The sequence below is a fragment of the Haemaphysalis longicornis genome, unplaced genomic scaffold, assembly GCF_048455015.1.
Source record: "Haemaphysalis longicornis isolate Haplotype H1 unplaced genomic scaffold, Haemaphysalis longicornis Haplotype H1 scaffold_55, whole genome shotgun sequence".
In the NCBI taxonomy this organism is placed as follows: domain Eukaryota; kingdom Metazoa; phylum Arthropoda; class Arachnida; order Ixodida; family Ixodidae; genus Haemaphysalis; species Haemaphysalis longicornis.
In genome coordinates, this window is record NW_027526394.1 from 1306366 (window position 1) to 1450544 (window position 144179).

At 45.5% G+C, this 144179-nt stretch overlaps 2 protein-coding genes across 2 annotated transcripts; both read left to right on the top strand.

Moving 5' to 3' along the window:
- Window positions 1-6009: 6009 nt before the first annotated feature.
- LOC144140903 (uncharacterized) lies at window positions 6010-32337 on the top strand. The gene is made up of 9 exons (XM_077672404.1): window positions 6010-6109; window positions 13687-14022; window positions 19357-19562; window positions 19685-19903; window positions 22633-22776; window positions 25921-26121; window positions 29385-29488; window positions 30321-30414; window positions 32104-32337. The coding sequence occupies exons 1-9, from the start codon at window positions 6010-6012 to the stop codon at window positions 32335-32337; spliced, it is 1638 nt and encodes a 545-aa protein (XP_077528530.1).
- An 8677-nt stretch (window positions 32338-41014) lies between these two features.
- Window positions 41015-65898, top strand: LOC144140905 (glutamate receptor ionotropic, delta-2-like). The gene is made up of 7 exons (XM_077672405.1): window positions 41015-41191; window positions 45517-45640; window positions 48245-48401; window positions 49129-49438; window positions 51399-51584; window positions 63009-63169; window positions 65871-65898. Exons 1-7 carry the CDS (start codon window positions 41015-41017, stop codon window positions 65896-65898), a joined length of 1143 nt encoding a protein of 380 aa, XP_077528531.1.
- The last annotated feature ends 78281 nt before the right edge of the window (window positions 65899-144179 follow it).

The following is a 144179-nucleotide window of genomic DNA, read 5'->3' on the forward strand; positions in this document are numbered from 1 at the left end:
GTTTAGCAGATTCGACGCGTTTATTTAAAGCTAATTCTGTTTACATGCGTTTATTTAAATGCAGCGAGTCACCAGCGGGAAGATCTTGGCCCGCAGGAGACTCTGCAGCACCTGTTAGCGAGTCCCCGCGTTTGTCTTTAGAAAAGCACTAGCGTTCGGCAACAATGCATCACCTAGGCCTTCGGCGGACGTTCTCTGAGGGGAAGATGTTACGTCATTGGCCTTGTCCGTCATCGCCCCGCGAGGCGATAAAGGCGCACCTACGCTACCTATCAACTACCAAATTGTAGAAGAGACTATAGTACAAAAGGCTTCCGCGGGAATTCCTGAACTCGAAAGAGAAATGCCTTAACGTTGGGCGTACCTGTATGGTCTCTGCTCGTTTCAATTTCCTTTTTATTTCCCTTTTATGTTTCCTCGGGGGGTGAAGACGTGGTTCTGCGAAGTACCAGGACGATAAGACCAACGTACCATCACGTTCTGGGCAGCAACGTTTGATAAAAAATAACATTAAAGCCCATTAGGCAATGTGAATGTAGATATAAATGATGAGTAGCACAGCGCCAAATTTTGGGGAAACGTCATTTTTCTACTTGAGGGTCTGCTCACCTTAAACGTCACTTCTAAAAAGTTCTAGACGACATCTCCGTTTAGGTCTTAAGATGTACGGTGCGATTGTGTTACTTCTACCTCGATGAGGGGGTTTGACACGGAGTTGCTGCTTTACAATGAATGCTTTCCAAGCAATGATGATGAATGAAGAGAGCAAGAACAGCGGCAAATGTTTTTATTCAGCGCGACACTTGAAAGGCAAAAGCCATTAGCGCTTGTGTAGCTATACATGCCAGCCTGAAAGGTTGTGGATGTGGGGTGTTGGAGAAGATGAGAGTGCTAGTGTTTCAATGCAGATTTATTCTCTATTGTTGTGGCCAGCTTGAACGTTATTGGTTTGCTTGCTGAGAGCGAAGGAGACAGAGAGGAGATGTTTATTGAGCATACGACATAATATGAGTTCGGGAAAAAGCCGTAAGCCGATAGTAGTGAGTTCAAGGGTGAAACCCGAAGTGCACAGCCCAGATGCAGCGGCTAGCGGCTGTTTTCCTTGCTCCCTCAATAAGCTGATGCTGATACTCTGGTGACAAGCTGGTCAGGTCTGCCTCCAAAATATGTAAATTTTCAATTTTACCAAGGTGGTGGGGCAAAAGTAGGCGACGGCTTTGTTCGCTTGTTCTCTTTGTTCAACTCACACTCCTTATTCCCTACATCTTGCAGCCATCGACCACTATTGCTCACGCGTACCCTGTAACCCAAGTCGCGAGTGTTGCGTGACAGCGTCTGCCTCGATCCTCGGCTTTAAACGCCCTGGGGGAGGGGGGGGGGGCTGACGATATTACCAGCTTACGTGCCTCAGCGTCCGCATAAGTCAACTGGCCCGGCGTCCTTCCTCGGGGTAGCAATTTCTTGAAACGTCGAATGCAACACGTTGGGAGCGGCCAGGTTCGTCTGCTCACGCACGGGAACGTTCGATAATCGAACCAGTGCAGTCACGGGATAAAGGCAGTTCCTGCACCACACCTCTAGACACGCCGAAAAGCCAGGGCGTAAAAGAACCCGCCGCCTCATGGCTGTCCCACATATCCCCTACACACGCACATACGAAACAAAACCGAAAACCTACTCCACAACTTCGGTGCATGTCGGGAGAAACGATTTCTTTGCGCCTGTTTTCAACTATGCCGTACAAGATTCGGTGATGCCGAGATTTTGAGGGCCACGCCTATCAACATTGATGCGCACGACTGGTTGTATTTTCGCGGCCAGCATATCTTCTGCGGACTGCATAACAACCCCCTAGCCGCATCTTGTTATAAAACGACGACAAAAAGAGGAGCAATGGTGGCCTCACAAGGTTTCCTTTTATCAAAAGCAGTCACGCGAAAGTGCGGCAACTGGTAATTTACTGTGACTCGACCAACCTTCCGATTTACAGCAACGCCTACTAAACGAGAAGAAAGCCGCAATAAAGCCCCATCATCGGGAGGCAACTTAGGCGCTGCGAGCTCACGGAGCTGAAAATTTCAGCATGGAAAGGCGGGTTCGCGGAGCGATTCGCAGGTAATAAATTGGCTAAGAGAAGACTGTGAGTGTCAGCTATGTGGCCTTTCTATGCAGTGAAGTCTCTTGTGAGTCTTCACCTCCTCCACGGCTGAAACGGCTCTAGAGGTGCCACGGCCGTCGCACCACGGTTAAAGAAAAGTCGGCCTCTCGAGAAGAATGTGTGTGCGTGCGGTGGGGGGGAGGCGGAGGAGGGTGGCACCAACTATGAGGAGTTTGTGTCCTGGATGGGTTACTTGTGTAGCCACTTAGAAACAGGAAAAATCGGTCTGCGTGCGTGACATGCGGAGGCAAATCGTAAGTTTTGAGATAGAAAGAGCATTGGACGAATGTAGAAATACAATCATGGGGAAAGACGGTATCATTAGGCTATTGTTCTCGTGTTATGGTAATGTGGGTGAAAGTGAAGCTTTATTTTTATTCTTGGATAAAAGAGAGTGTCGGGAAAGGAGAGTTGAAGCTGTTCGCAGTATTCGTCGGCCGGACTTTTCGCCTTTCGGGCAGAACACATACGGGCGCAAACGGAAAGTACTTGCTTTTGCCTTGTCCAGAAGTAAGTTGGTTTTTAAAGTTTTGTTCGCGAAGCAGCAACCCTGAAATCTATTAAGTCTAAACTGTCGGCGTAAAAACATTGTGCTTTCGATAAGGAGACAAATATTCTGTCAAGAACTAGCCGGAGACGTTCCTCGACCGCTGGATGCTTCGATGCGCCTTGTGTGGCTGAAAGAGACCAGAAATTAATGTAATCGAAAGTAACGGCAAAGCAAGAATGTGGTTTTGTGCCGCAAAAGCTATCAACTTGAATGACTGCGTTTTAGAACGCGCGCAAATTTTGCGCTTAAAACTTGAGTGCTGGTGGCGTTCCTCTCGAGCGGATATTTACGCGAGCTGTGATTGCAAGCATGAGAGCATCCAAACGGATGATACTTAATGACTTTGCCATGAATCTAGAATAAAAAATTTCACTGGAGAGCTTAACATCGCAAACTGAGACTTTTAAATTTCATGCCCTGGGCATCTCCCTAATTTTGTTCCTTGTAGTGTGGTTTGACCAAACTGCGGGAAAACAGTGTGATGTTATACCATGTGCTTTAGATAAGGCGAGTTGGCAGAAAGTACACAAATATTTACTTTGCCTTCATATTTCAGGATATACAGCCCCACTCACTCAAAAAGCCGATGGGAACTGACGTCGGTAGTTTGAGGGATCGAAATAGTCCGCTCCCACCTCAAGGCCTTATTAATCAGAAGACATTCTTGTTCATTGCGGCGGTTTGCCTTGCGGTCGTCTCCCCCACCGAGTGTGATGGCACGTACAAAATCGGTAAGTCTTGTCGTTCGATGCCGACATTAAGGCGCAAAAGCGGATGCAGATTCAAAATTTTTTAAACTGATTTTTTAAATGAATGAATACGTGCACGTGACCCTGAGTCAACTTCAATGACTTATCCGCCGTCGTTGGCCAGACCCTGAAACGTTGTCCTGCTAACCCCTATGACACGGGACTGACTCCAGATGCGGTGACCGTTCTTCCCATGGAGGCAAAAAACGAAAATGCCCGTGTTCTGATGTTTTGGTGCAGGTTAAACAGCCCCAGGCGGTCGAAATTAATCCAGAGCCCTCCACTATAGCACGCCTAATGGCCAGGGTGCAACTTCTGGGGGTAGTATTCGCCAAGATTAAAAAGGAATCAGTTTCAATAACGAACGCCAGTCCTTAGATAACAAGATTAGTTTGCCATGCTAGGATAGATTTCGCTTTTCTTCACTTTTGTCTGTTTTGGGCACAAGAGCACGGACCGCAGAAGCCGCTCAGCTAAACCTGCCATGCACACACTACGCGGCATTTCAGCCACGGCGAATTAATCGATTGCAAGGAGCGGACTTGGTGCGTGCTAAAACTGATTAAGTAGCAATTCAGCTGTAAATGTGTCTTTGAATGCGAATAAATGTGAACAAATAGTTGGTTTGGGGGAGACTTTACTGGGACAGAGGGCGACTAGTCGAGTAATAAAAAACGCTTAAGACGTTACCCTACAGGTCCCATCACCGGCATCAAATAAAGTAATCTCTCTTTCTCTCTCTCTCTCAATTTATCTTCCTTCTTATTGTTTATTCGGAGAAAAGATGGTAGAAAAGGTGAGTTCATCCGACTATTGATATCAGCAACAACTACAGCAGCCGCAACAACACCAGCTGCACAGGAGCCAGTACAATGGCCACAAACGCGAGCGCTTCCTTACACCAGCTAGCCTCGAGCTAAGACAGCCAGGATACAGTTCTGAGACGCCTGAACTAGGAGGCTGTGGACACGGCCATGATCTTTCTTTTTGTGAGCTCCCAATTTTAGTGCAGCTCCGCAAGCTGTAACCCGTGTCATGTGGTGTGAACTTGGCTGTCGTCCATACCGTTTTAGCTTTCTTATCTTGCTTCTGTGCCTTGCAATACGATGTTTGCATGAACGGTCGATGTTCTGTCGCGTGACAACCCGAACATCATCTCCCGAAAGAGAAACTCAGAGTGATCAGTGGTCAAACCATTGGAAACTCGGTATGATGGCGCGAGAGGTAAATGCTGTAGAGGTAAACGTTATAATCACTGAAATAATCAGAACCTTATATATGATTTCTATAGCAAGAAAAGCTGTAACAATGTCGCCAAACCGAAACTGATTTGCCACGCCCAATCTTGTTCTTTGCCCCCCAATTTCATGCTTTCATCCATTCATCGAGGTCATTTCTTCTCAAACGTCTAGCTCAATCCTTAAGGAGCCACTCGGTTACCCGGATGGTCTACCAATTGCCACTTCTCCACAGCATATGCCCACTCCAACTCTTCTTGTTTCAACTGACTTCAGCTTGGACATCTACCCGAAAGTGCCCGCAATACAATACGCTCGTCTCCTGTCCCTAAGCGTTACTCGTGTTATTTTTTCCATTACTTGTTGGAAAGCCCTAAAAGGTATAAATAAGCTGTTAAACGAACGCAGTGGGCTTCACTGCGCCTCTAACAGACGCCTACGGAAAACTGCGCATGGGACCGTATGCATGGGGCAGCGCATGATCTGCAGAAATACACCAGCACAGAGCGGGATATTGGCGCAGCGATATCCAGCTGCTACATTTCGCTGTCTTCTCACCCATCACAACAAAAGCGTTGGGAGGCCCTCAGTTTTTCAGGTATTGAATTATGCAGATGTTTATACTACTAGGATATATTTACCTACCTACACGCAGGTAGATCGCGCAGGCAGATTAGTACTGTACTTTATGGCGAAAGCATTACACGTCTGAATGCTCGGTAGACCTAGAACGACTTCGAGCGAAAACTGGCCGTTAATGCCTAACCTGTTGTAAAAAAAACCTTCTGTAGGCATGGGTGACTAAGCAAAAAGTGTACGACGCAGGGATTTCATAAAGGTGTCTAAGCGAAATATTGGGCATCACTAAGATAAAAAGCCAACTACACTGGCGAAAACCGCGGCTTCTTAAGCTAATGAAAGTGCTAAGATTGTGGAATGCTAAAAGTGCACAGTAACAGGAGACAAATGAAAGGAACACAAACAAGTGACTAAACAAACAAAAATGTCTATGACAAAGCAACAAATGTGTGGACGTCAATATAAGTGTAGCCGTAAAATATTCACGCTTGAAAAGGAATAAAAACGTGTTGACGGTGGACATGAACGTCAGAGAAATCAAAGAATGCGTCTGTCTTTATGCACCCACCCTCAGGCTTTTGCCTACAAGCGATCTGGAGGATAACATACAGCACCTCGTGAACTTTTTTTCTTAACATGCACACACAGTAAAACAAATTATCTCCGATGATTACAGGAATAGCTGCGGTGCTCGGCCAGCAGCGCCACACCGGGAGGAGTGATTGGGCGGAGAAGATGGGCTTCTTCGTCAGCTTCCTGCAAGATGCCTACATAAACAAAACCGATGGACCTCTCTTCCTCGTTCACTGGATCAACGGCTCCCTCGACGCCAACAGTAAGACGTTTCGGCGTTTAACAAGAAAGATGCGACCTTGCTGCTTCGTTATATTTACAGTGAACCTGTCTTGCACCAGGTTCCGACCGAAATTCCGTGTGCTAGGACAGTCAAGTTTACAGGCCTGTGTTTTTATCTACTGTTGTGCCATTTGGGACAATCCGAACATTTGCGGCCCTTGTTTTCGGTTTTCTTCTATTTTTGCTCCTCGTGTGAGTGTTTGTGCGTGTTTTCGCTTCCTCTTCCATTTTTTCCCGCATCTATTCCTCTCTCCTTCATCTCTCCTCCCTATCATTCTGCCATCCCCTTTTCCGCACAGCAGCAGGCATTCCGGTGTACACCTTAAAATGTGATAAATTAGGCCTGCTGGTGGACTTTCCTTCCAGGTTTTATTTCAGTCAATTCATTCATCAATCGGAGCATGTCGAGAAAAAATCGCACGCGCAGGCTCTATATTTAGTGCAAAATATTATGTTGCTTTAATTTAATGTAGGTATCTTGAAAAACATACTGAAATTGGCCATTCCCCAACTGCGCCTTCAGGCTGAGTTTTATTTACTTTTCGTAATTAGTTTGCTGGCAGTGAAGTGGCAAACGCTACATAATTGCTGTCTGTTCAATACATGGTCGTCTGCGGAGGATGTACGGTTACCGAAAATGGCGGGAACTCTCGTTTCATAGGCAGTATCCCGAAACACATTATGTCAGAAATAATTGGCTCCAATCCACGCTGACAAGGTGGTTAGAAAGCAAAGCTTTAAACAACACCCACAACAGTTGCGCATGCGACGCCACTTGAATTCACACACGTGGCTCTACAAAGAGTGAAACGAGAGATTCTGCCAGCCGTTACTTGGAATTCGCGGGGACGGTGTCCCGAACGCAGCAGCGGCGGCCACGCCCGGTATAGAGCGACAGACGCAGCTGCTGTAGCTCGGCCGTGAGTCTGCGGAAACAAAAGGGAGAGGAGCGTTTTTCGATTGATGACACAGCGGAACCTAGCCATTCTGATGTGCAAGCTCAAAGCTGCGTCACCGCGCGACAAAAGCGCAAATACCGAAACAATTTATTTTTCTTTATACCGATTTAAACTAGTTAGTTTAGTCAGTTTGCGAATTGCGAGAAAGCTGAGGGAACTATTATAATCGCTATTTATGTGAACCAGTTGTTCTTTTCGCTTTTTGTAATACCTGTTAAGACAAAACCGAATCGGTATTCACCAGTTTAGAAAACGGAGTCGCGTTCCTGGCAAGCAGAGAGCAAAATGTTGTGTTCTCCAGCGGCAAGACGTCTGCATGTGGTCTCTCCATTTTGTTTTTCCCGCCTTGCAAACCAATCGTTAACGCATCTTTGATGTACAACCACTCAATTCCGTCGGGTCTGGGTTACCCAGGAGGTGCTGTCGAACAAGTTAATCAAGCCTTGCGAAGGAAGCGCGCAATGAATCCGAAGCTGCGCCAAAACAGGCCCAAAAGAACCGTCACTAAAGCATACGACCAAGCCGTACCGCCGGCGAGCCCGCATGTGTGAGAAGGCACCTGCGCTCAGGGAATTCGCCATCTACACTGTGCTCCGTGAGAGAAACCCTCCTCGTCTCCCTCCGCCTCCGTCGCGTTGGAAGTTCATCGTCCCGCACACCGCGAAAGCACCGCTGGCTGGTAGAGTAGAAAGCTTTGCTATAAAATGGTTTTAAGTAAATTATGTGCACGAACGTTATGGATCGATACAGTCAGTCACCCTAGATGACTCATTATAGTTATCAAATAGTTTAGCTTCGCTGGTCCTTCATCTTTGTAGTAGCGGGTAGGCTTTAATTTCAACAGCGGAGTTGCTTAGGGTTTCGTACTGTCCGTTCATGATGGTCGTCAAGCCAGGCGGAGGTACCCCGTTGTGCCGACAGATGGCGCCACAGCTTCGACGGCAGTCCCGTGTGCGTCTCGGCGTGTCCGCACATGCCCCTCATCATCATCATCATCATCATCATAATCATCATAATCCTATCTACGCCCACTGCAGGGCAAAGGCCTCTCCCATCAATCTCAAATTACCCCGGTCCTGTGCTAACTGCGACCAATTTATACCTTTTTGATCTCATCTGCCCATCTAACTTTCTGCCGCCCCCTGCAAAGCTTACCTTCTCTAGGGATCCACTCTGTTACCCCTAATGACCAACGGTTATCTTGCCTTCGCATCACATGCCCCACCCACGTCCATTTCTTCTTACTAATATCTACTAATATGTCCTTAACACGCGTTTCTTCCCTGACCCACTCCGCTCTCTTCTTGTCCCTTAATCTTACACCTATCAACTTACGTTCCATTGCTCACTGAGTCGTTCTCAATTTAAGTTGAACCCTCTTAATGAGCGTCCAGGTTTCTGTCCCGTATGTGAGTACCGCTAAGATGCAGCCGTCATACACTTTCTTCTTCAGCGAAAATGGTAGGCTGCTATTCATTATCTTAGAATGTCTGCCATATGCACTCCACCCTATTATTATCCTTCTAATTATCTCTGCCTCATGGTTGGGATCCGGGATCATCCCCTATACATGCACCTATAAATTACCAGACCTCCATGGGTGAGCTTCGAGTACGTAGATACTGCGGCAAGTGGCGTTGTGAGCAAGCCCGCCCCGGCAGAAGGTGGCCGCCAGTGTGCCGAAGTTGGCTCCGCTGTTTCAGTAGAGTTCACAAGAGTGGAACTGGCTTTCCTTTTTTACTTTGCCATCCCTGGATTTGTAATACATCGCCGGAAAGTGGCCACAGCAATCAGTATGAATCAGCCGAAACTGGCATTGTCAGTTTGCATTGTCGGTATCAAGGGGGTCATCCAGGAAAAAAAACACACATCCTTATGAGAAACATTTCGATAAAAGCAGGCATAATTTGTTGGCTATGTACTAGGGTGCGGTCTATAAGAAAACTTCTACTTAATCGAGAATTCCAGTGAAGCTGGTTGGTTATGCGGTGGAGTTACTGTATGTGGTAACTCAGTGTCGAAGGGTTGCGCGCTGCTGTGAACGTTGGCTGGGTGATTGCGGTGGATGTGCACAGAAGAGAGGATATGAGTGGGACGTTTTCAGGACGACGTTTGAGAGATTTTGTAGGAGGTGTTCATGTCTATAGAACAAATTATTTTTTAGAACGTTGTTAATCTCCTGCTGACTAGAATGTCGCAGTTGATCCAGCAAAAATTCATAGTAAAAATCAAAGCCCGAAAGGAAGGACGGTAAAAACGAGAAGCTTTCTCCATGCACCCTGAATCGAAGCTCAAAATATAAAGCTGCTTCAACCATGAAAGAATGGCGCAATCGGATAGACGTCGACTTCATAACGTGGTTGGTCGGTCGGTCGGTCGGTCTGTCATTTTGTGTGTCGTCCTGTCTGCCTGTCATTCGATCTGTCTGTCTGTCTGTCTGTCTGTCTGTCTGTCTGTCTGTCTGTCTGTCTGTCTGTCTGTCTGTCTGTCTGTCTGTCTGTCTGTCTGTCAATCAGTCAACTTTATTGATGTTAGGAAGGAAGGTAAAGGTGGGGCGTGAGGAGCGAGTGGAGCGTTCTTTGCAGGGCCCCCGTTTTAGCTGCAGAGATCTTTTCTCTTTCGATTAACGCCCGCTGAGTATTTAAGGTGGGGATGCCCGGGGATGCCTACTATGTGTCCAGAGCGTTCGGTTTGTGGGTTTCCTCTGGAGGCCATATAAAGGGGAATCCCCAGGATGCGTGGAAATTTGATACCTCTCCGTGTTTTTTGCAGTGTTCGTCTGTGGTGCTCGGGTACATCAAAGCAAGCCCACACTTGTATGAGAGGATGCTAGATACTTACTTAGTGTTCGACTTTTATTGTTATTGAGGTCTTTGAGTGGTGGAGAGGTTTTGTCTGCTGCAACTGAGCCTGGTGAGGTTGCAGGAGGGGAAGGCTGTGTGATTTCTCGGATTCGGCGCGGTGCTTTAGGAAGCTTGCTTCCTCAACAGCCACCTCGCTCCCGTCTAGTCACTCGCGACCTTGGCACCAGATGATGGGGCGTTTGCGCTTCAGAGTTAAAGGAGGGGCTAGAGGAGGTAGCCTTTATTGTGGCAAGAAGACTATGTTAAGTGGGGGAAGTGGGAGTAGAACGTGGGGTGAAGGGAGAATTTTCTGCGTTCCCTTCGGGATTCTGCCTGCCGCTATGTTTAGAGCGGCCCTTTTCGAGTCCGTGATGGTGTTGGAACATTTGTCGTTGTGTTTGCACCACCGAATGGCTGATAGGACGATCTTGTCTCCACTTCGTCCTTGTCCAGGCCTTTGATGGTTATGCAGTCTATTACCTCTCCTAGGTGGTACATCGCTACTACTGTTGAGTTCCAGTTTGCACCTGTGCTTGCAACCGCGTAGACTGTTTTGATCTGGTGTTGGAAGGTTTCCCTTCCCTCTGGCGGCGTCGTCGTCGGCGTTGTCCGCCCCTCCCCCATTCTCCTCGCCGCGCCAACTGCGCTCTCCGCCGCTGTCCGCCGCTCCCCCCCTCTCCTCTCCGATAGCGAACACTCTCTCGCGAGGGGCATTGGATTGGATTCGATTGGATTGGATTGGCTTGGCTTGGCTTGGCTTGGTTTGGCTTGGTTTGGCTTGGCTTGAATTGGATTGGATTTGGATTGGATTGGATTGGATTAAAGTGGATTGTGTTGGATTGTGTTGCGTCATAGCCGCGGCACGTTGCGTCATAGCCGCGGCACGTTGCGTCATAGCCGCGGCAGACGCGCTGGGGCCGGCGCATGTGCAGTACTCTCTCTTCCGCGGTTTCCTCTCCTTCGGGCGCGCTGCGCATATAACCGGTGTGCCGTTCTCCGGCGAAGCAACATCCACGCTTGGCTCAAACACCTAGAGTCCACGCCGCTTTACAAGTACGCCAACGTCGTCATCGACTGGGACCGGCTTACGTAGTCCCCTCAATGTTATGCGCGCTATAAAACGCGGTCCCTTCGCCGCTGCGCCTATGCGTCGCATCTACACAGGGGTTCCCGCGAGGGGAGGTGGGAGTTTTAGATGCACAGCATCTGATTAACTCGCCTTGTCCCTCCGGCGTCGTCGTCGTTGTCGTCGTCGTCGTCGGCGGCGTTGTCCACCCCTCCCCCATTCTCGTCGCCGCGCCAGCTGCGCTCTCCGCCGCTCACCCCCTCTCCTCTCTGATAGCGAACACTCGCGCGAAGGGCATTGGATTGGATTTGATTGGATTGGATTGGCTTGACTTGGCTTGGTTTAACTTGGCCTGGATTGGATTGGATTAAAGTGGATTGTGTCGGATTGTGTTGCGTCATAGCCGCGGCACGTTGCGTCATAGCCGCGGCAGACTCACTGGGGCCGGCGCATGTGCAGTACTCTCTCTTCCGCGGTTTCCTCTCCTCGGGCGCGCTGCGCATATAACCGGTGTGCCGTTCTCCGGCGAAGCAACACCCACGCTTGGCTCAAACACCTAGAGCCCACGCCGCTTTACAAGTACGCCAACGTCGTCATCGACTGGGACCGGCTTACGCAGTCCCCTCAACGTTATGCGCGCTATAAAACGCGGTCCCTTCGCCGCTCCGCCTATGCGTCGCATCTACACAGGGATTCCCGCGAGGGGACGTGGGAGTTTTTTATTTTGGCAACCCTTCGCTCTTTGTGACGGGTAGGATGAATGTTGTTGGGTAGGGGGTGTGGGGTCAGGCTTTTTTCGTTCAGTTAGAGTGATGCTCGTCATCCGGTATGCCTGATTCTTTTTTGCGATTTTTTAATTTTGGGCACGATGGCTTATCCTGTAACACTTTCATTGAGGAGCACTCTCTGGGCTGCTAGTACAGTTTCCCTTAGCTCTTCTCACAACACAGGGGTGACAATTTATCACTCTCAAGCATGAAGCGACAAATTAGCAGCCTTGGTCCACGGGAAGCGTTCGTCTTCCTTCACGTGCTGAATGTGCCTTCGCTTATTATCCTCATCACCGTTTTGTGCAACCTATATTCTCTTAAGTTGGGTCCCCTGAAATGCATTTCCGCCTTTCCACTAAATCAGTGAGGCAGAGGATGCTTCGGTTTAAGTACTTAAGGAACATGGCCAAAAGTAGGGTAAAAGTCACTTATATGTGTCGCTCTAGTAGGAAATAAGTACGAGGAGGCGTTGGTGCAGAGTCAGAGAACGCCATACAAGGTAGCGTGTTGTCGCACGTGTCCATACCTATAAGCCTGAATAACAGCTTAGAAAGATCTTTCCTAAAACACCCCCCTTGCTTCGTTCCGTGGCCCCCGGCCGAAATATAATGCGAATCGAATGTGCAAATAAATCTGAAGGTGACTGTTCATGCAACGCGAATTTCCCTTTTGTTTCGCTACAAAGCCCAGTCAGACTACAAACGCTTCATTAAGTAGCTTGGCACAGGAATGGCTTGATTCCTGAAAACAAGTGGTCTACCCCACAGTGCTTTTCTATGTAAGTCATCATGCATACTTTGTGGTGCTTACTTTTAAAGGAACGTTGTTTCTTAGAGACTCGTGGAATATTTTATTTTAAGGTGAAGTGGCAAGGGAGGGAAGTGCAGAAACTTTGTTGATACCTGCAGACCTCGCACATTACTTACACAGACAGAACACAGACGCAGGATAAATGCTTCAGAAGTCGGTCTCCACAACCACTCACCGATGTGGCTCAGTAAGTAATGTGTTGCACTGATGACCACGTTGATGCTGGTTGAATACGATGAGGGAAGGAACAAAAACGCGCGTATGTCGATATTTGGGCCCATGTTCGAGATCGCGCGGTTGTCAAAATTTATACGTTGTACTTCACTAGAACGCGCCTTATTGTCCATGCGAAGCGTAAACCCGTAACGCCCCAGCCAGCCCCCCACCGCCCACCCCGGTAAAAAAATAAAACAACTATTTTAAACTGATAATAATGTTGACTAATTATCTTAAATATTTTATAAACTTGAATGTAAAGTTGAGTTACCTATGAATGTAAAGTTGCATAATGAGAATAAATATCGTCGGTGGGTGATCTTCCTCCCGTAGTTATATCCAACAGTTAACTTTTCACCAATGCGTTTTGCTTGATAAAGGACAGGTTAATCTCGTGAAATTGTAATTTGTAAGAATTTTGTATGGAAAATAATAGGACGTTTATTGTGCTTCTGACAGATGTTGTTATTAAGTCTAGAGAAAGCAGATACACATTGCAGCAAACCATGCCTTCTGGTTTGTTTACTTATGTTTCGTTCAAGGTCCTGACTGCTGCTGATAATAAAACATGAGTAAACAAGCTGTAACTTTAGGCCGCGGAAGTTTAAAAAACTGCTGGAGTTTCAGTGCCTAAGGCATTCAGGCCAAGGTCATGGGTTGGATTCCCGGCAACCAGAGCCGCTGTTCAGATGGAGCTGAAAAGCAAAAATGTCCGTGTGTCGATATTTCGGTACGCGCTGTATATGCCCAGGTGGTCACATTATTCCGGAGCATTCCACTACGGCACACCTCCTAGTTTCTCAGGTTTCGCTTCGGTATGTAAAACACCAGAATCAGTCAGTCTCCAGACTTCTTTGTTCGTTCCACCTTTCCGTGTTCCGCGTTGCCTGCAGTTTGTGATCTGCGCGCAAGCGGCCTCATCGCCCTCATCACTTCCGGCGGATGCGAGGCGACCGTGGCCCTGGCCAGGGAGGCAAATAGGGCCCACCTGCCCTTCATGGCCGTCCTGAGTGGCGAGTGCAGCCAGCAGTGGATGGTGGAGCAGGCGTACCCCAAGCACAGCCGGCGAGGCAGACCGGGGCTCAGTGTCTACAACCTGGCAGCACAGCAACGACGGCCCGGCGTATTCGTTTTGCCCCACAAGGAAGCCTCGGATGTTCAGGTGGTCTTCACGAAGCTGACGAGTATGAATGTGGACCGGGCACTCGTCCTCTACGACGACGACTTCGGTAGGTTTTTTCTCCAGAAATAGCTTAAACACATGACGCTCAAAAGAGGGTAACGCAGGTTGGAGGATGGTGGGCTATTCTCGACAAATGGGAAATTTGGGAACAAGTATTAGTTGATGTAAGTCTTTTCTGAATGGCTCAGAAGTCCGTCACGTGGTTCCAGCGAACAAAGCTATAGTATTTCCCGGCCGCGGCGGCCGTTTTTCTGATGGAGGCAAAAAGCAAAAACGCCCGTGTGTGCGAAATTTCGGCGCACGTTAAAGATCCCCAGGTGGTCAAAATTAATCCGGAGCCCTCCACTACGGCGCGCCTCATCGCCTGCGTTGCGTCGGCGCGTTAAACCCTACAATTAATCAAATTATAGTATTGAAAGCTCGTGTCGAATGTCAGAGCCAATCAGAAATGACCCCAGGGACGTTATCACCTGTTCCCTAATTTTATGTTTATGCCGCATAGTTCCGTGGAGCTCAGAACAAGTACTCCTGGCGGTCACTGCAAGTTAGCAGTGCTTGGCTGCTCGTGGCAAGAGCGAGAGCAGTCCTAATAAGAGAAACACAGCGGAAACACTGTGGTACTGCATTCTATTTGATTCATTTGCTTCTTTTCTAAACAAAATTTTACTGGTGTTGCTATTTCAAGAACGAGAGGGGGAGAACATGGGCTGTAAAAGAGGGGGGGAGGGGATGGGCAGGGCGTGTTACGTGACACGGGATGCAAAAGGGTATTGCCAGTCGACGACATTTGCAGCGAAGTGAGTAGACACCAGTGCTTTTCTTTTTTTGACGGAAGCATTGTTAAGAAGGCAAATATTCGGCCCTAACATGCGTGTTCCATTGGACGGCCCTCCCTATTGGCTCAATTTCGCTTTAGCTTCGCACATCAGCAGAAGGTCAGGGCAGCAGAGTACAGGGTCAGCCTTAACGGAAGGTCAGCCTAAAAGAATGTCTCGCTGCGGCCATTCAAGCATTTCGTCATAGCGGATGTCACAGAATGGGTGAATAGTAGTAGTGGTAGTAGCAGTAGTAGTAGTAGTAGTAGTAGTAGTCGTAGTAGTAGTAGTAGTAGTAGTAGCAGTAGTAGTAGTTGTAGTAGTCGCAGTAGTAGTAGTAGTAGTAGTAGTAGTAGTAGTAGTAGTAGTATGAGTAGCATTAAAAATGTTTATGTAGCAAAGAAGTGCGAGTAGTCCCTTAGTCCAGTAGCCCAGGTGAATACTTCGCGGTCTCTGTCCTGGAGAACTGTAGCTGCTTGGCTGTTAGACCTGCGCTGGTCTGCTCGTTCACCCACCTCTCAAAGAGCAGAAAAGGGGGGGGGGGGGGGAAAGAGATGGGAGGCCTGGGTTTGGAGCGAACCCAAGGAGTATGTGAGGAAGGATGCCTGGCTGAGAGTGAAATTCGACTTCACGGAGGTATTGGCCTGGATATAGGTGAGGAAAAGCGTCGTGTGGATTCTTCTTGTTTCTCCTTTTTCTTCTTGTTTGAATACTTTGAGATTAGTAACAAATTTGCATGATGTTGCAGAAAAACACCAAGGACGGCGCACACTTTAAACGTTAGCACAACGAAGCGATCAGACGGCGCTTACGGCCGTCAAAATTTGACATGCACAACAGGGGTCTATTCATGCGCTACAAGTACCCCAACGATGAAAATTGACCCGCTTTGTTTCTGAATGACAATATGTTTCGACTTTATGGCATTTGTCAGGCTTTCATCCATACTTTCACCTATTGCCATCGGTGAGTGTTTAAGGGGCAGTGGCTTTACAACAGGCCATACTGCATTACTGCGCAATAGGGCAGACCTCACACGGCGGTCACGTGACAAGACGAGCGAATCGCAAAACTCGAGCACTGCGCTTGCAAAGAATTTCTCCTCCCTAACGAATTAAAAAGTAACCACCGTTCTTTTGTAACTGAGTTGGTAGCGTCATAAGGACGAAGGCGTACGGGAAGCGCCCCCCACCATCCCTCAACGTTTCCAGATACCGTTGTTGGCGATCAGCTGGCAGGGGACTCGCCTTCGTTTGTATGTATGTATGTATGTATGTATGTATGTATGTATGTATGTATGTATGTATGTATGTATGTATGTATGTATGTATGTATGTATGTATGTATGTATGTATGTATGTATGTATGTATGTATGTATGTATGTATGTATGTATGTATGTATGTATGTATGTATGTATGTATGTATGTATGTATGTATGTATGTATGTATGTATGTATGTATGTATGTATGTATGTATGTATGTATGTATGTATGTATGTATGTATGTATGTATGTATGTATGTATGTATGTATGTATGTATGTATGTATGTATGTATGTATGTATGTATGTATGTATGTATGTATGTATGTATGTATGTATGTTTTGTGTTGCTTTGTTTACGTGTCTTCGTTGATATTTGACGGTTGCCGAAGCCCGGTCAAGGTACTATAATGCAGTTTCTTTACAGCCACCATTTTTCCCCATTTTACACCTGGTGTGTTTTTTCGTGAGAAATAAACAGCCTGGATCGGAATCCGTTTCGATATCAAAGGGCCAAGGACAGACGTAGCTAGTGTAATGCATGGGAAGTATAGAAAAGCGCTGTTACAGTCAGCAGCAAACTGGTGGGATTAAAACATGACCACACAAACAGGCAGAGAAGTGTTCTCCTCGGAGGCCCCGGACGCACTCTTTAGGGTCGCGTAGGGCGAGCATCAATACAGAGAACTCCCAATCGCAGACAGGCATTCAACGTGTTGCGCACGGCAAACAAAAATTACAAATACACAAAACCACGGGTCTTGTGGCGGTTTCCCCAAAGGGGAGTACGACAGCCACCGTTTGCCGAGGGCTTGTTCCAACCCGACTTCGCTGGGGTCCGTCAGTTTATCCCGGTTCTCGCGACATCCGCGACCGTGAATCACAAGCCCCGAGTAGCTGCGCCACAGCCAGGCCCTGGCTTGTTTCAGCATGATGCTCCTGATGAGCCGTGATCGCCGCCATACACACACGAAGCTTCTCCTCATTGCACGAACGTTGCCCGTACTATCTCGCGCGCCCTGGGCAACGCCGAAGCGCCTTGTGGTGATTCCTTACAAGAAAACAAAATACAGCTATGGTTCTTCAAAAGATTGCCTTGTCGTAATAACAATAATACCAACTGTGTCGGGAACTTCAAACAAATAATCGAGATAATCAAGAAAAAAGATGAAACAGCGGCGACTCCCCGACCACTTTCCGGCGTTTGCTCTATGACGTCACCGAAACTTGCTTGTCTGATTGGCGGACGCGGTCCGAAGCCACCACTAAGAATCATGACTGGGCGATTGGAGAAGGGTCTCTAGTATTGTTTGGTCACGTCACTTTAATGCCAACGTGTGCAGCTAACTCACCAAAAACTGCGAATATAGCGCTGAGCCATTTTACGTAATTCCTGTGCATACACATCACTGTAGCAGACAATTTTAAAGGCTCCCAGCATGTCTTTTGCTCTCGGGTAAAAAAAAAGTGTTTTGTGGATAAAGTGGCGCAGAGTGATTTACCAAAGACTAGTTTATTTTTATTATTTTTCATTCGATCGCCCTCAGGGCCCGAGGGCCTTGCATAGGGGAGTAGGTACACACATGTAGTACATACAAACAAAAATACAACAGCAAAAGTGCAATCAGGTAACATCGCTTGATACAGGGTTGAACTAATGGCTACGTACATATAAAATTAGTGACAGCAACATTAAATAAAACGGCATCTTCTATACCGACAATGTCATAAGGAAGACGATTCCAACATACAGACGTCTATGGCGCAGATGAGTCCTGAAAACACTTGGTGTGCGCTGATGGAATCCCTACTTTGTTACGATGACCTATGCAAGGGGAAGCGTTTTTCGCTGGGGACACTAATCTATTTATGAGTAACGCGTTGTTATAGTACCTTTTATGAAACTGACGCAGCCGAATAACTTTCCTGCGAAGAGACAGTAGGGGCAAAGATAGTGCTGTTTTCATTGATGTGAGGCTCGAGCTGCGATAGTAATTAGAAAGAATGAAGCGCGCTGTCCGATGTTGCGCTCGTTCTAATTCCAAGATAAATGTTTCAAGGCCAGGTTCCCCAGCAGGGGCTGCATATTCTAGTTTGCTCAGTGCAAATACGTCGTAAAGCAAGAGCTTCAGTGAAACAGGCGCTTAACTAAAATTTCTTCGGAGACATTTTAACATGCTATTAGCTTTAGCTGTACTATAGTTTAATGTCTGTCTTCCAAGTTAATGTAGAGGTTACGTGTATGCACACATACTTATAAAAATTTACCGTTTCGAGGAGAACGTTATTAAGTTGGTATGTGCACACTATAGTTCTTTAATGGCTGACAGGCATGTACTTGCATTCGTTAATTTCTACGTCATAACCCAAATCTGACACCATTCCTGAACCCCATCAATATCAACCTGTAATTCAAATACGTCCTAATGACCATTAAGTGTCCTATAACTTCCACATTCATCTGTAAAAACACTGACCGAAAAAGAAATGTTTAGAGGAAATCATTAATGTAAACCAGAAAAGGTCACAACACGGGCACCTGTGGGACGCAAGAGCGAACCGGGACCCTGGGAGAATATAAGTTGTTGGCTGTTATGAATTGGGAACGGTTACTGAGAAAACCAATCAGCCACGCGAGGACGTTATTGTCTCAATTCTCGTGCCGTGATTTTAAAATGAGTAAATCATGAGTTACCCCGTCGAATGATTTTAAGAAACCTAAACAGGTACATTCAATGTGTTTGCCGTGGTCGCGAGTGGAATGGAAATCATGACTACAACATACTATAGTTGCGTTTCACAGGAAACGTTTTAACGAAACCCATGCTGCGAATCTGTAAAGAAAGACTTGCCCTCTAAACAGTTGATAACCTGCGAGTAAATGACACGTTCCAGTATTTTGCATAGTAACGAAGTCATTGATACCGGTCTGTAAATTTCTGGACAACATTTATCACCGGGCCTAAACAATGGCATAATTCTTCCCACACTCCCATTATTCGGAAGAATATTTTTCTTAGAATCATGGAGCTGTAGATTTCAGTGTTTATTAGGAACTTGGAACTAATGTTGTGGACGCCGGCGGAAGACGAGATTTTAAGGTTTTCTATCAGTGTTGTATGCCTGTTGTGTCGAAACGAATTGCTTCCATTGGGAGGTAATCACTAGCTTGATAAACATCCTTTGTTCCTGTGTTTTTTCAAATAAAACAGGGCCGTATTGCGCCTTCATGGCGTCTTTACGACGCTTACGTGCCTCACTCTGGTCGAAAGATGTAATTCACACTGACTGAGTTTCGCAGCCGAGAATTGCATGAAAATCTTCAAGGACGAGGCGAGGCGCACAAACATGACCATGGGTTTTGTGCCGCTGGAAGGGAACCATCTTGACCCTTCTGTGGCCGTCAACGTTACCCTACAGCGCCTCAAACGACTCAACACTTTCTACACCAACTTCGCAATGGTCATCTTCTCCAATATTTCATTTGCCGAAGGGCTACTTACAAAGGTGAGCAGAGGACGCCAAACCGTACTCTCATATTTGTTATTATGACTAAAAAAAACTGAAGAGTTTCTTTTTGGCTAGTTGGAAATTCTAGAAGATCAATATATCTTTTATGCTTTGTGCAGCTTATCGAAACAGGCATCATCGATCCCAACATGCGGACGTTCATCATTTACACTGGTTTTGACCATAACTTGGACTGCTGGTTCTTCCCGTTCAAGACTCGGTATGCGTATGAGAAGCTCCTCTATGTCATCCCCCGCTCGTACTCTAAGGAGACACTGCTCCTTGTGAGGGCCGCGGGAGCCCACTGGAATAAAGGCTACGAGCAGCCGTGGACAAAGGTAATGCCGAAAACAGAGCGTCGACGGCTTTTTTTTCGCCAGTGCATCCTCCGGAACAATCTAAACAAACTTTACTCGCTCCCTCTCCCCAGCAGCGTTCAGGAAAGGCTAGTCTGGGGACCCTGCGTCAAGTGGCGAAAGTAAGGCGCACGTCGTGGGTGATATCCGAGGCTCCTGATGTGGCTAACTCGTGCCGAATGAATACCCATTTATATCCCCATGAGGTGATCTAGAGTCGCCTCAGCGGAAGAGGCTGTACACAAATGACATGTGTCCGGCACGAACTTCCGTCGTCCAAGGAAGCCTCCTTTCAGCAATTATTATTACTCATGGGCGTTTTTCGTTGCTGATTACATCGAGTGTTCAGTATACGAAACGTTTGGACTTAAGACCACGTAAGCAGTAATGTGATTAGCTCGGCGGAAACTCTGGCTAGGTGTCGGCAGGAGTCGGTTCGATAAGGCTGATAAATTACTGTAACAATCTCAGCCATAAATACAATACAGTGGCGCTCCGGTTATAAGTCCCCGGGTTTTATGACAGACTAGTCGAGTCCCGGTGAAGTCCTCGCAGAAACAATGGAACAGAAACCTTGGTTAAGCGACGTATGTTCATGCCTGACCCGCGTTATCCGACGTCGGACGCGAAGCGCGCGACCGACCTGCCAGCGATATTAAAGGGCCGCGGGCGTGTTCCGCGGACCTTAAGCGCGGGTCTATCAGTTCCCTCGGCATATCTTTCGCTGTCTGATCTCTCAATTCTCTCCCCTCTCACAGCCGCCCGCTCCTCTGCACAATCGCGTTCCAGCCTCTCGAAGTTATATTTTAAGCTCTAGTCTCTTCTCGCTGGAGTTTCTTGTCTTCTTGCGCAGCGGTCACAAGGGCAGTGTGCAGCCGGCATTCATTTCATACGCTCAGCAGTGAATCGCCAACCAGGTTACGATTACAGGATTTAGCTTCCACATGTGTTTTCTCGTGATCGTGTGTGCCATAATTCGCACTGTCTGACGGGAATCGTGGCAGTGGACTGCGGTACACAGCTTGTTTTGTACAGCGTGCCTGACACCAGCCCTCAATTATTCTTTTCGCATTTACTCTTTTTAGTAATTTGGGTTTCCTAGCCCTCTAAAGAATTTGTTTGTTGCTTACATGAAGGTTTCTTGGAAATCCATCGCCCGAAGCTGTATTTGTAGGCGTAATTGTGGTTGTTCGCATTTTGCGACGCCCGCATTTTGCGGCGATTTGGCAAGGTCCCGAGAAAGTCGTGTAATTGGCGTTCGTCTGTCAATCAGTTTCGTTTATATAAGCGTAATTGTGGTTGTTCGGATTTTACGACGTCCGCATTTTCAGGCGCTTTTGCACGGTTCCGGGAAATTCGTATAATCGGCGTTCTCACGGTGTATCAGTGTCGTGCGATAATGTCACCTACCAAATTTATCCTAATTTGTTGCTTACCTCCATATGAGGCAGTTTTGGAGGGTTGACTCTCCACAAGTATGTTCAACATTTTTTTTTATTTTCTGCCTGTGTTTTTGACTCGAAAGATTTTGGCTTCAGCTTTGCGAGTGCCATTGCCGAAGCCTCTCGCGGAAGTTCCAGCGGTACTGACTCAACAAGACAGTGCCATCTGCAAATCCTAAAGATTAGTATATTGCTCACTGATTCGTAGCTAATTACGTTCTTAAATACTGTGTCTGGATAGAGAATGAATAACTGCGGTGAGATTGTGTCTACTTGCCTGACGCCCTTTCGGACAGTGAACGTTCTCGTTTTTTTTTCAGGAAGGAGATTCGTACCCATACATACATCTTATATATCCTTTAATAGGGCTACGTAAACCTCCTCTATGCCACAATCTTAAATTCTTTGTTAAAGATCCCCGGGGGGTCAAAATTAATCCGGAGCCCTCCAGTACGATGCGCCTCATCGCCTGCGTTGCGTGGGCGGGTTAAACCCTACAATCAATCAATCTCTATATTCTTCACACACCGCGATGGTGGCCACTACGTCAAATGCTTTTTTCATAATCTATGAATACCCTGTAGAAGGAATATTATATACCCTAAATTTTTAAATTATCATCTGTTGTTTGCATGTACATGATGCATTGTAGAGAAGCCCTTGCTGACGGTAGCTTGTTAACTCTTTGTTGTTCAATGTTTAGCATGCCCTTACTCGATTATGACTATAAGGTACAAAATTATGATAGCTTAAATGCACGCGTGCATGCCGTAGACGACAAGCAAATATCGGCAATTTATAGGCTGACGGACGCGAAAAGTCATGTCCACAACGGCCAGGGGGATGTAACGTTGTAGCCGGCAGGGTGAAATCGTGCGCTCAACCTCTTAGCGCGTGCGTGGAGGCCTCGGGAGAAGGGCGAACAATGAATCACTACCAAGGGGAATACCATTTCATCGCGTCTAATTGATTTGCGAGGCATTTTACGGGGATGCCAGTGGTATGTACTAGTTTATTCAGTGTTACGTGCTGTACGTTAATAAATTTTGCTATGGTGAAATGTCTACGCGGCTGGCCTTTAAGGGCCTTCTTCGAACAGAACAAGCAATTATATAATAAGAAGTGAATAAACGAAGCTGTTTAGCAGCCAGTAGGGGGCTACTGCTCTGCCAAGCACGTCTGTTGCAATGACTGGATTGCGAGTCGAAGCAATTGCGCACACTTTGTACACAACTGTAAATACTCCTTCACTTCTCGCGGTTCTTCCAGTTCCTCCATCCGGATGTCTTTGCTCTGGAGTTCTTGCGTGCTGTTCTACAGTACACAACTGACAATGCGGACAAAATTCCAGCTGACACTGGTTGCGAAACACGCATGGATGACTTCCTAGAAGAGATGAATAGGAATGTGGAGGTGAGGATTAGGACTCTGACTGGGTACTAGTTCCTTTCGAACGACTCCCAAACAGTGTATGCATGTTGAGGCTGATACGGGGTCACCCTGGAGCAAACGTGCCTACACTTCGCTATAGTACACGGTGAAAATAACACCATTTGCACAGCACCCTTCAAAACTCCGGCGTCTGGGATGAGCATTTTTGTTAACAACATCTACGCGAGCTATGAGAACCACAATCACATTGCTCCAGCCCACTTTTCCAGTATTTTGGTATGCGTCATTTACAACAGTTGATAATGAGCGAGTACGTACGCCGGCATTTCTTAAGCCTGAGACACGATTGCCGTGGATTTTACAACGACGTTTGTAAAGCGTTTTCCTAGGTGTCATCCCCTGCTAAAGGGCCCAATGTTTTGGAATAAAAAACATTGACCCCTAAAACAAGCATAATTACGGGAAAAGCACGCCGTATAAACCCGGCTGTATAACGCAAATACGAACGAACACGGCTAAAGCAATGAAATACACAGATTATATTAGCGTTTTACCTCATTATGGCAAGAACGCCTTATGTACACACACTGTTTAAATGCTGATTATGTTAAATTATGTCTGCATGTACACTTCGACAGACAATTGTATTCGCAGTTCCTGCTCATCCTGATTTCACAAGAAATCAAGTAGCAGGGAAGAACTCCGCATTTGCTGTCCAACATAACTCGGCGTAATCATTGCTTCTTATTTCGACCTGTGGACACGAATGAAAAAATAATATTAAGCACTGGCTGTAAGAATGGGACACACAAGTTGAACAGAAGCTTTGCTCAATAAAACCGAAATTAGGCAGACACACAACGAAAAATAAAGTAGGTTTGCGGAAGTTACACCACGTAGACTGAATAAGACACACATGCGAACCACTAATCCCTCTAAAAGGTCGCACATCAAGCAATCTGCACGAGATGTGGAGAAAAGTTTCCACCCTCCACGTCGTAAGCGAATGTACGGAAGGCGACGCAGACCGACGCAAGCTTTTCCAGGACTTTCATGCCTCAATTACCCTTGCACCCTACACACTTCCTTTTAGACGAACCCATGCTTTTATATCAACGCGTTATCCGACGTTTTACCTCGTATTTTAATTTTACAGACTGTTTTCTGTCACCCATAATTGTTGCGTGGTCTTTTAAAATCTCCATTATAATCTGCCATTACAACCTTCACCTTTTAATTATAAGCCTTGTACACCCACGAAGTCCTTTTGATTGCATCCCATTCCTACTTTCGCTGCCGGAACTTTCCATTAGTTCGATCTACATTAGTTAAACTAGCGCTCTTTGGCCTTTCCTGCCCCTGTACAAAACATGCGCGTACACATACGCAATAGCCATGACTAGACAACACAGTTTTTTTTTAACCCGAGCCTTTAGCGTCTTCCTTTTAATACCGACAGAATGCTGGTTTCCCGCCATCATGGAATGCGACGTGCGACTTTTAAAGACAATTGTCTTTCTTGGGCTACTTAACCAAGAAAATTTGGGCTTTCTGTGTCCGTCTGTCTGTCTGTCCCTTGATACAGCCTGTCGGCCTGAAGTTGACCGAATTTGCCAAAAAAAAAAAAGCTTATATAGGCAGGAGCGGTCGATACTTCTAATGCTGCTGGCACAAGCCATACATGTTCCCACAATTTGGCCTAAGGAAACCCGAGGCACATTTGTGGAAAAATGTTCGTACTTAACCAGCGGTTCCCGCGTTCTTTTAGTGAAGCTTACAGATGAGCCGGTTTTTGCGGTTGAAAGTGAAAAACAACGCATTAAATATTAAAAATGGCACAGAAAGGCCCCATTTCATGCGACATAAAGGCATGCACCAAAAATTAAAGCCAGCTCCACACCTGTTAAATCTTCTGAAACAGCTCCGGTGACTTCCACGCGCTGGAGGCGACATCATGAATATGCGGGGGCCGCTGACAACACTACTCGCCGCGGTATGTACACACTCGAAGCTGACCCATGGAGGTCTGGTAGTTCATCGGTGCATATATGTGGGGGGGTAGTGAGCCGCGTGCCCGGGCGCGTGAGCCAATATCGCGCACCGGACGGCCGTCGCATCGTCCCGGGAGCAGTTCTAAGCTCGCGGTAGAGGTCCTAAGGTGGCGGGCAGGTGTTGGGTGCGTAGGGTGAAGAGTACGGCCTCTCACGACTGTGTGCGGTGACCTTTCGTTTGACTACGGCAGTGATATTTGGTGACTTGGGCGCGCTGGCGGCCCCTTTCCACAGGTAGTGGAGGCCGCTCAAGACGCCATTCGTAGCATTATGTGCCCACTAAATGCTCCCTCGCAGACGTCTGGTAGTTTATCACTGCATACACCGGACGGTAGGAGCACCCGGGAGGTGGATGCAGTAGGTCTGCGCCACGTGCCGATATCTTGAACTGGACAACCATCGAGGGGGTGGCGCCATCTGTTGGCCCATAAGGGTACCTTCGCCTGTCGTGACGGGAATCGCCTTTGCCTGGCGTGAATGATCATCGCCGGGAATCGGGAGCACTTAAGCAGCCCTGTGGTTGTAAGAACAGAGCTTCAACTCGTTCTGTTCCTGGCAGAAGAATAAACAAAACTAAAACAAAAAGTTCGCGCTGCTCCAGCATAAGGCGCAGGAGCAGTGTGAAGGCGGAAAACTTAAATTGCATTTAACAAATATCCGTTAAGTTTATCACATGAGGAGCGAGACCGGAGAGGAAGGGTGTGGGGGTGATAGCGGAGAGCGGAATGCGGGTGATGTGGAAGAGGTGGCCGACGACTGTGTTCTTTCGAGGACATTTGGAGGGAAGGAAGCAGATACGCGGCCAATTCTTTTTCATATCACCCTTCCCGCTTATCACTACCCACGGTCTTGCGACTGACCACGTGTTCGCAAAAGGCAACAGGACTTTTAACGTTTCCAGCTTTGTCCCGCATTTCTCACTGCAGTCGCTAGTGGTTCGCTTCACAATGATTGCGACCAGTGCGCATACAATCGGCTAATTTGTTCATGCTGGGTCAATGTGTTTGCCGTTTGTGTGCCAGGGACAGCCGAGTTTCGACCCACATGGTTAACTAACGCTTTGGAATTCAGAAATTATTGCGCTTTAGATAGTTTTCACTGTGCTTTTACGCAGGCAGAAATCAGGCACAAGCACATGAGCAGCAGCACGGCATCGTACAAGGTTTATTACCTAGCACCCCTCAACACGACTTGGTACCGGCTGATGCACCTGGAGACATGGTACCTGCGAAACGGCAGCTTTGAGCCCACGGTGATGCTGAACGAAGTGGATGCCTACCTCAACAACAAGACGCTCAACATTGTCCTACTGGAGGTGAGCCGCTTATAAAGCTCTTCCTCATTCTGTTGCTGAAGTAAGTAGAGGCCGTCTATCGGTATAGTTATACGACGAGCGTCCAGTTGCAGAGTAAAAGGTCTAGGTGTGACGGGTGCAGTTTCCCTACCGATCGAAATATCATTTACTCGAGAGAAAATAAGATTAGATAACGTTAACTTGCGAATTTTTTATACGACGGGCTAAGGAAAAAGCTGAAGAAAATAGCTTTATGGGCCCCCCAGCCCTTTGGCTACATGGCAGCTGTTGGTAATTAAGATTAAATATGAAGTTGCGGGCAACTAAAATAACCTTGGTACGCACACTGATAAAAAGGTACAGTTTGCACGGATGCAATCAGTTAGAAAACTGTTTGCATGAAAGAATTTTGAACACCCCAGGAAACACGCCGTATTCAGGAGATGCTACTCGATAATCCATCAAACTCAACCTAATAACATGGCGATCGGCAAATCAGCAGAGTAAAATAAACATCTTGAATTAGAATTTATAGCTTATGAAAACGCTGTTAATTAGTAAGTAGAAACCCCTGCAGTGACGGAAGCGATAAAAGAACCGGAAATATAAGAGACGTATACATGGTGCTCCTGGAGGACTTGCACAAGGAATGCAGAACATGATAACACTTCATAAGTATGGTGGTAAGTTCCTGATGACCAGGAGCGTCATGCAAGCTGACACAATCTAACTGAAACTATTTACAGCATGTCTAGAGGGGCTGTTTAGAAACTTGGTTGCGAAACGGCTACCATACAAGGAAATGGCAAACATTTGAACCGCCAAATATTTGTGGGTGACCCCGTCTTCAGTGGCTCTGAAGAAGATCACCAAAAGTATGCGTCAGGCACTGTTCTCGGAAACGTTTGCGTACATGTTTAGTGAAAGGTAAGTAATTAATGTTATGAGGCGGCAGGAGTAATGACAGTAATGACGGTTGTAGGTGAACGGCATGGCTCCAAGATGTCCGCCCCGACAGATGTCCAACCAGGCGACGTGGTACACAGAATTTCGCTTTTAGATGCGACTGCATCTCATTCACTCGCCTTGTCCCTGCATCCGGCGTCGTCGGCGTCCGCCCCTCCCCCATTCTTCTCGCCGCGCCAGCTGCGCTCTCCGCCGCTCACCCCCTCTCCTCTCCGATAGCGAACATCTCGCGAGGGGCATTGGATTGGATTCGATTGGATTGGATTGGATTCGATTGGCTTGGCTTGGCTTGGCTTGGCTTGGCTTGGATTTGAGTGGATTGAATTGGATTAAAGTGGATTGTATCGGATTAAAGTGGATTGTGCTGGAAGGTGTTGCGTCACAGCCGCGGCAGACGCACTGGCGCCGGCGCGTCCCCTCACCGTTATGCGCGCTGTAAAACGCGGTGCCTGCGCCGCTCCGCTCCATCGTTCCAGCGCCGTTCCTCCGCTGTCCAACGCTGCAACGCGAACCCCCTATGCGTCGCATCTACACAGGTGTTCCCGCGAGGGGAGGTGGGAGTTTTTTGTCTGAGGGCACCCGATTACAGTATGAATAAGTGGAGAGTAATGTTCAATGCACGTGCAGAAGCTCCCCTTACGCCTGGCAAATGACATACAATAATAGAAAAAGTGTATGTTATAAATATGTTTACGTTATATACGCTTACACGTGTTGTGTATATGTATACACTATTTTTGTTTCCTTTGACAAAGCGGAGCGATTGCACGGTAATTTTGTTCTAATTTTTTTACGTGTGAAAGCGTGTCTCTTCAGTTATAAAGCTTTGTAGTATGTATTATTTTGTTGTTTGTTATGCTAAATGTGTGTAAGCATTTTTGGAGGCATGCACACTGTAGGCATGTGTTCCCATCGCCTGCGCTATCAGGTGCTGGGTGCCTAGTCAGGCGACTATTACAGTGTCTTTAAAAGCAAAGCTTTGTTACTTTCATCAAGCGATTTCGCCGAGCATACGCAAGGTGACCTATTGACCGAAGAGGTACCCCCCGCGACACACCCCTTGAAGCGCATCGCGTGATTTACCGGGCCCGCGGTTCGCGCTGCTCACAAAGCTCCGTTTTAAGTCGTTCTGCGGTGGCGGCCGCGACGGGAGCGGTCGCTCAGCTGATTGGCAGCCTACCAAACCCGCAGCCTCCCATGCATGTCGTGCTGGGTTGTCTCGGTCAACGTGACTCGTCTCACGGCCGCGAAGAGGAACGGTGCGTTCGCTGTGAATGAACGTCGCGTTCACCTGGCCTCCTTCTGCGAGCGTTGCACGCACCCGAAGGGCTTTGAGACATGGTCGGAAATACAGCTACATTAAAGGTTAACTAAACGAAATCAAGTCTCAAAAAAACTAAGCCAAGCTTCTGCTTTGCATATACAAGATTAGCTGAGATAAACCACAGCCATTTTTTCTCTCAGCACCTTGGCAAATTCTGATAGCCAAAGGTTTACTAACTAACTAACTGACTGACTAACCAACTAACTAACTTGCTAGCTAAATAAAAAAATAATAAATAAATAAATAAATAAATAAATAAATAAATAAATAAATAAATAAATAAATAAAACTTTATTACCATAAGTATGCCGACTCTCGGCCTACGTGGGGCGGGTGGGTGGGGCGGTGTCAATTAGTTCGGGATAACTTTACATTTTCAGATGGACGCCAGTGGCTAGAGGGAAGTTTCACAAGTAGGGCTTTGCTAAATAAATAAATAAATAAATAAATAAATAAATAAATAAATAAATAAATACCCTGTAAAAGGGTCCCTTCCAATGCAAGCCTCCAGAGATAATGGAGGGTTCTAGAGCGTTGGCAAACCTACAACAGTGGCGAACAGTAGGCTACCTCTCGCTTCAAAGTTAATTCGTTAATTAGACCTTTAGGGGTGAAGGTCATTTTACAGTATAAAGTTATCGAAGCTTCTACATTGTACGATTATTTACACCCTTAAGGAGAGTCTTCGGTGTCTATAAATAACGCTCTTGCACTTTAGCGAAAAAGCAGGAAAATACCCCTTAAAGCAACACCCTTAAAATGGTCTTTTGTTGTGTTTTTGCTAGGGTTGACGATTACTTAATTAGGCAATGTCAATGAACAGAAGGCATAGTACAACCAATGCGAAACCTGAGTGGTGACCGTGGTGTTTTTGCCCTCGAGCCCAGTCGCATGGCCCTATCAGTATGTGTAACCACACTCGCCACTAAGCGACGCTGTGGCAACATACTTCTGCCGCGTAATCGCTGTAAACGTTCGGTCCTATATCATGCAGTACCCACCTTACGTCGTTTACGACAAGCATCGGACTGGCCAGCCCACCGTCAATGGCACGTTTCTCGTCTTCATGAACTACCTCCAGGAAATGTACCACTTCAGGTGGGTATGCCCTTTTAGTTATGACGGCGTGATAGTTATGACGACGTGTTTTCCTATAAATGCGGGCGCGGTGACTTAACTTGGCATTGAATAAAAGCGAAAAAAATTAACGAGAGAAGCAGAAAGAACACTTGTGCTTCATGGCGCTACACATTTAGTGTGAAAGAAAGTATGCTCTAAATATTACGTTTTCGCTGTTGAACAAGCTTGCTGTTGAATGCATGATGTGTAATGCAGAGAACTGTAGGCTGTGTTCTTAGCTCTCAATAGCGCCTTCAGGATCGCACCAGATTCCTCAGCCCTAGATTCAGAACTGGCTTTTAACTCACGCCAATTGACACCTAGTGTGGTCACGTAATACCCACGTGCTATACCACGTCCGTTCATCGCAAAACCATGGTAATTACCCTTGGTATTGGCCACCCACGTTTCTTTCCTCTTGACTCTGCTCCTTCAAACGTTTTATTCACTCATTGAGACCTGGTGTTCACTTTATCGCTGAGATCAAATTCATCCTCACCAGAATCCCAGTCTCCCTAGGCAGAGGAGAGAGCATCTGACTATACGCCAGTAAAACTGAAAGTCGGCTTTTAATGCTTTTAATGCATGTACGTTCGTTTGTTCTCCGCAGGAAGTCGTCAAGCTCAGAACAGAAGTGTTTACAACAGTGCTAAACTCGCACTTTTGTTGAGTTCAAGCTGTATGAATATTACGTTGAGCTTTGCTTCGAGCTGGCATTGACAAACCAATAGCATTCGTCTGCCTTATCGGTATAGATCCATGTCCTGAAAGGAAACGTGAAGCATGGTCACGTGACACCCACCCTTTGCAGGGCTTCCTACCAGCTGCTCGAGAATGTCACGAGCGGAGGAATCAGACGCACTGACTACAACTGGAGCGGGGCGCTTGGTATGCTGAACAAAAGGGTGAGTGGACAACGGGTACAACGCGGACCTTTCGTCTAAGGTGAATTCTGTCGGCATTCGTCATCATTCGGTGCGTATGCTGACTCAAAATTCACACAAACGAAGGAGTATAAGGGTGGGCATTTATGGGACATAAGGATGTCGATATGTGGAGGAGGTTCCGTATAGCACACACAAAGTTGAAAGGAGGTAATTTTGTTTTTCAAATATCTACACACCACACTACTCGGCTCATTCATATTTACGACTCGGCGCTTCCCTATAATTTTGCGGACCACGCATTTCGATAGATTTCATTGGTGCTCAGAGTTTCAGCAGGCCAATGTTACTTTTGTTGTTTCGGTTCTATTATTGTACTCCTAAACGTAGCGGACCTGGGGAAACACGTCTTCTCTCATTTTGTCAATCTTCGCCACTCTCCGGCGCGACCGGGATGGCCCCTGGCATGGCCTAAGCGACGTCAGAGAGGCCATGGCTGTCCGATAGGCTGTAACTGGCCAACTGCGCGGCTAATTTCTCCCATTTCCGCTGTCGTCAGCGCTGTGTACGAACCTATTCTATGCCTGAATCTGTAGGCACAGTTTTGCCGTTTCTTTTGTGTTTTGAGTGCACGAGGAGCTTGGGTGATGACCTCAATACTTCCCTTTCAATGGGTCCACTCGACAACAAACGTTTATTGCTTCAAAACTGCCTTACCAGCCCGAGCGCACGCTTGCGAGCAGGCACCCATGCCTGCTTTTTTGTGGCACCAGACCGCGAATAGACCCATCCACATTTCGAAGAAAATGGGAGAACTCCCCGTCCTGTCGAAGGCCGCCGGAGAAGACGCCGCGATCCGCTCCCATCTCCGGGAGAGAGCGCGCAGCTTTCGTCGCGTTGTCCGTGGTCGAGTTGAGAGGGAACAATTATGCACGATTTCTCATTGCGTGCAGTTTTGGTGATAGTGAACAGATTTTCATAATTCTGGGAGGAGGAGATTGCTGGGACAATAGACTTTACCCCAAAATACATTCCTAGTAGTCGATGGTAAGTGTTGCAGGGTTCCTTTAAAGGGAACGTTAGTCTTCCAAGCCATATTTTTCAGGGGCAAAGCCTCTTACGGGTTTGGGCTGTCACCATCTCATGTCGTCGTAGAATCATGTAGTCACGGTACTACAACACCGGGACACTCGTTCTCCAAGGCCTAGCGCTAGAACGCTTCGTGCTTCAAAGACACCGGACTTAAAATAAAGCTGTATACCTCTACCCCCCAAGTGTTTAATCTCCGTGGGCCGAAGCACCAAGGCGCCAAGAATGAACTTATACTCTGCATGCTTCGCCCCTCTCCAGGTTTCACGCTAGTAGAGATGGCCCAAGATTTTTTCCTTTGAAGGGGTTGCTTCCGGTGGATTCAAAATTCTTTTGCTTAGGTGAATGCATAACTGTATGTTGTGGAAAATGAGGAAGTATTCCGTTTCGTGCCTCAGTTTCGAGCCACCAATTCTGAATTAGGCATGAAATGTCTGATGGTGGTGCAGGAGAGAAATCCCAGGAACCTGTAGTACCCCCAAATAGGCCACCATTTTTTTTTATTCTGACAGGAGGTATACGTTAGGTAGGGACAGTAAGTACTTTGGCGTGGAAGTGCTCAATTGTGAAACGATGCTTAAAGCTGACCAACCTCTTCGACTTCTTGGCCACGTCGTGCAGGAAACCGACTGGGTGACGTTCGTGGACATCACGGAGGAGCGCGTGCGTTCGTTCTCACTAACGGAGGAATTCATCAGCCACCCGGTCGCCATCCTTGTGCAGAAGCCCGAGATCCGCTCCCCAAAGATGCTCTTCGCCCAGCCGTTTTCCAAGCAGGTTGTCCCTCATTGGCGACGGTGCCTTCGCTTACAGCAGCTGGCGTGCACGCTGTGTGCTCAAGATAAGCCCAAGTAGTAGAAGTGCAAAGCTATCAATGGAGGGAACACCGACACAGCTTTCTCAGAACTGTCACGAGCATAAAACTGCTCTAAGCTGTAAAATAAGTTCCAACCTGAAGGGCATTTTCACTGTCTGTAAATAACACCCATAAGCCATTGCAAAAACACAGGGAAGTACCCTTTTAAAGGGGGTTATAAACCACAGAACGCCGTTTAAAAGGGGTGTTTTACTTTTGCTACTGTGTAAGAGTGTTACGAACAGTGAAAATTCCCCTTATAGGTGAACATCCTTTTACAGTATGAAGTTATCGGATGTTCAACATTGTACGTTTATTTGCACCCTTGAGGGGAGTTTTAAGTGTGTATAAATAACACTCTTACAATCTACCAAAAACACGAGGAAACACCCTTCAAAGAAACGCCATTTAAGGGGTGTTTTCTTGTGTTTTTAATTGGGTTGATCGTCTTTAGTTATAAACACTGAAAATTGTTTGTGGTGTAGTCAATCCTTTTAAATTGTGCAAAACTTAACTGAATTGCTGCCCCTGGGATGAACGAGTTTCCACCTGCAAGCTGCACTCCCTCCTGCCTTGGTGTATGTTTCTTCTCGAGAGTGAACAGAATTTGCGCTGTGCAAGCAAAATAAATCGAGACAGTGGCAAAACATAAATTGCCACCTGTGGTGAGCCGTTGCACTTACTCTTTGTGGGGGCAACAAGAAAGTAATGCACTTTTTCTTTCCATTCTAGATTTGGTCCTGCCAAAGTGTTTCACCGTAAGACATGCTTCGGGATATAGGAGCTTTGTAAGGTTATCTTTTCAGGAAAAGAATCAGTGCCAGTAGCAGGCGCTAGTTGTATATTTAGGTCTATGTTCGTGTTTGTGGAATGCATTGTTTATGTGTGTGGGGTGCAAGCTGTTTCATTATATTGATCCCAACTCTATTAAGTGAATGAAAAGGCTGAGTTCTTGGAAGCAGCCTAGAAGCAGTCGAACTAAATCGAGCAATCTAGAAAACAAATGCTACCGAAAAGCCAGCAGCGACAATTTCTTGATTTCATACCTCCGAAACCGGATCTCCACAAAATGTTTATGGTTTCTTTAACGATACATTTACTCTCAAAATACATCAAAATAATTGAGTCCGAATATGAGACAAGACTGCAGGGTAGGAGACTGGGGATCCCTGTAGCCTATACAGTGTGATATTTATACATTTATTTGATTTAACTCCCGGCAGGTATTTAAATGAATGAGCAAGCGATAATAATTAAGTGGCATTTTGACAAAAGATAACCTCCACAGCACATTAGAAAGTGTCTCAGTGCAGACGGCCATCGATGATCTATCGATTGTCAGTCAGTCAATGAATCAATTTCATTAAAAACTGCAGTTCATACAGGTGTCGCCTGCGATACCCAGCGTGTCAGCGTGAGAGTGGTCAGCGCCGTCTTACTGCTAACACATTGCTGCGTCATGTAGAGAGATAGGGAGAGAGATAGAAACAAGTCTGACAGGAAAGAGAGATCAAGATAGAGAAAAGAGATAGAAATAACAAAAAAATCAAATCGCAGCAACAACAGCTTAAACATTGTTTTTATACAAATTTTAGAAAAAAAGCGAATGGGGCAAAGCACCACTGGACCATTGATAAGTTTTCGAACATAGTTTGTAGATAGATGAGTTATTTTTTTATCGTTCTACAATACAAAACACAATACGAGATAGGGCGAAAAAAAACAGGTCCTGTGCAGCTGAGTACCCCTTACGCCTTACATAACACATCATAAGTGTTGTATCACGCGGAGATGGACCGGCTACACTAATTCAGCATTTTTAAATAATAGCAATGGTAATAACACTAAAACACGAGCTAGTTGGTGACAATTCATAACTGTAACTTTAGCGCACAAAAATAGAGGACTGAACGAAAGACATGAAGACCTGCGCAGACTAAGAATTGAAATAATATGCATCACTTAACTGCGCTGGTTTTCTGCGCTGATCTTCGTGTCTTTCATTCAGTCCTAGTTTTTGTGCCCTCAATTAGAGTGACGGTAATATCATCACTGTACATTACTATAAAAACAAGCAGTTGTAGAAAAACTGACACTATACAAAGCAAAACTGATAAACCAACAAAGCGGGAACTGAAAGTACATGAAACTCCTCAGTAATAAATAAATCTCATTATAAGGAAGGCTAAAAAATGTACATCAGCTTTGTTCTCATTTTTTTTTAGATTTCCGTTATAGAAACATTGTTTTCTTCCATTGTGTTTAAATTTCGTGCTGAGGTGTACAAAACCGATTGGAAACAATGATTAGTGTGACAGAATAGCAATGACCAGAAGACACTATGGCGTACACAGCAAGACGGTTCATGACAAGCTAGCTGAAACACAGACAAAACGGCCCTGTTATTGGCGCCACAGCATGTTGTAGATCCAAAGTGGTCTGAACGCGTAGAGTGAAGTCACCTTAAGAATATTATTCTGACGAAAGTATTGTTCCGTACAAGTATTCCACTCTACGTTAGCAATAAGCGATATTGCTCGCAGTTGCGCTACAAAACGCTTCAGTTTATTCTGCTTAGTTGTTGTTCCCCAAAGTGTATGGCGGTAGCAAATAACTGGCAGCATAAATGCATTGTAAATAAATAATTAACCCGTCTAGGAAGGGTGTATCGGTGACGACGAATCACGCCATTTATTCTGTTCATTTTGTTATGTAGGCTGTCTATTTGCCTGTCCCAATTTAGTGTTTCTGAGAATATAATACCCAAGCATTTTATACTATGCACGATCTCCATCCTGTCATTACCGAACACGAGTTGAATATTGGCACCCGGAATTTTACTTTTTCGTTCAAAATATTACAGCCTTCGTCTTGTTGTTAATCTTAATGCAGTTTTTATTGCGCCATTGACAAAGATATTGTACAAATTTATTGCCGTATATCGATAATTCAGCCAGTGTAGCTCCTGCTACTGGCATTGCAATGTCATCAGCATAAGCAATAACATGAACTGGAAGAGGGTTATAGAATTTCTCATTTATATATATTAGAAACAACAGAGAACCCAAAATTCTACCTGGTGATTCCCCAGACAAAACTGAATTTGCATTTCATAATGATTCACTGCAGTCTACAACCTGCATTATGTATTTTAAATGAGGCTCAATGAGGGAACAGAAGCTTACTATAATAATTAAAAGCCTAACAAACTTCCGCACACCGCCGCACGCCGCTTTGCAAAGTGACGCAAAATGCAGTGTTTTCGTAAATTACGGAACGCGGCGGAACGAGTTTGCTGCGAGGTGACAAAGGAACAGCCTATAAGTGCCTGCCCCTGCCACAGTGCGGGACATGACAACAGACATGGGGGTCGACGCAGCAAGCTTAGCGCATTTCTTCTTTGCCTTGTGGGTACGTTATGTGCATTTAGTGAGAGTTCCATTTAGTCAGACTTCCTCATCAATATTGAACGCACGCTTGCCGATGTCGCTAATGTCTGCAAGTCGCGGCAATAACGTAGCCATGTCCGCTTTGAAAGGGAAGGCAAACAGAGGTAAGCACAATAATCATCAGCTAGGCTTGGTACACATTCCCCATACTGCTGCGGCAAGTTCAGGGTGCGTTCATTGCGCGGGAAATTAAAAAAATAGAATTGTGCGACAAACTTCAGGGGTGTGATCATTAAGCGAGTACATACGGTATTTATATTGCATGGGTATGGCACCGTCTGACGTATAAACATTAGACACTGGATTGCACGCGCCTGAGCATTGCGTGAAACCGAATGAAGCCACGCGCGCTCGCGAACCATGCGAACGAAACCGAACGGGTTGCCAGCGAATCGCTTGGTAAACTCACTGTCCGCTGAATTGAAAAAGCCTGATTTGCGAGGCCCTCTTGTGGGCGTGCTTGTCGAGCGAAAACATGCTATCGCGTCACTTTCGCAAACATAGAGTTTCATGGTAAGTATACTAGAGAGGAAACTGCACTTGACAAGCCATGTCGTCGTGGGGTGTTATGGGAAGGGCTTGGGCTTGGCATGACAATTGGATTCTTATGCGGTTTTTGGGATTTGCTTCCTTCACTATGCATTAACACATCTACGAGCCGTGTTCGGTGAAACAGCAGGCAGTGCGTGATCGTACCTAACGTTGGTCATGCAAGAGTGAAGGAACGTATGACTGAGCGGGTAATATATTGCCGCGAAACTTGTAGCTGAGGAAAAAAAAAGAAGCAAGACCTACTTCGACGGAGACAAGATATGGCTGATATGGGCGCCTGTATTCGCCACGCCATCTACATTGTGCTTCGTAAGCGAAGCCACCCTCCGCCTCCCCAGGCGCATTGGGAGTTTCTTGTGGCGCATGCCACGAAAGAGCTGCTGGGTGTTCGAGGTAGAAAGCTTCGCTATCAAAAATTACTGCCCTGCCACTCTGTGAACAATGATGAGCTGCGAAGCTGGACGCAGTACACGAAATGCACGAAACAAAACACGTTTGTTTGTAATTTGCGATTGAGCACCGTAGCATATAGCCCGTTAAAACTTTGAAGTACTCGAAATTTATTCTAGTGGAATAACATGCAGCTGTCTGTCTCCCTTCAGCGTCGCAGGCATCTCAGTGTCTGCGTAACACACCAACCCAATCCGTCTGACCACTGAGGACAACGGAAAGGTCGGATTGGGGTGGTGGACGTACAATATTAACCTCACGCCAGCTCAACGGACATGTCGTCAGAGAGGCAATGAAGCCTATATCTGTGCGTGAAGCACCCCTTCCCTCCACTCCCCACTCGTGGCTCATTAACCGGCAACCAGTTATGTGAGCGTGCATAGAAGTGAAAGGCACCGTCGCGCTTCTGTTCCAGCGGACGCTCCTTCAATTGCCGCAATTCTTCTTCTGACTGGACGACACGCGTCTTTAAATAGGGAGTTAATACATGGAAGGACTTAAGCTTTATTCTGGTGGACAAAAATTTGGCTGTCCATTTACGTCCGGTGTCGTAGGCATGTCACGGTCTGTGTGTAACACACAATCCCAAACCCAAACCGCTCTACCATTGAGTACAGCTGACGGGTCGCATTGAGACGCGAGACTTCCACGTTTACATTTCCCGCCAGCAAAATATTGGTAGCGGCATGAAGACTAATTGTTCGTGCACGCCACCTTTCTTTCACACTACCAGTGCACGCATAACTCGGCAACCGGTAATGGGCGCCTGCTTAGGCGTGAAATACACGGGCGAAAATATCACGGGAAAGCCTTTCATGCTGAAAAATTATTTGCTCACGTCGCCATTCATAGCCCGGAAGTTACTCGGCAACGCTTTAGAAGGTAGCTACCGCCGTTGTCAGGCGAGTGCGCAGCTTGTGAAAGAGGCATCGAAACATGCACTGCTATGCAGTAAATGTATAATCGGAAACCGGTAAGTTAACAAGTTGGATTCAAGACTTCCACTATGACCATTTACAATTTGGAATCTATGAACACGTGCCATCATAGAGGAAACCTGTCATGTCTAGGGTCCTTCCAGGGCTTCGTTCTTGGCCTACTTCTTTCCCTTATATTTATTAATGACATAGCGGCACATGTTTTTCAATATCAAACTTTTCGCTGCCGATTGTGTTATCTACCAGTCAACCAATGGTCCTAGAGAGCATCTAGTAGTTACTAATTATTTAAATCAGCTTGCCAACTGGTGCAACAAATGGCAAATGAACATTAATCTGAAGGAAACAGTGTGCATGATAACTATAAAAAAACGATGGACTTCTCTTACAACATCAATGGTGCTCAACTGGTCAAAGTTAATAAACACGTATAATTAGGGGAAATCCTGAAATATGACCTCAAATTGGACTCGCATGTCGGAAACATTAAATCCGTTGACTTGCAATAGTTGTTTTATAGTGGAAGATGTTTGAGGGTTGCACCCAAACCAACTAAACTCCTAGCTTACACCGTCAGTACTAGATTAAACCAACACCCTATGGTTCCCGTATACTGCCGCTAATAAATAAAAACATGAAAATTGTTCAGAGACAAGCCTTTCAGATTTATTTGCAATAGGTATATGCGTACAGACTGACCAACTAATTTGTTTTCTGATTTGCGGGATTTCTACCCTTGAATTTCGAGCCTAACAAGGCGATTGAAGTACCTGTTGGAACTTTTGCACAATCATTATAAGATGGGTGCAAATTAGTACAGCCGTATTTCTGAAACCTGGCAATCAACGCAAAAGCACCCCCGAACTTTAGTCGAAAATTTCTGTCATAACGATGCCTTTGATTATTCACTATTTTTCCGATCGCCAATGTGGAGTAGAACCACTTAACCCTGGCTGTCACTAACATGAATTCATGATCGGAATTTTATCAATAATCGTGAAAATTACCACCTCACCGGAAAAATTCACACAGTAGCAGACTTTTGTTGAAACATGAGTCACACACTTTCACTTTCATTTTACTGTGGGCACTCAACACCTGGCTGTGTAAGCAAAAACTGCATGTTTCATTTTAGGAGTTTAGTAATGTTTATTCACCGGTTTTATGTTACTTAGCGAATCATGTTGACTGTTACTGTCCATGTCTATTCATGAATGCCCACCTGCTCTGGTTTCTAAGTGATTGGCTATCAAAATAAACCAAAATTTTAGGCTGTAGCGGCCTGCTATTTTTAAAGAACGTTCTGTAGGGAGAAACCGATAAGAAGTTGTTCGTGTGATCAGCGCTTCTGGCTCAATGAGCGAGTAAAAAAGGTACTTTTCTGCTCGTGCATGCTACATAGAGCGCTGAGTGCTTGCATATGTGGTCTTATTTTGTAGAGAATTCGCGGATAGTTTTATATAGTGACGACTCGTTCAATTCTCTTCAATCGTGCAGGTTTGGTTGTTCGTGCTCCTGAGTGTGCCAGTGGTGAGCGTGGCTCTGTGGATGATCTACAACCGGTGCCCGAAAGAAACGGCTCGCTCTCGACGAGGCCAGGGTCTATCGCAGTTGCACAACTGCCTGTGGTATACTTACGGCGCGCTCCTGCAGCAAGGGAAGCATCGATATCTGTACCCAATGTTACAAATCATGTTATAGCGACTCACCTCGTGACAATAGTTTGTATCCGAAGGTGCAATTAACACCCGACTGAGCATCTATTTGTTTTTTGGCTCCCACTCGCCAATAAACTGAGTTTTGCAACCGTTTTCTTGTAGAACGTACTACGTCAGGAAAATTTTAAAAATTTCTAGGGAGATTTAACCCTTCTCAGGTGATTTGATGGGGAAAGCTTGGGGTGGTTGTTTGAGGAATACCTTTTATATACAGGTACCACGGTATTTTTCTTATCCTAGTTACTCCAGTTCAATACACCTTCATTTCAACCTAACTCATCTTAATTCCCATTTACTTATTCTAGTTCTTCTAATTCCACCTTATTCCCTCTTAATCCAGCTAATCCCACATTATGAATGGTTACTATCAATCACTAGTCAATCTATAATCTATCCTATATGTAATGTACCTTAATACACCATATTATACCTAAATCCACTTTAGTCATTACTGTTAATCAATATTCAATCATTTATCTTAGTCTATTCTTACCTCTCTTACTGTTCGTATTCACTTTAATGCACCTAATACAGGCTATTATTAACTAATTAGTCAATAATTAACCTTGACAATCATTGATAATCTCCTATACTCGGGTAGCATGCTTTTCATCGCTTTTATCCTTCTTCGAGGTTCTGTAGCCTTCGTTTCGGCGTCGCAGTATTCAAGGTCACCTTAAGGATTTAATACTAATAACATATCCCAAAACGGCCAGTTGGGAAAACAGATACAACGGGGCCTCTATCTATTTTGTGAATATTACATTCACGAAATTGGTTCAGACACTGTCGACAGCGCCCTTTCCAGAGACAGCTTTCATTCAGGCCCCCTCAATTAAGCAAATAACCTCAACCACCTTAGGATGAGATGTCATCCGTAGCTTATATCCTATCGATACACCACTAAACTGTGTTAGCTGTTCAGCTGTGGCCTTTTAGAGTAACGCCACACTCAGCAGATTACCCCCATAAAAGTTCAAATCGCAATAGTTCGGTACCTATGGCGTCGAGTACTGCAGTGGTAGGCTACAATTTTTTGCTGCGTAATTGTATGCTCACTAGTAATGTGCAGAAGGGAGGGCAGGTGGACCATTCCTTTAATGGAACGATTGCCGGGGGACAGTGGAGAAAAAAAGATTAGATTAAGGAATTAACTAAATATTATTCGCGGACAAGAAATTCATTTCAGTGTCACCTAATGATATGAGCGGCACGACAATTTTTGGAGAATATGTGCCCTGTAGCCGATTTGAACAGAATATCGTGATGATCATCGGGATGACAGTGACGATTACAATGATAGTCACGATCGTGGTGGCCTTGGTGGTGATCATCACGGTGGTGGTAGAGGACGTGCACAATATTGCACAAAATTGAAGCTATTTTTCGTCGCAAGGGGCCGTTTGACGCATTAAGACCACTTTGGGCGGACGCACTGGAGCGATTCACAGCTAAGCGTTATGGGCGCCTCATTGGCGAAACACACTGACGACCCGTGCTCACCCAGCCCGATGTTCGAACAATGCAGGTAGCGTGCACCTGCCCAGAGGCACCTCCTCTCGCCTTGTGATGAGCGCCTGGTGGCTGTACGTGGTCATCGTGATGGCGTACTACAGCAGCAACCTCATAGCCTACCTTACGGTACCGCAGCCTCATTGGCTGGTGTATTCCCTCAGGGACGCTCTCCGAAGGGATGACATACACATCTACATACCGTTGGGCACGGGCATCCAGCAGCAGGTTCAGGTGCGTTCCAACAAGCCGACAAAGGAAGAGTCACTCTGGTATATGGATGCTGGCGAGTCTGCCTCTGCAGCATGTTCAAGTATGCGGGTCCGCTGCTAGCGTATGCCTGCCAGCTTGGTGGAGGAAGACGGAATGTTTATCGAAGCAGTCAAGATCAGTTAATTTACCGCCAGGTGGGCAACCACCTAAGTCCTTGGAAGTTTGGGTCTGGGGGAGCAGTTTCATCCGGTCCACGAGATGTTGGTGAGCAGGGTGTAAGCTGGTCATCCACAGCTTCAGCTGTTCAAATCTGGAGATGGGATTCGGGGAAAGTGATGGTGTGTGGCGTTCACTCATAGACCATGTGGTACAGTAGCCATGGCTTTAAGCACAAGTTGCAATTATATGTGCATAAAGTAGGGTGTATGACGTGTAGTATTACACCACGTTGAAATGTGCTTGTCTGGAGGTGTCAGTAGATGACCACGTCTCGGTGAGACATCGTGGGATGTGCAGGGAGAAAGGCGTTTCGTATCATGGGGTATTGGGCCATGCTGTCTGTGTATCATCTGAAGATGATTTCTTTTCTTGGGCTGATGGAAATATTGGGCGCAATTCAAGGGGGCACTACGGGTGTGTGTCAGGTCGGGCTGCGGTATGAGCCATCGGGTTCCCTTCTAGAGATGAATGAACCTTTGCTCATATAATGAAAACACCCGGTCGATGTGATGTGATGAAGATGTGCGCAGCCATTGGTGAAATGCTTTCTTAAAATTTTTTGCCCCTTCCTCATTCTGTGAGCGGCGAAAGAAAGACCACCCCGTTAGGTTGCCGCGGTCGCTGCACACTCTGTCTGCTTAATTAGAGGGACCTGCAATACTTTTTTTCTACTTTTTTGCTAAATCCTAAACGCTTTCGAAACGTACTTAACTACCACATCCAGGAGTTAGATCTGGAGGTTGTAAAGTACCTCGGCCGAAATTTACGACTCTATGCACATGAGAAAACTTTGAAACTTGCTCAAAAGTTATTTTCCGCCTTGGAAAACGTAGACCCTAGGAATTACGTCATCAAAGCGGTGTAGCGGCTATTGGCCAGCTTTTCTTGTATTGCATCACTGAAGGCATTCGATAGCCACTTCAAAATGACAGCCACAAAAGCAAAGCGGAAACGGGAGGCGTATCTGCTACTACGATCATATCACGTTGTGCCACTACAAGCGGACTTTTAATATAGCTTTCGCAGTGCTTCCAAACACGAAGGCGGGAGTGAAAATGTGTGTCGAAAACGTTGCAGAGTCTTTTAAAGGGACAGTGAAGTCAATTTGTCACACTTCGCTTTTTCTTTGCACTGCATATACAGGGTCTAGTAAACAGTTTTCATCGTTAACCCCAGAACGCCCAATGTATCAAAATTGTATCAAACCACTGCCTAATTTATAAAGCATGACAGAAGAACAATACCACGGGACTTTTAGGGCGACCGCCAAGACTACAGCAGATGACGCGTCTTTGTCCTGCGATGTGATTGGAAGATGTCAAAGATTGGAGCTCAAGATAGTTTCTGTTTCAGCGCTACAGGAAAACATGCCTGGTATCCGGCGTCATCATTGGATGGGCATTCTTGATATCTCAGGAATCGACATGCCGCACTTCTGACTTGTTGATAGCTGTAGAATAGGTCAGATATGCCTGTCCGCACCGCCTAGAAACGTAACGTTTTACTAGCCAAGGCGGATCTGGCTGAGCACACTCCGCGTCATCGGAGGCGGTTCTTGCCTTGCTAGTTCCTGCGTCGTCGTAAGAGGTGCGTAAGCACCAGGCCCACAGTCGGCTGATTCGGCACTGTGCTAGCGAATTGTCCACGCTTATCTCAACACCACGTCAGCGACAATTTCTAAAGCGTCAGTGTCCGATTTCACTCTGTCTGCCAACTCTATCATAGAGCAATGAATGGTCCAGCCCGAAATGGTGAATTTAGTATAACAAAAATTACCGAAATAAAAAGAAATAAACTCCACAAAACATGTCCGATCGGGGATTCCAACCTGCTCATTACGATCAACTATCAAGTGCTTCAGACCACTCGGCCATAACGTCATGTATGCTGATTAGGAAGTATGAAGTATGCATCCCGGATGCTGTTTATCTCTGTATTGTTCTGACGATTCTAGCAAATTAGGGGAGTGCTACATGTGTTCGTTCACCCGGCTCAAAAATGCCTCGCGTACCTTGGTTTCACGCTTTTTAATACGCGTTTCGGGTCAATAAAATTTTTATTACCTGTGATAACTTCGCTGATTTCTCTCCCGCCTTTAACTGGCCTTAGAATTTCTACTAGCGCACAAGTCGTACAGACGCATGCAGCTTACAGCAACCGTGAAACTAAGTTAGCGAAGCGTCGCATGTTTGATTGTATGCGGATAATTTGGTATAATCGACTTCACTAAGCTGAATACAGTCTACAAACAAACTAAAGCCACCTTCTTCCAGGCATGATTCTTCTGGTGGATAAGTGTTAACTGAGCAAACAGGCGGCGACGACCCGCCGGCAGACGGCAGACTGACTCGGTCGCATGGTCGGCGAGCCACGCAGTAGGCGCAGTCAAGCCAAGCCTGAGAGAATAATTTACGTCATACGAAGCGTGAAATCAAATCGGCAAGGACGATGTAGAAGGAGGGCAGCACTGTTTAATTGATTTTTGTACTAAACAAAATACGGAAACGCACCCAGAGTGATCTGAATATTTCCAAGGCACTCCACACGTCAATTTGCGCAAGTAAACTCACAATGTTTGCAAACCACTCCAGTGTCCCTTTTAGTGTCCCTTCAGGGCTACGGCACTTTACCTGAATACGTGCAAAGCCGTCTCGTTTTGCCCTCTCGTAAAAATATGCCCTAAATTAGAAGCAAACCGTTGCCCTTGTTCTTACTGCGTCGCTATTTTTAAGCTGATGTCAGCACATCCAGATTGGGTCTTCGCGTAAATATACAAAGTGTTTTTCACACATTACAAATGCATTATATATATATATATATATATATATATATAAATCTAGAGAAAGATAAACTCACAAAGCGCGCAGAAATAGTATAAGTAAAGAGTCGGATACACAGCAAGAACAATAACAAACAATGTTTACTTACGTAGCGGCAACGGGACTTGCCTTCATCAGAGTAAAGTTACAGCAAAATCATGTAACTTTACTCTGATGAAGGCAAGTCCCGTTGCCGCTACGTAAGTACACATTGTTTGTTATTGTTCTTGCTGTGTATCCGACTCTTAACTTATACTATATATATATATATATATATATATATATATATATATATATATATATATACGAGACATTATAAACGAACTGCTCTCGCCCTTACATTGCTGCTACTGACACGCTCAACTATCCTCGTTTTCCGTGTGCGATACTAGAGGATAATAAATTACCCACTGTTTAAGTGTTCTGTTTCTTTGTAGTGTTCTTTCCGTTTATCTCACTGCGCCGGCGTGCTTGGACGTAATAATGGTCTCAGTATTTATAAATAAATAAATAAATAAATAAATAAATAAATAAATAAATAAATAAATAAATAAATAAATAAATAAATAAATAAATAAATAAATAAATAAATAAATAAATAAATAAATAAATAAATAAATAAATAAATAAAGCAATGGTTGCCCGTTCCAATCCTGATAACATTGCTTAGGTAAAAAAAAAATTAGCATATTTGAGGCAAACATACATTAAAGGTGTATTTGATCGCTTTTTGCGAAAACGAATTAGAAACCCCGCATCTTAAATCACCCGTCACAAAGCGATCTGCAAAATATAAAACCACGCGTATTTACCACAACACTGCAGAATTCATCGAAGAGAACAACTTTGACATTTAGAAAATCCCGAGGCTTAGAACAGCGGGGGCTGAAACTTAGAGTGTTACAGTCACAACCTGATACTCTCCTTTCACGCCACGCAGGCCGAACACCGAGGGTGTATTGGCCGTTTATTTTGTGATATTACGTTTCCAGAGCGGATGAGTACATAATGCTATGGGCAAAAGCAGCACAGGCAGTGACGGTCTTATGCATGCTTGGGAAAACATTGTTGAAACACTTGAGAAACCCCTTGTAATTATTCTTTTTGTTCCTGACTGCAGAGGTCTATGAGTTCTTCTTTTGTAGACAAATGAAAGCAACGAATATTACCCACAGTAAATGAACAGCTTACGTCACAGCCTCCACAAGTTTAGTTAACCGGGAACGTGCAAATAAATATGACGGATAAATAGGACTGATAATGACGAGATACGCTGCTTCACTCAGATTCTCCGTATGCCTTTCACAGAAGTCGAAGAACGAAGATTTCATGGAGTTGAAGACACGGATTGAAGAAAACCGCGGTGCCAGTCTGGTTCCAGACGTGAACACAGCCATCGAACCTGTGGCAGCCGGCAAGGCCATACTGCTCGGTAAAGGCGGTAATGCGCGGTCGTGCAGTGAATACACGGTCACTGCAACCCCACTTAAGTTAGTCATATCATTGTCGTGCACTCAGCATTGTTGGTAAGAGGCCCCACAAAAGCTCTAGAAGGTGGTTCAAAGCATCTTCTAGTGCTTTTGTCTGGGGCCCTTAAGCATCATGATCTACCGTGATATCACCTCTGGCTACACTACCTCTTCTCCCAACTCAGCGCCTTCAGATGTTTTTACATTCGCACCATATCTTCCGCATATTCATTACATGCGGCACTGCGGCAAGCATCCCAGGAAGTATGCAAAGTGCTAAAGAGGACGAAATCTATTTAAACATGTTTGTCTTGCTTGGAGTTATTCACAAATGTTTATGGCGCGGGATAGGCCTTTGCGAAGGTATGAGCAGAACACTACAGGCGGAGACCTTAAAAAATTTTCATTCAACCAAAGGGAACACCAAGAAATCAAGGCATTTCGCCAGTGGTGCCATTGCGAGCGTGAGCTCTGCACCAGCTCCTGCTTTTCTAGGCTTTTGGTTTTTTGCGACGCCATGGGCTCGTGCACACCTGGGTTGAACCTACCCCATTCTGTTCGTGCGTTCCTTAGCTCCGTCCACGGAGGGATAAGAAAATCCTGGTAGATGAGCAGACAGCGAGAGTTTTATGGCATTCTTTACGGCCCCTTGGTGAAGGGAACACGCCACTTTGGCTCCCGCATCTTGTGAGGAGCACTGCCAGATTTTGTGCAGGCACTGCTGGATTGTGTTCGGCCTCCTCTAACTTTGCGCTTATTGCCTTCTCTCTATATATATTTCCTGCAATTTCATTTTACGGCGAAGATGCTTCTGACTAGGTTTCCGTGGACGCTTTATGCACGCGAAAAATAATTCCGAGACTCCATATTTGTTTGGAGCGTGAGGCATCACATTGTGTCAGACGTTGGAAAACGAAAGTGCCGGTGTGTGATGTAGGAGTACGCGGTCATCATCAAAAAAACGCACGCCGATAAAATCACAATTAGGACTGTAAGATTATAAGTCTCATCCCTTAGATATACATGTTGAGTAGATGTGTTACTTATAGGGGGATTTTGAAAGATTGCTATACTCTTTGTTAGATAAGAAAGGTTTATTAAAGATTTTATGCTGCGCGACCCGAGTGGCCCTTGCGTACGTTTTCATGCCGTGTGGTAAGCAAACACGGTACGCCTTGTCAGAAGAGACCAGGGGGTGTTATACGCTGCCCACGCACGTCAGGGTGGTATTGAGGAGGGCGTGTGTACTTGTTGGCGTACGTCGAATGCACTCACCGCCTGTAATCGCATTCTGTGTTCGTGCCATGCCCCTCGACTAAGCAGAGCCTGAAATATCTTCACTCTGGTCTTCCGGCTTAAGGGGACTCACGTGATAATGTTCTTATGGGACTTACTAATTTATGATACAAGAGCTTGGAAACCTTTGGGCACTAATGCGGCAAGTTTTACAGATAAAGGGAAATGTTCGAAAGACCGTAGTTTACTTATCGTAGTGATATACAGTCTAGCCTCGTTACGACGAAGTAGTATTCGGACAGCGAGTTGTTCGTTGTAACCAATATTCGTTATAACAGCAGAGGTAAAAATAGGCTATAACCAAGCGACAATCAGGCTCACGCCGAAACACTTGATACAACAATGCATTTTTAAGGCTTCGAACCCACTACAAGCAAGGTAACCCTTACCTTTCTACTTGTTGCGTTTGAAGCTCAATAAAACGGACCATGAGTACGTGAAGTTAGAACAGAACAAAGTTCACGTGATAAAACAGACCTGCGTGCTTATTTATTTGTTGAAAAATGTTATCATAGACTGGTGGCTACTCACAGCCCTGAGCCGGATGAAATTTTTCAGTGTCCACGAACAAAGGGGTCTTTATACTTCTGTAATTGCAGACTACGGGTGGTCTTTTCAAGTAGCTTTTCAGCCTACTGGTCAAATTTTTCTTCGTTATATCCGATATCCTGGGGCTCTAACGGTTTCAATTTCGTTATAAAAGAATGTCACTGAAATAAAGCACGACCAACCAAAGTTTATATTTATTCACTATAACAGATAATTTGATATATCAGTGTTTAACTAGGTTCTACTATTATCAATTTTATATTACAATAAAAAAATTAACAATGAACACAATATTTTTAGCTAGTTTGCTGCTGGAAGGCGATAGGTATCTCAGAGGCCACTGTTTTTTCCTTACCCTGTGCAATTTCGTATGCACAACGGGGATAGACAAGACGATTTACACGTTCCCCCCTCTCTTGCCCCCATTCTTCATGCCTAACTGTACCTTTAGTTACCCCTTCTAAATGAATAATATTAATAATGATAGTTCTTAAATTCAGTACAGAAGAAATATACTTCCAAATTAAAGAATCTGGGCTGTTACGAACGTATTCACGCAGCTGCAAATATTTCGTATTGGTGCACGATGGTTTTTAGCCCCGTGGGTCAGGAATTAGTAAGTCTCAAAAGATGGTCATCAGGCAAGCGTCGCTTAAAGTGAGCGCGGATTGGGTTGCGATGCGCGTGTTGCAGTACGTGTCTGGCTCTCCTTTGTCGCGTAGCGGACGAGGCTTTGCTGCGAGCGCTCATCATGGCCGACTGCAGGCAGCATGGCGGCCGGCGTTGTCGCATGGCCATCCTCACAGAGAACATCTTCCTCGTCCGCGTCGGCATCGCCACACGCAAAGGCAGCCCTTTCGTCGCTTCATTAAACCGCAGGTATTGCGTTGCCTTTCGCTTTCGTCGCCTTCAGTGTGACCTCTCTTGAGCTTTCCGCTTGTTCCTGGCCAATCCCCTGTCAAAACTCGTCAAAAACGGAAAGATATTGCTTTTTTAGTTATCTTAAAGACTCTGAACTACTGATTTCAACTTGATGAAAAGCAAGCGTTTATCCGCCATCTTCCCCTACTTCGACAACAGTTCCTACTATACCATATTAAAAGTATCACTACTGACTGGTCAGGGGCACCAATAAGTCTATTAGGATTGGTTGAATTTGTATCCCACAATGCAAACACTATTATATTGGTGGTGCTTGTGCGCATTTTCTCGTCCGGTAAAATCTTCTGGCAGGTTCTAGAACCACGTGGGCGTCGTTGCTATGTCGTTTTATTTGCAACTCCACGTTCATGGCGTAGTGGGGCAACAAGGTGCAAAACGACCAAATGGCCGGCGTATGTCGGTTCGCTGTAATTGTGCTGCAATAATCGTACACAAGTGGCAAACAAGGAGTAGGTGGAGAGCATAGAAGAGGTGTGTGGAGAGGGAGAGAAGGGAGGGCGTAGTCCACCTCTTTTGGCGACTTTCTTCGGAAGCGTACAAATCCTGCTTGCTGCGTGACCACGAGATGGGCATGGCGGGTGAACAGGAAAGCCGGTATGGGGAGCGGTCCATTGCTATAACCCCAATGACTCCTGTATCAGCCGGACTACGTGATCCCGCCCAGAATGTTCCGGCTTGGTTCGTCGGGCAACCTGAACTACATGCTTAAAGACCACCAGCAGAAGGAGCACCCGTGTATCCGCAACTACGACGCCGAGGTGGGCGGACTGTCCAAGCCCATTGGGCTGGCCGAGATGGAGAGCGCCTTCCTGCTACTGCTGTTCGGCACCGCCCTCTCGATGCTCCTCGTTCCAGTCGAGTTCGCCGCCCACTGGGCGCGCACTCGCCGCCGAGCTCGGATGCTGGCGCTGCCTTCCGCTGGACACGACGACCCGGGCTGGCAGTCGGCGTGGTCGGTGGAGGGTGTCCGCAAGGTATGCTTTAGAGCGCAAGCTCTACTGCGCCATGTCTGGCAAAGTCATTAACCAGTGTGTCGTGTTACTCCCTCTTCCTTTTGTGTTCGTTTTATTCAAGCTGATTCCCACCGAAGATGTACCAACTAGCACAGACCAGAGTCATTAACCAAGTCGCAATAACGTTGAGCCGCCGGAGCGCAACTGGCTGGTGTAAAAGGCGTTGCGGAGTGGCGTCGCAGATGCACTCGCTGGGATCCTCGCCGCCGCGGTATCACGTGACTAGAGGAGGGTCTAACGGCTTCTTCGCCGACACTTGCTCCCTTAGCCTCGCGAAGGGTTGCCCGCCGCCGCCGGAGTGAGGTTTGAACGGTGTGGCCTAACTTACCTAACATTAATAAGCACAAGTTTACGGACGACGGTGTTGCCAAATTGCAGGGGCAAAATTTTCAAACTTTACTGCGCAGAAACTGTTGTGGGCGTGTGAGTGGGGAATAAATTGAAATGTTCTTAGTCTGCAAGGCCGGTCCGCATCCTTTGAAGACTCGTCGTTTTTCAAATCTGAACAGGGCAATCTAAAAAAAAAAAAAAAAAACTCAGGTTATTAGGTAGAGACTAGCCCGAGGGCAGAGTGTTGCCTCTTGGCAATTCTCAGTTATTCTTTGTTTAGCAAGGTTATAGTTATATCCGCCTCTGTAAGTTGTGCGGTCCGTCAGATTCTTCCTCCAAGTTCATTGATCACTTAATCGAATAGTTGTGTTTTATACAAAACAAGTACCAAAAATACCCAACAATTCTTGCTGGCGACTTCAATTATCCAGGGATTGATTCGAGGTCAAGCAGACCACACGGCAGCACAAAAAGGCATGAATGCCAAGGATTTTTTCATGTGTTATCTTCCTTGAGTTTGATTAAAATGGTCAGGTTGCCTACACGTGTCGACACAATTTTAGATCTTGTACTGACCAGAGAGCTAAGCAATATGCTCGTACATGTTTTAGACAGCATCAAAAATCACAACGTAGTACATTACCAGGTAACATAACAAAGCTCCGAAACCCAGATTAAAAATAAAACAATTTTTGATTACAGCCGCGCGCACCCTGACATGATACAAACCGAATTGGTATAATTTTCCTCGCAGTTCTTCACTTCCTTTGGTCTCAGAAATTTAAATGCAAACTGGCAAATTGTTCGCGACAAGCTTCTGGAACTGAAAGAAAAGTACGTTCCAAGAATCAGTATCACGCCATCGACGCAAAACGCGTGGTTTACGACCGGCGTTAAATGCCGCATCACTAAGAAAAAGCGACTTTATTCTATGACCAGACGATCTGGTTCAGTCGGTGACTGGAAGCGGTACAAAGAACAATATAAACTGTGCAAAGCAGAAATTGAGGCAGCCAAGAAAAAAAATTTCCGCAACGATGCAAGAAATCTACTGCAGACCAAAGCGAGAAAATTTTGCAAAGAGATAAATCGAAACTACTCATCACCATCGTCCATAGCATTAGCTAGAAATAGTGCACTCCTTTCCTCATTAGAGGCTGAAGAGGAATTCAATTCTGTTTTTTGTTTTGTGTTTGCGAATGAAAGCCCATTACCAGCCACTCTTAATATACATTCCTTAAATTCAGCAAAGAATGACTTGCTTATCACTCATGAGGGTATTGCTGCAGCCATTGATAAGACCCCCGACCAACTGTGTACCACGCCCCGATGAAATACGCAGCAAACTACTACTAATACGCAGCAGCAAAAACTAGAACCAGGTTATGTACACCATTAACAGAAGGTCAACCGTTATTCTGTTGACAAAACTAAGGAGGACCAATAGGCTTGCTAACAAAATATTCTTCACGAACACAGTTTTCTTTTTTTTCAGGTCTAGGGTATCGGGGCGTCTTTTCTACCTAGGATATTTAGTCGGCCTTTCCTTTGTGTGTTCATTGCGGAATGGGTTTCCTTGTTTCCTAAACAGGGGCGCCCTCTGATCGGCCTCCAGCACGGCTGGCAGCGAGCCGACTGCGTGGTCTGGACCACTGTAGGTCCAGGAGCTCACGTCCTCACCGACTGCTACCCTGCCTTCGGCGAGTTCGGAAGGCGGCCGCTGTTCGTGAAGGAGGCGTCACCTTATTCATTCTACCAGTCCTGCTGGAATTATGCGGTCCCAAGCGCTAGATCGCTTTCGCTGGAAGGAAGAGCACCAGGACAAACAGGCCGCATCGTTATGGTCGGGGAATGGCCGTGATCGATGTTCCGGCTGTTGTCGGAAAATTGATTGTGGTAATGCTTTGCCACTACACAACTGCAAAGCATTATAATTGTGTTGTTTTCGCTGTGTAGTTTTCCTTATTACCTCAACCTATTAATCACGTGTTTCTTGCAATGAGCTCACAGCAATGTGGAGTGCATCGTCATGGTCGGTGGATCAACACGGATCCGGTGAAGGTATTCGGATATTGTGTGCAGTCGTCTTGCTGTTTGTTCCATTAAAGCGTTAATCTCACCACTCACTCCTCTCACGCATGCTGCCTGATAGTGATAGGGATAAGTAACTTATATGACCAATATAAAAACCACCACTTGTGAGCGCTGTTTGAATATTTATTTTTTTCACAGAATCAGACTTGTACACCTCCAAAGACATGACTTATTTAAAACTTCAAACAACCGTGACCCTCACCGATTCCTCCGCCTGAAAGCACTCGTGCGTTATATCTGGTAGGTAGTTTCTCAACGATCGATGGCATCATGTGTATGTTCGTGGGCTTGTGTGTGTGTGCGTAGGCGTGTGCACGTGTGTACGTGGACATGTATGCGTACCTGCGCGCGCGCGCACGCATGGATGCGCATGCGTGCATTGGAAACATTCTCGTCAATATCCTCAAAATAATTTCGCTCTACCGAATAAGAATTCGCCTGCCCTTTACCCTCAATGATAAGTAGATTCTCTGCCGCTGTGTTTTGTCTACATTGTCCTGCGTGTTGGCAGTCTAAAGCGTGTGTCGCCCAGTCATGAATAAACATATGGATAGACCTCGTAAAATCGTGCCATGTTTTATTCAACGTAGGAATCATATAAATTCTGGAGCGACGGAGTTTATAGAAATTTTCCAATGAAAGCTACCCGCTTATAATAAACATGCAGCCATTAAGCGGAGTGCCGCTATTTTTTGTTCATTGTTATTGCAATTTCGCCAGCCTCTAAAGACGACGACACATGGTTAAAACGAGTTCAATGCCCTTTTAAAGCTAAATCGAGTGCGCCAACCGGTAAGACATGGAAACGCTACGAGAGTTTGAGGAATATCGTCAGTATTGATCGATGATTACGTGCTAAGGGGCGAATCACAATATCCAGTATTACGAAGAGGCGGTCTCTTAGCCTTCAACCGAGCGTCCGGGCTAACCCCGGTACTAGCGCCATATTCTTCCCTAGGGAGCCTGGGGAAATACTAGTGCGTTATTGTTCCCATAGCAACGCTGCCCCAATGTTCGCCTTGAAGGCGTTATGATTGTCATGGCAACAATGTGATCGGGCGCAGCTCGCGTGGGGGAGAGGTGTGCTCTCGCCCTCTAATGCCAGTTTGATTCCGCCACCCCCTTCCCACCCCCCGATTCACAGCCAGCGCTGCTACGCTGCCCAGCGTACTCGGTAACGGAGCCAGCTCGAATATCACTTGAACACTATTCGCGTTACGTGGGCAAACGCGGCGTGTGGTGAGAAACACTTATGCGCAATACAACACAGACAAGGTTGCCTGTCATCAAGCGTAGCACACGAAGGAGGTTCTAACATTTCGCTAACAGCACTCAAACATTCTTCTTGTTGCGATTCGTCCTGGTGTTCTCGGCGTCCGTTTCGCAGCACCATCATATGCGAGAGAACACACACAAAAAAATCCCACTACATGACACGCACGTCGACCTCGCCGCCTCGCTGAGTGGCAGCGGCAGCAGCGGTGACCGTTTTCGCGCATGCGCGCCGCCAGTCGCACCGTGAAGAAGTGGAGGACAAAAATGGCTGCGGCTTAGCTCAGCTAACCGTGGATATGCAAAGCAAAGGCTTGGCTTAGTCTGGTGGAGCCTTGGTTTCGTTTTGTTAACCTTTGATTTAGCTGTATTGCCCACCACGTCTCAAAACCGTTGGGTTCCTTCAACGCTCACAGAACGAGGCCGAGCGAACGCACCATTCCTTTACGACGGGTGCGAGACGAGTCACGTAGCCCGAAGCGACCCATCGCCGCATGCATGGGTCGCTAACAGCACTCGCTAACAGCGGTCCGCTGATTCACGCGATGCGCTTCGAGGGGTCTCACCGGGGGGTGTGTCTCCGCTCAACAGGTCACCTTGTGCATCCGCCGCGAATTGGCTGGTCGAAAGTAGTAAAGCTTTGCTTTAAAAAGAGATGAGGAGTATTTCCCCAGGCCCCCTACATCTAGGGCTGCGATAATAAAACCGAAACTAGAAAAAGTAACTGGCATATATGACGGTTGATGCCAGCATACCTGCCTTACTGTCTTACTTAAACACTACATGGCGCCAAATTTCATACTTCACAATGTTTAGTGCAAAATTTAAATTATTTCTGCTATTTTTTAGAAAATCTATGTGGTTACATCATTGTATAAAACGCTGGCTTTCATATCAGCTAGAGGACATGCCCTCTACAAAAATTGGTTGTATGTCCCTTTCTTAAAATCCTTCTGGAAGGAGAGTCCGGTAGCAATGGTCGCAGTCATAGAGTTTCATACTAATATACACTAGAGGGAAATGTGGCGCCACCGTCTAGGGGAGCCGCGCTTCGGTGAGCGTGCCGTCATGTACCGGGCAGGCACGTTCCACTTGTCTTTGGCATGGCTCACGAACAGGCTGAAAAGTTGGCTTTGGCTGCAAAAATGCAACAATATTACTGCAGAAAATTAATCGAATTTGTTCTGTTATTAAAAAATAAAAGCTCCATAAAGATTTATTTGCCAGGGATTATTTAGAAGCTTCATGGAAGATGAACAGAACAACAATGTTACCCCTTTTGGCTTCAAGACGACAAAGAAGCCATGTGGCTAACCAAGCCAAGGAGGCGAGGAACGTCGCTAGCTGCAATGGCGCCGCCCACGGCGGCACGCGAATGCAGCGCCAGATTTCCCTCTAGTATATATTAGTATGAAACTCTATGGTCGCAGTGGTGGCCCGGAAAATTGGCGCATACTCACTTGGAGGGATTCGCCAAGGTTTTTTCTGAATGAAAATGCAGATGCGGCAAAATAGTAGAGTAGCAGAAATGAATTTAGTATGTAGAATCAAAAGAGATGGGAAAAAGGAAAGATAGACGAACGAGAAATGAAAAAATGTCAGCCTGATTGGAAAAGCTTTAGCCCCGCCGTCGAGCCCTCACCGAAATGAATGAATGGATGGCGTGACAAACAGCCCCACGCCAGTGACCAGCCTTCACTCCCCCCAAAACTAAAAGCACTGGTAGAGTAAATTGCAGCTCCAGCAACCTTCTTCGATGATCGAAAATCGGGGACGAAAAAAGAACAAATGTTAATCCGATTCAATTTTTTCGACAAACTGACAAAGGGGAAAATTTGTCAGATATGCCCGATATAGGTATCGATGAAGTGGGGGGATCGCACAGCGAAAAGCGGTCAGCGATACTTCGCGCGATTGAGTTTGGCAGAGAATTCTTTTCCAGCGGAACCTGAGGTGTTCAATTTCAGGACGCGTGTGCAGCCCGTGATCAGACACGTCTTGGGCGAACAGGAATTGGCAATAGCGGGCTAACAACGCGCAAGCGAATGGTGGAAGCACGTCTATAACCGGAAACGGCAATGCCATCTTCGCTAACATATCAGCCGCTTCATTGAGGGCTGATCCACCGTGGCCAGGCAGCCAATCAAGCCTAATTGCCCGCACATGAATGGAAACGCTGGAATAAAAACTTTAAGCATTGGACGTACACTTTCCGAGGAAAGACCCATGCACACGGGAAGGAAATCAGTGAGTAACATATTTGAAGATTGCGCCGAATCAAGTTGCGGGAAGGCAAGAAGAATAGCCGAAAATTGTGCACAAAAGATAGGAATATAATCTGTTAAACTGAATGAACAGAAAACAATTCCATGCCGGAGGAAAGATACCCGCCGCAAATTTCTCATTTTTCCGCGAGGCGTCGGTTCGCATACCCACGTGCGATGGGTGCTCAGACTGGTGAATCAGGAGAATGCTTTAATTTATGTTAGCTAAAAGAATCTTGGCATTATTAGGGAAAAGGTTATAGAACGAAATCTCCACTAGTGTGTATTGAAACTGTAAGACATGAACTGCAAGGAGCGTGGAGTTTATCGGATTTAGTTAGGAATTGTCAAAAATGACTTGTGGGCGCGAGAAACGAGACCAATAAGAACCGAAAAATGACATGGCGTGTTGGATAACTTCTAGTCTGGCCAGCGCGGTCACAAGAGACTTGGCAAATGCTTTGATTGTTAGGTATTTGAAACTGGAATTAAGCGTTTGGACTGCAGCTTCTAAGTACAATACTTGAATCAGGACGAAACTGGGCAGGCCTAAGCAGCAACGAAAATGTTCCAGCTTTACCAAATGCAGGAGATTATAGGTAGCAGAGCCAGAGAATAAAATACCCAAATTCTAAGATTGGTCTAAAATATATGCTGTAAATCATCAAGAGCATATCTGTCCCCAGACCTGTTCGCTTATGGCGAAGAACCCTTAGTAGAGCTACGGCATGGGACTCTTTCGTAGCTATATATTCGATGTGGAGGTCGCAATTCCATTTAATATTATATATGACTCCAGGGTATTATCGCGAATCAACCTGACAAATGGATTGTTCATGATGGGGTAATGAAATCGATATTGGGTCTTCAAGAGGAAACACGACAAAGGCGCACTTAGTAATTTAAAAAGAACTTTCAAAGCATACAGCCGTGCTTCCAGGTCTTTCAAGTATGACTGAAAAGAGTGAAACAAAAAATGGATGTCTTGCGACGAAGAGAAAAAGGCATGCCATCTGCATGAACATATGTATGCACATCTGGGTGAATAGGTATGGAGCTCAGAAGCACAATAAATAATACGGGGACATAACAGACCCCTGGGGGACTCGACACGTCTGCTTATACCGAGAGGAGGCGTAATCATGCTGATAAAAGGAAAATTCTGTGTTTTCCAGAAAAGCCGCTACCCACGCAGTGATGTACCCCGGGAACAATAGCCAGCTAATAGAGCTAGGAGGATGCCCCATTGTGCACTGTCGTAAGCTTTCGAGATGTCAAGACGACTAAAGCCGCAATCTGCTTATTCCGTCAAGCCCAGTGGATGCCTCTTTCCAAGTCTATATGCACCCACCAGATAGAGCATCCTTCTCTAAAACCGATTTGTCGGCAGTTTAGTAGGTTATTGGCACCCAAACACTTGCCTATAGGGAGAAGCAAAACGCGCTAAACTGCTTCAACAGGAGTGGATGTTGTACTATTGGCCGACTAGTATCAATTGTATATCCAAGCTCCGGTTTCTTAACAAAAGGCAAATTTTGGCGAAACGCAATTCCAGAAGTATCCACGCGTTTTTAAGAGAAATATTATCTACATTTACCCGATTGCAGAGGCTTCATTGTACAATTTAATGATCGTTGTAATATCGTGTGGTAATACCGCCTGGACCAGGCGTAGATGCCGGAAGACCAGAAATAACTGTATCTAGTTCGCCTATAGCGACCTCTTGAAGATCAGCCGGGCCTACATTTCGATCGCTTGACGGCGAAATCCTCGCCACAAATCGCTGCTGTAGGTCACCAGCAATACTCTACAAGAAGTCCATGGTTTCTTCTGGCGTACAAACTAGGGAGGGTGTGTTCATAGAGAGAGAAACATGATTTCCTAGTCATGAGAAACTTGAATAATGCTTGTACGCGATTTGACTGGGATAGGGGGGAAAATCGGACAACATTGAATTTTTCCTTCACACTTGATACTGTTCGCCTAAAATTTACGTTGTAAATTTTAAAATTAACCATGCTAGCTGGACTCTCATTGTGGAGAAGCTGCTGCCAAGCGGAGTTTCGACGGCGGAAGCCTCTAGTACACTCCTCATTCCACCAGCGGCTACAGGAGTTGCTATATACTCATAAGACCGTAAATTTGGTCAAAGTACAGAATACTCGTGACAACACTTCATGGCTTGTAGTTCTGGTCCATAGGTGGAAGAGCTGAGATTGTATAGCACACCTCCGAGGATAACTTAGTACGTGGCGTGGTATTTTCGCTGTGCAAATTAGAGGGATATGGCCACTGTTGGCCGCGCAATCAACTGTTCACCAAGAGGATACCAGCCCTGAGGTCCCAAAAGTAACGTCTAGGACAGACCGAGACTGAACGTTTATAAAAGCAGCATTGCCCACATTTAGACAGTGTAAGTCATTATCTCCAGCCCATTCCCACAGACGATTCCCCTTGGTGTCTGTCCTAAATTCACAAGACACATTAAGCGAGCTGGAGTCTCCCGCCACAACCACACCTTTCTGGCTAACCGATGGACCTCATCTAAAGATCTCACTTCGGAAATTCCGTTGAGAAAATACGCAATTATCAACGAGAAATAGTGACATCCTGGCCGAAGCGTATCGATACCAAGAATCGCCTATTCTGAGGACATGGGCTAGATAGTGCTAAACGCATCACAACAGTTGTAATGGATGCCAATATCACTAACCCGCCACCACGGCATTGATGGTCCCGTCTAAACGTGCAGTAGATAAGAAATATAAAAACTGTGCGGCAGGGGAACCGGGGAGAGACTCGATGCGCTGTAAACCGGTCCGGCGCGCCGCTAGTTCGGCAGTACCCCGAGAGATGGCACCGCCGCTCCGCGCGCTGGCACCGCGAACGTGTGCGCGCGGGAGCGCGAGAGTCAAATCGGAGAGCCGGATTGGTGAGATTCGCCATTGAAGGCGGCCGCGGCGGACCATTTATCTCACCTGGGGACTGTTTGTGTCCCCGCCGTGACTGCCGCCCGCTCAAAATCGCGACCGGATGGCGTGACTCGTGATCGCCGTCGAGCTTCGTGCTGGCATGCTTCGAGAGACACCAAATAAGTGGCTGCGCTGCGGCACTAATAATTCTACTGGATTCTCATATCGGCGAACCTCGCGGGCCTTCTGCCGATGCGGAGCCCACGTGGTTGACGAGTGGGGAGGTAGCGTTCTGGGCTACGCCGGAGAGCCGGCTGCGTCATCCCCAAGAACCTACCCACTCGGCTTTATCTATTCCAGCGCACGCCAGACGCCCCTGTCCCACTCTGCGCCCACTTCCTTATTCCCCCTACCCAATACGACATTCTGTAGGAGTGCCCCTACAACCCTACCCTACCGCACAGTTATACCGGAGTCTAATTTCAGTCGGAGTAGTCTAACCGGAGCCTGGCTGTTGCGGCGAGTCTCCAAGACCAACGGGAACTGGCGGCCCACATCACCAGGGCCGTCAACGGCTGCCTGGTCCGAGACGGCTGATTCGCCCCACCATCCCATTAACAATACTACATATTCCACATGGCGCCCGAACATGGGTCTCGTCTTCCGATCAATTCCGGGTTGCGTGGTGCGGATGGTGTCCGCGGACAATTACCGCGAGGACAGGGGATCCCGATCTTCAGTGCGTCTGCTACATCGACCGCAGACGTGGTTCAGGCTACCTCATTTAGCAGTGTGTGCATTCGGTCGCGATCGACCGCTCATGATCACGACCGAATGGCGTGATTCGTGAACACCGTCGAGCTTCGTGCTCGCGTTGTTTGGGAGATCCAGATAAATTGCTGTGCTTCAGCACTACTGTCTACTGTGTTCTCGTGTTGGTGAACCTCACTGGGATGCGGTGGAGGCGGGGCCCACGTGGTTGACCCACCAGTAGCTAGCGTGGTGGCTTACGCCGGAAAACCAGCTAGGTCCCTCCAAGACCCCCACGTAGTCCACAAGTAGAAAATGGTTTTGCAAGTTGGCACAGGCAGGAAACTTAAAGAGTTTGGTAATGTTTACAATTGCAAAATTTCAGACTCTGGCTAATATAAAGCGGTGAGGCCCTGGCGCCACACTTTCTGACATGCCCCCTCACAATCGTCGAGTGTAAATCCCTACTGCTCGATGGAATTAAAGAAGCGGATAAGAAGATTCACTTCTCGTTACAATGCGTTTTGGAATATCGGAGTAATCGCCAATACGTCTTACAGATGCCCATGAGTTGGCTGTTTTAAGAATCAAGCAAAATCCGCATATTCTTTATTACTGAGGAATGCTTTCTACATTTACACGTGTTTGTATTCTGTAGAAACTATCTTATGCGGCAGAGAAGAAGAAATTCGAAACATTTTATGTTGGAGAATGATTGAGGAAATAGGGCAATTCACCTACGGACATCATCATCATCTCGTCGCCATTCATTCAGCTCATCCTCACAATCCCCTTCAAGTGCCGAATGGGGAACACCTCAAGTGTCACGGCAGAGAACAGTGTCCAGTCTGCCACACAGCAGCTGGTTGCCACCGCCGAAACGCAATACTCGGACGACGGGGACGTCGATAGCGAAGGTGGCAACGACAGTTGCAAAGAGCATTCTCACCACCACGGCCACCGTCACCCTTGCAGAAGCAGCCCACCGCTGCATGACGTAATCAGCGAGGTGAGTGTAGCACCCTTGTGCTCTGCCTACCCATGTGCACCACTGCCCACTGCCTCCTACCGACTTACCTTAGGCTTGGCGCACTGCTACAGAGTTTCACTACATTGTGTACATCTTTTTCAGGTAGTTTGCTAGGCTGGTTATGAATTGGGCTATGTTTATGAACCGCTTACACATTGCCACTTTAGTCTGGCTACGCTGTTCTCATCGTGGTGGGGTGACCATTATTTAAACAAATAATTTTGGGCGAGTGACTACGCCCTTACAGAGAACACTGAAAGAAAACTTAAGTCTGCCTAGGGAGCCATTTGGAAGAAGAATGACAGAAGTAAAATTTCGAGACAGGAAACGTGGGCTTTTGATTATGAAGCAAAACTCAGATTGACGATGTGCTTTGTCAAATCAAGGTAAGTGTAGAAGTGATTACATGTAATACGGAGAACAGACAACCAATGGACCACCAGGCTACCTTAGCAGCTACGGAGAGGGGGTAACTGAAACAGTAGGTGACGATAACTGAATAGAGAGACAGAATAAGGGCATTCGGAGGCAAAGAATAGATACGGACGGCGCACGATACACGGAGTTGGTAGACAGTGAGACATGTCTTCATCCTGCTGTGGACAGAAAACCGGATGATGAGATGGTGATGATGTAATTAGGATATTCTGGGCTTCTTTTTAACGATGAGTCATGACGAGATACCTGCAGCTTTTCAGTGTCAGTACGGCGTAGCGCTCAGACGAAGCAATAAAGATCCTTACAGTATCTGCGCTGGAAGCCGGATGACGTGATTTTTGTTGTTTTCTTAGGAAAGCCTCAATCACGGTATCAGAAATATTTTATGGAACCCGTTCGGCAGGGCACCACCAGCAATGCGTCTCCATCTTCAGCCAGACATGTCGTCGGTCATGTGTGGCATCCCAGCCACCACCAGTCATTGGCTAACTGTACATCGGCCGCCTGCCATGAGCCACTGGAGATTCCCTCCGCCTCTCATGGCTTGGACGAGTGTCCCATCCTGGCTTCAAGCGGTGCCTTTAGCGCATGGCAACAGCCATGGAACCAACATGTAAGCGTGCCGCTTGACTTTTCATTCATTGCAAACCACGAGCGCAACTCTTCTTACAGTTCCTTATAACAGCAGGGCCACACTCATAACTTGGCTCCTCGGGTAAGAGGATGAGGTCGTCCCTGGTCAGTTAACAGTAAGTGGGGATGATATTGAATATGTGTCGTAATGAGTATCGATCACTCATGAGAAAAATTTACGGACAATCAGGGTGTAATTCTAGGTAAGTTATTGCCCACATGACAGGCTAGCAGCTAGTCAGGGCGATATTTTTTTAGGGGTTAAATAATCGCTCAGGCAACAAAACATTGCTGCGCTAAACGGGTCCAGATGAATGTCGCTAAATGAGCATTCTTTTGGTCCGACACTTTTTTGCCTGACTGCATACAACGTGGTGATGAACACAAATACTGAGAGAAGGTACGCACACATGCACGTACTAAATGAGCATTCTTTTGGTCCGACACTTTTTTGCCTGACTGCATACAACGTGGTGATGAACACAAATACTGAGAGAAGGTACGCACACATGCACGCACACACTTCTTTTGTTGATGATGTTGTAGATGGTGGCGTATACAGTGTGCAGGGATGGAGCAGGGTGCATGGGTTATTGAGCAGACCTGGGAGCAGGGAACATTGCTTTTTGTAGCAGGGTTGGAGCAGCCAGCACTACCTTTTGGAGAAAGTTTGGAGCAGCCAGAAAATTGTCAGTGGGCTTGCACAGGCTGCTGTGAGGCCCCTGTCAATTAAGCTTAATTTTTTATCAGCTATAGTAGGCTTTCTACAGAGCACTAGAACCCACTCCGAACCAGGAACGCCGTTCATCTAGTATATCTAGAATTTTGCAATATGGGGAGTTATAAGACCCAGCGAGTGGGCTGCGTTATCACCACTCAAAGGGGAAGCCTCACCCACAGATTCAAAGGGGATCAGATTAGAGGTCTCGCTTCGTGTCCGGTATACGGTAGGGTTTAGCGAAACCGCAGCGGCATTCCGTAAAACGAGGCGTTTGCTTGCATTTTTTCTATCGAGCAGTGGTTTCAGTGCGTGCGCAGCCAAACATAGATTTGTCCTCTCCCGTCGCGTAATTTGGAAAGTCGACGAGCGTACGCCGTAGACTATGAAACGAGAACGTGTTAGAAGGCATAATTAGTGCTGGAGCATCCTCCACATAAGCAAAGTTAAACCCGAAGACCCCAGGCGAAAAGGACCAAGTAACTCACAACAAAGGCGAACCGAATTAGCAAGCAGCGGAAAAGCGTCCAAGACCCTGTTTGTTCAATACAGGCCGATACTCCCGCCACGCGTTTATATTGATGTTAACCTTCAATAATCTACATTTTTCATGCGAATATTATTCTGTTTTCTATATGTCTGCGATTTGACGCAAAAGGACTTTACTCACTTTTAGTCAGTTTCTATTAATTGTGACAAGCCGGCTGGCACCGGTTAAAAAAACCGCGAACTGCCTGCGGCCTAACAGCTAAGCAAATGCCAACATCCACAGCCGCCCATAACCTTGATAAAACCGAAACCATAACCGCATTAAAACCGAAAACAGATCGTTTTAGCCACGTTTTCGGGCAGGGGGCATGATGGTGGTCATATTCCGAGGCTCACTTCTGGATATGCGGCGCAGGGCACCGCTGATAAACCAGTTTGGCGCAACAGGCACGGTTCGGCACTGGATGTCGCAGGTAAACAAGGCTGGCGCTCAATGGCGCAAATGGCGCCGCTGTTCCACCTCTGAGTGTGTCTGTAGTAGGTTCTTTAGTTTGAAGTGCTTAGCCAAGAGGTAACTCTCTTCTCTGCCGTCTGATCACAGGTCCCTGGCGGCGGCGGTGGGATCGTAGTTCACGACGGCACCGTTCGCTCGCTCCATCTCCCGCTGTTCGCGTGCACCCTGGTCTCCGCTGGCGCCATCCTGGCTTTGGCTTCAGGCGTGCTGGCCCTGGCAGCATGGCACCTCTACCGGGAGCCGCTCGGGTTTGAGCTTGCGCGCAACGCGTCCGCCTTGATGCGCGCTGCCCAAGCAGCCCAAGCCGCCCACGCCGCTTCTGAAGCCAACGCGTCTTCCGTCCCCGATACAGCGCATGGCAGCTCTTCCCATCTGACACCGTGTGCCACCCCGAATAATGAAGACCTTGAAGCGCTCTCACTTTAAATAATTATGGTTCTTTTATAACCACTACTCGGAATCACACCGTGCATTTGCATCAAGTGGCGATGAAACGCTAAAGGATTGCTTTCAGTAATAAAACATGAAAATGAACAGTAGGTGTTGTACCCCAGCAACCAAGCTACATATTAAGCAAGCTTTAAATGAAGTTGGCATTGACTGAGAGGCGCGCTCAGCCTTCATTGCGTCTTGACCAATCCCGAACGCTGGTTAGATACACCTCTTCATGCAGGTGTTTGGTTTTTCTGACCAGACAACTCCCTGAATTCAAGCTAAAAGTTACTGTGATGTGTATCTGATACCAGCGGTGGAGCAATCTATTGGCATTGGTAATTTTTTTTGCGTACCTACCGCATGCGTTGGGCAAGGTGGGTATGTGCTTGAGACAGTTTTTTGCACACGATGAACCTCCAGTTTAACAGTGCAGGCGCCAGTATTGTGGCAACTTCAAGTAATAGTAAAGGGCAGTATACCGACCCAACCTGAATTATTGTTTTGCGCCTGTATTGTGGCAACTTCAAGTAATAATAAAGGGCAGTATACCAACCCACCCTGAATTATTGTTTTGCCTGCTGGACTAGATTGGCATGAGCCTCGTGCATGAAAATTAGCAGTGGCTTAGCTCGGCTATGCCAGGATATACCTAGCGTGAGCTAAGGATCTTAGGTTTCCTGGCTGTCAAGGATTAGCTTATTATCATGCTTACTGCTCCTAAAACGATTTACAATCCAATACAATCCGATACAATCAAATCCAATTCGATGCAATCCAATCGCGGCAGCGGCGTCGGCGGCTCCGACGCGCCATCTGTGCGCCGTGAGACGTCACTGCTTCTCGCGCATGCGCAGCGCGGCTGTCCAGGAGCTACGCGAAACTGCTCAACGTCGGCCAGTGAGCTCAGGCCAGAAGATCCTGAAATTTTGTTATCAATTAAGGACTTGGGGCCGGGTCTGAGCGATTCTCTCTTCTAAAATTATGGTACTTTTGTTTTGCCATGAGCACTTATGAGTCTGCTGAAACTCTATTTAATCTGCGCCAAGGTTCGGCTGGGCAAGGCCGTGTCGGTCAGGGGGGGCCGAGGAGACGGTTTTTTTTTTAAAAACGTTTATGCTAGGCATCAATATACGAATTTTAGGCTTGTGTTACAATCTGAAAAATGGGAAACTGGGCCCAAGGTGAGCATAGAGGCAGAAAAGACGATTTCGTATGGTTTATGTTCCGCTATTACTTGAGCATTAATGATAGAGGCTTGCAAAGTAGGAACTTAAGGTGACACAATGCGCAATCAAGAAATAAATATGGGGCCAAACAGCTGTGACGGAAAATTAACTTCATTCCCCACAATCTTACAGCAAATATCGATGACGCCTGGTACCAAATGAATGCATGGAGCTCAATTGTTATATTGATGGGGTCGCAGTTGGCTTGTCGACCGAACAAGCAGTGGGCGCAGTCCTTAACACTTGTGGAAAAATTACCTAAGTAACAAGTGCTGACGCCCCATTTCCTGTTGAGTCTATGAGGCCGTGTTTCTTTTGACGCTATTTAGCCTGATTCTGTCTGGATATATTGACATATTTAAAAATACGCTGCGGTAGTTGGGCAAACTACACGATTTCACCGATGCCCTGAAGAAACGGCGAAATTACACCCCACACAAAACATTCGTGTATACCACGTTGTCATACTTTACCCAAACACAGCCTAGCCAGCTCCACACCGTCACACATGACCACGTTGCAAGTGGAAGGAAGGAAGGGACACACTCCCGGCCATATGCACACAGACGCCACTACCATCGACAACTAAAGGGGAATGTAGGTCTCTCTTCCACGGCAGACTGCTCACTACCGCATTGAAACTCATCTGGCAATGGCCGCTGAAACGAATGATCACCGTCGTTTGGACACGTGCTAAACTCTGCTCTCTTACATACCAGGATATCAACCAACACTGCAGACACTTCTACAAGGTGTACCGTAAGGCGCTCTCACCAAACAGGATAGATAGAAAATTTATCGGACGCGGCATGGCGGGGATGCATCAGCCGCCTCGACCCAGAAAGCCGATGAGGGATCCGATGTGTGCAGCCAGCTCCAGGATGTTAAAGAGCTTCCCACCGACAATGTCCCATAATACCCCCCCCCTCCCCCGAGCCTGGTTCCCAATTTCGCTTTAGTTTTCACTTCTACGTGGCCGCACTGTTGACAACCCGACACTATTTGGCACATGTTGCGGGCACCCGCAGTGGGTCAAACAGCTGAACAGCTCTCGCCTTGAAGTCAACCTATAAGAGGCCTACGCTCCACCCCTGTTATACCACGGAAATTATTCCAGCAATGAGCCAATAAAATATTTTTTCACAACAATGAAAAGAAAGAAATCCGTGTTTTTTAACTGAACCACGCATTCCAATAGCCCTACAGACCTTGCGCTCGACAATCGGTCCCCTAGGCGTGCTGTTTCTGCTGCCTCGATGATATCTCTGCATGGCCTTTTTATTTTCAGGTCGAGCAAGGCCTCCACAGCACTTTGAAACCCTATATAAATTTTACTCATGCTCATGTATAGTAGTTAATTGAAGCGACGACTCCTTTGCTCGTGCTGTCTATTCACACGCCAGAGGAATAGTTTTCACGGCCTTCTCAACACATCCCCCAATGCGGTCCTGTGCTCCTTGTGTTTACAAGTAAGCGGAACGAAGGTGATTGACTATGGCTTTCAGTTATGGCGAGGGTCATGAGAGGACACGTTATTTCAGGGTCGCTAGCATAGCATCTCCGTAATAATAGCAGAGGAGGTTTCCAAGAGAGGAGGATTGGAAGTGTGCTTTCCTGCAGCTTGGTTTTCGACCCACGGGGAAAAGCGCAGGAGGCACAACCTACCTACTTTAGGTGTCCTTGGTTTCTTTTGAAGTTGTGTCGCGATGATTATGGCAACACGTCTGATCTTAGCACGCGCCGTGCCGACCTTCGCACTCCTGCTGGTGCATCAACGGCGGAGGCGTCCCAGAGAACCAGAACAACCAATATGCTGGCGCCCACAACATCGGCATATCTGCTCGGACAATTATTGAACCTATGCTGTCACAATCACTGCAGTACAAGGAGTGCTTAGGGGTCCTAAAATTGTTGTATCCTGTTCGCATTGCAGATGTTCCAATCTGGAACACTTCTCCCGGCACGCAGACAATGACAGTTCTGAAGAAAGTGACCTGCGCCAGTCAAATTATTAGTTTTGTGAATCGATCAATCCATAAAAGATAATAGTACATGAGGAGAAGAAAAATAAGAAAAGGTGCGCGCTTTAAGCTTCAGTTTCTTGGTGGTTCTTTGCTGGCAACAGTTACGTTGGCAGCGCCTTGGGTGAGGATTCCGCTGTGCAACACGTCCAGCAAAGTCGCATCCGAGCTGTTTCCAGCATACGAGTCGTTTCTCGCTCGTCTCAACCGGACGAGCGTCCAGTTGAAGAAGTCGTCGATGACGCGACGCTGGTGGCCCACGCTTTTGACGGTGCCGTACACAAGGATAGCCACCACCCCCACCACGCAGCCTAGGATGAACCCCGTGCATGCCACGGCCCAAGTGCGAGAGCCACCCACCACCACCAAGTGCCGTGGAGCCGCACCGGGACTCTGCGTCATAGAGCGTGAAAAAAAGGGTGACGTCAGCAACAAAAGCGTCCCTTTGCAAACGGTTCGAGGAAGGTATTCGAATTTTGCGAGTTTAACGTGCCGAAGCTATGATGCTCTCTGTAGTGGAGCGCTCTAGCTTAATTTCGACCACCTTAACGCGTTCCAAAATCGCGACACGCGGGCATTTTCGCTTTTTGTTTCCATCTGAAACGCAGGCACCGCGGACGGGATTGACGGAGCGTCCCTGGACCCAGCAGCAAAACGCTGAAGACACTGAGCCACCGCGGTGAGTCCAGGAAGTATTTTACGTATGTTTCGCCCGCAATGGGTAATCGGTAACGTTACTTCGGAGGATCAGATTCAGATGTGAACGAGTTTCGTTAACGTCATTGCCCAGGTACGCTATGAATAAGTAAAAATGAAATAAGTTACTTAAGGCAGCCGGGGCCTCATCGAAGATTTTAAATCTGTCGTAATCCATGTACTTGAATTTTCCTAATCTCAATAACAACTCGCACTTTGAAACAGTCACGTTTGAAGTTTGGGCAGAAACATTAGGAGCCTACCCCAAATCTTCGTGGCCACTATTCTCTTGATTTCTACATTAGATATTTTCTTTGAAACGAATAAGTTAGTTTGCAAACAGGTTTCCCTAGCGTCTCCGTGTAAGGGCCTAACTCGCGAAATAATGCAATGCCATCGCTTAAGTGGCATCTTAAGTGGGTCTAACAACCTTTCGTAGACAGTGAGGGCTATTTTAAATAAAAAAATGCCAAAATCTTAATCCAAGTGCGAATTGCGTATCATCTGGAAGCAGATGCAAGATAAAGAAATGAATGCCAACTGGCCTTTCCGGGTACAGTGGACGGAGGTAGGTGGGAGATAGGGACAAGGGGAGCGGGACGTATTGACTGCCTCAGTACGACATGTGCAGCAGAGGGAGTGGCGTTTATCACATGAACAGTTCGACTTGAACAGCTCGGAATTTCAAAAATTTCTCGCCAGACTCGCATTCGCAACTGGAATTCTGTGAAAGAGTTAGTATGAGTGCTAGGTGATCAGGTTCAGTAATTATTGCTAAAAAGAAAACTATTTGCGCCATAGAGTCGCACAACTAATGCCATGCGAGATATTTTGAGTCGCAAGCGCTAAATGGACTATTCATCAATAAAGCCGGCGTTTCGAGTTCGTCACAGAAATGGCTGTTTAGGAAGAGTTCGCTACCGCGAGGCGTTCCATAGGCGCTCAATAGATTGTCGTTCTCGCCAGCACATAGCAAATTGAGACAGGAGAAAAATGCACCTAACTAAGCAAATAGACAACCCGATTAATCAGCCATCATCATCTACTGTACGTTCCATGGCGGCAGGAGCTATATGGGGCGCATGGCGTGCGAAACAAATCGAAGCCATTCGAAAGCGTTGTGTCTCAAAGCAAAGCTTTTCAAGCGGCAAGATTTTACATGGCCCTTCGACAGCGTGAGGCAGGATCTAGGCGTCTCTGTCACCCAACCGGTCACTCATGATTCACAAGTTAGTAAAAGTGCTTAGGTGTCCTGCGATTTTTCGTTACTACAATTCCACGGGAACGTTAAATGCCGTAACCACACCTGATGTTCAGAAGGCCAGCCTCCCAGGCTGGCAGGGAGATCAGTTGGTCCTGGCTGAGGGTTCCCTACTGGTGGCAGTCGTATGGGCGTTGATGCCCTGGCTGTACGCGCAGCCGGACTCGGCGGCCTGCTCCCTACCGTCCCTGCTTGATCCCAAGGCTGCCTTCGGCGCTCCGCCCCGGAGCTTCCGATTCGCTCTTGGCCTGCTTGGCGGATGGCAGGAGCTGTGGGCGTCAATTGCGCTTCGGGCTTCCTGGACTGCTGTGCGCAGCGAGAACAAATGAGAAAGGTTGCTAGGAACATAAGTGTACATAAAGGGCGCTAAAACTCAAGAAGGGAGCGACAAAAAAGGCACAGGCCCACTTTTACCAAGGTTTCACACAGTGCGTAGCCAAGCTCCAGCAAAGAATACCGTATTTCCACAATTCTATCCTGCACCTTTCTTTGCTAAATGTAGCCTTACAATTTACTTGCGTGTTAAAGAGGGGTTCCAAACTAAAGTCAGTTTTTAATTGTACCGGCTTTAGTTTTAATGCCACCAGGAGTTCGATAAGGTAGTTTATGGAACACAGGGAATTTTTCCGCTAACAGTTGCGTGCGTCAAATAAGATGTCTTGTGCCAGGTACATGGTGTCGTATCTTTTTACGTCTGCGTGGCAGAACAGCCGTCAAAAAACTTGTACGAATCTTTATGAGCAAACGTTTTTTTGCGCGTTAAATTGGAGGCGCGTTAGAATCGTGAAATGCGGTTGTTGTCAACATGAACGAGTCGTCGTCTTCTACGTGGGCCGAATAAGTAAGACGGAAACGAAAAAAAAAAAAACCCGTAAGTACGAGATTTCCGCTCATGTTAAAGATCCCCAGGCGGTCAAAATTAACCCGGAGACCTCCACTACAGCGTGCCTCATCGCCTGCGTTGTGTCGGCGCGTTAAGCCCTACACTGAATCAATAAGGCGGTTCATCCAAGTGGCGTATGCAACTCAGTACAACTCAAAGCAGCCACCTTCACCTTTGCAGAATGTACCTAACAATGAATCGTAGTCGACCATTTATGTCGGAAGCATTTGGTTAGACGGGATATCCAAAATTAGTTCGCTAAGGGAACCCAGACAATAAACCAGGAAAAAGGGATAATGGTCTTTGATAGTACCGGTGAGGCTAGGCGGGCAAAGGCGCCTAGCTTGCTGCACTAGATGAATGGGATAATGATGACCATGATGACGATGATGAGCCTGCTTGCGGAACCTTGTTGAGAGACTCTGACCAAATGAACAAGGGGTGGGCGTCGCCGGTATTTGAGAATAAACAGGTGTGAATTTGAATGAATGTGCCGAGCATGTTGGTAGCCGGTCATCTGAATCAGTTTCAGCCGTATAATACGGAACCAAATCGTGTTTCTCTTAATGTGTGTTCATTTTAAAGATATTGAAGAAACCAGAAAACAGTACCAGTCTGACAATCACAAAAGCGATTTCATACGAACATGAGGTGCCTGCTGGCGTGTTCTTCACAAGCAGGCATCATCTTCCAGAGAGTACACTCCCTTGAGATAACCGGACTATGAACCATTGGCTCTTAAGACAAAGTTGCTCGAGGCCGCTTTGAGATGGAAGCGAGCCCTCCACTCGAGGGACTTTTGCTGCTGGAAAACGACGCACAGAGGAGCGAAATCGCTAATTCATCTCTAGACAACCCCAAATGCTATGCAGTCCACATTTTGTCCACAGCACATTCGGTTGTGTTGCAATGTTGAGGAAAGGTACCATGGTCTCCTAGTGACGTTTACGAACTCTTCTTTATAATATTTCGCCGTTATACATCTAAACAGTACACAATGAATCATACCCGTCACGATGGCGCAATGGATAAGGCGTCGTGCTCTTGAGCAAAAGGACGCGGGCCCGATCCCAGACCCCGTGTCTGCTTTTTGGGTGGAGGCGAAGTGAGAACGCCCGCAAAACATTCCACTACGCGGTTTCCCAATGCCCATGTGTAAGTACGGAGCATTAAGCACCCGAAAGCAGACATATTGCCGGCAGCAGGAATTTTCGCTGATAGGGATATTTTCTGGCACTATCTTGTTATTGGTTGTTCAGGATTGCTTTTGTTGTGACTGGTGTGGCTGCCACTGCAAGTAGTGCAGTCAACCGTGGTTAGCGTTGCACAGGGGTCGCGCTGCCACGATCTGATCGCTGCTTCAATTCCACATTCTCCAGTTTTCCTTTTATTTATTTTAACGTTTTTTTCTGAATTTTTTTGTCTTCATCGTAGCGTTATTTTATTCATAAAGTACGTAATAGGTAATATACATGCGCTCGGTTCTGTTGCAGTATTCCGTCTTTATGATTTATTCGTGTCCTGGCGTTTTGGTTTATATTGTATAGGGTTAGGTTAGGTTAGGTTTGGACCTGCCTTTGTGGGATAGCTTATAGATTAAGATAGGTTAGGTTAGATGTTGTCTTAAAGTAAATACGAATAAAGCATCACAGGAACAATTCAGCTGGGCGAGAGATATCAAATTGCATACATCCGGCAAGAAACGCCGGCAGGATAAGCTCACAGTCGCGACCAGCCAGTGGTGGTCGCTACATTTTGCGCAGCCTACTGTGCCTGCTGCCGGCACAATAAACAGTTCATAAACACCCAACGTCTCCCAACATGAACTCCAATACCTAAGAGGTATCCGAGGTGCACGCTGCTTTCAGCAGCAGGGGAAGCGGCAACTTCAAAGGAAACCGCCTGTTTCCTTTTGACGGAAGCAGTCGTGCATTGAATTTGGTAGTAGAAGGCGGGCCTATCTTACGACGTCCTGACGACTCGACGTGTGTCTTGCGCGATATTAAAGAGCCCACCAATGGAAACATTGCTCCCACATTACCCGCCCTGTTGTTATGTGTGCCCTATCCAAGCCAAGCTTCCACACGGGAGAAGGCTTCCTTTTAATGATTACCGCAGCTAACTGATTCGCCCTCGACACTTTCAAAAGGCAAAATCGCACAACCTGGGCTGCAGAAAATATCACGCGCTCAATTGCACCCACCCGGTTGGAGCGGCGCTCCTTGACCGCGATGTCTCCCAGCTCGACGGACGGGGGAATGGCGTCCTTCAGAGGAGACTCCTCCGGTGGGGAATGGCTATCTTGATGGCCGATGATTACTTCGGGTGGTGTGGCGTCCGTCGCTTCCCTTGCCGCGCCCGCTTCGGCAGGCGCTTCTACAGCACTCGCTGTGCGGGTTCCTCCGTCCCGGCCATCGACGCCAGTATCCTGGTCTTCCTGAGAGGTCTGTACCTGGCCCATGGCGTCCGCTTGCGTTTGGCTGAGCTATGTGAAGGCAGTACTGCACGCCGCCGACCGTGCCGAACTATCGCGAGCAGAACGTGTGACGCGGAGGTGATTTAATGAGGAAGAAGAAGAACAAGAAGAAGAAGAGGACGCCGACAATGACGATGGGGATGATGAAGATAATGCTTTCAATTAGAATGAAGCGTGTGCGCGCCGAGAATTTTCGGCCGATCACTGCCGCTTTCAGGCAGGTTCCTCGCTTTTCATCGACTACAATAAAGGTTATTTTCACTCACTCACTCATGCTCACTCACTCACTCACTCCAAAGCCACAGGGCGCCCTCGCTTATTTAGAATTACTCTCTCACCGCCGGGGAGGTTTATTTGACGAGGAGAGGTGGTGAACAGGATTACCGAGAATTGATGACAATTTCATGACTGCTATATGGCTCTTCGCAAAAATAAAGTAGGCTGGAGTTTACTTCGTCACGTCCCTTCCCCTAAATGGTCTTAGAGACATCGCATGGATTCTCAGAAATCTTTAAGGCTTTGGAAGCTCCTACTTCTCTCTTCCTGCATTTTCTGATTCTCGGCACGTACGCTTTCTTTTCTAATAATAGGAAATAACAACAACCACGACAATTACGCAGTTGTTTCAATGGTCTCTATTTAGGGGTTGAGCACTGCCCGAGAGCCAACGACTGCTGCCATAGGGTATGAAACTCTCTGGCTGTTTCCTCGCTGGCGGCTGAACGACCCCCCTCTCGCGTTCCAAAAAAATAGAGGAGACATGGCAAAACAAAACATGGCAATAGAGTGCAGGAGCAAGAAGAAGATACGAAACCGCGCCCTATACCGTACGGTCAGACTCTTTCGCACAATGTCGTTGACAATGATATTTCGTCAAACGTAAGGGAATCAATGTCGGTGACAATGATATTTAAGTACTTCACGTTTTGCTTTTGTATTTTTGTTTTTCTGTTTGTGTGCTGTGTTTCCAGCCAATGCTGGTATTGTAGTCCCTTGAAATACGTGCAGCTCGACGGGTTCCGGAGAAGACCAAAGCCGCAACTCAGTGACGTTGTCAGTTGTCAAGTCATAGCAAACGTGGGCGAGGTCGTCCACCGAGACGTAATCGTCGGCCGCCACAACCGATGCTGCGCCGCAACACGCACTATATGAATTCATTGATTCCTGCAGTTCCGTGGCTGAACTGAATGACCGACGATCCTCGGCACTGATATCAGCTGCGCGTTGTAACCAAGTGTGCACCTAGACGTATTCGTATTCGTATACGTATTCAGCGACTGGGAACTCACAAATTTCTTGATTTGTGATTTATTACTTGGGTCACTGTCGGTTGAGTTCGACGTTATGCTTTTCTCAGAAACATGGTTTGGCACTGACAGCGATGTGTGCTCCTTCGATAACTATGTTTACAATGGTTTATCCAGGCCCCATGGAAGAGGGGGTGGGCTTGCTGTATATGTTAAAAAATGTCACTCACATTCTGTGATTGGCGATGTTACAATCACAAATTCCAATGTTGAATGTTTAGCTATATCTCTCAAGAATATAATCGTTGTTGCTATGTACAGACCCCCTCAGGGTAACAAATCACAATTCTTCGATTTTTTGGAAAGCCTCTTCCTTTTCCTCGACTCCACTAAGCTACCCTTCATTTTAATGGGTGACCTAAACATTGACCTATTATCGGACGCCGCTCATGCAAGGGAATTGCAGAGTCTCCTTTCCTCCTATGCATGTATTAATTATATCAGTTTACCGACTAGAATAACTTGCAACACGGCCACATTATTAGACGTTGAATCTCCAATGTACAGCTTCCGCACACTGAGTCTGGCGTAATATCTTCCGATATTAGTGACCATTTGCCGATATTTTGCTTCATACCCCTCAAAATAAATGCCATAACAAACACTGTTACCCACATGATCAGAGATTTCAATGATCTTGCGCTCAACGACTTTCACAAACGAATAGAAGATACTAATTGGGAGCCCGTATACAAGATCACGGAAGTCAATGCAGCATATTCTGCTTTCATAGATATGTTCATAACCCAATATAACCCCGCCTTCCCACAAATAGAAAGAAAATTATTCCTAAGAAGTCTAAGAAGCCTTGGATGAACCAATCACTTTACTCAAGGATCAGGAAGAAAAATAGCATGCATCACGATTTTCTCAGCAGCAGAAATCTCACTCTACTTGCTGAGTATAAAAAATATCGAAATAAACTCAACAAAGATCTAAAAAACGCGAAGTCGGACTACTATGTAAGAAATTTCTCCCGCATTCAAAATGATAGTCGTAAAGTTTGGCGAGAGGTCAACAACTTGACCAATAAAACCAAATCTATGCAACTTGATGAAATTATCACAGAAAATGGTAAATTAACTGGTCACGAGCTATCGAATGCCCTGAATGACTACTTTATTAATGTCGCTTCTCCAAATTCTGTCACGCAAACTCCTGTAAATAGCTCACTGAGCCTCACCACTCCCTTACTCAATTCTATAGTACTCGCGCCCACAACTCCTCAAGAAGTAGCTACATTGATCCTTTCTTTAAAAAATGACTTATCTGCAGGGTACGATGATATAAAGGTGATCCCGTTAAAGCACGTTTGCGCCGTTATATGCGATGTCTTGTCACACATTGCAAATCTAATGCTGTCAACTGGTGTTTTTCCTGAAGATCTCAAATTGGCCCGAGTCGTTCCAGTACATAAAGGAGGCAATATAAATGAACTGTCGAATTACCGACCAATTTCTGTTCTGCCTGTGTTGTCAAAAATTTTTGAAGGTATTATCTATTCTAGGATAGCCGATTTTCTGCACAAATATAATGTGATTGTTGATTCACAATATGGGTTCACGAAAAATAAGACCACAGAGCAAGCACTGTTAGTTGTTAAAGACAAAATAATAGATAATATTGAAAACAAGAAATGTACCCTTGGCCTATTTTTAGATTTTCGCAAGGCATTTGATTGCGTACACCATGAGACCCTTCTTAAGAAACTTTGTAACTATGGGGTTAGAGGTATTGCGTCGAACCTATGGCGGAGTTATCTGAGCAATAGACCCCAATATGTTCGAACAAATAATATATCCTCTGATATACAGGTGGTTAAGCATGGTGTCCCACAGGGATCAGTACTAGGGCCGTTATTATTTATTACATATATCAATGACCTAGCCGGCATACATAACTCTCCCGATCTGGTGATGTACGCTGATGACACTAATCTTTTCTTCTCTTCCTGTTTATTACCGGCGCTTCAAAATATGGTCAATGCTTAATTAATCAACCTTCGTGATTGGTTACAGAGGAATAAGCTTAGTTTAAATATAAGCAAAACGAAATATATTATTTTCAAGCCCATGAACACCGTGAAAACTAATTGTATACATATTCATGACAGTATAACAATCAATCAGGTTTCTTCCCAAAAATTTCTTGGTGTGTGGTTTAATGAAAATCGTTCGTGGTCTGTTCATATTTCCAAACTTACTTCTGAACTAAGTAAAATTGTTGGCCTATTTTATAGGATTTCTAATCTACCGCCTGTTTGGTTAAAAATGTCTATGTATAATGCCCTGTTTTTTTCAAGACTTTCTTATTGTAATCTTGTTTGGGGTACGACCACGTCTTCCAATTACCAAAAATTACTTGTCCTGCAAAAAAGAGCCTTGCGGGCTATTGAGGGATATTATGGTGCACCACGAAACTTACGCACGCAACCATTGTTTGTTAAACACTCCATATTAAAAGCCGACCAAGTGTATTATCTGCGGCTTTTTCAATACATTCACCAGAATCGCTTGTACTCTGTTCCTGATAGCAACAGAGGTTACAATCTTCGCGTAGTAAAACTAAGGGTTCCGCGAACGCGAGCAAATTACGATGAACAAAAACTGAGTTGTCAGGTACCCAATGCGCTAAACAAATTCCCCTTTCCTGATGAGTTTTTTCTATCTGGAAACATGTTAAAAAAAAGACCAAACAGCATCTGATTGAAGGTGAAATTCTAATGTAAAAATGCAGCTTGCCGTCTTTGATATATATGCGTATGTGTATGTATGTGTGTACATGGATGTAAGTGTCTATATCTATTCTTCTATCTTTTTCACACATGTACTTAAGTCGAATGATTTACTTCATTTCATCCGTATGTACAAAATTGAACCCGTACAAGTATCAATTTGTATTTGCCCATGATTGTGCACATGTTTTGTATTCTAGTAAGTGTTACTGCTTATATATTACTTTTGTATTTTGATTGCTGCCCATTCTATGTATTAAGTGTTTTTGCGTTTGCATCTGTACTACTTACAGGCTTAGGGTACCGAGGCCTCGTCAGGCTTAACCGCCTTTTGCCTCGGTCCCCTCTTTTCTATGAAATGGAAATTAAACTTAACTTCACTTCACTAAACTTCTTCGCTAAACAGGCAAGTTCGCTGTAGTGGTCTTCATTGTAGTGGCGTCGTCCACAGTACATAAAAAACATGGGAATGTCGCCAGGCCATAAGGCATGCTTTGTTGTACAGGCTGTTTTGTGCTAAAAGCGTTCGTTCTCGCAGTTTTGACTCAATGTTTCTAATCTTCGAGATGCGAAAAGTGCCAGAGTAGGCATGCCGAATATAACGGTAGCTGTGATTCCAAGAGTAAAGATGGGTGTGGTTCGTTTCCCCGAAGTCCGGTGTCGATCAGGAACCCAATCGCCCGGGCTCCGGTTGATTTGGCAGGAGGGTGGCAGGGTGATGGTGTGGAAGTTCTTGGAGACGGCGGTCAAACTGACGAACTCGAGGCGTTGAGGTTGATTAAGTGAAATGAAAGTTTATATACAGCTATTTATTTACAGTAGGATAACTGGGTACATGAGTAGTAAAAGGAAAAACTTCGAAATTCAACTAGACGCTAGCTCCGAGTGCGCACAAACCACTCGAGCTCCCCAACTTCGTCTAACTCTCCTATTCTCGGAGCGTACACAAACCGCTCGAGAAACGACGGCCGACACCCTGTCTCGCCGCAGGATCCGTCTAGTTGCCCGGTACGGCGCTGCACCCTGAACTTCCGACGCGATCCTAACCTTTATCCTAGGGGGCTCAGACAAGAACGATCTCCAACGGCCAAGTTCGGCCTTATAAAACCTCGAGATAACCCTCTCTCGGGAACGCCCCTGTAGCGTTCGTACACGTGTAAGGGAGTGCCCACATTCACGTAGACAGCTGTCACTCAGCACGCCACGGAATATTCAATGAGGCGCCGCCATCTTTGGGTCAACGGCACGCTCGCAGACGAGCAGGTGTGTGCGACCCCGTGGAGCGAGAGCGAAAGGCGGCGACAGTGCACCGTGCCAGCCAGCGCGTTAACAATGGTGTCTTGCGCGGCGCGCGCTTCGACGCCGGTAATCCCACCACCTCCGCGCGTCACGCAGACGGTTCCCTGAATCCGGCGGTGCCGTCTGCTTTCTCAATGGGGGATTATCCCTGTGGTATGCGGTGGGCCAGACAATCCGTCTCCCGCGCGCGCCGTGACGGATTGGCGACGGCTGCAGCGTAGAGTCTAGAGTGCTGGGCCACCAGACAGAGTGGCGGGTTCTCACGCGCAGCCCGGGCGCCTGGCCGTTAATCTCATAAGTGGACCTTACACCAAGATTACATAAACTGTCGGCCAACGCGTTTCCGTTATTGTCCGTATGGTCAGAGACCCATGCCAAACATACAGTCGTGAGCAAAAGTTTACGGACCACGAAAATGGCAATTTCGGTTTTTTTTTCTTTCTGGTATCAGCGCACAAACTTTTATATGCGTGTGAGACGTCGTATATTTACTGTATTGTAAAAAAATATCGCACATATTTCCCGGGATGTCGCGCGGCAGAGCAATAACCAGAAATTGCTGCTTTCGTGGTAGGAAAAGGTTTACTGTTGGGGGTACCTCCCTTACGCGCCTTGTAGCGAAAGAAAGTAGTGTTCTGTACAACATAGAGTCGGAAGAGAAAGGTAACGCTGAGGTAATTGACATTAAATCGTATAATATGAGGATTTCTCATACATATTGTGGTACCTGACCCAGAGCGAGAGCTACTGCAAAAAAATTCTGCAATAAAATTTGGTGTGGTGACCGCGATTTGTAACGAATAACTACAATATAGAGATTGCGAAAAAATACCAATTCCAGTTCCTCGCATTTTTGAGATGCAACTGTATAAATCACAGAAGAGGCCCGATACTTCGACACATACTAATTCAGAATAGCTGTCAAAAGAGCCATGAGGACAAAACACAAGTTCGGTTCATTCGATAGATTGCATGGATAGAATCATATAGACACCACCGTTAACGCACACTTCGCTCAAATAAGCTACATAACTAGGAAAAAACGGAATGGACATGCGACCCACTAGCTCATTTCCCGCAACAGAACCTATAATGTCACATGAGCTCAGCTGTGCGATTGGCTGAGGACGGAAAAAGTAATTGCAAAATAGGCACTGCTTATAGCATTTCCGAACAAACTATTGGCGCTTAAGTGTAATGCATATTCAGAAAACCAAAGTAATATGCAGAATATGCAATATAAGAATATGAGAATATAAGAATATAAGAATATAAGAATATAAGAATATAAGAATTGCAGAATATGCAATATAAGAATATGCAGAAAGCAAAGTGTAATATGCAGAAAACCAAAGTGATGATCAGTAACCTCGGGACAGCACAGCGGTTTGAGATAGGTGGCGAGGCAGTGGAAGTGGTAAGCGAATATATCTACTTAGGCCAAGTTGTGACCCCAGATCCCAACCATGAGGCAGAGATAATTAGAAGGATCAGAATGGGGTGGGGTGCATATGGAAGACATTCTCAGATAATGAATAGCAGCCTACCATTGTCGCTGAAGAAGAAAGTGTATGACAGCTGCATCTTACAGGTACTCACCTACGGGGCAGAAACTTGGAGGCTCACTAAGAGGGTTCAACTTAAATTGAGAACGACTCAGCGGGCAATGGAGCGTAAAATGATAGGTGTTACATTAAGGGACAAGAAGACAGCGGAGTGGGTCAGGGAAGAAACACGTGTTAAGGACGTATTAGTTGAGATTAGGAAGAAGAAATGGACGTGGGCAGGGCATGTAATGCGAAGGTAAGATAACCGCTGGTCATTAAGGGTAACAGAGTGGATCCCTAGAGAAGGCAAGCGCTGCAGGGGGCGGCAGAAAGTTAGATGGGCAGATGAGATCAAGAAGTTTACGGGGATAAATTGGTCACAGTTGGCACAGGACCGAGGCAATTGGAGAATAATGGGAGAGGCCTTTGCCCTGCAGTGGGCGTAGATAGGCTGGTGATGATGATGATGATGGTAATGCATATTCATTTTACAGCAGTAAGAATGGTGCGGTAAACAATGAAATTTACAAAAACGTACGTAAGCATAGACGTACCGATGCGCACTGCTGTTGGTACCGGGCGCACTATGCTTGTTTTAGCTGCACAGCACTCCGTCGCTTTGAAGTTGTTTTACAGGACACTGTACGATTGGCGCAAGCGGCGTTTTCTTACGTGACCCTGTTTGTCGAGGATACCCCAGGTTTCATGATACGATCACTTTTTACAGTAACAAAGACAAGCCAGGTGCAAATACGCTCAAAAACAAAGCAACGCCGGACAACGGTTCGTTGATGACTATAGCAGCGCCATCTGGGAGGGCTGATGGACAGCAAGGCCGCAAACCCGAATGACGCAGTGGAAGTTCGCTTGAATACACGCGCTTCTGACGTCATTTGTGACTATGAAAACCTACGATTTGGCGGGATAATCCAAATCTTAACCTACATTGATCAATTTCTCAGTGAATATGGCATCATTTGCTGCCGGACAAGCGCTGGGGGCGCATAAAACGCGAAATCTTTCGAATAAAACAAACTTGTATTCTGTCTTCATGGCTCCTTTATTAGAGGGCGCACTAGAAGTTTCGTGCCAGAGCTGCCGCGGTTATCAACCGTGCTCGCTAAGCGTCTGCTGCGGGACGTCATCACACCCAATGGGAAACGAAAACGCTGCAGCCAGAGGCCAGTGACCACCTGAAGCTTGAGTCGGCCGCACCAGAGACGGCAGTGTGAAAACGAGGAGGCGCCTCAATGAGTCCTTGCTTCACGACGCATATGCTATGGTCATTCCGGGCCCAACTTCAATGTGGCCGACATTCGTTGGCCGTTTTTAAAGTTCTCGTTCATCGTACTAATGCACAGTAATAATAACCGAGGGGAAGACTTGGGAAGCTTGCAAGAGGCTATAGGTTGATTACTAAAAGATGTAACCAGTTTATTCTTGAATGACTAAGGCCGAATTGAGACATGTGTAGGCAATTCTAATCTTGATTAGTTCAGAGTGTGCACTGTTAAAGTTGAAGGCTTTTTTGGTGCTTGGATTATACATCCAGCAAACATGGACCTTCGTGAAGCGAAGGTAAAGGTGCAGAAACAACGTAGAGTCATCATTTAGCAATTCACAGGCAAAAGGTATAACTGAAAATATTAGAACTGCCGCATGAAAATATTAGAACTGCCGCAGCTACAGTCAAGACTAATTTTAGTTAGATTTAAAAGCGGATGGTAGTCATCCATGTATCTATAAATCCTAACTACATTACACTTGGCATTCATGTCCTTGTCAATAAATTAACACCGTATGTCGCACAGAGCAGAGGTTTCAGAAGACCCGATGCAAATGGCGTTGTTTTGAACGTAGTGAGAACTTACGATGGGGGTGACGTATCATATAAGCTAATGATGATGGGGCGCAAGTAAACTCGAAAACGTTCTACAATCTGCTCAGATGTGAAATAGTTCTGGATGTCAACTTCCCCAGTCCCTTCGACCGGTTTACAAACAGCTTCAAACAAAATGTTCTGGGGTGTAAAATAAATACATTTTAAGTTTAGAAAAGCTAGTTGTGGTGGTCGCTACCTTGGCTTCTACTAAATCGTGCAAAAAACAGGCGAGTGGCCAACCAGCACAGGTAGTGCTGCAGATAGCTGCTAACTTTGGTTTGCCAAGTTTCTTTCTCGGACACAATCACACCAAGCGGGAAATCTGGCTTGTACGTCCGACCCATAAGGAAAACTTTAAGGGTACTCTTCTCAGAATTGGCGACAGTTTATGATGCTGCTCCAAATTCCTGGTTTTGAGTAAACAAAACGCCGAGGATATTTGTTTGTTGGGGAACACGTGCGCTCGTTTAAAGTTCGTTTAAATTTCCTCGTGCGATTCGAGTCAAACATTACTTGAGACAGACTTACAAAAATGATCTATTTATCTGCTTCAACAATTGCAAGACATTCTCCGTTCGTGCAATGTTCTTACGTGAGGCTTGATTGCCTACTACGTTTGTCACTTACTGTGCGTAGTTGGCAGTCAACTCCGTCAGCAATGGCTTGATCACGGTATTACTCACACAAAAACGGTTCTCAAGGCCACGAACAATGGCTACAAGCAATGTCCGGCTAGACGCAGGTTCTTGGCAGAATTTTCGTCCGCTGCTCAGTGTCTGTTGAACGTCAGATGATGCGGAAACACTTCTCAGGGTGGCGACTGAAGATGTCCTAGCTGCTGGGCTACTTCACGGGTGTCCTAATTAATTTGTACAGCTTTTCTATGAAGAGAGGCTTTTATATTTGCATAGGAAGGTTGTGGGGTAGGTAATTTTTACTCCTGTTGAATATTACGCTGTTTTTCTGTTTTTGTTCATAGAATACTGTCCAGCTGCTACACGTGGAAACAAGGGGAAGACGAGTATTTTTTAACAAAACTTGTTGCTGTGCTAGTTGGTACATATTTTAAGGAATGAAAAAAACGTGGCGCAAACTAGACGTAGATGAAAGAAACGAGGTATATGTCTTGCATATGTCTTGCGCCTGTATATGTCTTACCTCGTTTCTTTCGTCTACGTCTAGTTTGCGCCACGTTTTCTTCTTCCTTAAAGTATTTTTTGTTCATGTTCAGTAGTGTGCTGCCAGTATTTTTTAGTTTTTTTGCTAATGCCAGTTTTTTTAGAAGGAAACTCATTTTCGCTCCAGAAGCGAAGCACACAAGCGGAAGTACAGGCTTGAGACGCGTGCTTCCTTCAGGTGAGCGTTAGTGCCAAATTACTTCTCGCAGAAAATTATCGGGCGTGCCAATAACGTGATTGGGAAGGTCAATCCTGCCGCACGATGTGGCTTCACTGCGCCCCCAAATCCAAGCAGACTAAACCGACCATATGAAACTTGAATTGCGTAGTGGGGCGGAAATAATTTGCTGCACCAAAAATAAATACCCTAAACAAAGATAAACAATCATAAAATTTTTCACTTCGACAAGTCAGTGCCACACCGTATGTTTTCAAGAGGGAAGTTGTGTAGCAAATCAATATATTTTTTGTCTCCGCAGTTAAAAATACCAAGAAAATGCTGAGCGCATGTAAGCGCGCGCACATGAGCTCGTACCTCGCGAAAACCGCCCGGCAGTTAAAAAACAAAGAAAATGCCGAGTGCTCCGGTACGCGTGCATCCTGCCCACCTCTCAGCATCCCTGGCGCGTGTTTGTGAATCCAAGCATACCCACTTAGAGAGAGTGGCTAAGACTAACCAAAACAAACAAACAAACAACAACTCCGGCGTTCACCGTAATCGTGGCAATACTTGCACGGAACGAGAAAGATTACTACGTTTGTCACAATCGGGGCACTCTTGCTCGGAACAAGAAAAACACGTCAGAGCGTAGGCTCTTCCAAGGGGATGCCCCATGGCTACCACTTCCGAAAAAAATGAAGGAACCTTACACTTATACAACAACGATTGAGAAATGGTCGTTGAGGCAGCAAAAAAGAAGCAAATCGACTGCATCGTAGAGTTGAAGCTGCAAGGGCAGCACGAATCAGGCTTATTGTCGTTGGGAGATTTTTGCCAACTAAAATTCTCCTGGAAACCAAATTGGTGCCCTTCACGCGACCTGGAGGGGATTGTAACAAGCCTTGGATGTCGTGTGCCCCAGTTGAATAGATACCTCCACAGGTCACGTCTGGCGCAGTCTGCTATTTGCAGTTACTGTAATGAAGAAGAGCCTGTCGACCATATCATTTTGTCGTGTCGACGATTTTCTAGCCTCAGACTTCAGCTCCTTGAGGTGCCGCTTCATAGCCTGGGACTGGCATTATCAGTGCCGGCTCTGTTATTATTTAGGGCTTCAGAAACGGGATATTGCCGCCGGGGTGTTTGTTCTGCTCTCCTGCGCTTCATAAAAAATTCCAAAAGATTCACAACTTAATTCGATTCTTCTTCTGGCACCTCACCAAAACCCTCCAAAAGTCCTCATTTCTGATTTTCTTCTCCCCCCTCCGACACCTCCTCCTCTTCCTCCTCCTCCTGCTCCTCCTTCTTCTTCTTCTTCTTCTTCTTCTTCTTCTTCTTCTTCTTCTTCTTCTTCTTCTTCTTCTTCTTTACCTTTTCCTTTTTCTTCTTCTTCTTCTTCTTCTTCTTCTTCTTCTTCTTCTTCTTCTCCTCCTTCTTCTTCTACTTCTTCTTCTTCTTCTTCTTATTCGTCTGCTTCTTCTTTTTTATTTATTTTCTTCTTTCCATTTTTGCTTTATTTTAATATAATCTAATTTTCAAACTCGATTCCTCAAACACAACAAAAAAAAAAAGCTTCCAAATTTTTCTAATTTTCCTCAAGTAATGTACGTAAGCAGTAATCTCTTTCGGTATAAGGACTGATGTTTGGCCGATCCCCTGATTGGGTAGGCGCTAATAATTATAAGGAACAACAACAACAACAGAATCGTAGACTTGCTGTCGTGAGGGTAGTGAAGGTTGCATGTAGCTTCGCTACCTTCAAGTCTTACGTGTTACTGTGAGTGTCATTCATTTTTCTCTGCGAATTTTCCACTAATGACTAACTTAGGGCGTTGAACGATGATTCGGAAGAAAACAGAACTTTGTATATTAACAACCCTTTGATATTTCAACACATGTAGGGTAAGCGTGTTTGCGTTTTTTTTCAATAGTAAATTTCGGCTTCAAGACTTGCACGAAAGTTGGGATTAGTACTGGCGGGCTTTCTAAGAACTTACAATATTTTCGTTATTTGAAGCATACACAATGCTAATTTAATGCAAAGAAAACTAGGAACGAAGTTTGAGTTATAAATTCACGTTAATATCAGGCACGACAAGATAAGTGGTTAGACTGCCCAGCAAGAGCGCGGGTAGGGGAATGTTTAAAGCAGTTCTGAACATTACTTTACTTCACAGAGTGTTTTTCTGGAAAGCATACTATTGTGGACAAATAAAAGACAGCTTGGATATTAGACAATTTGCTCCTACTTTTGTGTACGCTCCCCAAGAACTAAACAGCAAAAGGAATAATTCTAATCTCTAACGCATTGTTGTTGTTAACCACGTAAAGTTCGTTCGTTGGAGGCGATGTAGTCAGGGACAGCCCAAGGAACTAACTTCGCAAAAAAGGAACATCCATTTAATCGCTTACGTCATCCAACTTAAATTAAAACACTTGACCAGAGCTACTCGCTAGCTGGAAACAGGGATCGGGTCATAGATCTAGGGATATTGACAGGCTCACCCCTACTGAGATTTGCAGTAGATTCAGCGCTGTGAGAGCTGGCTCTCCTCGCGTTCTTGGGGAAACTTTGCAACCACGTGTTCAGCGATATCAAAAACTGGAACTGTAGCAAAAGAACAAATCCACAACTTTTATACACACTCTCCAGCCGCATTCGGCGCTATCGAAAAGCAGCATCAACCTATCCTTTCTGCCGGTTTCAGGCATGAACGTTCGCAAATAATTCATAATATTCATAACAAGCAATGGGTCATTTATGAATTTTCTTCAGTAATCCGACAGTGCTATGGCTTATCATTCATGTTCGAGCCAGATGCGGCATTATCGAGGATTGGAATGTCGTGCAGTCACAATTTTTGCCACTGAAATTACGAGTGAAAGTTACACCAGGATAGCTCACACTGCAAAATCAAATCGAGCCATGTTGAATGCTCTACTGGGTAAATAGAGCAATAGCAATGCTCTGCTGGGTAAATAAAATGTTCCAAGCTTCAAAGTGAGATTTTTTCTGCACGCTGTAATGCTAACCTCGAGCAAGAATGACCGATCAACTTCAATAGAGCTGTCACTACCAGGAGAAAGTAAGATGGCCGGCCGTCGCAAGAGGAAGCCAAGCGAAGTCATGCACGTCTGCCTGAGAGCAGAAAATAAAAAAAGCAACGCAAACGTGTCCCGAAATTAGGTTTATTTGCGATGCACGTACGCTGTATTTGTCCCACTTGTGGGACTACTGCCATGCACGCTGTCAAGCACCCTCTAGCTGAGTGTTGCAACGTTCTTCCTGCTGATGGCTCCAACGTGACTTCTCAGGCGTTCTCGGAATAAAAAGACGACCTGTCCGTAAGGAGGCGCCGTTCTGCTCTTCACCCATGCGACAAAGATTGAATGCGTTCCCATCACTGTTACTGCTTTTTCTTCTTCGTTGTCCGCTCGTGAATGGGGCATCTCTCACAGGCCGGGATAAATAGAATGATGGGACAGTGATCCTTCAGCGCCTTGTATGAAGATACAGAACGCATTTAGGCACCAAAAAAATAAGAGGAGCCGTTCGCTTAGCTATGCAGTTGCTACTGCTAACGCTGTCTTCAGAAACTGCTTAAAGGAGCGTAGAGGCCCATGGTATAAGATCATGTGATAAACGGCCTTCTTTTGTTTTTATTTTCGAATCAAAACTCTACGCCAATTTTAGAGAGTTTTAACCGCTTCCAACGGTCCGCTCCGGTATTGGCAGCAGGCTCAGCGCAACCTGAACCATTGCCGTTCGCGGCCAAGCGCGCCACGCAGGCGCAGTGCCACCCCCGCTTGCTATTGGAGTGGAGCGGACCGTGAAAAACGGTCAGCTAAAACTCGCTGTTTGCTTACGACCAAGCAGGCAGATATGCGTTTCAAGGTTTTTTCTTTGGTGTCCCGTTGGTAATGGTTAAAGTCTGTGCTATGAATTAAACCGAGCTAGATAACGTTATCTCAGCGCTTTTTCGTGTTGCACGTACTATTTTCTCTTCTGTTTGACATTTCAGTATGTCCGTGCGGGTTGGCTGAATGAGGAGATCAAAAGCTGAAGTGCGATGCATTTTTATCACCTAATAGCTAACAAGGTGGTGTCATGGCGCTTTGGCAGATCTCCTGAGCGTTACGTGGACGATATTTCAGATTTGGCTAGGTGTGTGTGCCTTCGCTGGGTTTGTCTGCTGTTACTTTACACACGCCGTGACACCACCACTTTTCGATGGTGACGGCAGCAGCGTTTTTCCTGCCACTACACCAGTATTGCGCATCATGGAAGGATAAAAGGAAGGTTATTTAGGGAACTGTCTGGCTAGCTTCCTTACACATAGGGGTGGCGAAATGGCAATTAAAATGAAAATAAAGATACGCGGTAGGTGTAAGGAAAGAAATTAGGGAAAAAAAAAGTAATCAAAATGCTAAGTACAAGACAGCAGCAAGCACGAAACAAAATGCATAAAACAGACCCGGTAAACCGAAAAAATATTTAGAGAAGGACGCTGAATGCTAGTAACGTCCCTAAAACCGTTCAGATTTGCCTGTACTTCGAAAAGCGAAGCAAGGTATTTGCATTGTATTAAAGCGAAAGCTTCCTTAGTGATACCGATGGCCTTCTGCCAGAAAAAACATATGCATTTCCCCATGGAGCGGTTCGCCGATCAAAGAGCCCTGATATGACTTCTGGACACACGGCGCGTGCGCGAAACCGGGCTTCTATCGCGTCAAAAAGATTCCTTGAAAATCGCGAAAAAGGAACGGTTTGAGATAATGCATGTATTAATCATTGAGGAGTAGTACAATAGTATACCTTTAACTCAAACCACCCATCGGTATTCATGTAGATTGTTTGTAGATGCGTTTAATTAGTGCGCGAAAAATCGTAGCATAGGTTTATTCTAGTGTTGTACAGATTCCTCTAAAATAGGAATGAGAGCTCGTTCCTCGTTCCTTGCCAGTTTTGGAACGAGTTCCCGTTACAAGTTCTTATATTTATACAGGAACACGCTTTCCAGTTACACTTCGGACATTGTAACGTGTCGCTACATTAACGTTACATTTGTTTGTTAAATAAAATCTCGTGCCAGAAAAGCCTTAGGCGAAATGAAGCGGGAAATTTAACGGTAACATCCAACTACGTTTGTGATGCAAATATGAACATCCGCGCCAGCAGATTATGTGAAGAAACGCTCCTAGACGAATTTTTGTACGCAAGCACCGGACATATTCCAGACATGTTTAACTGCAAGTGTGGTGCTCGTCTATTACAAGCGCAACACATATGGTGCTTTCCACTTAGGTCTTCAATGCACTCTCAGATGTGCAAAAAGAAAGTTACTCACATGCAGGAACATAACTGCCTTGCACAATAAACCGCACCGAAAAGAACAATACATAGGCTTTTAATGAATACTGATTAAATATTACAGTATGAGTGAAAAAAGCATATCTAGAATACATATTCGCAACTTAGTAGACTCCATTGTTTGAACTAAGCAAGAGTTTCATCTGTCCGACGTTGGTATGGACAGACGAGTCGGTTTTTTTGTCAACACTTTATTGGTAATGTGGAAGAGCCGTTTTGCCAAAGCTCTTGATGGTTCCACCATGTTGTACTTGAGGACAAGTTGGTTCAGTCTCTCAGGCTCAGGAGACGGCCTCCGCATGCGCTCATAGGCGTGTGCTTGCATACAACTCGAACTCTCTACAGACAATGGTGGTTTTGTGTATATTTTGTTTGACGGCCATTGAAACACTCTGTGGTGCCATGCGCATAACTTTGACCGTTGTGGTTTGCTCCCTGAATTATCGTAAGCGCGAGCATCGGAACAGCTGCGTCAACAGTAGAGCTTCAGAGTGTTACTTCTCTGGATTGAGACTTCATATTTCCTTTTTTGCCGCAGACTTGTCTGCTGTAAATTTATGCTACAGTTTTTAAGTTTGGCCTCCGGCATCTCGTTGTCGGAACGGAGGAACTCGGCAGCAGCCACCAGCTTAAGATTACAAACTCTCGAATGAAGGAAGTCGGAACGGGGGAAAGGGTGGAAGGGAGAGGATGCTTTAACACAGTGAGTTAACGAAATCGTTTTTTATGGCAGTACTTTTCGGACGAATCTATCTTGTTATGACTGTTGCGGCCTTTTGAAGTGGTACTTCATCTGGCTAAATGCTGCCCGCAACAATTTCTCTTGCTGAAGAATGAACTTGTAGATGTTGTCGCACTTGACGTGGAAGTTCAGCTTAACGTGAAGCTCTGCCTGGAGAAGTTCGCGTTAACTTTGTGTTACGAAGCCTGACGTGCCTTGTTGAGTGGGCTTTCGATCGCAAACAAATTCCTAACTGGGTGGTCCGGAACAAAACTGGGACATATAGCTGTACCGACAGAGACGGCGTGGGACTCAGGACGTTTTATGAAAAGTCAGGACAGTCCCGCAAAATCCGGGACGGTGTAACTCTACGTGAGTACACGCCACTCGGCTCGGCATCGATGCCCGGCTGAAGCACTTATCGGAACCGGTACGTAAAAATACACCAGAGTCCTCGCACTGCTATGATGCGAAGGAAAGGTGGCACGATAACTCCCAGCCAAATTTAAAAGCATATTGTCAAAGCCTGGCAGTGGGCGCATCACGAAACAGATCCTTCATTCCTTCCGTGATTGGATTGATTAAACTTTATTTACGCCGGCAGAACGACGTTTTTCGGAGCGTTCGATCGCCATGTCCATGCCGTAGGGCGTTAACCGGCCAAAGTCAGATTTGGCTTGCAACTCTGAGGAATGGTTGGTGTTGCGCATGAGATCAGATAGATCTTGCCTCGATTTGGGCGGATGCAGCAATATTTCAAACACCTGAGGCTCAGAACTTGACACCTTGTCTTTACAAGCCGTGAGCGCAACGCCGGCGACCCAGGTGTCCATTGACAGACAGTGGATAAGTGTCGTACGGCCCCTCTGGCTGGCACGGGTGCTTGTACTGTAGATAAAATTAGTGCGATGAATACGGTACAGTCACGTCTTCTCCTGCTCGGCTTTCACGTTCCACTATTATGCAGAAAAGAATAGGTCGCGGCTGAAGACGAATCAAAGGGGCGCCGAATCATGTCTCATGCACGACTGCAGCCTACATAGCGACAAGGCCGTGCGCACCCGGTGCAGCCTGCCCTACAGGTTGCGACCCGCTGCGCGGTTATTCTTCTGTCTTTGACCTTCCCGGAAGCACGTTCTGCGGAAGGGCGGACAGTTGGGCATGGTATAGGAAGATAGACACATTACCGGCCTGTGGCTTTTTGTTATAGCTAATGCACCGTAAAGCTTTGGCATGAAAAAAGCCAACCCTTAGCAATAGAACGTTACCAGAAGAACACCGTTCCCTCTGCCGTTTCTTCGTAAACGTAATGAGTTAGCGTTGCAGTTCCACTCAGTCTTAATAAAACGGAGGGGTTCCTCCGTTCCTCACAAAAGGAACTAGTTCAGGAACGCCGTTCCGTACAACACTCGTTTATTCTCTGTTTTCGATTTCGGTAATTAAAGTTCGATCGATTGGGCACTTTTGCAGCGAAGGTTGAAAGCATGTTTAGCCTTCCCACTTGTCTGAATATTATTTAGGAAGGGGCGACAAATTTATGTAACTTTGACGGGCAACGCCTATCCCGACGACGACCCGACGACGACCCAAAGGTGGTCGTCGGGATTTCGGAGTGTCGGTGAGAGCTGTTGCCTCGTCGTTGTGAATCGGTGACAGTGGCATAAAACTTGTTCAACTATCTTTAAAGTGGCACACACGACACAAACGCGGGTGTTAGCCATGCCGATAGTGAAAACGTAAGACCAAGTTGACAGCACATTCGGTACAGTGGAGGCTCTAATGGTGTCCCGTGGTCGAAAAAGTCCGGTAGTCTGTGCAATAGGACACCTTTGGACCAGAAACTTTCAGGTGTAAGCAGGCGACACATGTAATGAACCTTAGGCGTGTTGAAGGATTCATACGGCTCAGGAAACAGCCTTTGTGTAATTCAGGGGTAGGAAAATTTGTTTTCACTGAGCGTTCACGGCGATAAAGAGCATAGTGTGGTAAGAACGTTCTTTTATGTACAAGCAAGTTCCTTCGCCACTTCACGTGACACTTCAGGGTTCAGTTTGCAATGGAGTTGCTTCCGTAAAGTTTACAATAGAGGAGCTTCATTAAACCTGTGTGCCTACATTAAAGCACCAAAGACACGAACGCTGAAGAACTTTGTTTGAGTTTTGTTTTTGTCTTTATTAGTGTAAGTTGTGCGTTTTAAGGGTTGTAAACTTTTTTGCTTTTTGTTCAACCTAGAGTTGAACGTAATCGTTATGAAACTTTTTATACTTTGCAGTATTTCAGAGCATACGTAAGAAGCTTCAGAATCTGCAAAGCTAGTTACCAAGACAGACGAGCCGAATGAGATTGCAACTCAAGTTGCGTAGATTTATGGCTGTATTGTGAGAATGTCCTGCACAGCAGGTGTTTTCTTGACTTGGCTGAGTGGAGTATACATCAATGCTTTTACATTCCAAAATCGCTTTCAATGACTTCCTTAATTGGGGTCTCAAGGGGAGGAAGGATTCAGAGTATGGGGCAGGCGAAAGCAACCAGCTAACTTCACTCCCCCTGAATAACGCCTTTCTTGATGCGACAGTTCTCCGTGTCTTACAACATTTCGTATGTGACCTCTTTTAGCGTTGCTTGTGTAACGATGTTTCCATTCCTGCATAATTGTAGCGACTATCTAGAGTGCACTCATGCAATCTAACTCTCGTTTTAGGGTCCGCTGAATGAGGCTACTGAGTTTACAAGATGCTGACGTCGCTATCTGCGTTGAATGCGCATCGTATTGCATGTTTATAACTAGCTATGTGCCTGAAACCTTGAACCTGATGAATGTTTCAACAACGCTGTTTACAAAGCTCGCAGTGATCAGAATATGCCTGGAACCCCAGCAGTAGACAAGCTATACAGTGCAACCGATATCACAAGTCCAATTGCGACAGCATGATGAGGTTTCCCGGAAGACAAGTTGCAAATTATAATTTAGTAATTGCCGCAGGGCAAGCCAGCAGAGGAAAGGAAAGATCGTGCCAAACAAGTGTTACAGTCCCCGAAAGGACTGCCCTTACCGCACAGTTGTTCAAGAAGCCATAACTGCAAGCTCCTTTCATTCCCTTTACAATAACCAAAGGTGTCGTCGTTTTATTTCAGGGCCACCGCACATAATAAACAAACAATCTGCTCAACCAATTAAGTGTTTCTTCCAATCAAAGTGAAAGGTCGGACGACGGCATATATGTCAAAATCAATTCAGGCTGTAATATTTCAATGGAACGCACAAGATTCTTGTATTGTTACTCCTCTCACTCACGATCATTTTATCGGAGCATTAAGTAATGGCAAGTTAGTGTCTTCTGCAACCTGTTTTAATTAGTTTGACGGTAACATTCATAACCCGGTGCTATGCAAGATACCATACGGTACTGGTCACCAGTGTGTATCTGCTGCATGCAAGGAGTTCTAGTGTTTCCATCGGTCCCTTCAGCTCCCACCAACATCTCGAGCGTGAGAGGCGCTGGTGAGCAATGGTTATTCAGTCAGTACTAACGGGATTGCGCAGTGCTTCGAGTGTGCACCATTACAGCCAGCGGCTCTTACGCAACCGGCAGCGTAATGTGAGGAAAATTGGATGGTAGTTAGCAACGTGAGGAGGTAAAACACTACCTGCACCATACCTAGTTGTTGAAACTTCAGATCTTTCGAAGACTCAGCAGAACGATGCCCCTAAGCTTCTACTGAAACATTGCAATACCCGGCCAAGTTAAAAGGTGTTCGCCCATAAGCAAGATTTCAGCTAGAGCAGGCTGTTCCTCTCTGGCCTGAGCAATGCCCTGTGGCTTCTCTATCATTGGCCTATTTTCGGAAGTCGGATTGACCAGATAGCATGTTACCGTGTTCAACGACCGTGTTCAACGACCTCGTCATGGCAACTATTCTCGCGTTTCTCCCATCGGCCCTTTTGCGGAAAAGAAATGGCTGGTCACAAAACTCGACCGTACAAGTAGTAAGCTAAGTAATGAATAAAGTGTTAGAGGCTCTGGCCAGATTTATAAATTGGGTCACAAGTTTCGCTGAAATCTGCTCTTGTTTTTTTTGCGGGAACCACTAACTCATCTCTAATAATTTCATCAGACTGTGGCGGCGAAATTCCTTCCGGGTTTTTCTGTGCAATTTCGACTAATTAAATTAGGTTCGCCGCCTATAAACGGCCCCACCCTCATGAAGTTTTGAGAGCGTAAGAAAAATAGCTGCGGATGCCGGGCCGCACAAACAAACTGTTTGCCATGCAGAATCTTTCCCAAGACGATGGCCATGTTAAACGAAGATGACGATAAAACGAATAAGAAGAGATGGAGAAAAAGAGATTCAAAACGCGATTCCAGCAGTATGGAGACCAGTTCTGCATGAGGTCCAGCTCAGCGGCTCTCTCTTCTTGCGCTCTTGTATATAAAGTGCAAAAGCCTATACTGTGTTACTGTCCTCGGCGAGAATCAGCCAACGTTGTTCTAATCAACATCGTGGAACTTCGGCTATTTTTGTTACTTCGGTGAAAATCTTTCCCTGCCCCGAATATTCAATTAGCCAGACTAATCACTAAGTACACCTCTCGTGCTTTGCTACTTTAGCTAGCTTAAGGGCCATAAAATAGACTCCCCAGGCACGCCTAGGGTTCTGCCCCCTCCAAATTTGCAACACATTTGGCTTGAATCGTGCAATAAATCAACTCGTATGGCTGACTGAATTATTCTGAATTTAAAGGTGTGTGTGACGGGACCTCATAGATCGCTTTAACAACGGAGCTTTTTAAGCTTTTATTTCCGACATGGACCGTTACCACGTGAGCAGCTCGCAAAGCAACACAGAACAATAGCGAGCGCACGTGAGCGTGTGCCTGGTAAGGAGCACCCGGCATCGTCCAGAATACTCTGCCTAGAGTTCGTGGCGTGATCTCTCGCGTGTTCTGCTCTATGCCAGTTCACGTGCGTTCGCGCGTCAAAAGGGGAAGCACAGAAAAGTTCGCGCTAGAGACGCCGAGTTCCCGAAGCCTGTTGTCGCCGGTTCTAGCACGGCGTCACTCAGAACGCTCTGCCCGGCGTTCGTGTCGTGATCTCTCCCAAGCTCTGCTCCGCGCCAGTTCGCGTGCGTTCGCAGCTCAACTGGGAAGCACAGTAAACTTCGCGCTACAGCCACAGAGTTTCAGAAGCCGATTTTAGCTGGCTCTTGCACTTGCGAACGCGGGCTACTTTAGGGGAGATGTGGAAGCCTGTGGACAAAACGACCCGTGCGTGAAAGTACCTATCATGCCCTCCCAAAACTGGAAACAACTTAGGCAAACCCCGTAAAACGCTAGGTGATAACGAGCTACGCTGTTGACTCTAGCCTAACGCCACTAATGAAATTTCGCTAATTTTCTACTACTACATATATTCCTGTGATTCTAATTAAATTTGCCTTTCTAAAGCTATTTTATATTTTTGCTTCACCCGAATCGATATTTATTATATGCATTCTGTAAATTATTGCTTTCTTAGTCTCGCCCTCTAAGAAGTGCAGGCAGTTCTGTCTGGGCTAGCCCGTCAGCTCAAGCAAAATAATGAATCCAATCATCCAGTATAAATAGCTAGCCGCCAGGTTGTGAAATATCCAGCAAACGCAGACTCTCGCAAAACAGTGTGCGCAGCATTTGCTTTTGCTCGTGATAGCTAGGCTTAGAAGTGTTGAGCCGTAGAAGTGTTGAGCCTTAGAATTGTTGAGCCCTAGCTATGTTTATCTTGCGTGTCGTCAAAGAGGCTCTTTTTCCTGAGCCTTACACCTTATCTGGGAAATGAAGAACTTTCTGCAGCTCTTATTACGTTCTCATGATGTAAAAAAAGCGCGCGACGTAAATAAGGGGAAATTTACTTTGCACTGTTTTTTCACCTAACTTAATCTAATATGAACTAACTAGCCCAATTTTTTGTCCGTGTTAAGGGCGTTATATATGAGGAACTGGATCCTGCCCCTTATTTTTCTTTGAACTAGCAAACATGACATGGGCAAAGACGATAATGCTCTTTTAACCTTTAGGGCAAGCGGAGCTATTGCGTTAGAAACTACGGCACTCTTGCGCAGATGTATTAATATTCTACCTGGCAGTGCACGATTTGGACACTTCTGGTTAGGTCATAACGAATCTTAATCCGAACTTTACGTCTCTGTAATCGCCATAATCATCATTTTCATTAGGATGGACTTGCTTTGGTACATTGCAGGGTAAAGGGCTTACCAAAGATTGCCACCCGTCTTTATCGTTGGTTGGCCATGCCCACTTTTGGCCCATAAACTTTCCTAGTCCATTTCTCCTTCGAGGACTTCTAGTTTCCTGCAGTTCTTCCCCTAATCTGTTTACAACCTTTTGGAAGCCGATCTGTTAAACGCATGATCCACGGGTTGTCCGTCATCCGTTATACGACACATGAATAAATCCGCTTCCTTCACTTGATGTGAACTAGAGTGTCTTCCACAGGAATTTGTTCTATAATCCACGCTGCTGTTTTCTTGTGTCAAAGTGTTACCATTACCAATCTTTTCATGGCTCTTTTGGGTGGAGAAAATTTCCTTGCTAGGTGCTCTGCGACATCACCCTAAGTTCATTACTCATATATCATTACCGGTAGTACAAATTGAGTGATTGCCAGTTTTTAACAGCGAACCTGTTCCTGATCCAGGCTTTCATGGTATGAAATGTGGCAATGCGCTCGCACTGATGTGGAGAGGGCATAGCCTAGTGCGGCGGAGAACAAGCGCAAAGCAGACATGCAACAGGTTGAACAAATGCTTGGACGAGGCGCTTATGTAAGCAAAGCTTTTATAAACTATTAATTCTGGTGGGAATGTTAATACTTGTCAATATGGCTGCGCAAAACGTCAACATGACGCATTTTTGAATCAAGCCATCCATACATAGGTGATATTTGCATAGCTCTTTTATATAACAATACACGGCTGGTTGATTTTTGCTTTACCAAATAGAACCATACGCACTGAAAAAGCAAAAAGCGCTTGCGGATCGTTTTCGTGGTGGTGTATGAAGATCAAAAGTACCAAAAGGTTTTATTACATGGTGCGAGAAGTGCAAAACGGCAAAAAAGAAATGGCGCGAACGGGAATCAAGCTATCAGCTTTGTTAAGCTCATTGAAGCTTAGCCATGCGATTAGGGAAAGCCAGGGAGCTTCGATTAGCCTTCGCGACGTTAAGTCGGGGAAGCGGGGCTACTTTTTTAGGTGACGCGGGTATCGTACCGCATTCCACACGTTTTAAATATCCTAAATACTTCCTGAATGCAGCACAGACCAGTGGAATTGTGCCTTAATTCGTTAAAGATAGTAATTTGCTACTATCGATTTGTTGAAGATGGTAAAAATCCCCTTAAAAAATATAAAACATTTGAGTTTATTTTTGCATCACACAAAGCTCTTCAAGTGTAGTTTTTGAAGCGTATTCCGTCAGTCCTGCAGCTAGAGATTGAATGGGACAATGTCATCTGTGTACCTGGCAGAATTCCACCTTGATTCATATACCTCATGTTTACCGATGAGGGATTTCTGAACATGCCTTCTAGGCAGGTCGTAATTTACTGAGATTGTGTATCTTTCCGTGACACTCTGCCTTACAACCAACGTTTTTTGTAGTTTATGAAAGGAAGTGGTTTGTTTGTGTCCTCAAAAAGCGACCGACATAATTACTAATCATGAACTCTCAAATCACCTTCATGGTTGCAAAGCACCTGTGCAAAAGAAGGAAGTAAAGACGTTATCTGGCTAAGTGTGAAGTTGGGGGCGATGTCAACTGGACGCGATCTCGCTTTGTTCCTGTGTAACCCGATTTGAGGTTAAAATCGCCATGTCCGCCTTAAGCTAGATAGGAAGTGACAAAGTAGGAAGGTTCGGACGTTGTGCCAAGGGCCGCAAGTTGCCGACCCCTGCGTTGTAAATACACGCTTGTGCATGCGTCCTTATAACTTTTTCTACGTGGCACAATAATGAGCTGGATAATTGAAGAGCAGGTTGATAAAAATGAACAGATATGACACATTTGTTAAAATAACCTTAAATTCGTTGAAATATACGCAAAAAAACACAAATTGAGCTGCGGAGACAACAAGCGGCTGCCCCCTCTCTGCGGGATGCGCGCTGTCTCCGCCTTTCGCCACTTCTCAGCGCCACCGCTTCACCGAACGATGCGGCCACGCACTTTCCGCTTACGTTTAACAGTAGACCTCACTGTACACAACATACTACGTGGATCTGCAGTCAGTTTTTTGACACGACTGGGGAAAGCATCCTGCGTCGTGCATTTGTGAGCCAGTTGGTCTTACATATTGTGATGGCCTCCCAAGGACGCGTTTTAAAATCGGAGCTGTTGTACAAGCGATAAGCTCACCGTTTTCAGAAAAAAAAAACACCAAGAAAATGCCGAGTGCTCGTGAGCGCGTGACTCGCAGCAACCTCCGAGTCACCGGCGCCCATAGCGGCTTTAGAAAAAAAGAACTCCAATGCTGTCGTCAGGCGCTACCGTACATGTAAAAAAAGCACTCCGGAGCTAATGCTAAAGATGACAAGACACCCTGCTTGGGAGAGGCCATCGCGGCCACCGCATTTTCTAGAAGCCTTTATGGATAATTGGAGACATGGCTACGGGTGTGCTAATCCTTTCTGGGGTGGCTTGGAGACCCCGCCACCGCTGCCTCGAGCCGATGAGGAAGAGCTGGTGGAAGCCTATTATGCTGAGTATGACTTTGCGTCCACCCCTCGCCGCGAAAAATACGACGACCTTTTTCATGCATATGAGGACAATGACTAGCACCGCAACTATACAAATAATCAATCATACACACTAAACTTTTTTACACCCTTTTAGCCAAAAAGGGTGTAGCATAAGCGTGAAAAGGGTGTTGGGAGGCCTTTACACCCTTTTTCTTGAGTCTCAACACCCTTTTCCTAGCTCTACGCCCTTCTTGTTTGAAAAAAAGGGTGTTGATCAACTTCAACACCCTTGGTTTTTCTTAGGGTGTTGAAAGGGTGTGGAAAAGGTGTTCAGCTGTTCATTGAATAAGGCCATGTTCGGATGCATAATAGCACTGTAAAGAAGAAGACATCCCCTCATATACTCGCAAGAAATTTCCAAACGCAAAAAAATAATAATTACTCTTATGCAATGGTCGCTCATTTCCTTATTCGGTGCACCACATGCCCGAAGTTTACCTTTGGCATGTGAAACACCAATTTGAACCTTCAAAATTAAGAAGACTGTAGTCGTGTGGCGAAAAGGATGTTTACCAACTGCAACACGCTTGGCTTTCTGTAGGTTGTTGAAACGGTGTGAAATAGGTGTTTAGTTGCAAAAAAAGAACAGCAGAGCTGGGGTCGACCTAGTTTCTTCCGGTGTTGCTAAGTTTTGTTATGTCTGCTAAGCTTTACAATGTTGTTTCTAAGCCAGGATGACCGCTGAGGGATGAGGCCAAGTTTAACCGGATTTTACAAGGCTGTTCCAGTGTGCCCCCCTTCCTCCCCCCCTCCCCATTGCCAGGAGATCCAAGAGGGAAACAAGGTAGGCCGGCCCCCAGCGTTGCTGTTTCTCCAGCCTTGCACCACTATTGCAAGGTGCGCGAATTTTTTTACCTTTTAGAATCCAAAAAAGACTAGTACCTTTGAAATGGTACAGTAAGAGTTGCGGATACGCATACGCCCCTTGTGCTCACACTCGAACAAGCTCGAAAGCCGACTTCACTGTTATATTACCCTATCTGCGGTGGTGCACCCTTTACAGGTGCCCCAGTTCTTTTTCTTTGTATTTTTTTGCTAATGCCACCGAAACTACGTCCTGAAGCTTAAAGAGCTTCACTGGTAATAAATTATGCAAATTCATATTGCTGTAAACATCGTGAGGTACAACCCCCCCCCCCCCCCCCGCTTGTAGAGAATGTTCAGTCCACCCGTGTAAACAGGTACAAAATGCCTCCAAAATTGGAGGTCTCTCCACCTTTTTTCTTTGTTGGCGGTCTTTTCTTACACCGTTTTTTTCTTTACGCCTTTTTTTTAGTTTCGGACACCCTAATTTGTAGCGTTACACCCTTCTAGGAAAAAGGGTGTTGAAATAATGAACACCCTTTTTGAAGGGTGTTGAAGTGGCAGGGAAGATTTGTATGGTATTTAATAAAATTCTATAAGTTACGGATCAGAAAAACTACCGCGTAATTAAAACGTTTTTGCAAATCCGCGTGTTGATTTGTATATTCTCGTAGTAAAATCCATACTTCCAAAATTAGCGCTAAAATATCAGTTTTTTGCGACAAGCCCACCGACTCCATCTGGGGGCTTTCCTCTGCTGGGTATAAAAGCAAGAATAGCACATGTATTGCTAAGTAAGTATGCACTCCCTGTACCGCTTGCATCCCGTGTTCCAACTGTAACTTGTACGTATTGGGTGTTTGTGTTGAATGCTGCGCGCTCCACCGTTTGACATTGCCTCTGCGCATGCCATCACCTCAAAAAAAATGTGTGAGACTCAACACCCTTTTTTTTAGGGTGTTGAGCATCCTCAACACCCTTTTTTAAAGGTGTTGAGCTCAACACCCTTTTTCTTCCGTACACCCTTTTTTTGCCAAAACACCTTTTAAGGGTGTTAGCCATGGGACAAGACTTGTACACCCTTTTCGGCAAAAAAGGGTGTAAAAAGTTTAGTGTGTAGTGAAACTTAACAATCTGTCCGGCTATGCTAACGTACAACAGCTCCGCCATTAGGGTCTTACGCGTGAGTGCAAGCTTCCCTGAATTTTCCTATTCGCAAATGAAAAGTAGCGCTCACTAGCACTTCTCTCTCGATGAAAAATTCGTGCGTATTTTACACAAATATTTCAGAAACCATGATAAAAAACCTCGCACGTACAAATGGGCAGACAAATCAAGCCAGCGGCAAAGGAGACTGCAAAAAAGCTCAGCTTGCCCCACACCCGATTTTTTTTGGACGAACTATTGCAAGCAATCAATTACGGCAGCCCCGCTTTAACGTCGCTATATGGCGTGTTCTCCCGACGGCATTAAGAAAGCATGATAGCAACCGATACAAATTATGAAGAATTGATAGAACATTTTTAACAAAGGTGAAGGCGAAATCATGCCTGACCTTTTGTTCCTGCGCTGGAGAACATTCTTTCGAACAAAGCCGCCGCGCTCATGATTACTAGACCACCCCTCTGTACGGTTCCCACTGAAGTGGAACAATAACTCGTGAAATGGGATGGTTCCAAGCCTAGTTGCGGAAGGGAAGGTTGGGAGGGATTATCCATACGGGTTACTATGGAAGCCTCGCATGCGAAACGCCATGGTGAGCTAGGTGTCTCTTTGGCGTCAGTTTGTTGCCGTATCTAATGATCTAGATGCGGCAACCTAGTGATCTAGATCGTGATCTAGTCATCGCATCTAGCGATCTAGATACCACATCTAGATGCGAATCTAGGTGTCGTCTTTCTGTGTCTTCGTTTCGATTCGCGCTGTACCTATTTTAAAAATAAGGCCCCTTTTTAAACATGACGTGTCGGTAGTACGCAGAAATATATCAGTAATCACCAGTGCTCAAAGAATCCAGAAAGTAGCCAAGTCGCAGCACTAAAATTTCAATTGGCACGAGCCTCTAACAGTCGCCAGTTTGTCGCCCAATCGCCAAACCTGGCAACCCTGTCGGAGCGAGGTATGGTTTTCTGAGCGGCCGCGATAAACGTCGGTCAACCCGAGTGGCAGTCTTTGGGTGCGTGTGCGCGTGTGTGAGGGTGAGTGTGAGCGTGTGTATAAATGGGTGCGCGGGTTGTGTTGTTCGATTAGATACCTGGTTATGAAGGAGTTGTGGACTTGCCGCCACCTTAGAGCCAATACTAGTTCTTGATACTACTATAGCAAATGGTAAGCCGACGACAGAAATCATCAACCTGCTATCCTCCCCTTTTTGGCGGCATGATGCCAGGGCAGAACACGCAGTCTGTTGTAATTTCATATACGCACAGAATTCAGATCTGTTGCGTCTGCAGTCGGAATTAGGTCGCTACCCCAAATGCCGGTACGCTGGAGGTCCACTCATGGTAGCCACGAGCTAACGGCAACATGGTTGTTCATTGTGTGCAGCCTTCATTTGCTGAATGTTTCGGTTGCTTAAAAACAGGAGCCTGTTGAGAGACACAAAAATTTTCTTGCGGAGTATTATGGCACATCAATCATTTCACATTGGTGCTTGAGCTGTGAGTCGCGTAAAATAACGAGAGGGGTGCATTAAAACCAACCACTCTCTAGTTCGCATACAACACAAAGTTTCAACTTTCCTCCAGTTTTTACTATTTAGATATTCTTGAAGCATCAGCCTAACATCTAAGCAGCCTTCAATGAATTTTGGTTTGAATCAGTATGCCACTATGCACCGAATACCGAGTTGGCGTGTACCACCTCATACGCACATGCTGCGGTTCTGCTCGAGACAGAGAAGGTCGCATGTGATAAAAACAAAAATTCTGGATTTTTTTATTCAAAATCAGGCAGTCAAATAAACAGCATATTGGGTCAAACATTTGCACTTTCTTTGTATTCTCTCTTAATAATGCTCGCTGCAGCAGCCGCCTATTACAAATTGTCTTTAAGCAAGCCAATGCTCGTACGGCTGGTTTGGCGTTGAGGATTTATGTTGTATTCCTTCAGGCACATAGAATTCAACTAAAGCTACTTGCGAGACAGACAGAAAAAAAAACATATTTTCCTAAGTAAACATGGGGAAAGCTTCAGCATAAATTTCAAATGAATGATCGTTTTTTAGGCTATCGCAATTCCACACCCGCCTTTTCACCTTGGTTTGTGGGCTACCAATGGTTTCGAAGAGCTGCACACAGACGCCTGCCCCGAAACTTATTTCGCGGCTTATTGTATGTCATTTCATTTTTATAACCTTCCACGGAGGATGCTCTTCTTCTGATGGAGCGTGCAAGGTTCATGAACGGCTTCAAATGCCTGAAATATTTATGACAGTCTGGATATAATATCTTGAACATGAGTGCGAAAAGTTCAATGGCTTCAGACATTAAAGTAAAAATCTGCCGTACTTTTTCCAGAAAAATTCCCACAGACTTGTGCACTCATGTCCCTTTTGAATGCTGGGTTAATATATGTCCCTAGAAGCCAATTTGTGTTTTTATTGCTGCGAATAATGACTTATTTTTTCGGTGCTGGGTTTTTTACCTCATAGCCTTGTACTTAGGGTGACCGCTGTCCCAAAGTAGTTGTTAAATTTTGGGATGGGAGCACAGTAATTCCCCAGGTTTTTTGACTGCTTGTCTCGCGGAGTCGTTAATGGCACTACGGCAATAAATGAACCGGCCTATTAAGGTCACAGTTCCGGGAGTCTGTGTGATGGAGCTCGAAAATGATTCTCAGAACTGACTAAGATTTGACGGACGGGGTTTCGTTTCGTAGGAACCGCGGTTTTATCTCCTTATTCATCTTCTGTGCCAACTGGCGGTACGTGTGCGTTGCTAATTGTGAACCTCTAAAAATCGCAAGGTCTTTGTGCAATTCTTCTGGGTGCCTTTTACTTTGTGGCAGTTGAGCCGCATGCCGCTTCAGCAAGGAACAAATGGTGTTTGATCTCACTCCCATCGACATTTTAATCGGTTCGTAGCTGACGTAAGAAAGCGCGCGTATGGGAGCAGTATTCTCGCGCTTATCACATCTGAGATGATTGAAGTATACAACAAGACCATTACCCTATTTATCTAGCCAATGATAAGTTAAGTCTGAAGCGTGATGATAGTTTTGATGATCACATCGGTGAGATTTTAAATACAGGGAAGCGTTCAGGACACTCTATAGTAGCTGTATGCAGATTGAATACGCACGCGTCGAAGTTTGTCATGGACTGCCGCAAAGAATTGCAATTTTTTTTACATTGCTTGAGCGTTCAGTATTGTGCCCAAAAGCCGTCCAGATCATTGATTACGTCAACCCAAAATACATGAACCAACTTGCGTCGCACCATGCACCTTTTCTCATGGTGCTCACTCAGAAGATTGTTGTCTTGTTTCCGAGTTTTTTTTTCGAATCCTGGGAATTCTTCGTGCACTTTTATAACTTTACATTGCAATATCGCCGCAAGTAGAGAGCTTACCTTCAGTGACAGGACCAAAAATTTTGGCATTGCTTCCCAAAGAAATGGAGAGAAGCGCAAAAACTAAAAGTGCGTCCAAATTTTGCTGATAGTCCGTGCAATGAATCATCAAACCTTCAAAGACCGAAATCTCAAACAAAGAAGGAATCCATGCGGCGATGTTTTCCGCGCCAAGAAAACGCATCTCTATACGAGCGATCTACATTTATAGCGATGGGGGGTTTATGACTTAAAGGTATAGTATTGTACTCCTTGATCGTGATCGATGCGTGTATTGTTTTTTTTCGCGATTTTCCGGCATCGATTTGGCGCGATGGAATCTCGGTTTCACTCACGCGCACTCTGTTCAAGGATCTTATCAGAGCTTTTCTAAGGACCAGCAGGTCTATGAGGATTTTTTGACAGAACGACTTCGGTTCCACTAAAAAAGCTTTCGCTTCCAAATTTTCAAATCAATCCCATCCAATATAAAAAAAAATTGCAGGGATCGAGAGACAGACTGAGAATGATCTGCGTGGGAAAGCCCAACCGTAGAAGCTTATAAGTGGAGATATCGCGAGTTTACGTTTTTCTGGGCGGGCATTATTACATTTCCCTCTCTGACTAGAGTTGATGAGCAGAGTTTCCAAAAGGGCTGAATGCACAAAAAATACTGTAGAAACGGGGGTGGTCTCTGACCTGGATTTCTATTGTGGGCAGGAACAGACCGTTTACGTATAAAATAATGTCATCGAGGCAAACTCATCGTCTGCTGAAAACGAGTGTAAGCTTGAGTCAGTTATATTTTAAATCAAATAAAAACAGCGATGACACAGAAGGCTGAAATCCATGGGGGTTGTGTATGTATGTATTGTGTTGTGTAACAGAGTTAGAGTAGGTCGTTTTACCCACTCTGCTATGACCGAGTGGGTAAGAGTGAAACGGCTTACTAACTGGGCTGTGACAGTGGGGAGAAAAATCACGGCGCCTGCTCGACACAGAACACCTGATAAGGAGGCACTCAGTGCACCCGCGGGCGCCTAGTTTAAGTGCCCGCGTTCCGTTTATTCGTCCTGCTTCTTCGATTCGCGTCTTGGTTGTCGTTATAGCGACGAAGATGGAGTAAAGGTCATTGCGGCAGCGAAGTAGCAAATCGGCTGCAATAGTGGCCTGAAACCGTCGTTATGGTCTCGAAGGTTGAGTACAGCTTCACAACCTTCAAATCTTGGGCGTTATAAAGCGGGGCTCCTCCAGTTTGAATTTACGCAGACGTAACAAAATAATAAGGATAACAGCATGACAACCACAGTGATTATCTTGCATCCACGATACCGTATTTCACAATGCCGGTAATCCACGATAGCGCATTCACGATACCGGCTTACTATATCATAATTTGACGTCATCTAGTAGTCTAAAATACCTTTCAAAGTGGCGCTGTCCGAAATCTTTCTACCTCTCTCGCCATAAAGCGTTCAGAAAATAGGTAATCGGGAGCAACAACGCGTCTGTTGCAGTGATTCCTTAAATTCAGGAAATAAAATCCTTGGCACTAGTTTGGTGACTACAATGCGAAGAATCACAATTGGTCGGCGCCCGGATGTTTTCAAAATATTAGGCCGCTAACGGAAAGGATTTCCATGGTCAGCTAGCAATTCTTGGAAACCAACAAACGGCGCCTAGAAACTAGCGTTAATTTTGTATTCAAGCTTCGTTTTTGTCCTTATTGGCGGGGAAAACACTGCAGAAAAAGTTCTTATTTGTTTTTTGTGAACACACCAAACCCTCGACTTTTCCCTGCCTTCATAACATAATTTTTATTTGCATTACACTAGGGCGGCCAAAGGGATCTTTTTAAAGGGTGGCCAAATGTGTGTGTGTTTACTTTTATTGAATCTAGAACTTCTTTCTCCGGCCCTCTAGTCCATGTGCTCCCGAAGGAAATTTTTCAATGCAATATCAAGCTCATGGCAAAGAAAGAGCAACCACCAGTCATGCTTAAGGTAAACAAAAACATTAGAATTTTTTTATCGTGTTAATGTGTTCGCCATCCCTTATTATCCCCGTGTGTGTATTTTCGTCGTGAAGGATGCTGGCAATTCTGTATTTTTGCTACTAAAGAAGCCTATTGAGGAAAACAGCAGGGATATGGCCAATGGTTCCATATATTAAAAATGATACAAGAAAACACCTGCATCTAAAAAAGGACGCAAAAAATTAAAGCCATTCCACTTAATGTCAAAGCTGTCGGAAGTGCAGAGCAGTGATTCGCCATAGTGGGCTGTAACACCGTTATCGGCTTACTGCTACCACCCCATTCAATTCAAATTTCCCGCCTTTGCTGTGCTCGCGCGCCCCTGCCTGAAACTGCGCCAGCGCGAGTTCTGTTCTCTTTGTGCTTTGCTCCCCGCACGTGCCGGCGTTGCACTGCTACATTTTACCTTTACTATCGTAAACACCACCCCTACGCGCGTCCTTAACTAAAGGAACGGGCGCGCTGCCGGTTAATTACGTATATAGTTTCTCAAATGTACCTATAGGTTCCTAAGCGCCAGCGTTTCACGAGTTTCGAACGCTTATGACTATTTAAACCGCTTTGCTTTCGATCCCTCTGGGATACGCCGCGAACACCAGCGTTACCCCGAGACGCTGCCTTGGTGCTTTATATACTTGGGTCGAGCGAGCGAGCTAGGACGACAAGGAGAGCGCCTAAATTGCTCTGCACTTAAAATAATTAAAATGTCCACAAATGTTTTACCAGGAAGCCCTTTATCCTGTACGCTCGAGTCCAGCTAGGCATCTGTTCGAAGAAAATGGTAATAGATAAGGAAGCGGTCTGTAGACTACCGGTCCTTTTTAACAGCTCAGCTGTGGTAGGTTGAGCCTTGTCGTCTGTATGATGTAGGTCATGCGTCACGCAGGGGTAGGAGCAGGTTACAAGACCTACCGGTAGAGTTCGCAGTGGTATCGAAGGCTGTGTTTCTCTACCTCCCGCTAGGGGATAGAGAAGGGAGGGGCCTCCAACCGTTTGCGTTTAGTTACCAATTTATTTGCGGGAAGTGTTGCACGCCTGAATCTGTCGTATCTTATCTTCGTCCACGTCTGTTTAGCGCCACGTTTTTTTCGTCATTCCACTATGAATTAGCTCGCTTAAAAACAAGTGCTGTCAAATCGTAGAATTTGTGCTGCGACGGTGCTGCAGTTATTGGGCGAGTACCCGTTGATGTTCGATCCGACACAAGAGAACCACAGCTTGGCTGTTTCTGGAGGTTTCGCGCTAACTGGAACTGAGTTTATTTTTGTAACCTTTAAAACTCATTGTGTGCACTGACAGAAATGAGAAAAAGCGCGGATGGGTGAACCGCTTGCAGCGTTCAGGTTTGTTTAGTGTTGTGGCTATTCATTAAAAGAATCGCCACCAGGGTATGAATCAGTGAGGCAATTACGTCTAGACACAGCCGTGAAGGAACGCGACGCGTCTACTCTGAAATGGCAAACTAAAAAAATATCGCCACCGCAGTAAACGGGGGCTGTAAACAAGGCACGTCAAATTCCCGTATCAACACTAATTGAAAAGCTTGGTTGATTGCAAAACGCTTGTGTAAACAGGCAGGCCGCCTGCTCGGCATGCAACCTACTACGTGGAACAAAGCGTTGTCGACGCTCTAATTGTGTCTGGCTCGTACCTTCGGGTTGCGCAGCACCCGAGCGAACTAATTTAGTCTGGACGTCGAACAGAACGTATTGCACTACTTGGCAGTTTAGGAGAGAGGGACAATAATGCAGCGAGGAGATAACAGGCTCATTGTTCTATAAACACGTCTTGAAGAGAGCGGATCTTAGCTAACAAAGGCTTGTCAGCCAATTATGATCCACGTTAACAGAAACATGTTACCTGTATGCGTTAGAAGCTTTTGCTCTCGCACATAAGGAATAGAATCATATTATTTGAGTCAATTGATGAAATTTTAGACCCGCCCTTGTAATTATTGGCGACAGCTTCAGGTATTTTAAAATAAAAAAATCTTGGAGATAGACAGGAGTCATTGGGGTAGCGTGATTTAATATAATATCAAACAAACGTTGGGGTCAAATTTTTTTCAGCGAAATTTGTTGATACCGCTTTCCGTGATGATCGAGATAAGTAAATTTCGCAGAATATTTTTATGAAAAGAAAGATAGCTGTGGGTAATGTTCATTTGGGGTAGAGCTTGAGTGCTCTTCCTACGTGAATTCCGGTTTGACCAAATTCGAAGACCTATTTTGTTAAAAATATATTTATCATGGGTTAATAATTACTTGCTCGAGAGCATGAGGAGTAGATAAAGACAGTAGAAGCGCCTAATTCTAAAAATGCATTTTTCGTGAAGATTGTTGAGGTTGCGTAGGCAACATTTTACATTACTTTGGAAGGCGTTTACGTAAAAAGTAAAAAATACAAATTGCAAGTGTAAATATGTTTAGTGCTCATTCAGTTTTAGTTTCAGTTTCAGTTTATTATTCATTCCAGAAAAGTAGTACAGAAATAGTATTATAGAGACGAGGGTCCCAAATTTAAAAACTGTAACGGGACCCTCGATGAATTACAACAAACAAGAAATTAGATCAAGTAAACAAGCAACATGTAATACGAGTGAATGGCAATCAATTATACAATATATTGGGGGGAGTAATCATTGTAAGTTAAGTGACACATCAGGCATCAGGATCGGTCTTCATTGCCCTTAAACAACTACATTTAATTACTGCACAACGAATACATCTAACTGCCTGTTTTTTACATGGGAGGAACAATTTACGCACGGTGTTCCACGGCCAGCATTGGCCGGTAATTCATTCCATGTCCCTCCAGTGCTTACGCCGTTTAAGTGGCGCACTCAGTGCTTGCTCTGACTTCTCGCAAAATACTACGGACGATACAGCGGCAAACATTTGCTCTTGAGGCTTGCGGAGTTGCTCCTGAACCCACCCCCTATTATTTCCTAAATGTCGTCCTGTCTATCTTGAACCTGGAGTGTTGAAACTGGTTGCCACCATGAAATGCACCAACCGGTCGTACTTCGTCCGCTTTTCAAGCTCCCTTTCCATGGATGCTATTTTCACCATGCAGAAGGCCAGTGTAGTCGTCTGCAGCGACCTTAACCAGCCAAAAGCGGTTCATTCACATATCTCGTCGAAAAATGAACCTGTATTGGACATGCCGGGGAACCCTAACAATCTCCTCGAAGAGCCGCAAGCCTTCCAGGAGAAGCAGCATGCTTTTAGGAAACTGCGATTGGGAATTTGTTTTTTTCGTAGAAGGGGCGTAATCCTTTCGTGGAGTAGTGCCTTGGAAGGTTCCTGTGACGCATTAACGCTACTTTTGGCATTTTCGTACCGAATCCTGGCAGCACGCTCTGCAGTGGACTCATGCCTCATATTTGTCTTAACCCCGTACTTAGCCGAATTACGAGTTGGGCGTGTTGGTATATAGTTCATGGTTTGTAAAACTCCTTTTCCTGTGACTTGGCCACCGCTGCGCCTCATCGATGTCTGTAGTCTGATGAATACCCACCGGCATACACAGTTTTCCCTTTTTGTGCAATAAGTTTTCAACTTGAAAAAATCGAGGTATTGCCGAGGAAGGAGCAGGCTTATTTGGGCTCAATACCTGATTTCAAAAGAAAGTCAGTTATATACACCTACGTTTATTGCCTCTGGGTGTTGCTAGCCAAATGTCATTTGGTAATCTAAATATTTAGCTGACATATTGCATGAGGCGTTTCCTGAGCAGCATTCACGTCACTCTTGCTGCGGAACTCTGAGCGGTTGGAAAGCTTCACAAATGCATTTTTGACTAAATTAAGGCTGATTATTTCGTTTTCGAGCGCATTTTTGTGGCTGTTAGGTTACGAATTAACAGCTGAAAGACCTCAACTTAACCTGAAAGTTCTTCTAGGGTGTGGTATTATTAAAAAAACTCCTCCCATGAATTTTTAACAAGAACGTAACTTTTGTCGTAGCCGCACAAACGCAGCCCCCACGCGCATATAAAACCGGGGACATCCTCTCAAAAATTTAAATTAAAAGAAATTGTTTTCAAGATATTGGGAAGACAGCAAACCCTTCCACTTCACAAAGTTAGCAGTATTATGCAAAAAATAAGCATCAATTCCGAAAAATTCCCACAGATTGTTGTTTCCAAGGGTACGCAGCAGCCGCACCAACAAAGAATGCGGCAATATCACCTAAGAATTTTAAATTGGAAGCAGCCCCTTTTTTCCCTCAGGATGTCAGGAAGGCTGGAAGCCTTTTACTGGTCGCAGAGTCTTTCAATGTTTTTGAAGGACTCTGCTAGTCGTGACAAGATAGGGACCAAGAAACAAATGGGAGATGACAGGGTTCAGAGAGAGGCTCATTTTGGGGTGCCTGTTCATGATTTCTGTACTCTAGCTCCACAAAGCAGAGCTCGAGGTTGGCAACAGACCACCCGACTCTGCAGTGTTGAGAGCTGTCGCAAAGAGTATTATCATTTCTTTTGGCTATGCGACTGCTTTCATGTTTTTATCTCTAGATGAGAGATCCCCTTTTAAAACGAGAACGATTTTAACCAGCGTTCCATCTTAGACTTGAGTATTAGTTGTCGACAATAATTATAACATGAATACTAGGAGTTTTTGTTCCTTTTCTCCGCCACGTATGAGCGGGTGTTGCTAACGGCCAAGTGTCATTCTGATGTCTGACGTTCTCCCTATATTGAGATAAAGAGTCTACGCTGGTGATAATGACTATTACAAGAGTAAAGTAGGTTAGCCTTGTTAACTGAACACTCAGGGATTTATCGGTGCACTTTTTATCGGGACTCAATTTTGCCGTAGTACTTAGCAATAATGAACATAAAAACTAAGTAACACAATATAAGTTATTTCGCTTCTAAAACTGTAATAGTCTACCCCAGATGTTCATGGCTCTATGCGAATGATTATGTCTCTCTAATTCAGGTCATAGAATGCTTGCTCCAGAGGCGATTTCGATGAACTTTTCAGGGTAAAGGTCGTGAATGGATGAAACTGCTAATCAGATTACTAATGCGAAAATCGAGTTATTTAAAAGATCGAAGAAACCAGTGAGATAATAACAGGCTATGTGAGTGTGCGTCCTTGGTTTACATGATCAAGTGATTAAATGCCAATAACAACCGAAAATGCTGGAATTAGGCCAGCCTCTTTAACAAAACTTATCTCAGTGGTACACAAGCCACGCCGTACCCGAGGAACGCCCTTCTAATGCTCATGTTACGGAGCTGAGGTAACTGCGTTGGTAAGCCACGGGTATTCTATGTAGGGCGCGTCTCACAGCAGCCGACATTTTAAAACCATGACTTGTAGATACTATTTATTCTGGTCCAGCCACAAATATAATAGTGTGTGTGTGTGTGTGTTTGTGTGTGCGTGCGCGTGCGCGTGCATTTGCATGTGTGTATGCGTGCGTACGTGCGTGCGTGCGTGTGCGCGTGTGCGCGTGTGGGTGTGCGCGTGTGCGTGTGCGTGTGCGTGTGTGTGCGTGTGCATGCGTGTGTGTGTGCGCGCGTGTGTGCGTGCATGTATGTGTTCGTTCTATCCATAGATATGAACGGGCAGGATAAGTTTTATTTTTTCAACAGCCTTCATGCGATGTCACGTGTGCAATCAATAGGCTAAGAGTATGGCATCCTGCGTAAGAAGAAAATGGCATACGTCACAGGTAAAAATTATAAACTTACAATGAAAGCCAGGGTCATTTTAGGTCTAGATGGTCATGGAACCCAGGAATGTGAGCCGAGGGCCATGGGCCTCTGGAATGTGAGCCGAGCACAGATCCACTACACCACCACACCTCGATGGCGCTGGTTGGAACGCTCAAGGGTCTTGTACTAACCAGGACTCCTCCACATTGCTTTTCGTGATAAAACCTTGTACTTTACCTCTTTCTCTAGATGAAAAAAGTTTGCAGCGTGAATGCTTATACACTTCGAATTGTGAACGCGTGCACTGAGACCTACGTGTAATTTTAAGGTTTTTATTGCAGAAGTATAAAATTAGGGGAGCAGCAAAACACCTCCCCAAGGAAAGTTGTCTTCCCCAATTCGAATAGAGTTGTGTGTAGGCGTGTTCTGGCAGATAAGCGCCGGTACCGCCGCTGGGTGTATACCAAAGTTTTTAGATAACATAACCAAAAAACGTTGGGGTACACCAAGTTTGACGTAGCTTAGCACGTCGTAAGGCTGACCGTTACCGCTGAGTAACATTATTTCTAGGCATTAGGCTAATTAGGGTACTCAGAAAAGAATCTGAGTCATATTAATTAAGCATAATGGAGAGGCGATCTAGTTGGTAAACATCGATGAGTCAAACTTAAGCGCAGATTGACAGAGGGACGAGAAAGCAATGGTCTCGCTTCCCGTTCTCATCGCTGCGTCAGTTTGCGCGTAAGTTTCACTTATAGTGCTCAGGAGAGCCTCAGCAGTGGAAACCTCCGTCTCAAAACCCATAAACCACAACAGTAATTCAGGCATCGCAAAATAAGTGTGTTGATGAGCACTACGTAAGAATACTAGAGGATATTTACAATGGGTCCACAGCTACTATCGTCCTTCATAAGAAGAGCAGTAAAATACCTATAAGGAAGGGCGTCAGGCCGGCCTCCCGCTGCGTTGACGACATGGCCCAAAAATCTAAGTTCCTCGTACGCGAAGCGGCACTTTTCAGGCTTCAGCGTTAACCCCGACGTACGGATGGCCTCGAGTACAGACTGCAACCTTGCAAGGTGTTCGTCGAAAGTCCGGGAGAATACCACAACGTTGTCGAGGTATACGAGGCAGGTGTGCCACTTCAGGCCAGCTAGCACAGTGTCCATGGCTCTTTGGAACGTTGACGGTGCCGTGCATAGCCCAAACGGCATCACCTTGAACTCGTATAGGCCGTCTGTGGTTATGAATGCAGTCTTCCCTTGATCTCTCTCGTCCACTTCAATTTGCCAGTAGCCTGTCTTAAGATCCATCGATGAGAAGTACTTCGCGTGGCAGAGGTGGTCGAGGGCGTCGTCACCTACATGGCTCACTTTTACTTCCGTCTGTCCGAACATCTCGTCGCTTATTTAATTTCATGAGTATTCAACGTCTGTTTGGTCCTACTAACGCTTTTAACAAATCATTTCTTCCTACGGCTATTGAAGAATGGAATGGATTGACGGATGCTATTGTAAGCGAACAGGTTGCTTTTAAATTTAGAGATGCATTACTAGCCACCCTTGACTCTTAATCGCTGTTCTTCTTTTTTCGTTGTTTGTTTCCTGCCACCTGTATATTTTGGACTGTGAATTGACTGTTAATAATTCGTTTTACATGCTCTGTGTTCTTTTTGTTATTTGTTCCTACCTGTATGTATTGCTAATTCAAAAACTGTATCCATGAACTGCATTTTCATTGCCATTTGTACGTTGTTTGTCCCCCCCCTCTTATGTAATGCCCCGAGAGAGGCCTTTAAGGGTAAAATAAATTATGATGATGATGATGATGATGACGATGATGATGATAATGATGATGATGATTCGTGGCAAGGAGATACACGTCCTTTTTGGTGATCTTGTTCAATCACCGGTAGTCAACGCAGGACCTCAGTTTGACGTCTTTTTTCTTCAAGAGTACGACCGGCGCAGCCCATGGACTTTTCGATGGCTGTATAATGTCGTCGTTGAGCAGGTCATCGACTTGAGTCTGGATGGCTTCGCGCTCGTGTGAAGAGACGCGGTACGGCGACTGTCGGGTAGGTCGGGCTCCGTCCTCGGTTATTATTCGGTGCTTCACCAGAGGTGTCTGACGTAACTTTGAGTTCGACGAAAAACACTCGCTGTAGAGACACAGCAAAGCCAATAACTTGTTCCTTTTTTCTTGCGGTAGCGCCGGATTTACATCGAAGGGATGCGAAAGCTTGAAGGTATCGTCGTGTGCGCGTTCAAAGTCGGCGACTGCGATCACGCCATTTGCTGATTGCGTTTCTTCGACGAACGCAATTGCAGCGCCCTAGTTTAAATGCTGTTACTACTCGGTGAAATTGGTGACCAAAACGTGGGATTTTCGCTGCTTAAACCGCGCAATGCCTCTTCCGACAGACGCACCGCGGTCGAGAAGCAACCTTTGGTCACTCTCCACGATAGCGTCGACGTCAGGAGCAGCACCTTCACAGTAGACGGTGATCATCAAGCTTGCGCAGCATAGCAGAGTGACATGATCATCGGCGATCCTTACAGCTGCACGGTGTTCGGGATTCGATTCCGGTGTCATGGAATGATCGGAGGAAAAAGTTATCGACTTGGTCTACAGATTGATTATTGTGCCCTTGTCCGTCAAAAAGTCCATTCCGAGAATCGTAAATTGTAAATTGTAAACTAAACATAACGAAAACGTTGAGCATCAGTTTCCCCAATAGAAAAACTCCCTTAAATTTCCAATAAAAAATTGAGGATACTCAAGTGGTCAAGGTTTGCCCGGTAAAATATTCAGGTGTCACTTGTCGAGTAACTTGTCCTGGGAAAGCCATATTGACAGCATAAGTAGTAAAGCATTAAGTAAGCTAAACTTGTCAAGAGGGCGCCTACGCCTGGCATCCTTAATGGTTAAACGTAACGACTATAAATCTCTGATTAAGCGCAATCTTGAGTATGCCGACGAAATATGAAACCCGCAGCACAAATATTTAGTAAACAAAGTTGGACGCGTACGAAACCTGGTTTTGCGTTTCATCTTCTGCGACTACTCCCGGTTTACTACTGTTTCCGATCAACGAAAACGGGCAGACCTCCGATCTCTTTCAAACCTAAGAATGATATCCAGATTAAAGTTCCCGTATCTTCTGTTGCGCTACCATTATAAAACACCCCGAACTAACTACCTCCCAGCTCCATTCAGGCATTCTTCGCGCGCAAATCAATGTAAGACTATCAGGCAACCTAACAGCAACATAAACAGGCATAAGTACTCTTTATTTCCAACAACAATCGCCCCGTGGCACAAACTACCGTCGGACGTCGTCAACAGCACATCTGCAAAGTGCTTTGTAAGACCCATTAATGATCAAGAATTTTAACACGTGACAAAGAGCAGCGATTGCCTATTTACTGTTTATATAATTTCTCTTTGTGGGCAAAACGTTGACACGGTATAGCATGCATCTGTCCATGTGTATTCTTCATCTTTACTTTCTGTTTCCGTTTAAATACCTATGTCACCCTCAAGATGAAAACTTGAACTCACTGTAACCACTCCTGCAATGGCTCTGAACGGCCTGCAGAATGTTGAAATAAATGAATAAATAAATTGCATGGTGCGTTCAAACTACTACCTACCCATGGGAAGTATTACCTTGTAAGTATGAAGGGTACACATCAGTCACAGTTTTATGATAAATAATATGGTCTGATATGGATAGGCGGGTGGCTGCAGAAACAACCAACAGATGGCGAGAAATATGCGAACACAACAAAATTCATCGGTATTTCACGTACGGAGATGTGTCAGATAAAAAATCCCGCTCGCATCTTTATACGCGTGTTAGGAAAATATCCTAAAATTTGTTTTTGTACAACTGTATGGGCAGAATTTGCAAGTAAAATCGGATTCGCTACACCAACTGCCTGTTTAGTTATTGAGTAATTTGTTAAAACACATAATTTTCTCCAAATATATTATTGCCCTATTAGGTGGGCGTTATGAAAAAGTCTTCTAAAAGAGTGTTTACATACCTGTATAAGTAACTACATCAACAAAACCCAGCTGAATAGCTGAACTGGCCTGCGATAAAAATAAATAAATATGTGAACAACTATTTCAGCGCTCTTAACTTTTTCCCGGGTATATTTCTAAACAATTTAGCAATATCCAGCTGCTACACTATAATCAGAATGCTCCCAAGAAATCTCAAACCGCTTGAATATGCAGTATATTTAAGCATTGATATCACCTGGTAGGCCTTTAGGGTCGTCAGGCATGTCGCCCTTTTACTGGCGTCGCTTGACGAATTTCTTGAAATTTGTTTTTGTGTATTTTTATTAGTACGATTTATGGGCAAAAACCTTTTGGATAAAGCAATCAGGGAAACATATTTATAGGGAGAATCTTTCATAATCCCGATTTTGTTCCGAAATGCATAATCGGCCCAGTAGTATTGGACAGACGAAAGCCGCAAAACTACTCTTTGGATATTCGCAAAGGATACACATATAAGCAAAAAAAAACACTTCAGTATGCGAATGGGTGAGCGAGATAGTGCCGAATTTACGAAAACACAATTTCCCCCTTTTCCTTGCTAAGGAGTGAAATTTCTGGAATTCCGGCATTAGTAAGCCCCCAGATCATGACACGAATGTTGTACCAAAATTTCAAGTCTCTCGGTGAAGCAGTTTTGGCTGGGCGTTCATGAATCAGTCAGTGAGTGAGTGAGTGAGTGAGTGAGTGAGTGAGTGAGTGAGTGAGTGAGTGAGTGAGTGAGTGAGTGAGTGAGTGAGGGAGTGAGTGAGTGGATGAGTGAGTGAGTGAGTGAGTGAGTGAGTGAGTGAGTGAGTGAGTGAGTGAGTGAGTGAGTGAGTGAGTGAGTGAGTGAGTGAGTGAGTGAGTGAGTGAGCCAGTCAGTCAGTCAGTCAGTCAGTCAGTCAGTCAGTCGTACGCTTCTCATCATAGGTATATATTTCTCCACCCCTTGATCTTTACAAACAATCTGCAGTAGTAAGAATGGCCCGTTCTTATTACACTGATTAAAAATTATTTTCTTGACCCTCTCCTTTGCAAATGTTCCATCAAGCGGGAGTCACCGTTATTCTCTTACGATGCAGGAACTTTCAGTGAAAGAGCTGTTTTTTTAGTGCGTTTAGCAGTATATTTGTTTCACTTTTTCCACACTACATTCGACATTGCCTTTTCCCAATTTCTCGTTTGGCTGGATGCTATTCGTGGTGACAACCATGCCACTCCATGTTTGCATCACTCCAACAATGTCAGTCAATTTTACAAAGTGAGCGTGTTCGCACAATACACCTTTTAATAACGGTCACACGGTTCTGGTTTCAAATTAAAAACAAAGAATGCGTGAGGAAAGCCAGAATATAGAGCAGTATATTGCAGTAAGCTTTTTGTTCGACAACCATAAAGCAAGGGTCTGGAATTAGACCCTTAAAGGTGAAAATATGGTACCCCTCCGAGAAACTAAACAAACAAAATATTCAGTGGTTACACTGATTGTGGCTACGCTTGATTGTAAGACGGTTGGGCACATGGTGTAGCGTGGGGCGAAAAACGCAATGAGGACTTGCGGCGCGGTCATGAGTTCTTGATGATAAGGACTGCCTTGGGGACATTGCCTCTCACTGCAGCTTCCTCGCTCTTCAACAGGACTGCTGCGAAGCCAACGAGCCGTTGAAAACGGGGTCCGGGAAACCTGTACAGGGCCTTGTTTCTTCTTGGTAGTGGTGCTCCCGTTACCCGGGAGCTTTAGCTACCAATTTTTTCCCCTGATCCTTTGTCGTTTCGTGCCGAGAGAGGCCACCCAAGCGAGGAAGTGAATGTGCCATTGGATACTTGCATTTTTAATACTTGTTTCTGCAATGTAGAGATATGCCAGAAAACTGCTCTCGTTTTCTGTATAGAGATACCCTGAAGAGGATAATACTTGTCGAAGAAGAACGCGCCACAGGGCACTGCAATCATTCCTTTTGTGCGCGATGCTGCAGAGCCCGATGCGACGTTCCACGTGATTCGCTGCCGAACACCTTGTACGTAACAGTTGTTTGCCAACGACGAGGATGGCGCTTAAGTGTATTTTGTTTATAAAACATAAGTGAAGCACCCTGGGTCATCAAATATAAGCCCAATATGCCCAATGCAACCAAAACATCCTCTTATAAATACCGGCCACATCTGCCCCTAAGCAGGCAAACCATGTGCATTTCAGCCGCATAAAACCGGCTTTATAGCAACAAATGATCAAGTTCTAAAATGTCTACTTGAGGAAATAGCTCTTTTGATCCTGCTCAAATCTTTCACGAAGGTCGCAAATATATTCTTTTTTTAATACCAGAAGAAGGCAACGCTCCTTTTTTAAATAACAAGTTGTTTTCGCCACTGCGTGTGGGCTAACCTCATTGATTTTATTCCTGTACGCCTGGGGTAAACCTGATGCCGGCAACTTTGGTTCTCATAGACTAAACCTAGCTTCACACGGTTGCAAAAGAACCTAGAGATTTCTATCGCCTGCGTTATTCGTAAACCGAATAGACTTAAAATGCGAACCTGCTATAAACCGTAGCCCGTTTTTTCCGCTCCGAGGTTTAAGTCACTGTAAGGTAGCCATCGTAAGCGAGGACCTTACGTATACGAGACTTACAACGCATACCAATTTTTTTGTATTGGTTGAACAAGATCTTTCTTATATCTTCTCGCGTGCTATTGCAGCGAAAAGGGATATATGTTTTTATTTCTCATGGCCTTCGATTGGAAGTGAGTGGCTTAAAGTCCCAATTTTTCACCAAAAATCTCTCCGGATTGGGAAAGAAAATGAATGGTGGATACTAGCGGCGGGAAAAAAGCGTACATGATTTTGATAGGCTGATCTTGAGCTCGGGGTGTTCGAAGCACAATAGCAATACAAGGTTCCAACACATGCTGCGCAAGGAGTCCGAAGGTCGGAACGATTATGTAAAAAAAAAGCCTTCGTTGCATTCATTCTGGCAGGAAGTGGATGGAGAAAAAAACTTGAGCGGTGGAAGACACGAGAGTGGAGGGAGTTACGTGGCAGGCCTGGCAGAATACCTTTGTATATCTGCGACATGTGGAGTGAAGCAAGGGTATAGGTGACCAATTTTAAAGGGACTCTGAAGTGAATTTGTCAAGCTCCCGGTTTTGCTTGCAATGCGTAGACTGGCTGAAATTACCACACTTTTGATTGTTTATCCGGTTGATAAGTCGGTAATTATTCTATCAAGCGGTAAAGAAGAAAAACTACCATGCGCGGTCTGTGGCGTCTGCACCAACTAAAGACTGTAGCGTCGGGAAGAGGTTGCACCGGGATCGGACGATGTCCAAGGTTAGCATTCAAACAAGTTTCGGTTTCGGTTCTGTAAAACAACATGCTTGGCATCCCATTGCAGCGTTAGATGGGCATTCTCGATATCTCAGTAATCGTCGTACGACGCTTCTGCCATGTTGTCGGCTGTAATATGTCTGAGATAAGCCTCCCAGGACGGCTTTGCATGATAGAAATCACTAGACGAGGCCTACGCAGTGGATGAACGCCCTCCGCGTCACCGCAGACGCTCAAATGCCATGCGCTTTTCCCGCAATTTCGTAGCTTGCTTCACTCATGCCTGTATCGTAAAAAGCGTGTTCGCACCAGGCCAATGGTCTGCTGATTCTGGCCTGTGCCCACTGGCCGCAAGCAGTCGGTGCTCGTGGCAACAGCACACCAACGAGAACTGGCTAGCGCGTCAGTGTAAGTCTGCGCGCGTTCTGCGAACTCACTCGTGAAGCAGTGAAAGTTACGGCCCAAAAATTAACTCAGGTTAGAAAACATCGGCCGTAAAAGTAAAAAATCGACTTACAAAAAGAAAAGCATGCACCCTCGGGGATTCTAACTTGCTACTTGCAAAACAAGAATTCCAGCCTTTTAGACCACTCGGCAACGAGCCAGACCACCCGAGGTAGGATATATAATGTATATAATGTATAACCAGTTTGCACCTTTATTTAGTTTTAGCATTTCAAGTACTTTAGGTGACTATTTGTTGTATAGCGCTCGTGCAGTAGACGTCCCCCAAGTTTCCAAATTATCTCACGTCTAGCAATTGCATTTCTTAAATGGAAAAGCGTTCGCAGATGTGCGGTCGTGCTGCTAACCGCTGTGCTTGTTCACCCAGCGCAAAAAAGTACTTCCGCCTCTCCAGTTTTGCGCTGTACGGTAAAAGTTTCCGTTGATTTTATTTCATTGGTACCTATATTGACTTCGCGGACTTTTCTCCCGCTTTCAAGTGACATTAGATTTTTCTACTAGCGTAAAGTCAGCGAAGCGTCGCGTATGCACTTGTGCAGCACTTGCGTGGAGCGACCCGGACAGGGAGCTTGATACAGTGTACAAACTAACAAAGTAAAGAAAGGCACATTCTTCTATTCACAAACGTTTTGTGGCTTAGTTTCAACTGAGCTAGCGGATTGCGACACCCGGACTAAACGCTGGGCCGACTGACTCGATCGCAAGGTCGGCGAGCCGTGCAGTATCGCAGCGAATTGACAGCTCATTTCCTCCTGACGTCACGAGAAAACGCCAAAATGGGCGAGGGCGCAGAGAGGAGGAGAGCATTTCCGGATTGATTTTTCTACTAAATAAATTTGCGTAAATGCACTCAGAGTGGTCGAAACATGGCCAATGGACTCCGGACTACAATTAGAGCTAGTAACCCCGCAATGTATACAAATATGTCCAGTGTCCCTTTAAATATCAACAGTCTTCGCTTCACTGGCATATTGACCTGCAGAGAATGCGAGTCAATTGCTGCTTTTCAAATTAGAAAGCTTCGGTGGCATGTCGTGAACACCATAAAAAGTGAATTAAGTGGTTTATACATAAAATATTTTCCGAATAAAACTTTGCTTCGTATTAGCTATATAGGGTATCGATTTGTTCCTTTGATCCTTGCTTGAATAAATCTCGTAAACAAAGGATTTCTGTGGACGAATAGCAAAAGTTGTATGCAAGATCCGGTAGCTGGCTAAATTAAGGCTGCTTTTGCATTTGTAAATAAACCTTTGTTACTTTTTATAGGAATTTGATAACCACAGTGTTTTAATGACGTGGAACGTGGATACAGAATAAATATACTTTGCTGTCTTGTGCAGCAGGGCTAACCCGTAAGAATGCTAACCCGTAAACCCAAACCGTAACAACGTCGAACACCTTAATTACAACCTAAATCGCCGTGGCGCGTTTCCCCGTCTAGACGGCAAAGGAAAACAATTACTCCCGTAGGGCGCGTTTTCACGTCTAGACAGCGAAGAAAACCAATTACTATCGTACCTTGCAGCTACGGGAGTAATTGTTGTTCTTTGCCATCTAAACGTGAAAACGCGTCGTGGCGATTTTATCGAGGTAGCGTACCAAAAAGTAAAAGTTAAAAGGCTCAAGAACAAAAACATCCTAGAATTTCAATGATGAATGTGACTACTCCTTCCTGTCGACTAGGGAGTTATTTAACTGGGCCTGAAGATTGCAAAGAGGGGATGTTTCGAAGCAAAGAAAACTTACTAGCTCGGAGTTCGCCTTTTAATTTTGTTGCACCGTAATGGCTCGATGAACTTATTGCACTGGAAAAACAAGGTGCGAATCAAGAGCGAGCCGGTAGTTTGAGAAATAAAAGTGCAGACTACTCTGACTAAACATTGTGCTAATGAAAACCGGGTGTGAAAAGAAACTTTTCAATCTGCCTTTCCGAGTAATGGAACGTTTAGCTGCAGCTGCCGTCCAGTAGGATTTGTCGCTAATAGAAAGCAGACCGGTCGCTGTCATGAAGCTTGCTGCTCTTTGTAAAGCATGAAGAAAAACCAACTAAAACGTGCCCATTCATTGAAATTTTAGCAGGCAGCAAGCAGTTAGGCCATCGTTAGATAGTGCTCATTAACTCACCGGAATATTGCAGCAGCCTCATCACTGCAAAATAAAACGTTAGCGCGTCTAAAACGACTCCAAATTTCCAAATTGGTTAAGATTCAACAGCTCAGAAAACAAGCGTCGACATTTGTCGTTTGGATGACGAGGGGGAGAGGGAAATGTGCTGCATTGTTCAGGGTTGTTTTCTTTCTAAATCCAAAGAAGCGACACAGTAAGAGTTGTGGAGGAAACCCTGTATGGTTAGTTTTCATAGTTTATTGTTGAAGACAAAACGATTGTTTTTTTATAGGCTACTCGTTGGATATCGCTCAACGTGTCGCGTCGCGAAACCATCAACCATTTGGGGTGCCATAACAAAACGCCGGTAGACGCTATGGCGTACGTAGTATACGGTGAAAAAAGGTCGCAGTATTCTGTAACCACCGCGATTTTTTAAAGAGATGACTACTAAAAAAGTTCTTTTAAATCGAATGCACTCATTTTCGCTGTGGAACTCATCTACCATATCGATTTATTCTTTAAGCTCTGGAGATTACGGACGCATTCATCCTTGTCAGTGCCCCTTAAGCTATGCCGTTCATGTCAGACGTAGCTTCTTCAGCCAAGCTTCTTCTTCAGCGTTCAAGCCAAGCATAGGAACGGGTGGTTATAATAAAGTGGGAAAAAACTGGTAACAGGAAAGAAACCAAGTCTTCCGCCTGTAATGCATCGTAAGTTCCTGAACACCGCAGTTCTCACAAGCCAGTGCCCTGAGCGGGTATGGGAGAATTCTGGTTGGTAGGTTGACATGAAAGCGAAATGGGAATTGTTAAGTTCTCCTGAGCTTCGAATGACAGCTGTCATTGTCACTGGCGAACATCCTTAAACGGGTATGTGACCATTTTGCAGCCTAAAGCAGTGGCTAACGACGTGCCAAGAACTCATCGTACGCCAAGCGGCGGGCACCACTTCGCTTTCCTCCTTTCATACACTTTTTGTCAACGTAAAGTTATTATGATCATCGCCTGTTAACGACGTTAGTTCTGAAATAACAACACTGGGTGTAACGTTAGTCCGTCGCATACCCAATGGGGATGTCAGGCTACCGCGTACATTCTGCGTACTTACTAGAGCATACAAACAATTCTTCGGTACGGGATGCAAGGCTACTGCTATAATTCTAAAAACAAATTTACAAACTAGCTTGGTAATTATCTTCTACTTTGTTATTATGTCATTTTTTGTAAACTAAGAGTGCAATATACTTTTTCCGCAGTTCAGTGAAAGAGCCCCTAAAACCAATTTTTTAGAAGTACCGTTTCATGATTTATCGAGCGTTTAAGCCTTGTACTAAGCATAAAATAGCAGGGAATAAGCCCCATACAATAACCGAATATCAGACACCACTATCCTCCCCGTCTGAGAGAATAGTCAGGAAAATGCTTTATCATAATTAAAAAGACCCGAAACCTTAATTGAGTGCCTGATGGCACAGAAGGGCCTATTACTTTACCACCATTCGTTCTAAGGTAGTTGAAAAAAGTGTAAATTTTCAATATATCTTATTTTCGCACTATCGCAATAACTTGAATGTGAATGCGTGCGCATACATAAAGCGATTTTTGTTATGACGATCAAGAAATCGTCATGAACGTAATCTAATTACTAACCTTTTCAAGAATTTATTCTTTGCACGAACCATCAGTGATTGAAATTTGCTCTCTGAAGACATTGTTTCTTCAGATTCTGCAGTGATTGTGAATACGTGCTACTTACTAATTTAGAAATGCGGTAAACCACTGAAGGATCATGTCACATTTTTTTAGATTTGTAATTCGTCATTGCTTGTAATGTACCAGTTTTATGATGCAGTGTTTTTTCATATTAAGAAATACTGAAAGGGTACACCTGGAGTACTTCAGGGGGAGAGATCGCTTTCGTTTTATTTTCTTGTTTCTTTTTCACCTTCTTTATTTATATGTATTCAAAGTATTGTCTTGTTGTGTATTGCTGTAATATGTATCTAACCTGCATAGTCTTCGTGACAGAAGTATACCGTAAATAAATAAAAATTCCAAAATCCACCTCTATTTTATCGAAAAAAGCAAGGGCGGTATTCGCGTAACTGTCCTTTTCAAAACGTCCCATTTGAGTCCCTTTCATCGCGACGTACTTCCGGTTAAGCAGTGAGTGTTGGCAGTAGGTTTGCCGCGCTTGTGTTACGTAACTTCCAGTTTGCATTTAGCCAATCAGGGCTTGCCAAAAGGGACACCTTTGAAAGGGACGCAAAAGGGACAAAACTCTAGAATACCGCCCCACGTGTTTATTAACCAAGCAACATTCATTTTTGTAGAGTGAAGGTGGGATGACTAAACACTACGAGGTTGACCATCCCGATATCCAAGGGTTCACACATTCCTTTGCTATTGCCCCACAGGGCTAAGAAGCATGGTCCGCTTCTGCTTTATTAGGAGATGTTTGCGAAACAGCAAGGTATCTTCCAACAATAGCACAAGGCGTTCTCGAAATAGCAGGACGCTTCTCTTTTTTGCATGCTATTACGGGATAAGGGCGACCAATTGAACCACAGAGAATTTTGTTGTGGTTCCTTAAAAGAAGCCGTAAATATCCCTACGAAAACATGAAGGAGACTGTTCTGCTGTGCATGGACCGATTCTAAAACTGTGTGTGGTCATCGACGGTCATTCCAGAGTATCTGAGGTAGCTTAGTAAATTAATACCTAAGGTCGCAAGCAGGAAATTATCGGTCTCCGGGAGAAATGGCCGCCACTTGCCTTTAGACAAGGTCACTAAGAAAAAACGGTATTGAGCCGTTCTTTGTAAATACAAGTAATTCATTCCATCCTAAGCACTTTGTTTGAACATGGGTGCTGCGCCGCCATTCAGTACAGAAAAGATTAGCGCGTGTCACCCATTACTGATACAAAGATCCGCATTTTGATGTTGGTATTTGCTGAATTTTTAGTCAATTGACACTTAGCAGGATTTATCGTTGGCTAAACGGTGCATTCTTATACTAACAGCAAACTGCACAGCGATAAGCCCAAACAGAATAACTTGATGATGGTTGGGTTTTTATGGCGCAAGGCCGACTAAGGGCAAAGAGCGCCAGAGAAAAGTTTATTTAGTGACGTGAAGTGGTTACCACAAAAAGGTAGGTAAAAAAAAACGTGTGAACAGAACATAGTAAAATCAGTTAAAGATAATGGTGATGGCTGGTGTATAGGGCCAGATTTGATTATGCGTGATAGGAAACGAGGTTTAAAAACTTAACCTTTGACAAATAATCAAACACACGTTTCACAGAAACACTGGCATCGTCACCTAGAAACAGCGATGGATGTAGTGGGATATGTTGTCTGTAGAGTTCTCTGAAGTGTTCACACGTTTCACAGAAACACTGGCATCGTCACCTAGAAACAGCGATGGATGTAGTGGGATATGTTGTCTGTAGAGTTCTCTGAAGTGTTTGTGTCGTGTTGTGTGAAGTGCCTTACATTGTATGAGGATGTGGATCACGGATAGGGCCTCTCCGAACCTGCTACACAGAGGTCTTGGAGATGCAGTGAGAAGGTGCGAGTGCGTTGCATGTGTGTGCCCTATCCGTAATCTGGCCAAGGCGACTTCAGAGTATCTATTGCGTGTGTTGGTGGTGTATGGTCCCAAGTAAGGTTTTATTACGTGTAACTTGTTGTCTATTTGTTCACTCCAGTGTGTTTGCCATGTTTTGCGAAGTTGTTGTCTGATGTGTGGTTTCACGTCGGTGTAGGGTAATGTGGTTATGTCTACTGTATTCAGGAGTGTAGCAGCAGCAGCCATTCGGTCCGCTGCTTTGTTCCCGGCTATACCACAGTGGCCAGGGACCCAGCAAAGAACCAGTTCAGATTTGCGAACATACACAGACATAATACCCTTGACGATCAGTTTGACAACGTCGTTTTTCGAAGGCATTGTTGAAGACAGTGCCCGCACAACACTGAGGGAATCTGTATAGATAATGGATTGTGGGATGTGGCTTTCAAGTATATGATTGACAACAAGAAGTACACCGTAAGCCTCTGCCGTAAAGATACTAGCATGACTATTCAGAGTTCTAGTGACACTAAGGCCGGGCCCATTAGCCGCGCAGGACACAGAGGTGGCAGTTCTAGAAGTGTCCGTACAAAATTCGGTGCACTCATACTTCTGCTGCAAATACAAGAATTGCTGCAGAATTGCACATGTGGGAGATCGGTTTTTATCTACATGTGTGAAAGATGTGCCGGATGATACAGGGCGGAGATGCCATGGTGCTATAAAATCCGTTAGAGAACTTTGGATTGTATCTAAAAAGGAGACAGCAAGCTCCGACGCTTCCTCTCTAACTCTGTAAGAGAAGGGCGCAGAGAACGATGGTCGATTTAGAAGGAGTAAAGTCATAGACGTATCATGAAAAACTGATTTAAAAGGATGGTGAGGCATGGATGAAATTTTAAAAGTATAAAGGAGATCTGTGTATGCTCGCTGACGTTGTAGGTTTAATTTGTCGCACTCCACATATAGGCTTTCGACCGGGCTAGTGCGGAAGGCGCCACACGCCAGGCGGAGCCCGAGATGGAGCACTGGGTCCTGCATTTTGAGGGATGTTTTACTTGCTGACCCATAAACAACGCTATCATAGTCCAATCGTGAACCTATCAAGCTGGTAAGAACACCTAAAAGAAGTTGTTTGTCAGCACCAAAAGAGATGTGCGACAGAACCTTCAGGATATTCATTGTTTTTAGGCATTTATGTTTTAGTTGTTTTATGTGTGGGATGAATGTGAGCTTTTCGTCAAAGATTATGCCTAAAAACTTGTGTTCCTTTTTGACCGGAATCAAGACACCATTGAGTTGAACGTCAGGATCCGGCCGAATGCCACGCCTCTAGGAAAACGAAACACAAGTGCAATTCCCTGGATTAAATTTAAAACCGTTGTTATCTGCCCACCCGGCAAGCTTGTTCACACCAAGCTGGACTTGCCGCTCGCAGACAGACAAGTTACAAGACTTAATAAATAATTGTACGTCGTCTACATAAATTGAACATGAAATCGACGGTGGCAATGCCTTCCGAAGAGAATTCATTTTCACAATAAAGAAAGTGCAACTTAAAACTCCACCTTGCGGCACACCGTTTTCCTGCACATGAACCCTAGAAAGTGCAGTTCCAACTCGCACGCGAAACGTTCTTCCAGACAGGTAACTGGGAAGCGTCTTCATCATGTTACCCGACATGCCAAAGGACTTCAAATCGCTGAGGATGCCGTACCGCCAAGCAGTATCGTACGCCTTTTCCATATCAAAGAAGACTGTCATACAGTACTTCTTGTGGAGGAAAGCATCTTTGATATACGCCTCTAATGCAACGAGTTGATCGCTGGTAGATCGCCCCGCCCTGAAGCCTGCCTGGCAGCTCTCGAGAAGACCATTGTACTCTAAGAAGTACACAAGTCACCTGTTTATCATCTTCGCGAGGAGCTTACACAGGCAGCTTGTTAGGCAATGGGACGATAACTGGCGGGAGAAGGAGGGTCCTTCCCTTCCTTTAGAAAATTAACTACTATGGCCTCCCTCCAAGAGCGTGGAACGTGCCCTGAAAGCCATATTTTATTGTATAGGTGTAAGAGGGATTCAACAGTGTCTGGGTGTAGGTGTTGTATCATGGTGTATGTAATGTTATCTGCGCCTGGGGCTGAAGGTTTGCACGTGCTCAGGGCAACCCTCAACTCATAGAGTGAATTCAGCGTTGTAAGAAGTATTTGATTTGTCTTTGTCTTGTAAGCGCTTTTTTTCTGAAGATGTTTTGTGTTTAATGAAAGTGCTTGTGTAGTGTGCTGAACTGGACACGTGTTCGAAGTGTTGTGCAAGTGTGTTAGCATGGTCTTCAAGTGTGTCCCCTGCTGTGCTAACCAGGGGCAGGCTGTGTGTCTGTTGTCCTTTGAGCTTACGTATACGTGTCCAGACTTTGTGTGTGTCCGTGTATGAATTAATGGATGTCAAGAAGGTGTGCCAACTCTCTCGCTTTGCCTCACGGCGCACACGTTTTCCGAACGTCTTGGCCCGTTTGTACCAAATAAGGTTACCCGACATGGGGTACCGACGAAGGATACCCCACGCCTTGTTCTGGGCCTCTCGCGCCCGCCTGCAGTCCTCATTCCACCACGGCCTCCTCTGGTTGCACGGGGCACCAGAGGCGTGGGGAATGGACTTTTCGGCGGCGTCGAGGATGTGCGCCGTGAGTTGGGTAGCTTCTTCAACGTGTAGGTGTCCTATGGATGTGTGGTGTAGTTTCAATCTCTCTGTAAATGTGTTCCAGTTAGCTCGTGCTTCATTGAACCTATTATGGGAAATGAACTGCTTGGGCCTTTACCTATATATGTTAGTGAAGTGGGGAAATGGTCACCGCCATATGGGTCAGTGCCCACTCTCCATTCGAGACATGGAAAGAGAATTGCCGAACCAGTAGCCAAGTCAAGATTTGGGTATTTGTATTGAGTCCTATGTTATGGCTGTTTCTTGTTGAAAAGGCATGCTCCAGAGGATGTTAAAAATTTCTCTATCAGGCGACCTCGGGCATCCGTGCGAGAAGAGCCCTAAAGAGAATTGTGTGCACTGAAGTCGGCTGTTAAGATGCGCGGTTCAGGAAGCTGGTCGACCAGCGCCTCAAAGTCAGACGTCAGAAGGGCAAGATCAGGAGAGATGTAGATGGAGCATACCATTATCAACCTATTAAAAATTATTGTACCGTGTTCAATTATTGTATTGTGTTCAAGGTGACAGCGTGGCATGCTAAGGATTTGCGGGCGATTATGGCCACACCACCAGAAGAGTGTGTGCAGCCATCCCTGTCGTTCCTGTATACAAGGTAACTATTCAAGAAATTTGTGTGTTTGAAATTCAGATGTGTTTCCTGGACACACATTAAACTTGGCTGGTTGGCATGCAGAATCTCATGCACGTCGTCAAGATTATTCAGAAGGCCTCTGCAGTTCCATTGAACTATGTTTTCTCTTCCCATTATGATGCGTTAGAGCTACTGGAGTGTGATTATTTATGTAGGGTCTTTCGGGGCTTAGACTCTTGGGAGGGGCTTTCCGGCCTTCTCTACTGACCTGGACGTCCCAGCCCGTTCCTTCAGCTGCGTTGAAAGCCGGAAGGGCTCGACGTCCATGTCGTCATCTGATGGCCAGGGGGTGTGCAGCGGACTGGGCCCCCTTGACGTGGTACCCTTTCGGGTTTCTTTGCCTGCACTGACAGTGCCGAAGGCGTGGGGAGCACCACAGATGGCACAGGCAGTGAGGTGGGGGAGGGGGTCGCTGCGACTGCCTCCGTCTCCATCTGCGTGCCCTCGCGTGTGGTTTGGGACGGTGGAGCAGAAGTGGAGGATGCAGGATCACTCCCACCAGACGTGGATGCCACCACAGCCGCTGCTGGCCCAGCGAGCGGTGCGGAGGCGGGTTGGGCTGCAAGAGGAAACCCAGGAAGGGGGGGGGGGGGCGGGACCAAGTCCGACTCTCGGTACTGGGTCCCCGCCGAAACAAGACGCCGCTCCGCCCCCCGGCGAGCTGCGTCGGCGTACCTGCCCAGAGGGAAGGAGGCGAACCTCTTCCGCGCCTCTGAGAAGGTGATGTTTTCGGTTACCTTGATGTTTATAATTTTCTTTTCAAGTTGAAATTTTTCACATTTCCTGGAGTAGGCCGCGTGTGGACCCTGGCAGTTTATGCAAAGAGACTGTTGCACGTTACAATTTTCGGACGCGTGGTCGTGCTGGGCGCATTTCGCGCAGGTAAGTGCCGCGACAGGAGTTCGTGCTGTGCCCGAACCGTTGGCACTTGAAACAGCGCCGCGGGTTCGGGATGTAAGGCAGGACTGGACATCGCACGAAACCTGCATTGATGCATTCCGGAAGGATCGACCTGTCAAAGGTTAGGATGAGGTGCTTTGTTGGTATGTCTTTATCATCTCTTCGTATAGTTATTCGCCTGACCGCTGTTACGCCCTGGACACGAAGGCCCTCCAGCAAGTCGGCTTCAGTTTCATTCAGTAGGTCATAGTCGGAAATCACGCCCTGGGAGCTGTTTAGGCTGCGGTCGGGCGTGACTCGGATTGGCAGATCGGCGATGATGGTTTGAGCAAGAAGTTTTTTGGCCTGATTCTGGCTACTGACCTTGACAAGAATTTCACCGGTTCGATGTTTTTTGGCCTTATACGACCCTCCAACAATACCGTCAAGAAACTTTGAAATGAGAAATACCGACTGTGAAGCAACAGGTTTTGATTGGTCTACAGATTCCATCACGATGAAGCGAGGATAGTTGTTCGGTTTCGGAGGACTCAAGTCAAGAAGTGGTGGGAAGGAAACTTCGGTGCGGCCCCTTTTCGGGGGCTGATCACGTCTGGGGAAGGGGGGGGGGGGGGTTTGGAAAATGCCATATGATACATTGGAAAGCAGGGAGACGGGGGTACTTTCTCCTTTGACCTTACCCTGGTAGTCAAAGAGGTCCCGGAGCTTCCTGCCTGGTAGACAGGCAGGGAGCCCATCGGCCGGGGCTTGACCAAGGCTCCGACGGCCACCGTTAACGGCTTCTAACCCTTCACCTTTCAACTTCTAGCCACGGTAGGTGACAGCTTAAGTATGGGGGGCTCGAAGTACGCGGTGCCGCTACTCACCGTAACCAAGATTACTCAAGGTGCCCCGTGCGGGGAAACAGAATAACTTGCCCCCTCCCTTACAATATTGCGACATTTCTGGCTTTATAGTTCTATCTAATTCAGGAAAACTAATTCTTACCTGTTTTGTTGAAAATGGGAAAATAAAGGTGCGGGTCTTAGATCCTAATGTATCATGGAGTATTTGAGGTACAGAAAAAGGTACGAAAAATCAGTGGCGCAGAAAATCATAGCAGCGAGTCGAGGAACCTGCGCCTGGAAAGAAATTGCAGCGCCGGAGGAGGGCTCTGAGAAAGGGCGACAGAATGTAGAATGTTGATGATGCACCTCGTAAACGGTGAGGGTTTAGAGCTTCATTGCACCTCACTATGGGTAACGACGCAGCGGACTCTAGTCGCAAGCGGGGAAGACCGATAAAATACGCCATGGCGCAAGCGGCTAGGGCACTTGAAAATAGCGCTCGTTGTAAGCGCCTGCATGATGAAACCACTGTAGATAAAGCTGTGACAGCGGCCCCACGAGAGAAACATCAACGTTAAAGAGAATGTTGAACAAGTGATCTAAACAGATAGTCCGACTAAGCTTTCATCTACACGTTATAAAAAAATTATAAGCATTTCCCGTATTTTTTTTCTAGCAACCGTTTAATTTCTTTATGTTGCTTACGAAGATTCTTGTTTATTATCAAAGTAGCGTAAGTTCGTCGTTTCAAAAGCAGCATCTTAAGCGTTAGTTCGTGCGAAAGATGATCCTGACCTTTTTTTGGTGGCCTGTAAAAATAATATCTCTTGAACTGTGCAAGTAATAAAAATACAGGTGGTTTAAAACTACTCACTGTATCGAAAGTGCGAGCAGCGGTCAATCGGCATGAGCTCTCTACGTGCGCTCAATTGAAATGATGCCATAAGGGACAGATATTGTTAGGGGGATACGTGGATAATGCCCCATGGTTCCATGGCACACCAGTGACGCCGACGAGAGAGTGGCTGGCGTGCAGCTTGCAGGGCTCGGTCACGGTCCCATGTACAATCATGGGCAAATGAAATGGGAAAACGAAAACATGAACCACAACACCAGAACTTCAAAAAATACTGTTTGTAGGGGATCAATAATGGTGAGGCATTGGTATATCCCGAAAGCCACAATTCCCAACTTTGTTTTTGTAATTAAGCCACGCGTCATTTTGACTTGCTTGAACGAAATTGCGATATTTGCGTGTTCTCTTTCATTTTTATTGTTCATGTTTGAATTGTCCATGACTGCACATACTGTAAATGTATCGATCGCATCTCTTTGTAAATAGATCACTTCACCATCCACCATGGATCTAATCTGGTTTTCCGCCACGAAACAACACGAAGACGGCATGTCAACTAGACTCACTTCTTGGGCCCCAACAGCGCTTGCATTCACCACATCGATGTTCAGTTCTTTATTGCATTTTTATTGTTTTTATAGCCGCCCATTCAATGAAGGATAAAAGCAATACAACTATTTGAGTGGTTAAAAGAACACAGAATGGCATGCCGTCAACGCAAAGTGGTAGTAAAAATACCTCCAGACCAAAGTTGAGCTGAGTAAGCGTAGCTAATTAAAAGCATTCGTCACTGTTTCTGTCAGTTACCTTTTTTTTGGCTGGGACATGTCGGGCCATAAATAAGGGCATGCAAATCAAAGCCCCATCTTTTTTAGCACGCCTGGAAGAGCGGTGATGTGCAAAGTGAGCCAAACGAGGTATGATACTCGCTAATTATATTTCCAAACCGCGCGGTTCGTAATCAGCTGAATACAGTGGCAGAGTTCTTATTTCTTTAATTTGGGTTTTCAGAAGTTTTTTTTTCTATTTAACATCGTCATATTATGCGCAAGGCGTAATGGCACGGAAAGCTACAAATGTTAGGCAAGCAAGGTTTCCTGCGGCAGCTGTAAGGGTTGTTTGATCTCCGAACTAGGCAAGAGCCATGCACTAGACAGAGGTATAGCCTCATTTGATAGCTCTTGGTCTGGCTTGGTCAGACGTGTTCATGAAGTACGGAGTAATGAGCTATCAGTTTACTGCCAAAAGTCGGGACACCAGTAATGCGTTCTCTCTTGCGTTTTGTAAATATCGCAGCTGCCTACCCTCATGATTTGAACGGCTTAATCGTGAAGTACCTGAACTACCCAGAAATGCAGGGCGCAGCATTTTATAGCAGCAGCATAACTCAGCGTTTTTGTCAAAGGCCGAAAAGCCGCTTATAAATTCTGGACGCTTTATCGCCAACGGATGAGGCTATTTTCGACCACTAAGTTGTGTTTGTTCATACCAGCAAACCGAGGCTTGAATAACGAAACCAGTGTGTATTCTCTTACACTATTGTTTCGTTGTGCTTAGGCTTTCATTCGAACAGATCCGTAACCATGGGTGTTCCAGCAAACATTTTTTGCGTTCTTGGACCGTAAGATGTGCTCTTAGAGTAAGGATAATCAGCCAGGAATATTTTCGGAGTCGAAATCACAGATGATAAAATATGTAACAAGTTGCTCACCGGATTTGTGTTATACGTTGTTTCAAAAGAAATACTCAATTGTTTTGTTGTAGACGCCGAATGTATCAAGCCATACATTTCATTCCAGTTGTTTAGAATTTGGCCTGCCTTAAGGCTGTTAGGATGCTTGTTATGATTTACTCGTAATTTTTTTACGATAACGATGAGAAAACATGCAGTTGTAGATGCTCCCCCGACTTTACTGATGGAGTGCCGGGGGATCTTTCCTTATATTGAACTCACATTTTATGGGTATTCACTGCAGACTTGTTAAAGCTGGGTAGGCGTGACTTAAAATGACGCGTACCCAGTTTTAATGATTTATTTGAATAATCACTTTATGGTGTTCTTTCTGACGTTTCCTCCATTGTGCCTTCCGCTGCCGATAGTTACGGTTAAAGCGATATTAATTACGGTCGTTTTTGGCTAGTCTGCACTATTTTACTTGCACGATTTTTTAAATGCTCGTCACTTATCTTACTAAAGTTATAAAGTGCGCTCCAGCGAACACTTTCAAGAACTCGTAAAGTTGGACTTCTCGAGAAGAAAAGAAAACCTTTTCGGAAAGAAACTGTTAGCACGCCGGAAATGAATGGACGAAAGAAGGTGCTTAAAACGTAGGTAGACATTAAAACTTACTAATCACTTTTTAACCAGCAAAGTTTGGAAGTTGTTTCCTACGTCCAGTGTGCACGTTTGAACCAGCTAAGTTTGGAAGTTGTTCCCTAAGTCGAGTGTGCTCTTAAGAACAAAAAACAATTCTGCATCAGCTTAAGGCGAGAAAAAGTGTTTTTATAGCCCTGCTGCGGAAGAAAAAACACGTGTTCGTTTCTCTCAAAATCGAAAATTGCCGCATGAGAAGGGCCGGAAGTCACGTACAAGCGCGACGCTTCCGCGTGATGTGTAGGAGTGAAGGCAGCGACTAATTATTCCAAATGTGTATGCTATTAAATACGAAAGTCTTCCTAGGGCAATTAACTGCGCAAAACTTTCGTTTCGTCATCCTATTGGACTAGTTGACGCCCGGCGTATACTTGGCTTCTCTGCTTCGCTACAAATAACTTCTTCCGTAAATTATACTTGCTCACATTATTCAATGAAAACGAAATCTCTGGCGTATTTGAAGCAAATTAAATGCACATAACGGAGATTACCAACGTTTTAATAATTGAAAATAGACGAATGATTGGTATGCATGGTTCTAAAGCTAAAAATTACAGTTCTTCATATAGAAAGTCAAGGGAAGCGCGTCAAGCTGAAATTGTATCTAACCTTCGGGAAAAGTACATCCAATCGATCCTCAAACGTTCAAAATCCAAATCGCCATCGATGAACGAATCCATGCGAGGATTCCTCGCGCACTAAGTAGAGGCATCTACGGACGATCTGAATGCATACCGATGCGTGGTTTATGAGATAAAGGTGTGCTATTTCACTCCATCCCCTTGATCGATGTGTGTATTGTCTTATATAGAACCTTTCCTCTTTCACGATTCTCAAATAACCGCTTTGACACAATGGAAGATTAGTTTCACACACACGCCATGTGTCCAGAAATCTTATCAGAGCTTTTTGGTCGACAAACCGGATTATGGGGAAATGCATAAGTTGCTTGACAGCACAGCGTCGGTCCCACTAAGAAAGCTTTTGCTTTAAAAGGCGCTAAATACGGCGTCGAAGACAGGCGCGATAAAAGTGGTATTCGCGAACGTGTGAAAATCAAACTGACTTAAGGAAACGTCAGCACTATTCATTATGTGAGGAGAAAGAGAGGGTAAAGGGAGAGTGTTAGGGGGAAAGGTGAGAGAATAGAGGGAGTTGCACCGCAGAAGCGGCAGAACACTATCGTCGGTCAATCTCGTTTGCAGCTAGGCAACAAATGCACCAACAATTGTTTCCCTACACGTAGCCAGTGCACGCAGTGTTTGCGTTCGATTCATAGCGTTCCTGAAGTGTCAAGCTTCGGTTTCATGAAAAAAGCTAGATTGCCCTTCTCTCCAAAAAAATACAAAACTTATATATTATATGCCCACCACCAAGATTACCACAGCTCGCCAAATCGGTCGAACTGAAGGTGCACCTATAGAGTGCGTTGTGTCCTTCAGACTGGAAACGTACGTTAGCGACAGGTACTGAAGGCTTAGGCTATGTGAGCGCAGTAACTAGGGAAGTAGCAGTTAGGCGAATAGCGATGTGCCTTTAAGCAAAACGCCCTTTTTGCTGAGACGATAGAAGAAAAACCCTAAAAAGAGATATGATAGCCTAAACCATGGGAATGCTTTGTGGCCGTTGACTTACAAACCTGTTGACCTAAACTAACCGATAACTACAATGAATAATATTAAATATATGATGATTCATGTAAAGCACACTATTTACGATTGCAAAAATACATATGATGTCCCGATCACTATATCATAGTGTCCGCAGAGGGGCCCTTTTGTTTTTTTTGCCATGGATTAGTTCCGTTAGAAGTTAGGCCGTGCAAACCATTGGGGCCTGGATCAGATCTGGAGATGTTAGAGGTGCAAAAACAAAAATGTTGAACAAAATTTTTAGCCGGCCACTATGTATGGACACATTTTTATTATTAAGGCGCCGCTGGGTTAAACATTCATCGTGTCAATATACAAATAGGTATTACGGGGCGGAAGTAAAGTGACCAAAGTTGGGCTTCTGTTTCACGGTAGCTTACAATAAATAAATCATCAGTAGTGACGTTTAGGGCTGAGAAATATTTATATTTAGTTAAAACGTAGCTCACATTTGGTATTAGGTGACACTTTTAAAATCAGCCATAATACTACCCACGCTGGCGCTTGCCGCCGTTGGCGTGCTTGCCGAGTTTAGACCACAGAGCAGCTTCTTGCTTATTCTCTAGAGCAGGGGTAGGCAACCCGAGTTGCATGAAGCCGACTCCGAAGAGGGCCGGACGGGGTCGGGTGTGGGGGGTAAGCGGGCTTGCAGGGAAATAGAAAAAATTAAGCTTATAGGCAATAATATGTAACAATATTATATAATAATTTGGAGAACTGTGAATATGGGGGGCAAAGCCAACCCCATTTAATGTCAAAACTGGTGAGTCTACCTTGAGATAGGATGTGGCAAGGGAGGGGGGGGGGGTTCTGAAGACGTACTGGGGGCGCATAATACTGCCCCAGGGGCCGCATACGGCCCGTGGGCATCAGGTTGCCGACCTTTGCTCTAGAGCCTAACAGGTAAAAAGACCCGTTCGTCGTGTTTTGGCTATTGAACTGAAATTGTGTACTGACTGCGCTGGACGATCATCATTAACAGTTAGGAAGTGCAAAGGTTTAAACAACAGTGCAGCTGCTACTACTGCTTTGAAAATATCAACATACCCTCCTTTTATAAAAGTTTTAGCGAGAAGTGTGGCTAAGGTGCGGCACGCGTGCGTCTAGAAGTCAAAAGTACAATTTTAATGTTCGTGAAAACAGACATGAGCTCCTTATAATCCGTCTGTTCTAGGTGGGCCTTGTTTATGGCGTTGAATTATTTGCCGACACTTACCGTCCAAACAAAATCGACTGGGTCGTTGTCCTTGTAGCGCATTGCGTTCGGTTTGTTGTACACATTGTAGCAGGCTGCTGGATAACATTCCCCTTTTTACCTATAATTTCAGCTGGAAATTTAGAAAAATAATCTTAGTTTCTTACGCACTTCAAGACTCCGCTATTGTAAACCTCCTGGCAGGTTTTGTAGACGATGCCCGATTGATCCGTCCGCCTCTTAGCGCAGGCATTTTCCTCCCTTTAAAAAAGAAACCTGCATACTCTCAGAGCCCGAAACGAATAAAGAACTGTCGATTCCCAAATTCGTGTTCACAGAGTTTTTCTTCAGAAGGCCCGGTAACCATATTACCGGGTTTTCAGCAATTCTTTTTCGTTCTGTGATTAGAAATTGAGCTTGGCTTCCCCTAAGTTTTCCGGCCATCTCGTTAAGACATATTATAGAATTGCTTGGGTTTTGGCAAGGTGGTTCACATCGACTTGAAATTTCAGCTTGAAACGCAGACACTCGCATGTGAGATCGTCGAAGCAGTGGCCATCAGCAAAAAACGTGAGACGTGCGTCAGCACAGCTTCCGTAGCTCTGACAGAGAAAGAACTGGACCTGCTTAGTGAATATCCTTTTAACTAATCTCAAGAAAAAGTGTCGCACTGTGCCAATGTTGTGGAATGTTTTATGTATATATGTTCCTATTTTTTGTTAATAAACTCATTTGAAAGTCAGAATTATCTCCGTGTTTTCTTCCTAAGTCCTGTGGTTTTTGTTCAAGCTGAAATTTCAAGTCCTACTATTATGGACCCAAAGTGCCAAACGCGGTGCGGTAATGGTCTCCGCACTAGCTATTTTTCAAAAAATAAGGAATTCCTGAGGAGTAATTTTGAGTTAGCTGGTACTCCGTCTACGCTGCTGCAAATATGCATGACATCCCTTCTTATATACACTTTTACTGGTAGGCTCCCTCAATTACTTTTCTCGTCTTATCATCATCTGCCGTAGAGGTATGTGCAAATGTTTTAAGCCTGACCTCTACGTCTTTAAAGGGAAGCTGAAGCGCTTTCCAAAAAAATTGAGTTAGATTAACATTTATACAGTTTCTTGCGCGCTGATTCCGAATATCACATTGAATTTTGTCGTACATGAGTAAAACCAGCATTTATTTTGCAAAACGCGCGGTCCCGTTTAAAAGACGCCCGCTTTTCGTCTTTTGACGCCCCTGATTGGTTGCGCCCGTCATGACGTCAAAGGAGGACACCCTTCGACCGCGCGGGTTGTCGGAAGCATTGGAAACGATCGCCCGGTTTCCTTTTCGGCAATTTAGCTTGAAGTTTAATGTTCGCACATGACTGGAAGTTTATTTTATAACTTCCCCTGCTGTTGGTTCAATTATCTTGGAGCTTAAATTTGCTTTACACGACAGAGAGCCCCAAAGCAGTGACTGTGGCGTCGGCTAGAGGGTTCCGTTAAAATGTTTCTGAATTAGGCAACCAGCATGTGGGTTTCTATACCTTATGTTAATATTAGGTACCGCCTGAACTGTTTTTTGCTATATACAAAACCATTTATGCCGAAGATTAGGAGGTGTTTTATAAACAATGTACCAGCGAAAAGCACGTACGTGCACTGCGCGAAAAAATAGCGTTCATGCGCTGTAAACGTATATGCGAGACATAGGTTGCCGGTACACGCATAAACCAACAAGCGGACTCTGCTTCTGCATTTCCTATGTTCGTTGTCGCCCAGCCCAGCCCCGTTACTCATCCCTATACACAGACCCACACGCGCGCGCGCGCCATTTCGGCAGCGGCGCTACGGCGCCTCCGCGATCGCTAGCTGCACTTCGATGAGTGGCTTCTTACTGCTTGACATGCATTTATTCTGAAAACACTGCAGCATACTAGTGCCTGCTCAGCATTATTGGCTGTAGTAGGGCTTGATTTTCGCTAGTACGTTGCGCATTCTGCTACGATATTACGGTCACCTCGTTATAATTAACAGACCAGTCGGACAAGGCAGTTACGTTGTAGTTACGTTAATTTAGGTAACAATCACCAATCGTTTGTGATAATGAATCGTTGGCCTGTTTCAGCATTTCTAGATTTAAGCATTTGCCGCGCTAGTCAGACAGAGGCCGTATATTTACTCTTCGCTCCTAATTTTTTTAGTATCATTGTTATATATACCACCGACTATCACTGGAGCACAGTTGAGGTTCAGCGACAACAAGTGCTTTCCAGGTTATAATATGCAGGCACACGGAATCTTGGGCAAAGGATTAGGCCCCCGCAGTCAACACAAATTATGGCACGGTGGTGGTTCGGAGTAGTGTTTTTTAAATTCCAGACAAACATCACCTTATCGTGGCAGCATGTATACTTGCAAAATAAGTAATGCGGTGGTCTTGGTTCTGTTACTTTGTAGGAATAGATTTTACCTCTTAGCCAGGAGAGAACTTCTATCAGGATTGGCCCCTTCTTTTATTTTCACCAAAAATTGTTTTTTGAACACTGTTCTCAGCCCATAGGGAAAGAAAACCGACGCGTTTAACGAAACAGGTATTTCCTGAACAAATGTGACTTTGTTTCTGGAACGGAATGAAACATCCCCGGCCAAAGTAGAGCAGTATTCCCCATCCTTCCTAAATCTAAAATCTAATATGAACATTCACGTCCGTCGCATCAAAAAAAAAAAAACGCATTGGAGCGGTTTGCAAAGTATTTAACGCAGTGTAATCTATTCTCTGTCATCAAGCACAGCCACCTCGGCTGTCGCTTCCGTATGTTATCAAGCATTCCGGCGGGGCATTATTCTGCTTAGGAACACGGCATGATAACGTATGCCTCGTTTGGCGTTCTTGCATACTTTTTGAACACGAAAATTGTGCAAATAAGTGCTATCAACCACAACAACAAGTATCATTCACAGGGAAACACGGCGAAAAGAGCATGGCAGAGGCGGCCGATCCGGCCGGAAGTCCAGGTATGACGTTTTTCAGCCGGTTTTCGCGCGCGCTCTTCGGTCTTCCGGCATCGCGGGGCGAGATGGGGGCGGGGCATCGCGCCACTTTTGTTTGGGCATTGCGCCGCTTCTATTGCATGTATTGCGAAAATATTTCGTACACGAGAACTATTCAATGTGTACTTGCTGCTAGTCAACTTTCCTTCTAATTCTAAAACCGCTTCACCTTCCCTTTAACCAGTGGCACGAAGGGCAAACAAAAAATGCCTAGAGCTCATATGTGCGTGCCTCGCGACGACCACCCAGCGTCCCCTGCACACGTTTGTCAAGCCAAGCATACCCACCTAGACGGATTGGCCAAGATCGCGGCGACCGCCCGATAGTAAAAAAAACAAGAAAATGCCGAGCTCTCGTGTGTGCGTGCCTCGCAGCGACCGCCCAGCGTCTCCAGGCGCACGTTTAATCAAGCTAAGCATGCCCACTTATGGGTATTCGCCGCAGCAGTCACCGTAAAAAAATCCCAGCGTTCGCCGTAATCGTAGAAACACTTGCTCGGAACGAGAAAGACTCCACCATTCACCGTAATCGTGGACATACTTGCTCGAATCGAGAAAGACACGTCACAGCGTATGCCCTTTCAACGTGATGTCCATTGATTATCACCTCCGAAAAAATAAAAAGCTCACACTTATAGCAACACTAATGGAGTAAAGGTCGTTGCGGCAGCAAAGAAGAAGCAAATCGGCTGCAATTGTGGACCTTAGCATATGTTATGGTTGTGAAGATTGCGTACAGCTTCGCTACCTTAAAGCCTTGCGCTTTAGTGTGAGCTTCCTTGCTCAGGTTTTCTCCCGGAAAAACTTTAAAAGGTGCTTTGAGCGTGTTAATGATGGACTGCCGACGCTGAAGGACCAATTATAACTGAAATTCTCAGTTAACACGGGGGGGGGGGGGGGAGTGGAGGGGTGCACTCCTGTACGAAAATTCTTGTGCCCGTAGCTTGAAGATAGTGTCGTCTGGTAATTTCAATCTTCTATAAAAAGTGAAAAAGTGTAATGTGTTTAAACTCACAAGTGTTTTTCTGATTACAACATGTATAAAAAGAAATCAGCGCTATAGAAAATACATACCCGTTTGATGGTGCACTTGTGTGTATGCATACGATGCGCACAAAAGTGTGTATTAAACACAAGTCTCCGTTCGACTGCTGTCTGCTAAGCGATACGCAATCTTTATTGCGAATGTGAAATGACGCCATCAACTCAAGTAACTAATGCTTCCCGCTTCCGTTGAAGAAAAATTTAGTTATTGATATTATTTTTTTATTTTTTCGTTATACATGCGTTCAGGCCCATGTGGTTTAGCACAAATGAGAGGTCCTAAAAGATAGGTATCAGGGTAATGGGTGCTTTGTAGACAGTAATATAAACGCGTAGTTTGGCACACTCTTTTTGAAATCAAAATTAAAATATTTAAACACATACAGAAACATACGCTCGTCGATGTATTGGAAAGATGAAGCTTCTCCGCTATTCCTATCGGTATAATATGAGATTCATTGTAAGTTATAAAGGCACGCAAGAAGCGCTGGTGCGCTCGTATGACTATCATTTTCTGCAGTATCCCTGAAGATAGAGAAGAGAGGTAACATTTTTTGTGCCGAAAACAGAGTAAGGAAGGAGATAGATGGCAGCCTTTGGCGGTCAGGAGCCCTTGAGCCGTGGGGAAATCTTCGGTCATTTTTACCGCGTTGTGTTGAGTTTCCGAGTCGGAGGTCAGCGAGACGTCTCTCGTTGCACTCAAGTGCCAATAAAAATAACAACGCCCATAAATTATGCTGGAGGCTAGCACTTGTGGAGAAAAAATTCCCGTGTGGGGCAAGATTTAATTACAATTCCACGATGAACCGGGTCGCTCTTAATATCTTACGTTAAAACATTCCTACAACTCTCCTCAGCCAATTCTACGCCATGAAAGAATTTTTTCTCCGAAATATTGTTCTTTGTTAATAAACGGCGTATTAAATTTAAGTTAAGAAACGTGCTAAAATATAAAAACGCCTTTATCGTGCCATAAATGACAAAGTGAGCAGAAATTTTTACGTCAGTGGCTGCAGGCAGAACTTCCTTCCTGACACATCTCCGGCAGCACTTCCTGAATTGATCGTAGACTGATCCCGGCCGCTTCTGGCCGGTGCCTAAACCCGTTATTCCGAGAGGATCTCGCGGCTCCACAACAGCAGGCAATAGAGCGAGACCAATAGGGCTGCAGGCAACGGCAAAAATAAATGGGAAGCCCTGGTCTCCGCAGTTTTTTCACCGTATTACCAGGCCCGTAAATGTACTTTGCTCTTGAAGGGCGCCGAGATAAACGTCCATTTCTCGCCAGCTTGAGCCGTATAGGCCACCACTTATGGAAGAGATGCAAGAAGAGGGAATTGAGTAAAGAAGTGCGGAGGGTTACCGGGTTACGCGGGACGTGGGGATAGGCTCTGACGCGGGACACGAGCAGCGATGTCTCATTTTGACGCTTATGGCTGCTTTTGAATGATTGTGCCCTCGTACTATGTTTGCTTTGTTCGAGTTGCCCAACTCCCATTAGATCATGCAGGGTCTTTGTGACGCACAAAGTGGCTGCTCAAGCACCTACAAAGCAGGCTAGTGGGGCTTCAACCTGTGGTGAAGCAGCGAAATTCAGAGGTGCGGCTTGCTGAAAAATGATGGCTGCACGAGGTCGCGGGTTTGATTCCCAGCCACGCCGGACACTTTTCTGATGGGGGCGAAAAGCAAAACCACTCGTGTGTACGAGATTTCGGCGCACGTTAAAGATCCCTTGGTGGTCAAAATTAATCCGGAACCCTCCACTACGGCGGGTATCATCGCCTGCGTTGCGTCGGCGCGTTGAACCCTATAATCAATCAATCAAATCAAGAACTGATAGCTGGTATGACGTCAAGACATTGAAGGAGTGCTGGAACGAGACATCGTGTCTTTATCTGTAGGACGCAAAATATACCTGATTTTTTTTATGCTTGTACGTTTTGTGCTAATGGACAGGAAGTGTGAGGAACCTTCGTAAACACATACAAAGCGCTTTGGCAACGGATACCCCACATATTTTTGCTACCCTTTCTGAATTTGTTGCAAATAGACTGATAAATACATACATGAAAATTATTCTACAACAAATACTTCCGTGCTTCTTGCGTGCACGTTAGCGATTAAGTCATGCAACATAAGGCAAAATGAAACGAAATTGGTTTGTTTCAAGAAAATACATCGACATCATGAAAAACAAACCTAAACACAGAGCTGAGTGCAAGGCCAGGTGGTATATGAGGTATGCATTTCCAAACTCGCTGTTTTCAACTTAAGCAACATAATTATCGCAGATACCCTGCTAACATTGACACAAGGACGCTCTATTCCCATCGCTTATTTCAGGTTAAATAATCTACCCTGACCCGATTTAAGCCAAATGCCTATTTTTTCTTGCCCTTCTATCGTTCACTTTTGATATATTAACATTAATTAGAGGTTCAGAATAGCTATTATGTTGTTTTTATACTGCCTATAGACGTTTATTTTGGTGTTTGTGCCTAAATGTCTATAAATTCTCATATATACTCATTTGCAAATTTGGCGCCGATATGAACGCTATTTAGCCTCCAGTTTTGTTTTCAAGTGCAGTTTGAGATCATTATTCACTTTACCGGGTATCAGTACAGGTCGGACCTCCATGGGGTACAATTTAGTCCTTTAGTTCAACCAACTCCTCGAAAACAACCGCCAGCAGAAGTGAAATGGGAAGTTCATTGTCAGTCACAAGAAGCATAATTGGAACCCATAAAGCTGGCGATAGTGGTATTTATTATTGTTTTCAAAATCTTTCGCATTTATCCTAGAGTATTTTACGCGTACTGTGCAAGCAGATTTCTTCACACATTTGTCCTAGTTTGTAGAAGCATGTTGAAATCCAACTGTGTTTTAGACGTAACAGTTGGGCATCGGTCACGCCTTTGTTGGCAGATCATACCTATATTCAAGAGTCAACAAATCACTGCGCAGCTGCATTTCGTTACGCATTAACTTCGCACTGCTGAAGGGTTCTGAAACAGGCTCTTCCAACCCGCCGAGCTGGGTCAGTGGCTAAGGCGTTGCCCTGCTGGGCACGAGATCGCGGGTTCGATTCCCGTCCGCGGCGGTCGCTTTTCTGATGCAGGAGAAACAGAAAAACGCCCGTGTGTACGAGTTTTCGGCGCACATTAAAGATCCCCAGGTGGTCGAAATTAATCCGGAGCCCTCGACTACGGTGCGCCTCATCGCCTGCGTTGCGTCGGCGCGTTAAAGCCTGCAATCAATGAATCAACATGCTTTTCCATCAAAGATCTGTTCGGCTGCTAAACAACGTTTGAAAAATGCTATTCTAACGTGTGGAAGCGTATTTGGCACTGATGGGACTTTTTGCCTTAACACTTGGGTTAAGAGTTGCCTAACAATCTTGATGTAAGAATATGTAAACTTCTTGATAAATCGTCGCGTCGCTTGCGTTTATTATTTGTGTATATTTGTTTTGTAGTAATTCTTGACTATAGGCACCGGACAGTGAAGTTTGCGCGCGACTGCAGCGCCATCTCTCGCCGCCGCTTAGCAACTCCGGGTCGGTGGATGTCTCGACCGGCCGTTCAGCGCATGTAAAAACACGCGCGCTGCGTGCGGTTCGACGTTGTGTGGCGGAAGTTTTTTAAGAAACATAGTTATAATTGCAAGTTGCAGTGTCCGAAAGGATCAAAATGCTGCAGGAAAGAATTAGTGGCCCCGCCGCTACTGCTGCGTGAAGTACTGCCACAATCGCGGAAGGCAGCCTGCCATCGTTCTGTACAGGTTTCTCGGGCAGCGTCGCAAGAAATGGATTTTAGCGATAAGAAAGCCATGACATTTTGTCAGTGGAAGGAGTATTATGAGTACGATGACTGTTTATGCGCAGCGCAGACACGAAGGGCCGCAAAACTAAAATGTTGGCTTTCAGTGTTCCATACACATCGCGCGCTGCGATGAATCGCATGCCGTCGTAGTATTTGCATAACACAAGGTATTACGGCTTCCCCCACTATTGTTTTATCAGCAGTAACCTTTTTTTAGCGACATTCACAGCACCGAATGGATGCCAAAAGGCGGCACAAGAATATATTCACAGCACTTCGCGGGTGATGCCAAAAGCAATGTCAAGACGGTCAGTACGCATCCCACTTACTGCCCTACTTTGTTTCCCGAAGTGTACAGAGTTCGACCACGCATTCCAAGCGAGAGCGTGGAAAGCTATCAAAGGCAATGTTGCATTCACTCGCGCTGACTTCTTTAATTCGTTTTGCGTACTCTGAAAGTTGAGGTTGCTATTGTTTAAGCAGAGGATGGGGAGGAGGATGAAATACTTTTTTTGGAGAATTCTGAACGGCCTGAACAAACTGTATCACAATTAGCCGCTAATACGACTCTAACATTACACACAAGATACAAGCCGAAACTAAACGAAATCTTCGTAAAGACAACCGCAGCTCCACAGCAGATTTCCAACTGTGTGAACAGCGCTTACTTTGTCATAAGCTAATAACGTTTGGAATCCGTTTTTAATCAGTGACAACACCAACCGAGCTGAAGAAGGGCAACCGAAAAAGTAACTGTAGTGTGGTTGGGCGAACAGAGGAAACAATAACACAGACACGCTTCTGTCGTGGAGCGCCGTGGTATACGCGCTGGCTACTGACCTGAATTGGCGCTGTAAATAACCTTCCCTTGTGTCAGCTTGATCGTGGCTCATATTGAGTGGGAAAACACTGGGGTTTGAGCATTTAAAAAGATGTTTATTAACTGAAAAAACTGGGATTACATATATAGACAGAGGAGCACTCAAAGAAGACGTCTGACGCGCTGCTCGGGCGTGGGGCGACTCCCTTGGGCGAACAGAACAACACACACACGCACCACGCGAGAGTCCAAAGCTCGCACCATACACGCTCGGTGGTGTAAACATCCGGCCGCGGTCGCTGCGGCGGTGGTGGTTTCGAGTGCTTCGTGATCCGAGCCCGGTCCCCTCGGCAGGCCGCCGGTGTCTGCTTTCGTTTTCGCCTCTCGGCGCAAGCATTCTCGGCGCGATGATTATCCGATGCTTCGGAGACGGCTGACACTTGCTGAGAATGGGACTTCGCAACGATGTCTGTTCCATCAATTTCTTTCACGGCGCACACGCGAGCGGGAACGTACAATCTCTAACTTCTCGCGCACGCGAGGCCGACAGTAGTAGCTCAGCCCCGTAATTGTCCGGAAATCGCACAGAAGCACTTGAGAGATGGGGAAACTATTTGCCAGAACAGTTTTCAAGCACGAGGCACCTTTCAAAAACAATCGCAGAATCGCAGAAACAAACAACCCAGAGGTGCCGAATCTATGAACGCGCGCCGGCCGTCTGGCTCTCACCGACCCGGAGTTAGCTCAAGCTTCCGCGGGGCGGCGCTGGGTGTACTTTATTCGTCGCGCCCTCTGAGCAGTGACCGG

Bases quoted from the DNA above. Each gene is read 5' to 3' on its own strand.
- LOC144140903 (XM_077672404.1), top strand. From the start codon at position 6,010: ATGGGCTTCTTCGTCAGCTTCCTGCAAGATGCCTACATAAACAAAACC. The intron at 26,122-29,384 runs GTGAGCCGCTTA...TATATCATGCAG, and splicing joins TCAACATTGTCCTACTGGAG to TACCCACCTTACGTCGTTTA. The intron at 29,489-30,320 runs GTGGGTATGCCC...CACCCTTTGCAG, and splicing joins CAGGAAATGTACCACTTCAG to GGCTTCCTACCAGCTGCTCG.
- LOC144140905 (XM_077672405.1), top strand. From the start codon at position 41,015: ATGAGCGCCTGGTGGCTGTACGTGGTCATCGTGATGGCGTACTACAGC. The intron at 51,585-63,008 runs GTCCCAAGCGCT...GTCTGATCACAG, and splicing joins AGTCCTGCTGGAATTATGCG to GTCCCTGGCGGCGGCGGTGG. The intron at 63,170-65,870 runs GTTTGAGCTTGC...TTTTATTTTCAG, and splicing joins CTCTACCGGGAGCCGCTCGG to GTCGAGCAAGGCCTCCACAG.